Source organism: Camelus dromedarius, chromosome 27 (genome assembly GCF_036321535.1).
Source record: "Camelus dromedarius isolate mCamDro1 chromosome 27, mCamDro1.pat, whole genome shotgun sequence".
Classification (NCBI taxonomy): Eukaryota; Metazoa; Chordata; class Mammalia; order Artiodactyla; family Camelidae; genus Camelus; species Camelus dromedarius.
The window spans coordinates 21,132,668-21,275,805 of NC_087462.1; the positions used below are offsets into that span (position 1 = coordinate 21,132,668).

Sequence of the window (143,138 nt, forward strand, 5' to 3'; positions counted from 1 at the left end):
GATCAAGCACTTTGCTCATTAACTGGAAACATCCTGGGGCAACAGTCTCTGGAAGCAACTGTGGACGCTGCCCCAGGCAAAAGGACTGGACTCCAAAAATGAGCATGGGGTTCTTAAAGTCATCGTGACTCTAACTCCAAGGCCTTGATGGCTTCTCATTGGCAGCATTTGTGAATGTCTTACAGAGGTCAGTTCTGTGCTTCACGAGGTTTCTGCAAATGGCAGTGGTTTTTCCAACTACTGGGAGAGAAGCCTTGCGGTCCGGGACGACTGGTTTCTTGCTTAGGAGTGAATGCAGCAAGGCTGTTTAGGTGGCCTCACCTTCCTCAGGGAGGACGTCTCCTACCTCATCTCAGCGCACACGGTGCTTCTAGGCTCTGCTTCTAGGTGCTTCTACCTCTAGTCTATGTTGACTTTTAGTGGATTTAACAGTGATGAAAAAGAACAGTGATCCTTGGTGTCATGGCGTATTTAACATTCGGCGGAAATGAGGATATTTCTCATCAACTGGTACACGCTTCTCTAGTAACGGAAAAGAGAGAGAACTGAGGTGGACCGAAAACTGTCTGCCAAAAAGTACACCCAACGTAAGTCAGCTGGGCACTTGGGGGCAGAAGGATGACGCCTTGTCTGGGTCGCTCTATTCCGCCCTCTCCGGCACTGGGCTGAGGTCATGTTGGATGTGCAGGATTTTGGCCAGGTTGACAGAGGGGCTCTGCTGAGACCTCCCTCCTGGGGCAGACGCCTCTCATGGTCCTGAAGAGGGGGTACCAGTGTGAGAAGCCTCTTTGCAAAGCATGACTGGTAAGACTGGTCACCCTGTGCTTACCTTTCAGGGGAGTGAGGAGGACTAGGGGGGCCCTCCTCTGGGTGCTGAGGACCTGGTTACTGACTCCCAAACTGAAAAGTACAGCAACCTGTTTCAGCTGGAAAAAGAACACACCCTGGACGTCAACTGCCACTGCCTTGAACACGTGGCCGGCTTGCTTTAAAATGAGGGCACATGCTGCCCAAACGCCTTGCTGGATATGGCAGCGCAGGCCTCGTTTACAGGTACTGATGGAAAAGGTGGAAGTCTACGCAGGTTGAAGTTCGAGCAACAGTATCCAGAAGCAGACTCAACCAAGAACCAAAGACTTTTAGTTTGAAGTCATTTTTGATCATCCAAAGCTTGAGATGCAAAATGCCGATGGTCAGCAGTGCCTCCACCACCTGGAACTTGAGAGAAACACTTTCAGGTCTCCCCAGAACTTCTCAGTCAGAATACACATCTTCCCCGCTAAAATCCCTCGGTGACAGTTCTGCAAACTCAAGTCTGAGAAACACTGACAGCGTGTACGACCCTTAATTAAAGGCCAGCATCAGCCATGGTCCAGGGGAAGAGGGGACGCCTTGCCCGCGCCCAGCTCTACCTACAGGACGATGGCAGTCCCGAGGCAAGCCGACCAGTCCTTCCCTGCCACTCAGTCACGTGTTGTGCACAGGAATGGCACAGGCAGGGGAAAAGGCTTGCTCTGCACACCTGGGCTCTAAGGACTCGTTGAGGCTTCGCAGTAAGAGTATCAAATGATTTTATTACAAAACTCAAGCCACTTACTGACTATTCACCTTCTAAAAACCACAAACATGAAGACAACAAACATGTCCAAGGCTCACTAGCCCCTGCAGGACAAGCAGCAGCCCTGGACAGAGAGCCTGCAAATGTTTCTCCTTTATGCCTAAGCCTGCATTTCCTCACGCATCCTGGGGTCCCACGTTTTGACACCACTTACAGGGGAAAGGAAACTGAGGCTACAAGAGTCACGTATGAGAGGGTCACAACAATCTTAAAGCCGTTTGATGCTAATGCCTGTAAACTCTAAGTCTGCAGCTCTGGGAAACAATATCAATCAAACGAGCGTCGCCGAATACCTGTCCCCGGGAACCCTGACCGTCACTGTCGGACTGCACCTTTGGGGCTGGTCACGTTCCCGCACCGCAGCTTTTGCTTACCCCCAAGCACAAACCATAAAGTCCACACAGTCTCCAAGTTCAAGTATAAAGGTTTGTTTCAGGACAACCCCAGGTTGCGGTAGTGTTTCTCAGTGTATCTGTAGTGTCTGCTGGCTGTCGTCTCCTCGAACAGGCTGTCCACACGGCAGCACGACGTGGGGGCAGGCAAGGTCAGCATCCCTACTGCCACACCTGCTCCCCGCTCTCTCTGGAAACCGCCCCACAGTCAAAGTTGAATCTGGAAGTCAGCGACGACCTTGGCCTGTCTGCATTTGAAGCTGTACTCTTACGTAGCCGAATCCAGTTCTTCACCATCAATTCAATGGAGCCGAGGCATACTCTAAAAAGAAAAGATAATCGTATCGAAATGTTAGTTGTGTGTTCTGTTTCATTTTATGCTCCTAAAGGAGTTACAATTACCCTACAGAGAAAGACTTGAAATGAATGCTTCACACTCCATGACGGAATTGAGGTCCTTCCCCAGTACAGGCACGAGGAGCCAGTTTCTCTCCTGAACGCCCCTACCTGGGCCGGAGGCTCTTGCTCTGTTCACTCACTGATGCTTATCTACTATCAAAATAACAGACGTCTTAGAGAATCTCACAAAAGAGAACACCAAAGCAGAACGAGGGGATGAGGCGCACCCTAATGGTCACTAACGACGGCTAAGTGCAGAGCCCACCACCGCTCACCTGGTGACCACTGCTTACGTTACTTATGTCTCCCAGCCCCTGCAAACGCATTGTTTTGTGCATCTACTGCTGATTTTTAAAACTAAATTTCAAATGTAATTAAAAAAAGGAGTGCTCACAACAGAAGGATCCCATGGAAACTGAGAGTGGTAAATTGAAATCCTTCCTAAATACAAGGAAATCCAGCGGGACCACAGCAGACGCCGAGCCCCATTTAGGATGCTGCTGTAGAAATGCGTCGCTTGATTTTATATTCAAACTGTAGACCCGAGTTAACTCACGTCCAGGGGAGAGACTCATTTAAGCAATTTCAGAAAAACAACAATTTGCCTTGTACACAACCACCACCCCAGCTGGTTTCTAATGAAGCATCTCTTCATAGCTTAAATGGTTAGCTCTTCTGGCACAGAAAGTCATACCGACACAGAAAAATGCTACTAATTGGTTCTCGGTAAAAAACGACTCATAACAAAATGCAGCCCATTTGCAGTAAATACTTTTCTGAATAAATAAGACCCATGATCCTCAGTAGCGGCTTACCCCTCTTCTACCCATTTTCTACATCTATAAGCCAGAGAGCAAGGCTCCCGGATGGCAGACGGGATACCGGACCTTAGGAGGCATCCTGGGCTGGAGCTGCGGGGTCCTGGCTCTCGGGCTCCGGTGGGGGAGCTGGCACGGCTTCTTTTTTCTTGGCCGCCAGGAACTCATGAATTGCTCGTTCTATCTGCGGCCTGAAGATGTGGTTTAGTTTGGGATCCACCACCTGACAAATAATTCTGTCCACTCCAGCTTCCAGCATCCCTGACCTTGAGGAGACAAACAGATTGCCCCATTATTCAGCCTCCAAGTGTCATGTGAGAGCCCAGTAAATATCCACCTGGTCAAAGGTACAGCCCCTTGAGGGAGTTCTTTCAAAGTGTCATCCACATACCGCACAGAGTTCAAGCCATTGTATCTTTAGAGGGTAAGTCACGACCAGCAGCTATCAGTATTCCTAATTCACGGTCTCATCCACTCCCACCTCAACCTTGTACAAAAGAACCAAACAGAACTGTCCCAAAGACAAAGAGTAAGTAATGATGTGGCAGGAAAGAACCAACTGCTTGGGTGGAGCTGAACACCTCGATCACACTGTCAAAGCCAGCAAGCCTCCTGCTTGTCTCCATTCCCTTCAATGTCTATTTTCTCATGAGTCAAAGCAGGGGAAGCAGCTTCCAGCAGCAGCCTGGCTTCTACCCACTAAATCTTGCACAACACAGATCTGTCAGAGCTGGGAATGTTTGCGGCATCACCAGCAATTCAACAAGGCCTTCTGCTGTGGTTGTTACTCGTGACACATACAAGGTAACCTGGAAGCAAACAAGTAAATAGACATGAAACAGACTGGCTCTGAGTTCCTACGGGGCTAAGATACACCCCCAGTCCTTTTTGTAGTAGAGCAGAAGTGAGTCAAAATGTCTATATTCAAACACCGGGGGCGTGTAGTGAGGAAGGTGATGGTCATGGGAAACAACTCACATTTGAAGAGTTTGGAAAACAGTCCACGCAGGGTTAGACTGAGTTTTTCTTCTCGAAGGACTAACATATTCAAATACATCACAAGCAGGGTGGACAGGTTTTACTTACTTTCCTTTAGACCTGCGTTCTCAGGCCAGGCAAGCTTTTGCTTGGGTAAAAATAGGTCCTGTAGTAATGGGGCAAGTGCTGTGTCAGGGTAGAGCCAAGGAGGCAACTGTGTGAACACACACAGTCACGAGTGAGATGAGAAACAGGCCCTGAACGGGTTAGGCTGAGTCATGAATTAAGTGCTCCCTACACCTGGCCTAGATGAAAACAGTCTGCCATCGGAGTGCAGGGGCGCTTTAAGGCAGACCCCAACAGACAGTCTGCGCCCTTAGAAAAGAGAGCCATGGAACCCAGAGGTCGGGAGCAGGCGCTGGGTCAGTAGGAAAGCAAAGCCACCCCTCCTCAGTCACAAGTCAGTGGCTTTCCACCTACAGCCCCCACTTCCGAGTCAGGTTCACAGGTCTGTACTGGAGGCGAGAGCCTGGTCAGGGACAACGAAGTACCAAGGGTGGGGCTCCCTTTCCTGGAGATTTTAAAAGTGTTTGGAGGAAACAAGAAATCTTGTCACGAGTCTAAAACAAAAGATGAAATGAAAACATAGCATGTAGTTAAAAGACTTGTCGGTCAAAATTAGGTCTAGCAGTAGAGCCGGGTTCCCCGCGGGGCCCTCCACGCCGCAGGCCTGGGACACGGCTCTGGGCCTGACCGGCCATGCTGGCCAGCCAGTGCTGAGGGCGGCAGTGCTTCATCGCAGGGTAAGGAGCAAATCTTCATTTTAAAACTTCATTAGAATTTGCCTCAAATTCAAAATGTGAGCAAGAATCACAGAGAAACGTCCCAGTGTTACACCCAAAGTTGTGTTTTCAGATTAAGTACATTCCAGATCAAATCAAAGAGCGGGAGATGTTTACTTAGGTGGTAAAACTATGGGAAGAAAAAGGATGACCATCCAAGTCAGGAGTATGGGAAACTTCTGAGAGGAGGAAGATGTCCCCAAAAAGGAGAGAGGCGGGGCCGAGTGTTTTGCAGGGTGCTGGTAATGTTCTGTTTCTAAACCTGGGCAGTGACTACGCGATGCTCTGCTAACCCGTGATGCTTGCTTCTGTTTTATGCACTTTTCTGTGTCTGATTTTCTATTAAAGGTATATAAAGAGGAGTGCCACACGCACACTTCAAGAATGACATTGATGCCCGTGAGAAATTAACAGTAATACTGACAATCTTCATACTGTTAATGGCATCTTTGCAAATATTTAAAACAGCTTGCGTTTTAATTTATTTTCTTAATATGCTTAATAATCTTTTTAGAAGGTAGGGTTAAAAAAAAAAAACTTTCATCTAATCTGTTAAGCTGTCAAACAGGTTTTTTGTAAGAATTAGCAGTAACACACCTAAGGACCAGTGCCAGACATGAAATAATTGCTCAGTAAGTGGCAGCCACTGTCCCTTTTTTATTTGTTAATTGAAGTATAGTCAGTTTACAATGTTGTGTCAATTTCTGGTGTACAGCACAGTGATTCAGTCATACGTATACGTACATATATTCGTTTTCATATTCTTTTTCACTATAGGTTACTACCAGATACTGAATATGGTTCCCTGTGCTGTACAATAGAAACTTGCTTATGTTGTCCCGTCTTTCTGAAGGATCCCTGTGCCACCAGTCTGCTCCCTAGAGAAACAGAAAGGCAACAAGTAATGAATCCAGAATGACAAGGCACTTTTGGTGTCATGCGTCTTTCCTAACACTAAGAGCTTTCACAAATTTTAGTTTCCTTTTAAAAGATTCAGATTTCATCAGCCATACTGAAAGCGCCAGCTTGTTAATAAACATCCTTTTCTATTTTTAAAAACTTTTTATTTTGAAATTACGTATTCGTAGAAAGTTGCGAGGAAAAACACAGGGAGGGCCACGCGCTCTTCACCCAGCCACCTCTCACGTCAGCACTGTGCACAGCTGCGGTACAGTATCAAAGCCAGGGACACAAGAGGGAAAATTCTGTAACAGTGTGTGGCAATGGATGTTACCTGGTCTCACTGTGGTGATCATTTCAAAATACATACAAATACTGAATCATTATGTTTGAAACTAAGTAACTAATTATACCTGAAACCAATATTCTGTATGTCAGTTATACCTCCAAAAAAGGAGGGGTGGGGCAAAAACCAGAAAACCAGGAAAACAGCACGGGTACAGTCCTGACCTCATTTACATTTCAGTCACAGCTGCCTCATGTGCGTCTGCGTGGGTAGCTCTGTCCAATTTTATCACAAGCAGCTTCTGTAACCAGCACCACAGTTAAGATACTCACCTGTACCACACCCTCTTCAAACTACCTCTTTCTAGCCACACTCACTGCCCCTCCATCCCTAAGCCCCGGCAATCACGAATCTAATCTCCGTCTCTATGTTAGTTCACGAATGTTATATAAATGGAATCGTGCACCCATCTATCTTCTTGATATTGGCTTTTTTTCACTCAGCATAATTCCCTGATGTTTCTGTTTTTAAAGAGGAAGTCTTCACAAGCTTTTAGATATTCCAGAGAGTTAGTGGATCAAGAAAGCCTGAACATAAGCACTGGTATTAAGAGCAAAAAAGTGACTCTGAACAGATTAGAAAAAGCTTATCTTAGGACACGGACTCCGTGAGCCCCTTTCACTTTTGTGCCCAGTGACACTGAGAAGCCGCTTGGATGAGCAGTGAACAGCACCTCATTAACCAAGGTTCAGTTTGCTACCGTGGAGGACATACTTTACTAAGGCTTTATGCCTTCCTGAAAGCTGCCCTGACACTTTCGAGGGCCCATGTGGGTTCAGAGAATTTGTATAACTTACACAGCCTTGTGAGAATGAAGGTTCAGCTGCTTTTGCCCAAGACCCAAACAGTGATATGTTGGTATAAACTCCAGCGTCCGTTCAGACTACCCTGAAAAACTTCAAAGAGCGTGGTATGTATCTTTATAATTTGGAATATCTTTTCCTGGTAGAGATGTGCACAGGAGGCCTATGTAGGTAGCAAGAATTTCTAATGAGTTCTTTGCTTACTTGAACCTTAATTTTAACAAAGGAGGGGTCTGCTGCAGCTTGTCCGTCACATTTGCTACAAAGTACCATCCACCTTAACCAGTGACTCGCATCGGCCTTCCTGCGCGTCATACTTGTGATTGCTGCCTTTTCACTCTCAATTCTGCTTACTTACTGAACCACACTCTGCCTCAGACCATTTCGCAATTGGTTTTTGTTCATCGTAGGATTCCATTCCTGCTTGTCCAGATGGGTTGACACAAAATTATCCACTTTCTGCCTCAGGTTTTGGTAAGCTGGCTAAAATATTAAAAAGAAGGGGCAAGGTCAGAAGTTACATGCACCAAACTTTTGAAATCAGTCATTCAGAACACTGCTCTTCATAGAAATGCAGACTTTCAAGTCCTTAAATACACTTTTATCACATCCATGAAGATCACCATGCAGCACGCAGGGCAGGGATTAACGGCCAGTATGTGTGCCTACTTTATGGTGGGTGGGCACAATACCAGATGCTTTATTAGCCCGTTTACTTTTCAAATAAATAGGACGGAGGTCCTGTTAGCTCTCTCCTATTCTCATTTAAGAGATTAGACATTTAGACTTAGAAAGAGTAAAACACCTGCCCACGTGGGTAAAATGTGGCAAAGCCAAGGTTAGACAGAGGCCCTTTTAAGATCTAAGGAAATGGGTTCTAGCTCCATTGCTTACTAGCTCTCTGACTTTCAACAAGTTAGCCAACCTCTGAGTCTCAGTTATTTCTATCTGTAAAATAAATATTACTGCCCGCTTACCTCACAGGGTGTCCTCAGCAACAAACAAAGGCTCAGGAAGGCCCTCTGCACAAAATTAAGGGCCACCCAAAGCTCAGCATGACTCACAAATGCGAACTGAAGTCAGAGCCTGTGGAACACTAGGAGAGGCTGAAGGGACACAAAAGTTAAGTCCAAAAAGAACCCCAAGAGGCATTTACTGATCTCAGATGTCCTAGACCCAAGTAGGACAAGGAGAACAAGATCAGAAGGGGACTTGATGAGCACAAAGAACGCATGTTCTGAGCCTCCAAGACCTTCTGGCACTACAAGCTGCTCTTTCCCAAACCAGGTGTAACGGTGTGCACTGCTGTTTCACACTTCACTCCTCCCTCCTCCCACTGTGGGCACAGAATACTTCCCCACCCCAGCGATGCTGTGTTTAGCAGTGTGATCTGCTCTGGCCAGTGCAGTGTTAGTGACAAAACGTCTTAAATATGGTTGTGCCGTCTGGCTTGGCTCTTGCATTCTGGTGACCTTCTATGAGGGTATGTCCTTGGCAGCCCCTGTCCCTTTGGCCTGGGACCTAGGATGAGTACACGTGCAGCAGACCACCCCAACCCGCAGCCTGGACCCAAGCCCAGGCCACCTACAGCTGAGCCACCCAGCTGAACTTCAGCTGCCTTGCAGTCCCATCAGCATGAGGACAAAGGCTTGTTATAAGCCACTGAGATGTGGTTTATTAAGTAGTGTTATTGTGGCAAAAGTTTGCTAAACGAAATTGACAAAGGAATCAGTAGACCTCCACTCTGTCAGTGGACTCTTTCTAAAGGCCATGACTCAGAAGCATAAAGACTCTCCGCTAAACCTGGAGAAAGGAGGCAGGGAGATGGGTGAGGAACAAAGTCCACAGATACCCATGTACTATCAACCTAGCAACTCCTTTTTTCTGGAAGCCATCTTCCCCTCTTCACAAGGACAGGGCAGTTGGTGCCATGTTCTCCTGGCCACAGGGGTGGGTGTCTGACCTATGTCTAGACAATGCAGACATTCCCTGAGGTTTTTTAAACTGGAGCTGAGAGTCCCTTTCTAGAGGAAGAAGCTGTAAGATGCAGTCGAGAGATACTAGCAACCAAATGGATGACTCTGCTCTGCAGTGAAAGTAAGAGTTATACAGGACAGATTATAAATCAATAAAAAATGTTAAAAAAAAAAAAAAAGAGTTATACAGGACAGATGTGAACAGCCCTCGCGGAGCACCCCTGGTTCCAAATGCATCCCTACCCCTCTGGCAGTTTGTTCATTCTATCCTTCCTTACATCCCATGAGTCAACATTCTCCCCTTTGCTTAACAGGAGTTAGATTTGTCACTTGTAACCATCAGTCCTGATACACCTTTTACTATTCAAAATCTCACCTAGTTTTTCAAAGGAACGGTTCACTGAAAAAGGACAAAGGACAACTAATGTCACCACCAATCCTTAACAGACTCTAACAATACAGAGTAATCCCTTCAGTTCATGAAGTGAGAGGACCCAGTGTGCCTGCCACTAATGTTTTACTACACTTACTGTCACTCTCTCTCCCTCTCTTCATGTATCAGTTTGTTCTAATTACTTCTATCTTGGATGCACTGCAAAGCAAATTACAAACATCAACAGTATACCTTCCCGTAAACACATACGCAGTCTGGAGTGGAGCCTAACAATATGCATATCTAACAAGTTCTCAGGTGATGCTGATGATCCAAGGACCACACTTTGAGAACAAAGGACTCGATGAGATGCGCCTGAAAGACAAGTACCTTCAAGAATTAAAACCACGTGCTAACTACCAGAAGGAACATCTAAGGAGGTTGTAAGTGGTGAAGGCTCCAATTGCCTTTCCCCTAATGGATTCTCAATACCAATTTTAACGTATACTACATTGATTAAGCCACACAAAACCTAACGGGACGTAAGAAACATGAATGGAGAACCTGTGAAGAGAAGTTGAGAACACCCACTACCGAAAACGTGAAAGCTCTGTCAACACGTAGCTAGGACCCTTAAGTAAGGAAAATTAAACACCTCATTTCAAGGAGAGCACTTCTCCTTGAATTTTTAATCTTGGATAATAACAGTATCACTTACTATACACAGTAATCTGGTCTACATGTCAGTTTTCTACCCTAGAATACAGGCTTTAAGGGCTGGGTAGTGACTTGCTTGTTCCTTATCCACAAACTCTGCTAGTAAATGTTTAATGAGTACACGGACTAGGTCTTTTCCTCCTTTAGGGCTAGTTTTAAGCTCACAATCTTGCTGTGAGCTAGGCAAAAGATTTCCATGACAGGCTCAGAGAGGAGAAATCACCTCCCTAGATGCCCGTTCAGTAAGAGAGCCGCCTAAATCTACAACCATAGTCTCGCTAAAGAAGATTCTGAAAAGGGAGTAAATGAACATTCCAGCAACTACTGCATATCTGACACTTAACACACATGTTTTCACTAAATACGGATGAACCTTGGCAAGTACGTAAAGCGAAACGGCATTTACTAGCAGGTTGACCTATTGCATTAGGATCTCAAATAGGTACCAAATCCCTTTTAATCAATGATGGAGTACAAAATAAGGGCGCTGGTTCTACAACAATGTACCTTAATTAACTACATACTCAAGTCTGCAAATTACTGAGCTAGAGAAGAACAAATAACTTATTACAGGCTGATGATTGTGCATTCAAACCATTCATTCAAAGGCTTACTTAACCGGGCTTCCTCCAATGTTCTTAACACATTGAGATTTCTTACTGAGGGGCTTAAAGGAGTCCTATCTTGGGAAAGATGGGGTCTAGGCTGTAAAATTGGTATTGGATCCCCAACTTCAGAGAAGCGACTAAGCTAAGTCGCACAGAATAGTGATGGGCTGGAGCCGAGCCCACGTGGGAGTCACTCAGAAACCTTCCTGTGCTGCCCCAAGCGGTCTCCCAGCTGCCAAAATTTTTAAGGTACCTTTTGTTTTTCTCTCTGCTTTGGAAAGGCGAAGGTGTAAGCCTGGCGGCCTCACGCCCAGCCCGGCCCGGCCCGGCCCCCCTGAGGTCAGGCGGCCTCAGCTACCTTGGTGTCCACGTCTGCCAGGCAGTCCCGGCGGAAGCTGTCAAACAGGCCCCGGCTCTTGAGCTGCTCCACGATGAGAGCGATGAGTTGCGGGTCGCCGGGAGGCAGTGAGGCCGGGTTGATGGGCCCGCCGCTCCCGCCGGCCCCCGTCGCGCCTGTTGCCGCCCCCGCCGAGGCCTGGCCCGCGCCGCCACCGCCCACCGCGCCGGTGCCCCCGCCGCCACCACCGTCCGCCATGGCTGCGCCCAAGGCCCGCGAAGGAGACCGAATACGGCTTCCCCTCAGGGACAGAGGACCTGGGTCGTGTGGAGGTGGCGGAGGGGCAGGAGAAGGAGGCGGCGGGGGAGGAGGAGGAGGAAGGGGGGGTGGCGGGAGCGGCGGCGGAGGTGGCCCCGGCGGCGGCGGCGGCGGCGGCGGCAGCAGGCTCGGAGGCAGCGAGGGTGGTGGTAGAGGCGGCAGAAACCGCCCGGCCCACCCCGGGCGCTCTGCGAATGACGTCACCGGTGACCTTTGCATTGTGGGGCGGGAGGTTTTCCGGCCGTCAGCTCGGGCTTTCTTATAGGCAGAGGTCTGGCCGACAGAAACTACAACTCCCAGCAGGCTCCGGACTCTCGTCTCCAGTTTGCGGGGCAGCATGGGACTCGTAGGCTTAGGCCCTCATGATAGCGGCAGCCTGGGCTGGCGTTCCTCGCCCCGTTACTGCCCCCTCGCTCCAAAGCAGCACGTCGCAGAAGTGCCCGAATAAGAATCGATAGATTAACAGGTTTGTCACTTAGAGATTCTGAGTTAGTATTTCTGGGTCGGAGCTTAGGACGCTGTGGTTTTAACATGTACTCCTGTGCCCTTCTGGAACAATGTGCCACGGGAAACGTGGGAAGCAGTGGACTAGGCGAATTTCTTTTATTCAAAAACATGTGGAGTTTCCCCCTTTCTGATGTTAATAGAAATGCATACTTATTTTAGAAAACTGAAAAATAATGGAAAAATGTGCTGGTTCTCTGTTTTGTGTATTTCCTTCCAAATATTAAATAATAATAATAATAATAATAATAATAATAATAATAATAATAATAATAATAATAATAATAAAAACTAATACTGAGTAATTGGAATATTCCAGGCATGATGCTAAGTACTTCACACACACTACCTCACGATCTAAAAAGCAGATATTATTGCTATTTTACAGAGGCGGAAATGGAGATACAGAGAGTTTGCTACCTGATCATGTAGCTAGAGGTGGAAGACGAGGATTTGAACTCAGGTTTCCTGAATCTAAATCTTGGTGATGTTTAATCTAAGGTGTACTACATCCTGAGAGCTAGCTGGCATCTTTTGCCAGGTAAGCCATTTTTTCTGATTTTTTTTTTTTTTTTTTAGTGACAGTTCACCATTGGAACTGCTACCACTGTCCTCTCTTCCATTCAGAGTTTTGGTCATAATTGACTTAACTCCTGCCCACAACCCCAGAAGTTCTGCTATTGTTATTTCCTCACCTTACATAAGCAGTGGAGGGGATGTAAATAATAAATTCTGCAATATCCTTTGCTCCTGGGAAGAGGCATAGTAGACAGAGATCTGGGATGATTTCCACTTTTCCTGTTCAAGAGAATTTAACCCTCCAAATGAATATCCAGGTGTTAGTTTATACTCATCCTTTAACTCAAGATCAGTCTTCCTCGAAGTTTAAGTTAATAACCAACATTCTCTCTTAATACTTAACCATCCTGGAGATTACCTAATTTTCCACACTCTTATCACTCACCTTTAGCCCCACGAGAGGCCCAGTTCAGGCTGCCTGGGCCCCCCATTCGTTCTCCTCCTGGCTCCCTGATCACTTTGACCAGCCTCTTCACCATTTTGGCACAGCACACCATACTCTCTTTCCTCAGGGAAGACTTTTCTGACCCTCTGACCTAAACTGGCCTTGTCTCACTGACACAGACTCTCAGAGCCTCTTTCTTGTAGTGGTACTGTAGTTGAAAGTGAATAATTTATAGGCTAATTGGCCACCTGTTTCCCCTGCTACAGTTTAAGCTTTAGAGCTGGGGCCACAGCTTGCTGTCCATGGCTGTGTCCCCAGCCCAAAGCACAATACCTAGTGCAAAGTGGATTGTGTTTGTCTATTTCCTGTAGTCATGGAATAAGGTCAGAGAGAGAGAGAGAATGTGTCTGTGTGTGGAGGGGGTGAGGGGAGGGTGTCATCTGTAGCCACTACTTTTGAAAGAGACAAGAGGAGATGATGGATTAATCCATCATGACTAAATGCGTAAGTTATCCCCGAAATTGGCAGCAAATGGTGTTTAACTCTTTGGTAATCTTACGGGAACCTTGTGTCCTGGTTGCTAGAACTCTGAGATGTGAAAAGAGGCTGCACCCTATACCTGTGACCTTGCCTCTGGAATTGATATAAATGGGGTGTGATGGGGTGAGGGTCATGAGGAGTGAGGGTGATCAAGACCAGAGGAGGCTTATTATTCATCCAAATTTGCAATAGGAGGCTTCCAGTATTTCCCAAATACACTCCTCCCCAAAGTCAAGGAAAGTGTAATATACAATAATTGTCACCAGGGAGCGCCATTGACATATTAATAATAATCCAGAACCTTTAGCAATTGCTACACAGCATATTTTAATTTTGGCCCAGGTAGTAATCTCATTTTCAGATACCCTTTAGGAGAAAAATAATAGTTGGCTCTCAGTGAATTCGCATGAGCCCAGTGAGTTGTGTATATTAGGTGCTGGAATATTTTATGTCAAAGACTGTATGAGAGGATGGAACCTCCACAAGGCCAAACTAAATCTCAAGAAAGAAAGGGCAGAAGCTGGAAGAAGTGAGATCCAGAGTTTACCAAGGGAGATCTGAAAAAGCAGCCAAGTGTGTGGGCTCTTTGCATCAGATGGTACTGGATTGGAATCCTACCTCCATCAGTTTGGGGTGGTGTGACTTTGGGAAAGTTGCATCACCTCTCAGCCTCAGGACCTTGAAAAGGATTAACCTCCATTTTAGCAGTCCATTTAGCATAATTTCGAGTCTTCAGTAAATGTTAATAACATGTTACAGTTGCAAATTTACATTTGGGTTGGAAAGTTATTTGGTTAACCTCTGTCTCCCTCACTAAGTTTTAAATCTCATGAAGCAAGGGATTGTCTGTTTGATTCATCATTGTGTCCTCAGCACCTAGAACAGGGCCTGGTACAAACAGGCTGTCAGTAAATATGTAACAGAGGGATGGATGAATAAAATAGTGAATGAATAAATGGGAAATTTCTTCTTCTAACTATAGGATCAGGCCGTTTAAGATTTTTGATACTGCCTTCCACCAAATGGCAGAATATAGTCAATATGCTGACTCTGTATACAGAAGGTCAGGTGTAACATAGTGAGCAGTCCATAATGTATGACCAAACCGGACTAGGAGCCTGGGGCTGGGAGCAGACCCCAAGGTTAGAAGTTAATCTCTGGGTTGCATCATCTGCCATGATAACCAACATGATTTGAGACAGTGGCTGATCTGTCATTCTAGGTCCCCAGAGTGAGGGGACATGGAGTAGGGGCCCTAGGTGGCCCCTAATGGAACAGCAGGTGTGAGAAATAAACCTTGGTTGTTTTAAGGCACTGAGATTCTGGAGTTGTTTGTTACTGCAGCATAATCTAGCCCATGCTAACTAATATAACCCTCACCACATTCCTCCACCAAACCCATCATTTGTGTAATGACTGCATCTCAGGTGCAAGCAAACCCTCACTCATCGTGCCAGTGTTTTCCTGGGACTCAGTGTGGCCTGTCACCTTTCTACAGCTGAAACAGAGTATGGGCCCAAGAGGCCTGTGGACGCACCAGATAGCCCAGCTCCTGCTGCCCCTTAGCCAGTTGCAAGTTGAGGGTTTATTTCCACAGGGATCCTAGGGCTACTGAGGAGTGCCCGTCTTTCTGGGGAGACATGCAGTGGCCTATGAGCAAGGACGAGGCTGCCTGTCTGCCCGTGCTTAGCAAGCTGGGCTCAGCTCCTGGCCCTGGTTGCTCCCAGCCCCTCCAGTGCTTCGTTGGTGGGCTGTGCTCTGAGCATTTGCTGCTGCCATGTGCCGTTTGAGTGGACTACCTTCTGTGACCACACTCCGAAGTGGGGACTTCCTCCATCCCTTAGTGGTGCTAAGGGGATGTACAGGGCCCAGTGGCTCAACTTCGAATGAAACTCAGATCTCCTGCCTCCATTTCAGTGCCTTTTTCTTCTGTTCCCTCCCGGGGCGGGCTCTGGTTGGCAGGCCCCATGGAGTAGACTGTGGGCATTGTTAGTGCTCTTCCCCGGATAGTCCCAGCTCTCTGCCTTCTAGGTCCAAGGCAGGATTATACTTGCGGGCCCCATGGCGGGGCCATGTGACTGGTTCCAGCCAATGAGCCAATGAGCATAGAAGTGATGTCACTTCTGGACTAGGCTGTCCCAGACCTCTCTTTCCTTCTGACACGGTGACAGTGGGCAGTGATGGTAGATCTCCTTTCAGGTTCTGGATGACCTGGAGCAGAGCCCCCAGCTGACCCTTGATGCACATGCTGTGTGAACAGGAAATAAATCTTTGGTGTTTGAAAGGTTTTCAGATTTAGGATTTTTGGTTATCACAGCATTGCCTAGCCTAACCTGACTGACAGTGCACACCTACCATCTAATTTGTTGCCTGGCATCTCAATGCTCTTCCTCTTTTGGGGGTATCCTCCACCCTCTGAGACTTGTTGTGGGGCAGAGCCTTCCTACAGAAGGTGAAAATGCGGATACCTGCTTTGCCAGCCCCTCTTGCGGCTCAGGGCCAGGCACGTGGCCAGGTCCAGAGGAGACAGTGGTACAACTGCCTCACCATGGGCCCTGTGTTTGTAGCAGCTGCAGTGGTGACATTGCCGGGCTGGTTCCATCACAGGAGTCTGGGCTGTGATTCTGGCTGTGTGACCTCCTTTTTCTTGCCAACTCTCTAAGCCTGGCTCTCCAGCCTTCCTGTCTAATCTGTGAGCTACTCATTTTACTTTTGATAAAGTCACTCTCAGTTTAAATCACCCAGAGTTCATTTATTTTGCTTGCGACTAGGAGCCTTGGATGGATACAGCCAACCAGAGGGCAGTGTGGGGCTGCACGGGAGTCAGGAGCTGGAGGGAAGGGACTGGCGAGATGGACCTGACTTCTCTCCCCTGCATGAGCTGCTGCTCTGGGAGCAACCTTTGTCTATCTTAGTCCAGAGCAAGCCAGAGGGTGCTGGCCAGGGGCTCTGGTTCAGACTCCGTCAAACTTTTGACATGAACCTCACTTTGCCTATCTGTAAAATGGGGCAGATGATAGGACCTCACTTATCAGGTGGCTGTGAGGAATGCATTTGAAAGAAAATGTATTGGAGAGAGTTCGGGGAACCACAGGACAAAGCCCCAGTGCAAGTTTGCCACGTTATTCTTACACGTGAACTTGCCTGAATCTGTCCGGCTGGGGAGTCTTGGTTGGTGTGTCAGATTCAATGGAAGCCATCCTTCCCGCTGCCGCCATTCTATCGCTTCCCTCCTGGGAGGTCACAGGCCAGTCCTCATGGTTCAGACCCATCTGAGGTTCTACTTGAGAGGGCAAAGATCTCCGGCTTGAGGTAATGAAAAGGTTCCTGATGGGCTTGGTAAAGGCCGTGAAGCACACAGGCGGGAAAGGAAATTAGGCTTATTTTGTCCTCTCCATTTCGGAGTTCAGAGAGGAAGAGCCACCAACCCACAGCCACACAGCAACCCTGTGGCTGAACTTGGGGTTGCAGTGCAGATCTTCTCACCCTGACAGTGAGCCTGAGTCTGGAGCTGGGCCTGTGCTGTCATCCACATATGCAGAAAGGATTTGGGAGGATGACAACACCTCCGGGAATTAACCACCCCCACTTCACAGTGACCCATGATCAGCCGAGCCTTACCCCCCGAGAGAAGGCTCTCCCGAGTACCCCTTCTCCTTTTCTTTCTCAGTCTTCTAAAATACTTTAGTAAGAAAGGGTGGGAAATTGCTGAATCGATCTTTTTAAATTAGCACAGGATCTGAATCAAAGAAATTTGGAGGAAGAGAACTTTCTCATCCAGGCGGCTGCCAACCCCCCCACCCCAGCTGAAGGCTCCCTTGTTCTCTCCTGCTCTGCCCCAGATTCATGGGCCGCGCTCCGAATCGTTGGCAATTTTCTCTGCACTGTCCTGACAACCTCCGGCCATGAAATTAAAAAGCTAGTTACCGAATCTTGCTCCTAACTGCTTTGTCCTTGCCAGCGATTCGACAGAGAAATCTGGAAGAGGGAGGCTCTGCTATGCCTGCAGTGGGCTGAGATGCCACCAGAATGACAATGGACTTTGCGGTGGGAGGAGGAGAGAATGTGCAGTTTGCCAGGAATGAATGAATGAATGAAAGCCAAGAGAGGGAGAGAGAGAGAGTGTGTGTGAGCAAACTTTGGGCTTCAAATTTAAAAATTCCAGTGTCTCAGGAGAGGTTCTGGTGCCTGTACTCCAAGACCTGCTACCAAATATTGAGCAGGGCATCTTTCCCCCGCCAGCGCCCTCTGGTCCTCCGCCAGGGCGCAGAGCTCAGCGCTGGAGAGCTGGAAAGTCGGAATTTCGGGAGGAAATGGCTCCAAGCCGGGGCAAGGCCTAGGAGGCCAGCCCACCTAGCCAATGTGCTGTCAGGCCAAGGCCTCCCCCCTCCCCGCCCCCACCCCCTCGAGTGTCTCCTCTGAATTCACACACTAGTACTCAGGCCACAGAGCCACTGGACGTTACTGCTTCCCCACCCCCTGCAAAGGAATTCTAAGAAATCCTCCAAAACTGGAGGAATTTTAATTACCCTTAATCAAGAAAAAAGCCTTCTTGAAGACCACTGTGATGGTTGACTCACTGTGACATGAGTGTCCCTGAATCGTAGGAGGGTGGGGCTCAGCCTTGTGGCTCTGAGTCCCCAGCCTTTGGCCTCTGGACCCACACAGAGCAAGGGCCTGGCAGATGCTTGTTGGGTGAAGGACTGGCTTCTTTCAGGGAGTTCTTTCTCCTGCCTCGTCCCTCCCGGGTGTGGACTGGCAGACTGACGTGGAGATGTGCAGGGAAGCAGGAGAGAGAGGGGATGAACACTGGGCCAGGCTGAGCGAGGTCCATGATTTCAGAGCCAAGAGACCCTGAACGAGCTGCTTAACGTCCCCACGTGTGTCGCCTTATCTCTGACATGGGAATCACCATGGTGACCACTCAGAGGGAGGCTGTGAATTAAACAAAGGCCTGCACATCTGCTTGCTGTGTAGTCAGTCCCCAATAAAAATAAGAACCTAACCAGGCCTTCCCTGGACCCTGAGCCTCTTCCGGCCTCGGAAGACTCTTCTCAAGAGCTTCCGCCTCACTGTCCATGGGTCTTGGGATGAGCCTCATCACTGGACAGGCCTGGCATCGAAAGGACCCTGGGAAGCCTGGCTGGTCCTCGCTGTTTAACTGAGCACGTGCTTTCCCTCAGTCACTCACTCATTCAGCCATACAAATACTTAAAGAGTGACTAAAAGGTGGCCTGCTCTCAGTTCTGGAAGCTGACAAGCCAGCAGGAAACAAACAAGCAAAGTCAAGATCAAAATCACAATCACTGTGGGTCCAGATCAGTGCGCGGTCAGGGAAGGCCTCTCTTGGGGGCAGCGTCTGAGCGGAGACCTATGTAATAGGAAGGAGCTGGCCACGCTCAGGCGCGAGGGAAGAGCGACTTGGGCGGGCAGCAGCAGTTCAAGGGCTTGGGGTTGGAAACAGGACTGGCTAGGGGGCCAGTGGCTTATAGAGCAGCAGCACATGGGTAGCAGACGGGTCCTGGGAGGCCCTGGAAGAGGTCGTTTTAAAGGAAGGCTGCCCAGAAGATTGGTGCTGGGCCCAGAGTCCAGAACACGTGCTGGGGTGGGGTGCTTTCACCAGTGTCTCCCCAGAGGCCTGCTCTGGCCCCCTCTTGGCTCTGCACCTGCTGTGACTCTTTGTTAAAGAGAGAGGTTACCTTTCAGAATAGAAGTATCCCCCTGCTGTTATGTGTGGCCCACTTGCTCAGGGATGCACGTCTCCCCCACCTCAGTGTCGCACCTGGGTGGAGGGGGGAGGTGGATATACTGTCCTGTGCTACCAGGCTCTCTTGCTGATGGCCCTGTGTGGTGCACACGCTGGTGCTGGCTACCGGGGGTGCGGGCCTTCCTGCTGGGGTCAGACTCGCCCTTCCCAAGCTGGGTTCTGATTGAGGCAGTGGTCAAGTAAGCTCCATGGTGGGTCTGTCCTCCAAGCCCCCAGCCTGAGATCGCCCCCGTGACCAAGCCTCCCCACTCCCCCGTCTCAGCCTTGCAAACAGAGGACCTGTGGCCACCCTGGAGGTCAGATCTGGGATCCCAGCACAGTATTGGCATGCCCAGCCAGTTCACAAAGTGCTGTCTACCTGGGGTCAGGCAGCCGAGGGCCCTCTGGTCATACGGAGCCTGAGGTTATTCCTGTCCAAAGGAGCTAAGAAGCTAAGAGGCATTTAATCCAGCCCCATTCATTCATTCATTCATTCATTCACTCATTCAGTGTCTGTCAAGTATTGACCATGTGCCATATGTTGTATTAGTGCCAGGTTTTATACTGTACATGTGGGAGCTGTACAGTGAACAAGATAGAAGTGATTCTGCTCCTCATGGACATCAGTATTTTTAAGGCGCGAACACACACACAAGACAAATAAACCTACAAACGTGTCATTTTCATCACAGTAAGTGAGAGGAAACATAAGAGCAGGACGTACAGCATGTGTTACAGGTGCGGTTTGGTCAAACCTGATGTAATGGTCCAAGCGTGAAGGTGAGGTCCCAGTCACATAGAAACACCCAGCACGCCTGCCAGTGTCAGCTGTGAGGTTCGTTGCTAATAATGCTGCCAAAATGGATGAATATGAAAACCGTGTCATGGAGGATGTCTAAAATCTGGCCAGTGTTGAGACTGGCTGAGGAACCCTGATGCTAATGACAGTGGTTAAATCTGATCCTCACTGACTGTAAACTCAGAGATGGGAACAGGTGACACATCTGTGGAGCATCTCCCGTGTCAGGCTCTGTGCTGGGCACAGGGGGTCCCCGGGATGGTAACTGTCAGCTGGAAGTCCGGTGCTCCCGCCCGCCCGCCGCCTGCTTGGAGCACTTCACGGCGCCTGCCCACGCCGTGCCACGTGAGGCGTGGCCGGGCTGCAAGTTCCCGAGTGTCTGTTTTGTTTTGCTTCAAGATTTGACCTTGTCGTCAGATTTCTGTCGAGATTAACCTAACAGAGACCCGAGTGTAGTTCATTCTACAGCGTGTTAGGTTTCCACAGTCGATGAAGTCAGTTACACTGACATCTTGGTGAAGCAGGCACAGAAAGGGAGGTTTGCATAGGAGAAAAATCCCTTTAGATTAGGCACCATAGAATTCATGCTCGAGAAAAGAGTACCATTTCTGTCTCCACTCTGACTTTGTACCCATTTCAGTTTGAAGTTGTGTCCCATTCCAGAGCAAAACCCTCCTCCTCCCCCTTCTCCCCCTCCTCCCCCTCATCATCTCCCCCTCCCCCGCATCTCCTCCCCTCGTCCCCCGCTTCATCTCCTCTTCCTCCTCCCCCTCATCTCCCCATCCCCTCCTCCTCCCCCTTGTCTCCTCCTCCTCCTCCCCCTCCTCCCCCTCATCTTCTCCCCGTCCCCCTCATCTCCTCTCCCTCCTCCCCCTCATCTCCCCATCCCCTCCTCCTCCCCCTCGTCTCCTCCTCCCCTCCTCCCCCTCCTCCCCCTCATCTTCTCCCTGTCCCCCTCATCTCCTCTCCCTCCTCCCCTTCATCTCCCCATCCCTTCCTCCTCCTCATCTCCTCCTCCCCCTCCCCTCCTTCCCCTCCTCCCCCCTCCTCCCCCTCATCTTTCTCTCTTTCCTCCCACCTCCTCTTCCCAACCCCTTTCCCCTCTCTTCATTCTCCTCCTTTTAAAACCAATCCACATTTATTTCGCTTTGATTTGGCGTGTAGTAGCAATTAGGAGATTTAACGTTAGAAGAAAATCAGATAACTTGTAGCTGTTGACTTAATTTACGGGAGTTCCTCTGTGTTTCTCTGTAAAATGGGAACGGTTTAATACCACATGTGTTTATTTGAACATACATTTGTTTATGCCAGTCTTCTGGGTTCTGTAAGGAATAAAAAAAGGAATGAATTGGACAGTGTCCTCTCTCTTAATAACTTCCTATCTCAGCGGGAACCTCCTATCTGATGGGGACTTTCTATCTCAGGACACTGGAGACAGACCACACAGTCTGTACATAATGGAAAGCCAGACTGAGAGGCACAGACACGAAATGCTAGCAGAGGTGGGGGTCAGTGTGGGCTGGAGGAAGGCTTAGTAGACAACGTGGGGCTTAAACTGGATCCTGAAGTTTGAAAACATCCAGGACCAGAGGGCTAGGCACTCCTAATTCTGATGGAAAGGACAGGGATGGTCATAGAAGCAAGTCGTCTGTCCACAGATTCCCTGTTCCTGTGTGGCAGGGACCTGCCTTCTTGTTTTCCTGCCTGTCTCCCCTGTGGTTTCTGCCCCCAAGTCATTCTGGTATCAGACCTTTTCTCTTCCCTTTCTTCTCTCTGATAGCGACCAGCCCTGTCAGCTATGCCCGTTGTCCAGGAGAGGTGGCCCTTGGCTCTCCCAGGAGGACCAGATGTCCTAGTGCAATGGGAGCAGTGAGTGTGGCAGGAAGGACGTGGGCTCGGAGGTCACAGTGACCTGAGTCTGGATCCTGCTCTGACTGTGGGCTTGGGCAAGTCAGTCAGCAACTTGAGCCCCCAAATCCTCTCCTCTAAGCTGGGGGTGATAATCCCTACTTCACAGGGCTGTTTTCAGAGTAAAATAAGATGCATGGGTTAAAGGTCTGGTGCAAGTGGAGACTCCCCCAAAATACTAGTTCCTGCTTTTTCCTGGTTCATTTTTGTGAAGGGCAATGGATGGCAAAGAGGACCATCCAGGGAGCTAGAGCGAAAGTCTTCACACCGTGGAGTCTGATCACACCGGGCTTGGGTCCTGGGTCCTGGGTCCTGGGTCCTGGGTCCAGGAGAGGAGTCACTTGGAGCTGAACCTTCCTCACCTGTAGAACCCAGGGCCGTGCTCATGGGAAACTAGACAATGCATGTGAGGAGTCGTACCCAGTGGCTGGCGTGTCGCGAAAGTGATTATGGCGACCATGGCTGAACCAAGGCCACAGAAATGGTACTCTCTGTGGCATCGGGCAGAGCCTTTGTGGCAACCTTAGAAAGATGATGAAACGAGTTGGAAATCATGAGTCATCTGCATCAGCTCTTTGCGCAGAGTTGTTCACCATCTCTAATAACGGTGTCTGCAGGCCGGAAACGTGTTTGGAAATAGGACCCAGGAGCCTCAACGTGACTGACTTGCTTGAGTTGCCCTTTGAAGCTCACGCACACATCCTGCCCTCCTCTGAATTCACACAACGCCAAGAGCTCATCACATCTCAAGAACAGAGTAACCAAACGCGAGGCAGCTGGCATTCCGGGGCGCTTTGTTCCCTAACCTTAAAAACAAACCCGGCGCACTGACAGCGACCCGGCAGCCTGCTCCAGGCGGGGCACAGCCCGGGGACCGGAGCGCCCTTCTTGTCTGCTGGGTAGAGTGACAGCAGCAGGGCGCAGAGTTTAGCGTGCTGATTACCCTTCTGTTTTGGGGTTGCCCAGCGGGGCTGAAGGGGCTGCCTCATCCTAGATGCCTGGAGAGGGCGGTTGGATGGAACTGAAAAAGGAAGGCGTTTCAGCTGATACAGAGCCAGCCCTATTGCAGTTTTAATCAGCGCTCTCAGCCCCAGGGCCTTCCCAGCGACTCTGCTGGAGGGCCTCGTTCAGCTCCTTTCAGACTTCTCGGGTCCGTGGGGGTTGGGCTGGCATGAGAACAGAGGGACTCAACTGGAATAAGCCCTCAGGAATAGAACTGCTTGCAGGAAAACTGGAGTAATAAAGATCTGGACATATTTCCATGCTTCTAGACCAGCTTAAAATGCATCGTGCTACCAGAGCCTGCCCTTGTGATGAGAAAGTGGGCTATGAAACCGCTCTCCCTGAATGATATTTAACAATAATAATTATTTCCCTGACAACAGCAAAGCCCTTCACACTGGTTGTGTCCTTCCTTCGTGCCAGGTGGTTTTCTCAGCACTTTACGTAGATTAATGCATTTAATCCTGACCACAACTCTACGAGGGAGGGTGCCTGCGCCCCCATTTTACAGAGGGGAAATGGAGGCTTAAAGGGCAAGTGCAAGGACCAAGAGGTAATGTTCTTAGACCAGTGTGGTCCCAGCCATCAAGGAGCCTGCAGTCCAGTGATGGGGTCATGAGGTTTGAGGAATGTGGATAAATAGATCGATCATCAGCTTCAGGCAGACCATGATGCATGATGTCAACACAGATAGGAGATGCAGACGATTAGAAAGGAGAGGTTGTCTGGGCCTGAAAAGGTTGGTAGTGTTCCAACAGTAGGTCACAATGGAAGGGGGAAGGCAGTAGGGACTCCTGGTGGAGGTCACTGCTCAAGAAAGGCCCAAAGCAAGTCTGGATAAAAGGAAAGGATCCTACTGTGGCTGGACTGGGGATTCCAAGAAGGCAGGGCTAGACAAGGGAGGTAGAGCTGGGCTGGGAAGCCTTGAATGCTGAGTGGAAGGGACCAGGTCGTTTTAGGTCAGCTGTAGGTTTGGAACAGTGGAGGCATGGGACAGGGCTCTTCCTCTTGGTTTAGGGAAGGAAGTAGAACAAAAGCGGCCTCTGGAGTCAGGTGGTCTGGCTTTACCCTTAATTTTCCCCACCAATTTGCTCTGTATCCTTGAGGAAGCTACCCAACTTCTCCAAACAAGGAGAATACTTAACATGCATTTCAGAGGTTTTTGGAGAACATTAAATAGGACGATATATGTAAAGTGTAAGGTACATGGTGGGGGTTCCATGATGGTAGTCAACATTATTTATTAGTAATATGAACTCTCTTGTTTATTTTTTTTTTGTACCTATTTCAAAAAGCCTTACCTACCTGTCCTTCTGAAACTTGGAATATGAAGATTCACCTTTTTCTGTATGAACTCCTACTCAACCCTCAAGACCCATTTCAGAAGTGTCCTACCCTGCAAAACCTTTGCCAGTTTCCCCAGTGCAAATCAAATCACTCTCTTTGCCATACCTCCGTCCTGGTCCTCATCATCTCGTGTGGTAATTGTGTCTGTTTATGATCGACCTTTTCAGCCAGATTGGGAGTTTCTGGAGATGCAGAAACCCCCCTCATTTGGCAGTGCTGCAGGTGTAATCTGCAGACTCCTGGAGATCCCTCAGACTCTTTCAGGGGGTTCTTGAGGTCAAAACTTTTTTTCATAATAACTCTGAGGCATTATTTGCACATTTCATCCTGTTGAAGTTTGTACCAGTGGTGAGCAAAACTGCTGGCATCTTAGTGCAAATGAAGGCAGTGGAACCAAAGTGTATAAGGAATCATTGTCTTTCACCATCACACACTTTCATTAAAACACATGCCAGTTTCACTTAAGCACGTCCTAAATGAAGCAGTAAAATGATTAAGGTTATGAAATCTCCACCCTTCAATACCTTTTTAATGATCTGTAAAAAAAAAGAAGCTACATATGAAACATTTCTGCTGCATACCGAAGCACAGTGGTTGAAGGTTAAGGTCAGGAAAACACGTGCGTGATTGAATTGTCTGCTGGATTGGTCCCTTTTTTCTTGGCATGCCATTTTTCCTTGAAAGGACAACTGATACACCATGGTGTTCAGATTTGGATATTTGGCAGATGTTTCTCAAAGTGAGTCTGTCACCTTAAGGAAAGCAAACAGCATTTGTCTCCAGTGGTAAAACTCCAGCTGTGAAGGGAAAATTACAAGTTTGGAAAACTTGATCTGCCCCTCTGAGCTTGGTATCTTCTCATGAAACAGTCTCTGATGAGACCTGTGGTGATGCTGCTGAATTGGAATTTTTGACACTATGTAATGAAATGTGTCAGTATTTGGAAGGACTGTCTGAGTCAGTGAAGCAATCATTTTCAAATGAACAATGTTATAAAATCATGCTTGAGTAGAAGATCCATTCAAAGTGCAAGACAGACCAGTGGGTTTGAATGTGACAGAGTAGAAAAGTTCATCAGTGTAGTTTCGGATCTCCCACTGCAGCAGCCCCTAACGCTTGTCAAGTTTTGGTGTAGTACCAAAGAATATCCATCATCATCTGAAAAGGGGATTAAAATACTTCTCCCTTTTCCAGTCACATACCTGTGTGAGGCCAGGTTTTCTTTATACATTTTAACCAGAACAAGATATTGCATCAAACCGAATGCAGAGGTATTACAGAGTCCAAGCTCATACTGCTCACCTCATGACAGGCCAATACACTGAGGGACGAATTGTTGGGACAAGGAATAGTGGCTTTATTGAGAAAGCCAGCAGACCGAGAAGATGGTGGACTGGTGTCCCAAAGAACCATCTTGCCTGAGTTAGAATTCATGCTTCTTTTATACTAAAAGGGGAGGTAATAAAGTCAGGTATTTCTTGGTTCCAGTCAGCCTCTGGAGGGCGAGTTAGTTTCTTCCTTCCTGCAGTCATTCAGGGGTGGGCCTGGTCAGGATGTGTCCTGTAAGCTAAACAAAGGTATTTTAACTTAATGCTCGTTGCCTGGGTGGCAGGGGCAGGGTTCCCTGAGATGGGCCATTACGTATAACTTAAGGTTATGGGCAACATCCCTTTAGTGATTAACTTGTAGCAAAAGTAATAGAATACAAGGGTAAAAGTAAAAGAAACGGATCCAGTATGGAGTCAGATTTGTTCTTCCCTATTTCAGAAGTAGATCTGAGAATCCAGCTGTCTTCGATTAAGCTGGACATTAAAGAGATTTACAGATACGTGAAACAATGACATTCTTCTCAGGAAATATCTTCATTCTATAAAATAGTTTATTTTCATAAAATAATGTGACATGTAAATACGTCATGGTTTGTTGTGTTTTAATTAGTTTTTTTTTCAGGGGTACAGTAAAATGATTCAGTTATATATATAAATATATATATATATATATATATATATATATATATATATATATTTCAGATTATTTTCCATTATAAGCTATCACAAGATATTGAATATAGTTCCCTGTGCTATATAGTAAGTCCTTGTTGCTTATCTATTTTATGTATAGTGGTTTTATCTGTTAACCTTATACATACTCCTAATTTATCTTCTTCCTTTCCCCATTGGTAACCATGTTACTCTTATTTTTAAAGAAATGAATGAATGAATGAATATTTGTGTAATTCTTCAATTTTAGTTTCTTATATGATAAATATAAGCAAAAGTGCTTTTTTGTGGTCTTCAATCATTTTTAAGTGTGTAAAGACCGAAGATTTTGAGAGCCGCTAGCTTATGGCCTGGCACATAGTAGGTACTCACTAACTAGGCGTGGAGTCCAGGCTCTTGGGGGTGATGCCCTGTCCCTGTGTCACTCTGTTTTTCTGTGCTTTGAAGGACAGTGTCTGGACTGCCTGGTCCTCTCTCCTGTGACTCTAAGCCTAGAAGTGACCTGGGAGCTCCCTCAAACCAAGTTCTGCTGCCTGGTTTACGCTAAGTAGGATTACCCGTGAGCCCTCACATCCACGTCCCAAATCATCCCTGTGGACGACAGGTTCTAATTCCATTTGTTTTCTGCCAGGGTCGCTGGGTTTAGGCCAGACTGGGAAGGCTGCAGAGTTGCTGAGACAGGCATTTGCAATCAAATGTAAGAAATGGTAGGGGTCAGGCCTGAGGCAGATGTAGGCTGTTTTTAAAGACAGGCCACTTAGGAAGAGCAAAGGTGGACCACTCCCCGAGAGAGCCTTCCTCTGCCTGGCGCAGGAGTGCCGCCTCTAGCAGGACAGGGGATGTCGATTCCACTCTCCCTGCTCAAAGGCAGGAGGAGGTGGGGAGCCGTGACCCTTCCCCAACACCCCGCAATCCAATCTCCCCTCTCCTTCCTCTCTCCTTTTCTGGGCTGATCCCCGTGGGCCTGAAAGAGAGCATCTTCCCCGGCGGCCTGGGCTGCTGCCTGTCATTCAAGTCAAGGCCATGATACACTTGAGAAAACAGTAATGGAGCCTGGGAACAAAGCTAATTAGCTAAAGTGCTGCAACATATAAATAAAGAAACCCAACCACCTCTGAGGCTTTCAGGGCTTGTGGAGGTTGAGGTGACCCTGGGGCTGCAGCGCACCCAGGCTCCCTTTGCTTGGGTCTGACTGGGGAGGGACCATTGGGGAGACAGTCCGGTTGCAGCACTGGGTGGGGCGAGTGCTTCTGTCCAGCATCTTAGGTGGACTTTCTCAGGCCACAGACTCTGAGACAGACGGTGTTTGGAGGGACGGGAACCACACCTGGGGGGGAGCCAGTGGAGTGGAGCGAGCAGGAGAAGCTGGCCTGGGATGCAGCAGAGGCCTCAGCCCACCCCCCAGGGAGCTGGGGCGGCCCCTGGAATTGACCTGAGTTGAATCCAGGGGCTTCCGTTCTGTTCCCCCACAACGGTCAGTTCCCGGTTGCCGGTTCTCTTCAGTCTGGTGGGATCCCCGAAGGGCTCAGGGAGGGCCATCAGCATACAACTCCCCTGGAAGCCAGACGAGCCAGGGCCTGGGTCCCTCTGGGCCCCCTGGGCGGTGCATCAGGCACAGCCTGGAGCAACTGGAGGCCATTTGAGGACACAGGGAACTGAGGGATGCGAGTGAAAGCATGTGGGGAGCTGGAAGCAGCATTTCATTTGAAAAACAAAATAAGTATTGCTTCAGAGAAAAAGTAGAAGGTATGCAATGCATATTTGTTGAATGGTTGGATGAAAGAATGAATAAAGAAATGAGATTGTGTTTGGGAATCCAGTTTCTGCAAAGGATGGAATTGCTCTCGGGCAGGTAGTTAACCTTCCTGTGCTTCAGATTTCTCATCGGTAAGATGGGAATTGTAACGGTGTCGTGTCATTGATGGCTTTGTGAGGACGGAGTCACAATATGTGTAAATGCTTAGAGTAGGGTCTGGTGTGCGGTAAGAGCGATATAAATGTTAGCTGTGGTGGTGCTGTTGCCAGGCGTGTGGGTTTTGCCATGATGCCAAGTGCTCACACACCACAGCAGGTCCCGGGTACAGCCCTGGAGTTCAGGGTCTCCAGCGAGTCACAGCCCAACATCTGCAGGAAATGGTGGAGGCACACGTTTGGGGTTTGGTGCCGGTTTTGGCTGGGACAGAGTTTCTCAAAGTGTGAGGGACACCAGTAGTATCTTGGGGTTCTTTAGTGGGGGACGCACACAGAGCACTAGAGAGAATCCCTGGTTTCCAGCCTCTCTCAACCCTCATGTCAGGACGGTCTCAGGCGGGTGCTGGGGTGTCCCTAACGCCTCTCTGACACTGGCTAGTCTCTCTTTTTAATGGTGACGAGAGAGCAGGCTGCAGACTCTGCATCTCCTGGAGCTGCAGACCCTGGCTGGGTTTCAGCAGCATTATCTTGCTTTCAACATTCTTATTTTTATGGGGACCATCTATCTATAGCAAGTGAAGCCTCTTTTCCAGTTGCTATTGTGAGAGAAAGATTCTTCTTAAAATAAATTTTATAAAATGGAAATTGGCGAGTCGACTTCATGACAAATGTGAGCTATACAAGAGCACAGGTTCCACACGGATATAGCCAAATGTGAGGGGTTTCCATGCATAAATTTCGTTTGAGAAGCACCGGGTTTAAGGGAGCAGACGGGAAGTGCCAGGAGGCAGAACTGGCTGGGCTGGGACCTGCCTCCTTCCCTTTGCACACAGTTTGTGCCTCAGAGAATGCCCTTGCCCTCTCATCTCTGTGTACTCGGATCCAACCCACCTTTCCCATTGTCGCTCCAGGCTCCCTTCCTTCACAAAATTTCCCCAGATTCCTCCCCAGGTAAAGTGAGCTGTCTCCCGCTTCTGTCCCCAGAGCGCTTTGGGGACAATGAGGCTCTTTGGTTCTGTTAAAGCAGTGCATCCACGATTCCAGTCATTTGTGCCTAGTGCAGCCCAGAGCATACAGCAGGTGCTCAGTACATGCTCACTGTGAGTCTCCACCTTACGGCCAGAGGATGAGCACGTGCACTGTGCCAGGTCAGCGGAGCTGGGGATGGAAACCCAGGCAAAGCGCTGTGGGACCCCCAGCTACCGGTTGCGTGGGCCTCCTGTGGCTTAAGACTTTGCAGTGACCATACTTGGCTGAAGCTAAACTTGATGGGAGGTGCGCGTGAGAGCTGAGTGGTGAAGGACAGAGGCGGGCAGCCACCATCCCTGTCTCTGTGAGGTGCCGTGAGCGACTAGGGAGGTGGGAGTCCATCAGAGCTGATGTCTGTGGCAGCTCTTGTCCTGTCCGTCTGCTCTTATCAAAGCCACTTATCCTCCTCCTCCCTCCTCAGGACACTGCCACCTCCTTCCCTTCCCAGCACAGGTGACCAGCACTCTGCCCTGGTGGTGGGAGCTGCTCATCAGGAAGAAAGAGGAACTTTCTTCTCTTAACATCGTGATTACCTTCCCCTGTTTCCATTTGGGGAGAGACAGTTTGGCCTGATGGGGAACTCCCCAGGGCACCCTGAAGCTGTGCAGACTGGGATTTGAACCTTAGATCCTCCATCGATGGCTTTGTGACCTTGGTCAAGTGACCTCCCTCCTGGAGCCTCCGGTTTCCCATTGCAATCCCTGCCCTCCAGGTTGTGCTAACAAAATCGGCACAGGGATGGGCATTTGGCAGGAGCTCCTGCCCCATGAAGCTCTGGTCCCGTCACCTGCTGTGCTCTGAGGCTGCAGTGGGGGTAGGGGGTGGCATGGCCAGGGCAGAAAACGCCCAAGGGGAGGTTCCTCTGCCCCGACTATAATGGCCGCAAATGAGGGGCAGGACCCCATTAGCATGGAAAATCCAGAATTTGTAGTTCTCAAATTTGAGTGAGCGTAAGCACGATCTGAGGGTGCTTGCCGAAATGCAGATTCCTGGGTGCTGGCTCCCGAGAGTCTGAGGGGGCCAGAGAATGCAATTTAAATAGTGCCCCCGGGGGGTGGGGGTGCCAGGAATACCTCTGAGAGCCCTGCCCTAGATCACAGGGCTGGGCCATCTAGTCCAGAGGTCACAAACAGAGGACCAGGACTCAAAACTGAGGGAGTTCCATTCCTATTCAGGTTTCCTGTTCTTCGGGAAAATCCGAAGCATTGACAGTCCTGAGCCTGACAGGGGGCCGGAGCCGACTTGCATCTGCTTCCTTCAAATGGGGCTTCTGTTGTTATTTAAAGTCCTGGCCCAAACCCGGGTGCTGTGGGCATTGGCGGCTCTGGCGAACACGGCTCTGGCGTGGAGAGCCGGCTTTGGATGCCCGGGTTGGGGGCCGTCTCCAAAGAGCTGCCATGTCCACCGAGGTCTGAGCAGGGAGGAGGACCCAGTGGGTGAAGGGGAGAGAAAAGGTCACTCCTGGGAGGGGAATAGCGTGTGTGTGAAGACCAGAGGGCAGGAGGCCGGGCCCGTTGGTGGGGCAGGGAGAGGCCTAAGCGGGGTGGGAGGTGCGGGCAGCAGTGAGAAGTGGGACCCGGAGTGGGCAGGGTTAGGCCACACCGAGACAGGGAGGTGCTGGCCCCTGATGGACAGCCGTCTCAGGGAGCAAGTGCTGACTGCAGTGTGGCAGACGGGAGGTCACTGAGCAGGTCCGGGGCTCGGCAGTGGCCCAGGAAGGGAGGCAGTGAGGCTCTCCTGCGTAACCAGTCTGAAGGAGAGGGCACGGCTGGTGGTTGTTTCTGCCGCCACAAGGAGTGAGCCTCACCAAGGCTGCAGAAAACAAAGCCCAGAGATGGGAAGAGGAGGAGAGAGAGACAGTCCTTATGACGCTACTTGGACTTCCAGATCCAGTTTGTTTCATGAGTTCTAAGTACCCACCCAATCCAGGGTAGCCAGATAAAACACAGGTTGGCCGGTTAAATCTGACTTTCTGATAAATAATGATTCTTTTTCTTCTGTTAAGTATGTCCTGTGCAATCTTTGAGATGTACCTATACTAAAAAATTGCTTGTTATTTATCTGAAATTCACATTTAACTGGGCATCCTGTGTCTTGATTTGCTAAGCCTGGAACCCTAACCTCACACCCTTTTGGGGGTTGAAACCAGTCTGGTTGGGTTTCTGAGTCTCACAGCTTAAGGGATCTCAGTGGAGGCAGGCTGCTGAGAAATGACTCAACGTGCCTGGGGTCACAAGGCCAGCAGGTCACAGTGGCTGGATTAGAACTCATGTCTGTGACTCAGGAACCTGTGCGGCCTCTTTCGAGAGGCTGGGGCTTAGCGGAGAACATGATCTGAAGCTCATGTGACAGAACTGGGTTTGAACAGAACGTGGATCCAGGAGGAGAGTGAAGAGAGAAGGGGACCAGGGCTTGGAGCTTTGTTGACGGAGAAATGATAGTAATTATTCTTATTTAATTCACTCACTAAATATTTATCAGGCACCGATCAGGACAAGGCACTGCGCTCGTTTCTTTGGTGTCTGGAATGGGCTGATGCTGTCACTGTTTATCTTCCCCATTTTACAGAGTGAGGCTGTGGGTCTGGGAGTTGATGAAGATGAGGTTCCTCCAGGCCGCCGGCCCTGAACGCCGTGCCCCACCCTGCCGGCTCACACGGAGGCTGGCCTGCTCCACCGCTTGTGGCCTGTTCAAGCCCAGCTCCCCACCCCCTGCCTGGGCAAAGCCATGCAAATGGAAATTGCTGGTAAATGCTCAGGCTGCATCCGCCCTTGGCAGGTGCGTCCGTTGCGACGTATCTGATGTTTAATCCTGACATCCCGTGTCTTGCACCTGGGCCCAGCCCTCCTTGCACACCCCCAGTGTGGATGCCCAGCCGTGTCTCCTTTCTGTGTTGTGGGATGGAGGATGCTGGGGGGAGGGGGCAGGAGCTCAGGGCCTCAGCAATGCCGGAAGTTGGATCCAGGCCTCTGGTGCCATGGTGACGGTTACTATAGAAACACACAGGCTGCACTCAGCACGCCTACCGGGATCTGTGGGGCGTTTTTCATGGACTGGAGCCAACAGGGTGGGGGACACGGCAGTGGTCAGTGTCCCCCTTCCAGACTGAGAGCCAGGTGTTGTCTTGGGGCTGCCCCACCTATGTCTCCATCTTCGTCTCCTGCCACTTGCCCTCCCCTCCCCCCCCCCCCCCCCCCCGGAGCCATGCAGTCTCCAGTTTGGGTGGAGAGACATAGGCAAGAGGGAAGCAACCGGGTTAAAGCGCAAGAATGCACGCGGCAGCGCCATGGGGAGGGCGAGGAGGGTGATGAGGCGGACGGTGCTGAGGGTGTGGGATCGGGGGTCAGGGAAGGTGTGTCTGAGGAGTGACATCTCTCCCCCCTGCGCCCTCCGGCCCGTCTCACCTGCATAGTCCGGTCTCTGAATCACAGCACCTGTGACGCTGTAATGTCACTGCCTGTCTCCCACCCTAACCTGCTTCCTCTTTGGAGACAGGAGAGAAGTCTCATTCGTCTCTATGTCCCCAGTGTCTGGTATGTAACAGGGACTTGATAAGACACACATTCCCTGAGTGTGACCCACGGTCAGGCCATGTCACAGATGGTCGCTCAGGTCCCCTTCATATTGAGTCCCTGGCGTAAGTATAATCTGATCATTTCGTATCCCTTTAGAGATTGAGGAACCAAGCTCAGCCAAGTTAGGAAGCCAGCTTCACGTCCCACAGCTGGCGCGTAGTAGGGCTGAGCTTTCAACCCAGTCCGTCCTCTCTGTGTTCCTTTATGTAATGTGGTAACAGCCTTACTGAGATATGGTTCACATACCGTACAATTCACCCTTTTGAAGCGGACGAGTTAATGGTTTTTAGTTGATTCACAGAATTGCACAAACATAGAACAAGCAATTTTAGAACCTTTTAATCACAGCCCAAAAAATAACTAATTCCTTCAGCCACGGCCCCCAACCTTGGCCTCGTAGGAGGACTTGAACTTCAGAAGTTGGCTGCAGTTGTAAATTTAGAGCTGAGTTGTGTGTGGGGTGGCTGCCTTCTCTTGGCGTAGCAATCACGAGCTTTAGCTTATTGACATTTTCAATGTATACGCTTGGCTTCTCTGAATTAAGACTCTGATTCTCCACTGAAAATCTCAGAACAACCTACGGACAAATAAGCTGAATTCCAGGAGAGCCTTCAGAAGGCTTTCCTAGCTGGAACACGGCGGGTGCTGTCTGCGCAGTGGCTCAGAATGCCTGGAATTCACCAGACTCTGCATTTTTAAAGCCCGAGGCTTTCTGGAAGCCTGACTTTGTGGCATGTGCTGGCAGAGAAGGGGCTGCAGCCAGGGGAAACCAGGGACTCTTTGAACCCCAGGGCTCCTCTGCCCTCCTCTTCATGAAGGGCCCGTGGTGACCCGTTTAACCCATGTGTCCAGTTTCCTTAGCCCTAGGACCAGTGAGTGGAATAGGCAATCGATTTATCCTTTGCTTGGTGCCCAGAGACTCCATTGTCCCACATTTTCACATCCTTCTTCCCACCTGCCTCCAACTAACCACAGGTGCTTGAAATTCACCTCTGAAGACACGTTTATTTAAGTATTGAAAGGGAAGAGTTTAAATTTTCCCCTATTCTGGTGCACAAAAGAGGTCACTTGTCTTTTTACCATGCATACCAGGGCCCCCACCATTGCCCAATTTGGCAGAAGGTTCAGAATCTCTCTCCTGGCTCCATCTCTCCCTCCCTGGGAATCGTGCGAGAAATTCAAGTTCTTCTTTGGTGTCCAGGGGTCAGGCTGCTGTCAAAGACAGGTGAGGTGAGCTCCGGAGAACCTCACCAGATCTTGCATCCTTTTGCTCAGGGCCAGCTCTGTATTCTCTGCCCCTGCTCAGAGACAGGAACCAAATCTGGCCAGCTGAAGCAGAAAACTGTCTCTTAAAGGTTGCTTGTTGGCTAGCTTCCAGAGTCTTTTTGGAGGGCCAGAGATCCAGGCTTGGAGGTCACTCAGCTAGGACCGACTTCCAGACTACACAGCTGTTCCTCTGCTGGGCACAGACACTGCTGCCGGCACCACCAACGCTGGCAGGGCTGGACCCTGCATCCGGGGGCTGGTGTTGAAAATGGATTCAGCTCCTGGCCACCGTCTTTATCATACAGTCCCGGCTTCTCTGTGTTGCTAGTGCCCACACTGTCCCGAGGGGGCACGTCTGATAGGAGAAGCCTAGCTCACGTGCCATCTCCCTAGCTACAAGACAGGCTGGGAAGTGAATTTCAGCTTTTGTAGTGAGCAGTGGTCTCTGCCCACCAGGTAGACTCATGAAGTGGCAAATTCTCCCCCAAATGAGCCGCCCACACGAATAATCAGTTACCAATGGCTTCTATGCACATTTGCCCATCTCTCTCCTGTCCCTCCGTCCCATAGGATTTGAAGAGGGACAGCCATTAGCCCCTAAATAAGTGCTCCTTCCTCCTTCCCCCAGGACCGTGGGTGTCTGCCAGGCATTTCTGTAACTGAGATGAGCCACATGTGACTACACAGAATAGAGAGAGAAGCCTGCTCCGAGATGATGTAAAGCCACAAGGACCCAAGTGGGAGGAGATGTTCCCCAAAAGAAATCAGGGTACCGTTTCCAGAAGAGGGGAATCTGGGCAGGAAAAATGACACGTGTTCACCACAGCTGGGGAGTCCTGTGGCCAACCAATTAGGAAACAAAGTAACGTGTTAGAGCAGACTCTGTGGTCCCCTCTGCCAGACCCATCACAGGGCACAAGCAGGATTTGGGTCTTTGGGTCTCTGTAACACTCCCCCACAGGACTCTAAGCTGCTGGAGAGCGGGGCACATGTCACAGTCTTCTCTGGGTCCCTCCCTCCGCTTGAACCGTGCCTAGGGCAGGGCAGCAGTCCAGGAAGTGTTCGTTTATTAAGTGACATCACAATGAAGCTTGTCCGCAGATGTTTGTGGAATGAGGGAAGGGGTTTTTAAAAAGGAGACTAGGGTTTGTAGCTGTTCAGGCAGGGTGAGATGGAAGGGATGTGTGATCACAGAATCTATACGCATAGCATCTTGGGGCCGGAGGGACCCCAGGGGCACTGTGTAGGCCTTGATCAGTTTAGCAGTTTCTAGGATTCTGACATCCTCTCTCTGTTCTTTCGGGACTCAGGCATCCAAGGTCACCTCATTATGGTTCTGTGTGAAGAAGACAGTACCCCAAAGGGGCCATCAATTTGAAACATCTGATCAGCTTTCTGAGTCGGATCCGGTAGCTCGTAAAATCCAATAAATGTCAAAGATCTGTCAGGCCCATTAACCTCTGGAGGTCTATTAAAAGACTCTGCTTTTGCTAAGGAGATTCTGTTTCTGTCACACAGATACCAGGGTGGCTAATTCTTAAAACCTCTGAATGTAGGAAGTTAGGAAGGGGGCAGATTTAAAACGGGATCACCTAGTGTCTACCAGTTTTGTCTTAAGACTCTGCCATTTCTTGCGCTGGTACATACAGAGCATCTGTCAATGTGACCAGCCCTGTGGTAGGTATGTGGGTAGGGGGCCTCCTCCAGGAAATGTTCCAGAACTTCTTTACCTGCCTCCAAGAAAATGAACCCGATTCCTTTCTTCCAAATACCCCACACACGTCTCTGTTTTCTCCCTTCCAACGCTGAAGCATAGTTATCTGCTGGATGTGGGTCCCTTCCGTTAGGCTCTGAGTGTTGCAGAATGGGGAGTTTGTAGGAATCTCTTTGACAAGGAGTGAGGGAAACCTGAAGCCAAATTACTGTAGCAAGATAGAAAATTTGGTTGGCACGTCTGTCACACGCCCTTCCCGCACATGGCAAGATGGGCACCGGCACATCCCATGTGATGGCAGGGCTGCCTCCAGCAGCTCCAGGCGTCCTGCTGCCAGCCTCACATTCCTGTGAAAAGAACTTCTCTTTCCCAGCAGAGCCAGCCAGCCTCCCAGGCTGATGCCCGCTGGCCCAGCCTGAGTTCACTTGCCGATCCCCATGTATTCCTCTGGCATGTTGTGCTGTCATTATGCTTTACTGGTCTGTTTCCTACCTGGAACTGTGAGTTCCCTGATGGTTGGAACCAATTCCATCTTCCCAGTGCCCGGTGTAAGGCCTGGCACACAGTGAGCCCTTACTGAATGCGTGTGGAATGAAGGACTAACTAAATGATGAATGAAATTAACATTGTTGATGGGTTTCTGTGTGTCAGGCACTGTGGAAGTCCATCTGTAGGAAATTGTCTTTCCAAAGCAGCTGCAAAGCTATCCCCTACCTTCTATGTCTTTTTGTGAGGAGAACTTGCTAGGTCCACACCAATGGCAGAGTCCGTTTGCCTTGAATCCTTGGGGCTGGTCCTCACACCCGTAATGATCAATCGGATGTGATGGAGGTGACACTGGGTAACTTCTGGGCCTTAAGAGAGCTGTAGCTTCTGTCTTCGCTTCTTGGAACACCCCTCACAGCCATGCTGTGGAGAGGTGCGTGGAGGAGAACCAAGCTTCCTGGCCAACAGCTCCGGCTGAGTTCCCAGCTGGTGGTCAGAGCTGTCAGTCATTCGGGCGAGGCCATTTTGGACTGTCCAGCCATCCCTGGGCCTCAGCTGGCACACGTGAAGCAAAAGAACCACCCAATCAACCTACAAAATTGTGAGACATAATAATTAATAATTATAATACAATTTAGTCCTCACATCAGTCCTATGGAAACAGGCTCAGAGACATTAAGTAGCTTTCCTTAAATCACACAGGCCTTAAACAGAATAGCATCAGAGTTAGAGCCAGAGTGTACTCGTGGAAACTAATTTTGCCAGCTGTTAATAATGGAAATCAGTAATTGGAAAGCAAACTGTTTGGAAAATCTCAGAAATGTGTTTCAGAGCCAAGCACTGGATTTGGTTTGACTCTTTTTTTTTTTTAAACTGAAGTATAGTCGATTTATAATATCGTGTTAACGTCTGGTGTACAGTATAGTGATTCATTTATACATATATATCTATATATTCCTTTTCATATTCTTTCTCATTATAGGTCATTACAAGGTCCTGAATATAAGGTCCTGTGTAAGTAGGACCTTGCTGTTTATCTATTTTATATATGGTCATCAGTATCTGCAAATCCCGAACTCCCAATTTATCCCTCCTTACCCCCTTTCCCACTGGTAACCATAAGTTTGTCTTCTATGTCTGTGAGTCTGTCTCTGTTTTGTAAATAAGTTCATTTGTGTCCTTTTTTTTTTTTTAAAGATCTCACATATAAGTAATATCATATGGCATTTTTTTTTCTCTTTCTGGCTTACTTCGCTTAATATGACCATCTCCAGGTCCATCCGTGTTGCTGCAAATGGCATTATTTCATTCTTTTGACATGGCTGAGGAGTATTCCACTGTGAGTATATACCACAGCTTCTGTATCCAGTCATCTGTTGATGGTGGTTTGACTCTTCTTGGGAGCTTTAGGCTGGTAGCTAGATTTAGCCTGGTAGGACATATGGTCGGCGCTAGAACAGTAGCCTAGTGTGAGAGATGCTGGCTGCTGTGGTAATGACGGGATGGTGGGGACGTGGCAGACAGGGGAGGGCGTGCCTCAGCTAAAAGAGACAGCCACCACGAAGGCCATGCCTGTTGCTGCTAGGTATGTGGGTTGGCCCAAGATCATTAGATCCTCCAATGCTTCAAAAGCTCTAAGTATTCAAATTCCTCCATCTTGTCTGAGTCAGGAGGAAGGGGGTTGGAGAAGACATTCACACACCAGATCTGGCCCCCAGAAGCCCAGCTTCAGACTTTCTCTCAAAAGTGTTATCCCAGTTTAGGTCCTCGAGAGGGAAACATACCCGCTGCCTTTGTTCCAACAGGAAAAAAAGCAATTTTTTTTCCACAAGCTCCAGAAAGTGTTCCAAAACATTCTGATATTTTCCCCCAGAGTTAAGATAATTCACCAGGGACTCCAGGCCCATTTTCCACGTCTCTGCTGGCTTTTGCTTCTCTGAGCTCTTGTCATCCTGTGAAACGCTGCTGGTTCCCAGGGGAGGCCAGCCAGGGAGACTCCCTGCTGAGAGGCAGGCAGCTCCTGTTTTCTGAGGCCCGGCCCAGGGCCCCTGGAGGGACGTCACACTCCCCGCACACATGTGGCCCCGTGGAGCCATCCTGGGCAGGAAACATCCCGCTGAATGTCCTCGCTCACTGGGTCCAGGACCCGAATGGTGGAGACTTCTGCAGGGAGCCTGAGCCAGGGGTACGGTAGCCGCAGAGGCCCTCAGAGAGGCTGGGCAGCCGTGCCACCCTCATCCTTGGCCTTGCCTCATGGCCAGCCTCAAGCTCACGGCCTTTGTTTCTCGGTGTTCTTCTGCCCTTTTACAGAACGGTAAAAACCTCGCCCGCTTCTCCCTGTCTTACGATGCCTTACGCTGCTGCTGGGGTCGCTGTTTGCAGCTGCAGCCGGTGTTTCACGTCCACGGACTGATGTAGCATTGACCGCGCCCACCAGTGTTGGAGCGCTGCCTGCCTGGGGCTCAGAGAACGAAGGCAACTTGTGCAAGGTCGTCCTGTTAGTAAAGGTAGCAGCCCCAGGTGCTCTGTGGTTACCTCTGTTCTCACTCAGCAGATTTGTAAATTCTACTGCTAATAATAATTCCTGTGCTCATCACTGCAAGGTCCCCTTCCTTACCCTGATGCCCGCATGCCCAGTCTTACCCCCTGAGGCAGCCCCACTGTGTCCGGCTTCTTGTGTATGCTCCCGGACATCACGTGTAACAAAGTTACATGAAGTTGGGACTGGTTGGGATCAGCCAGGCTCCAGGGCCACTTGGCTAATGATCGCTGCTTCTTGGGGAGAGCGTGGCGTGCGCTCAGGGACGCCCCCTGCTCAGTCACTGGGAGCGGTGACGATGCAAGGCCTTTCTCTGGGTGACCCCAGCCCCCGACCTGGGCATCAGGGGCCTGACACAGGCCACTGAGTTTCACAGGGCAGCACACTCCTCTTTTACAAGGTGAGCCAGGAAACTCCCAATGGGAGTGTCCTTCCGAATTATGGGGGTACTTTTCAAAATGCAGATTCCCGGCTGTCGCCTGAGGCCAATGGAATCCAAATATCTTTGAGAAGGCCCAGGCATCTGTCATTTTAAAGCTCCCTAACATCCTTTAGTGAACTCACAAAAGCACACAAAGATTTGTGTGTAAAGAAATGTAAGTGCTGGGAAACTTGCTGCTGCCCTGTTTGCCTGAGCACATCATTAGAATGTCCTCAGACGTCCGTCAGTAAGGGGCCAGTTCCATACGACAGAATACTATGCAGCCATTAAAAAACGAGTTACATCTTCACGACCTGGTATATTGATATCTGCATTCAAAATCTACTGATAATGAGACGAGTAGGGCTCAGAGCAGTGTGTGGGCTGGGCGTCCAGGACTGCAGAGAGTACTTCTGCTTGCACGTATATGGATTGCCTTCTGGAAGGTACATAAGAAAGAGTGGTTGCTTCCTGTGGGGAGACCCTGGGGGACTCTTTACTGAATACCCTTTTGTGCGGCTGGAGAGTTCCACAGTGTGTGTGCAGAAGGGAACCAGGCTCACGCTAGCAACGGAGAAGCTCCCAGGTGAATCTGACGAGCCCCCAGGCTTGGGAACCACTGGGTTCGATGATTCTCTGCCTTCCTGGGGCTGTCTCAGCTCTGAAACTCGGGCCCTGGGATCAGTGACTAATCTATGTAAACTGTAGGGTGGCCCCGGGAGTGCAGCGTCACCGTCACTCCTCCCCTTGAGTCGGTCTGGAAAGGCTGCGGTGATGCCACATTGTCTAGATGGGGCCAAGCGCTGCTGTCCATGCGTGCGGTTTGTAACTACTAGCCCCCTGGCCAGGGGACGCCAAGCAAGGGCTGTGCTGGGTCCCTGAGCAGTGGTTGGCTTCCTCGGCTTCTTAGGGAGGAGGAAGGTGGGACGTCTTGGGACACAGTCGTGGGCCAGAGCCGGCAGTGGCACTCCCTGTGCCCTGGGACTCCCTGCCCGCTCACAGGTGAATGCATCCCAGCTTCTGTCTAGAGGGCACTTACTCCGAGCTCCCCCTCCAGGTGCATCATCCTCTTTTCTTCACACCTCACATCCCCCACTGTACAGAGAGGTCAAGTGACTTGCCTTTGAACTTAGATCTTTCTGACCCAGAGCAAGTCCTGTTCCCCAGTTTTCACGACCCAAGCAGCCTCCTACTGCAATAGGGCCTGCTGCCCTGGGGTCGCATGTTCCCAGCACTCTTTCCTGTGCTTCTCTTCCAGCCCCCAGGGACCCAGCACCCCGGGGTGTAGGTGATGAGGCTCCCTCAGCTCTGATCTCAGAGTCACTCCAGTCAAGTGTGTGGGAGAGAGGTGAGGGCACTTTGTGTCCCCGAGTTCAGGCAGACTGGGTGTGCGAACTTGGCAGGTGTGCTGGAGTTTTGTCTGTGGAGGGTCAAGAATCTCACCGCGCGTGCTTGCACTAAACTTAGAACAAGGTAATTTTATACATATGCTGTACCACCAGCAGCCCTTCTTGTATTTCACGTGGTACCTCCAGCACCTGGAAAAGCTCCTGGTACATAGAAGGCGCTCAGTAAATCTTTGTTCCCTAAATGAACAAATGAGCCATTGACTTGTTTGCTGAAGCTGCTGTTGACAAACTAGGTGACTATGAACTGGTCCTTCCCCTCTCTGAGCCTCAGTTACCTTAGCTCCGAGAAGGTGGGTCCCTTCCACCAGGTCTCAACTACCCAGCCAGCCCAGTTCTCATCTGAACCAGCCTCAGGGACCTGTGAGCAGCCCAGAGAAAGCTGTCCTTCTGTTTCCCTGAATATTGGTCCTCAAATTAAACAAATCCATTTGGAGTATTCAGCGTTGCCATGGTATTACAACTGCTCTCCTTCTCTCTCTCTCTCTCCCTCTCCCTCCCTCCCCCAGGCAGCTGAGGTATCCCTTCCTCTTGCCAGCCCCCTCCAGCCCCTTAAAGGGCCAGTTGTGCAGCCCCCGGAGAAAGATGCCTTCTGAAGTCGCAGGATGGTTGCTGCTTCCTGGCAAGGCGTTCATTTAGTTTTATCCTTTGGGGAGGCAAAGTGCAGCTAGGAGCTGTGGAGTCAGGGCTCCCCAAGGAACTGGGGCTCTCTCCGGGCTGCCAGTGGTTGGAACCGCAGGCCACCCGTCCGATTCTCATACCAATAGGACCCCAGAAACAATCCAGGTGGGAAATGAGCATGATCTCCCAGTGGGCCTGCGGACCAGAGCACCCTGCTTCTATGAAAGGCCAGAGCGCGGTGGACGTGAAGGCCATTCCTTTGGGGCAATAATTAATGTTGCTTAAAATGCGAGACTTAAATTTGGTCACGGTGCCCTCTGAGGCCACTGCCGTGGGCTTTAGAGATGGGATTCCCCCCGCCCCCCCCGCTTTATTGAGCTATAATTGACATATAACATTGTGTAAACTTAAGGTATACAATGTGATGACTTGAAACATGGACATACTGCGTATGTTGACTTAAAAAGGCTAGTTAACCCGTCCCTCATCTCACAGGGTTACCATGTTGTTGTTGTTGTTACGGTGAGAACATTTAAAATTTACTCTCACATCAGCTTTCAAGTGTACAATGCGGGATTGTTAACACGGTCGCCGTACTGTGCGTCAGATCCCCAGAACGTAGCCGTCTTATAACTGAAAGCGTGTGCCCTTTAACCAGCATCTTCCCATTTCCCTACCCCCATCCCCTGGTACCACCATCAGTCTACTCTCTGTTTCTATGAGTTCAACATTTTCAGGTTCCATGTATAAGTGAAATCATACAGTATTTGTCTTTTTCTGTCTGAATTATTAAGTGTGGACGTTCTTTGTTTTTAATTGAAGAGTAGTAGATTGACAATGTTGTGTTAGTTTCTGATGTACAACACAGTGATTCAACTATATATATTCCTTTTCATTATGATTATCACGAGATACTGAATATGGTTCCCTGTGCTATACAAAGGGTGGAAGTTCTTAAAGGCACTGCCATGGTGGGAGGGAAGGACCAGACGTTTTCATAAATAACCAGATTTTGGCAACAGTTAATAAAAATAATGAATTATTATTATATAAATAATAATTATGATCAATAGAATTTGCATACCTGTCGTGTCTTGCATGAAGCAGTAACATCCCCATTTCACTGATGAGGAAACAGGCTCAGAGGGGCCCAATATTTGACCGTGATGGTTTGGACTGTGTTTTCCAGAATCCCTCTCCCTGCATGGCTCTGGGTGTGCTCTGGCAGGAAGAGGCACGTGTGCAGGAATCAGGCAGTGGAGGTGAGCAGTGGCCACACTCACCGTGGTGGACCTCGTTGGATGTGGTGGCAGCGAGACGCAGAGGTGTCAGTGGCACCTGGGGGAGCTTTGCTCTCTTCGACTCCATGTCCAGTCTCCCCCAGACACTTGTGGCAGATGCATGGAGGCAGCAGTCCCCTGGTGTCTCCTCCGCCAGTTCCCCCTTCCCAGTCCCACTTGGCCTCCCAGATCCACTGGCCAATGAGCCATCTGACCCTCCCTCTCCCCTGTCCTGACCTTCCTTCTCAGTGGTGTAAGATCAAACTCCAGTAGTAAAGCCTTTATTCCATGACCCTGGTGGCCTCTTCCCTGCTTGAATCCTGACTGATACCTTGACAAAGTCATGGCTACTAAGAGGTGGAAGGAACCTTGATTTAAACCCAACTCTGTGCAACTGAGAAGCCTCTGTTCTCTCCGTGATGTCCTCTCGGGTTCTCATAAATAGAGTTATTGGTCAGCCAGGTGCCTAGTGCTACGGTAGACCACGAATGACAATGAGGAAGGAGACGCCAGGCTTGCTCTCTGGGAGCTTTTGTCTATTTAGAGAGAGAAAATGAACAGACCTGGTGCTTTGAGGCCGTACACACATCAGGGTCTTCCCTAGCGGAGATCAGGTCAATTATCAGAGTTTATTTCCATAAGCTTCTGGGTGGGGCATAATGCCATGCCCGGGTGGGGCTGCAGAGGCGAGCCAGCCAGGGGCATGGCGGGGTAAGGTGCAGAATTACAGAGATGTACAGCTAAAGGGCCGATGACATCTGCTGTGTGTTCCTGGCCAGCATCCAAGCCCTCTTCTTCCAGAAACTTGTTCCTTTGGGAAAGGATGCTTCCTCTAGTCTCACCCCATGTGGTCTGGGCGGGGCTGACCCTTCTCTACGGCCACGGTAAGTGGTTCAGCCCTCTGAGAGTCAGTTGAAGGATTTTGCTGGAGCTATGGGAAAGAGGAAAGAGGAAAGAGGACCTCCCTGTCCATGGGCTGGCCATGCTGGCAGGAAGTGAGCCAGGGTCCTCCAGGGGCTGCCACCTGAGAGAGACGGCCCAAAGGTGGGCGAGGGAAGCAGGCTGAGAGATGGAGAGGCAGTTCCCTGCCATCCTCACACCAGCCCTGGGTCCACACTGGCCCGGGCGTGTGTAGATTTGTAAGGCTCTTCACCCAGTTGGGTTTTTGTCATGGAGAGCAAGCTGCCTTAAACAGAAGGACTCAGGAGGGAGTAGCCACACTTGGTCACACTTCAGAAAGGCCTCCTGGAGGGGTTGGTTTGGGTCCTTGGGAGAGAGATCAGGAAGGGACAGATGAAGGCAGCAGGAAGGGAAGGTGTTGGCTGGGGGAGCAATGAACTAAGGCAGGGAAGAGCACGCTCGTTCTGTGCGGGATGTGCACTGGGGCAGTTTGGCCGGGACCAGGCTCTGTGGTGCTGAAGAGTCGGGCGGGGTGAGGAGGGCACGCAGGGACAAGCCAGAGCCGACCTTGAGTCTCCAGCCAAGGTCTGTGGAGCGCCATGGAAGGTTCTAGACCAGGGGTGCAGGGGGTGTCATGCCTGGCATTGCTGGAGATGCTTCATGTTCAGTGGGGACGAGTTTGTTGGCATCGCCTGTCTCGAACGAGCTGGGGCCTCTGTCAGAATTCGAAATGTGCTCCCCGGCAGCTGAACTGGGAAGAGGCCCCAGACGACTCGCTCCCCACCTGGGGGCCTTGGTCTCCAGAACATCACTGGGTCTGAAGTTCCTGCACAATCAGAGGACAGGGTTGGGTGACACAGAGGAACCGGGCCAACAAGAGGCTCCGCGGCATTCTGTAGTGGGAGGGGCTCATGGTCAGACCAAGGGGTCAGGAACCCTCCTCTGCTTTTCCTCTGTGTCCGCGTCACACACATGATCACCCAGTCGGAGGATTAGCCGATGACTGTCTCAGGCGCTGATGAGGAGACCGCAGGGCCGGGAGCTAATAGGAATGAGTGTAAGTCCACAGAGAGCCGGGGCACTGATGGGCTGCAGAACTCATGCCCATCTCGGGGGGCAGTGGCACCCACTCTAGGCAATTGATACCAAGAGGGAATGGAATCTTCCAGTTTTCTCAAGAGAAGCCAGAAATCTAGACTTTGACATGAAATTGCCCAATGTTTAAATGTTGGAAGCCATTTTCTTTTGAGGATAAGCCCAGCATGCCCAGGGCCCTGGTTCTGTTAGCAGCCTGCCTGTTCACCCTGCATCAGCTCTAGGTGCTGGAAGGACCGGACCTGTCCTGTCCATTGTTGTGTCCCCAGGGCCCTGTCCCGGGCCCGTATTGTGGAAGGAAGATTGTCAGTGTCTGCCGTGTGAATGAACAAGTGGACGAATGTTTCCTGTGGTATGTTTCAGGCTGGGCACCCCCCTTTGTTGGATGCAGTGACACAACTGCCAGACCTCTCTGGCTGGCCTGGTGGCCTGGCCTCAACACAAATAAGACCACCTATCTTTTTGCCTCTCAGGCAGCTGCAGAAATGCCATGAGCATCACACAGCCCCGTCTTCCCCCATCAGGAAGGAGCCCCATCTTCCCCAGCTGCCTTGCTGGGATTTCTGGAACCTGAGGAAGATGCTGGCCACCTTGCCAGCTTCCAGGGCTCAATGAACCCTGGGCATCCTTGGGCAGCAAAGCATGTGGGAGGGACTGAGGTGCCACCTAGCTGTGGGTGTCAGGTGCCTGTACCTCACCTTCCAGACACCTTCTCTGGGCCAGCTTGTGTCCTCAGCAGTCCAAATTTGCTGGTGGAGAGAGGGGCTGTGCAGAGAGCCAGGAGCCTGCTGGCCATTTTCCAAAGCCTGCCCACACCAGGGAAGGAGGAGATCACTGCAGCCCATCCCTCCCAGAGGGACTGCCAGTGCCATTCTTGCATCCCTTGGTGTGGTGCTGAGACCCTCCAGGAATGCATTCCTTTCCCCGCTCCCCTACAAGCCCCATCCTTGCCACATATCCGGTGCTTTCATGGCTACCGGTCCACTCAACAAAGATTTACTACAGGCTTGCTGGGTGCAGGACCAGGGATGGGTAGGGGCAGTGCCTACCCTCCTAGAAGCTCCAAGCATCAGACCAAGTAATCACAGATGTATGTGTGGAAGTGCCAGCTGTGCAGAGCATCAGGAGGCACAGAATAGGGGATCTGACCTGGTCTAGGGGTGTGGCTCTTTGTCAGGGAGGAGTGTTTGAGCTGGGCCCTGGAGAGCACTTTGCAGCAGGGATTCTGATGTGCAGAGGTGGAGGCCACCGTGGCTGCCCCAGGAGAGCAGGGTGGCAGGTGTGGGGGTGCCGTCAGGAGGCTGTGACTGCAGTCCACGAGGAGCCGGTGGGCGCAGGAAGGAGGAAGGCAGCAGCAAGGATGGCGTGGAGAAGTGGGCAGACTCGGGCTATATTAGGAGGACTGGGTGACAGCTTGGACGAGTGAGTGGGCAGGTGCCGGGGTGCTGCCTGTATTGGTGGCTCGTGCCCCTGGGAGGCTGACAGAGCTTCTGCTGAGATGGGGAACCCTCGGAGAGAAGCAGGCCGTGGGGTTGTGCACTGCGGGGAGCAGGGGGAACCTCTGAGCCAGCCGCAGAGCATCATTTGCTTTCCCCAAGTGTGCTCTGCTCCTCACATCACCAGGATTTCCCACATGCCGCTGCCGGAAGGCTGTTTCTTTCTGCTCTCTGGGCCAAACGCCTGTTCACGTTCCAAGGCCCAGCTCAGATGCCCCTTCCTCCGTGCTGCTCAACTGCACCCCTGGTGGGAGCTCAGTGCCTTCCTTTGCTTCTAGCCTGAGTCACAGTGGACCCAAAGGAACATTTCAGTGGTGGAGGAAGGAAGTGGGGAAGCTGGCAACAGGCTGACGGTCACCTTGGCTTTTGGGAGCAGGAGGGCAGGATGTGTGTGTGTGTGTGTGTGTATGTATGTGAGTGTGAGAGAGAGAGAGACAGAAGAGAGTATAAGCATGCGTGTGCGGGTGCCTACCCGAGGCGGGGGGCAAGTGCAGGGAGGGGAGGAGGGGGTGCTGGTCTTGCCTGTCTCCATCACTCCTGGGCGGGCTGTGTAGACTTGGTGGTCAGGGTCATGGACTCTGGATGCAGGTCCACCCGGCTTGGAGTCTGGACTCTTCCACATCGTACGCTCTGTGACCCTGGGTGAGCGATGCTGCCTCTCTGAGCCTAAGGGGACTCGTCGGTAATGGGATTATAATGGCATCCGCCCCACTGGGCTGGGGTGAGAAGTGAATGAGATGATCTCATAAAAATGTTGAGCCAGGACCTGGTGTATGGAAGGCACTCACACCTAGTGGCCATTCACCTCCCCTCACCCTAGGCACGCTGCCTGGACTCACCGCGCGGGTCTTGTCCCTGCTGCTCCCTGTGCACAGGAGCACGTGCCCAGGCGCTCCTGGTGGCACTCAGCAGAGACAGTCTTGTGTTTATTTATTTATATGCTTATGTGGTTGAGGTTATCTTTTCCATAAGCTCTGAGAGGGCTGGAGTGGGGTCTGTCTTCGCTCACCATTGTCTCCCGGGCACCTAGCATGAGCTTCACGCAGTAGGTGTGACAAGCATTTGTCAAATCAGTGAATGAATGTGGAGTGGTAGCCCCCCCCCCCTTTCCCTCCCTCTTCCCTGTTTCTATGACAAGTCACCCTCAATAGCAGAGCTGCCCTCCCACTGGACCTGGGATGGGCCTCCCATCCCTCTCTCAGAGGGATGAAGCTGGTAGCCGGAACCTAGAAGGAAAGTGGAAGGGCCAAGACAGATCTGAGGCTCCCCTGAGACTCTATGGCATGGCCAACATCTGTCACAGAGTTGGTGCTTCTTTTTTTAACTGATGGCTGCTGTCACCTTTCACACCTCTGAGCATACTTGAGAAATTACACTTTCCTTTTGTCTAAAAAAATAAAGTCCTAAGGCTTATCGTTATTTTTATTACTTTTAAGGTCTCATTGCTTGTTTTAAGCATCCTAAATTAAAGCCACTAATTTATATTCAGCCATATTGGCAGAATTTTCTAATCTGTTAATCGTGGCTGAACTTTAACCTGCTAGGAGATTGTACCAGAAGGTAACCTTTTGCCTGGAGAACCCTTAAAATTGTCAACGAATTTGTTCCTCCTCGGGAGGCCCGCCAAATAAGACAAATGCAAGAAAGCATTTCACCGCCATCTGGAAGATTGATACTCATGCTCCCGAAATAAAGCCTTGTCTTTCCTATTATCTCTGGGAGCTGAGGCTCAAGATATTTACATGGAAAACGAGGAGCGACCAGCAGTTTGATTCCCCCCCCCCTTTTTTTTCCCTTCAGGAAATTGCTCTCTTATGCAAGAGAAATACAAGTTCACCCACAGTGGAGCAGTCATATGATAAGAAATCTGTTTGCAAGAGAGGGAGGCTCATTTCCCCTTTGAGAAGCTGCATTTGTTTGAGGGAAATGCGGAGAGAGAAAGCATTTTTCTGGGGGACAGGGAAGGGATTAAGGCATCATGGCAAGCACATGGTTTAGAAATGAGCCCAATTAAAAAAACATGAACCCATCTGACCCTCGTATGAAAATCCGGAGCTGTCACCGTCCACTCCTTGATTTGAGAGACCAGCACAATTATTCTGGAGATCATTAAGATGCTGGGGGAATGAGTTTTCTGGTTTTGCCTGTGATTTCCATTTTCTCATTACTGACAGAAGCTGCATTTATGGGTTTTTCTCTTTTAAACAGGAGCTTCTCAGACTCATTTTTGAAAAATCGGCCTCCCCCAAAGGTATAATGTCATAGCTAAAATAGGTTCATCTCTGCTGGTTCCATGAGAACTGTCCCCTGTCCCACCCCCAGCACTTAAAACTCATTTTTTTTTTTTTTCGCCTTTGGAGATGAAGTCACAGCCATGGGCAGGCAATTAGATTTCAAAGCTGGAGAACTCCGTTGCACTTTGCCAGGAACTGCTGAAGCAAGCAGGACAGCCCATGGGCTTTGAATGCCTGGCCCGGAAGCAGGCCCTCCCCATGCAGCTCTCCCAGGGATGGGCTGGAGGAGTGTGTGTTTGTCTTTGTTCTGCAAAGGGAAATCAAATTTCATTCCCCGAGCCCTATCTGCATGGTAATTCCGTAGCTAGGCGATACTGGCGCATTCAAGAGGATGGGCGATTGTGGAGTCTGTGAAATGCTGAGAGCTGGCAAAGTCCAGGAGAGGGTCAGCTTCCAGTGAGCAGGGCAGCCCTCCGGCCTGATTCTCAGCCTTCATTTGTGGCTCCTCTATCACTGGAGGGCCGTTCTATCTCTAAAGACTGAAGGCACCCTTGTGTCCCCAGCCCAGCCGTCTTTCTTGTTGCTGGCTGAGTCACGGGGTTTGGGAATGAGATCTGATTTCCAAAGCTGCTGAGAACAGAATGCCGGCACTTGTTCCAGAGGCAGGGTGGTGCTGTGGCTGGAACTCAGAACTGGGAGCCGCCTGGAGGGGGACCCGGAATTGGTGGGTTGTGACCCCAGAGAGTCCTGTTGCTCTCCCGGAGCTTATCTTCTCACAAGGGAAGGACAGTGCACAATGAAATCACCAGAAAGATATTGCTAGTGACAAGTGCTGTGATTAAAGTGAAACCGAGTGGTGGGAAAGAGCAAGACGGGAGGGCTTCTCTGTGGAGGTTATGTTCAAGGGGAGTCCTGATGAGACAGAGCCAGCCATGCAGAGAGCTGAGGGAACAGCAAGTACGGAGCCTCTGAGCAGGGTGTGATATTGGCCTGTCTGGAAAGCAGAGAAGAAGCAAGTGTGGCTAGAATCTGGTGATCAAGGAGGAGAGGGCATGAGATGAAGTCAAGAGGCAGGCACAGTCACAGGAAGGAGTTCGGGAGAAGTGCTGAGTATGGGAGGGTCGTTGAGTATGTTGAGGCAGGGGGGAGACAGATGACCTGATTTGTATTTTAAGAGGATCGCTCTGCTTTCTGGGTGGAGAATGGACTGGAGGGGCACAAGGCAGGAGGCAGGGTTGCCGGTCAGAAAGCTACTGCAGTGCTCTAGGTGGGAGAAGGAAACCATTTCATCCTCCAGTGAAAGAAGGCACCTTCCACAAAACAAATAGGGTGCCCTTCTTCGAGAAAATCTGTTCAGGATTGTGCTAATTCTGCACATTGAGAACTTCACTCCAGTAGAGAGCTGGCTGGTTATGAATGCTCTCTGAAGTATGTTTTACTAACCAGGCCCCGGACATGCACCTGTGTGCAAGGGTCTGATCTGATGAACACCAGCAGCCCTGCAGGAACAAGCCAGTGAGAAAGGACTTGAGCACAGTGTCTCCAAAGCAAACCCCCAGCAGAGTATGGAAGAGGCCATGGTTTGTGTTGTATAACCGTGAGGCAAGGCAGCATTACACACTCCATGTCCGACTCACAGGCATGCGTTCCAGACTGTGTCTGAATCTGCCTTGCTGTCTACAGAAATCAGCACAAATCAGGGTACGTTTAACACCCGCCGTATACTTCTGTCCTACATATTTCACAGTCTCCCAGCGTGGTTATCAGTTACGCTGTACAGAGGAGAGCCTATCATGCCCACTTACTGCATGTGATAGTGGAGACAATCCAGATTTCTTAAATTCTTTGTAATTTCTGACTTTTCATGAGCTGAAAAAAATACCATCAGTGTTGAAAGAAATCAGAAGGATTTCTTTGGGAAGATTTCGAGTCATTTTCCCAGTTGCTGTGTGACTTTGAGCAAATTAATCAGCCTCTCTGTGCCTCAGTTTGTTCCTCTGTGAAGTGGTAATGATGTGATGTCTCCTTCTCAGGGCTGTTGTGTGCTTCAAGTCAGATCTTGAGCACACGGTCTTTTGGGACAGTGTTTGGGCCGTGATACATGCTGGGAAAGTGTTATCTGCTCCCAGGGAGGCAGCTGGTCTTCACATGAGTAGGGCTGCATTGGACATGAAATGCCACAGCTGTAAATGCACAAAGGATGTAAGTGTGCCTCTGCAGATCAGACTGCTGGCAAGTCAGGGCTATGTGTTGACAACAGTGACAAAGGCAGCAATAAGTATACATTGAGTGGAGACAGTGCTACTATTACAAGGTATATTTATCAGGGTCCTGGCAGGAAATAGAACTTCATTCAGATGATCCCACTGAAGAGACATTAATGAAGGCACCACTCACGTAGGAATGGAAAATGAAGGGAGCCAAAGAATTTGAGGTATCCAAAGATGATGGTGCTAGATGGCAGTTATTGTCACAAATTCCTCCCACCCCAGTATCCAGGCCCCTTTGCAAAAAGACTTTGCAGTTGGTTCTATTAAAAGATGAAGTCCATTTTCCCACTCCTTGAATCTGGCCTGGTCTTGGGACTTGTTTTGGCCAGTGGATCGTGCTAGACATGGTGTCATAAGAGGTCCAAAGCAAGACTTCTGGAAGCCTTGTGACTTCTGCTTTCACCTCCTTGGAAGATGACAGGAGACTTCCATGTACAGAAGCCTGGTGATGAGAGGCCACGTGGAGGAGAACCAAGGCACCCAGCCAACAGCCAGCGCCAACAGCCAGCACCAACTGCCAGCGCCAACTGCCAATCAGGTCATCCACCAAGTCAAGCTGTCAGGTGACGGCAGCTATGTAAATGATTCCCTAACAGCAGAAGAACTTCCTAGATGAGCCCAGCTCAGACTGTAGAATCATCTGCAAGTAAATGATGATTGTTTTGAACCCCTACATTCGGGGTTGGTTTGTTACACAGCAATAGATAACTGATGCAATTAGTAATAGCAGAGGCCAGTACCATCCCCAGGTCTGAAGGGTCACACAACTGCTAGAGACCTGTGCCTTAGGAAGGTGGGAATGGGGAAGAGATACCCCAACCTCTTTCCCTTCCTCATTTTCTATTTCTTTTCAGTATCTCCTACTGGGCAAACCCAACCGGAAACCGGAAGTTGAGAGAGACTGGGTGACACAGTCCAGAGAGTCAACCTTCCAGTGCTAGGAGTTGCTCTGGGGGTGGGTGGAGGGCACAAAAGGAAATAGCAGCAGGTAGGAATGTATGTGGGGCCCCACCCTTACTCCACAGGAGTCCTCAGCTCGCGTGGTCCTGGGGAGCCCTCCATCCTCAGAAAACCCGAACACACTCAGGGGCAGTCTCTGTAGACATCACTTGATTTCCTGAAGAAGAGAAAACAATTTGAGATGGCTCTGTGCGTTAGTTACTGTTTCTCCTGAGCTTTAAGGGGGTGATTTTCTCCATGGTCTGTGCTCACCACTGCTCAGACATTCCCCCATTCCCCATAAGACATGAAAAGGGAGAATGCAGTATACACCAACCCAGGGACCGCATCTCCAGCCATCCTCGCTGCCCAGACCATGTGTCCCACAGGGGAGCTCTCCAATCATCCTCCAAACTTTAACAGAACTCCTGAGCCCACGTTGCTGGTGAGCACCGCTGTCCGGGTTCTGCCCACTCCTGCTGCACGATCCTCCTGGCGGGGCTCACCAAGTGATCCAGAGTCAGTGACCTGCGGGAACAGAGCAACCTGGCGTGGCCGACAGACGCCCCCACCCCCAACTGGCAAAGTTCTGCTCTCAGGCTTGGAAGGAACCAGGGAGCTTTTTATTCAACCCCTGCCCTTGCGGCAGGAAAAATGAAACCACATTTTCAGCACTGCCCTTTCACAGGCAGCAAGGGCAGCCTCTGCAAGTTGGTGACAATTTAAACTTTCTGGAAAGGTGAAAGGGGTCATCATTTTATTGCTGTTTTACCCTGAAATGATATCCACAGAATAGTGAGCAGTCTAGCTTTAGAGAAGAGCAGGGCAGGGCTCTCAGGATGGATGGGGTTTATCCTGATAAACCTCTTTCTGGGCTGGAGGAAAAAGCCCAGAACGGGATGGAAGCAGGTTGACTGGCTGGGGAGCCAAGAGGCTTTGCAGAAAAACCTGGGTGATGAGTACAGACAAAGTAACTCTTTAGCTTCTCATAAAAGAAACCAAAGGAGGAGCCAGCTGAAGTGGGGAGGGCGGAAGGGGGCTGCCCTTAGATGATGGAGTGCCAGCCGGCTCCCATAGAGGTGGAGCCTGACTCCCCGGAGTAGAGTGGAGGGGGCTCATCTGGGGTATCTACCCCTACGATGGAAAAGCAATAGAAAGAACGTGAAAAGGAGCCACTCCCCTGGGAGACAGACCTACTAGGCCTGTTTCATCTTGGGCCTCATGATGCCGGGGTCCTGTTTCAGGTGGTGACTTCTTAACGAGGCCGCGCGTCGGGAGGCCGCACGGCTCTGCTATCTATCACACGGCCAGAAACAGGGCTCCACTGTTTCCTGTCCTTTTCTGCCGCAGGATCCGGTCCCATCCATCCTCCTAAGTGACGAGCCGTGGTCCACACCCTGCTCTTCCCATCTATGGCTGGAGGATAATGATGCCAGCTCTCATTGTGCTTCCAGACCTTGGGACCCAAGGGACAAGGCTTTCTTTCCTGCCAGAGATAGGGATAGGGTGGGCCAGGGTTTCAAACACTTACCCTTCCTCCCGCTGAACAGACATGGGGAGGGATGTGGAAAAGGGACAGAGGCAGCCCCGAAGGCCCTGCGACCAGGTCGGGAGGAGCATTCAATCAGGGACCTGACATTTGCCTACTGACCTCTTATCGGAGTTACTAAGTCACTGAGGCCTCTGTGCTGCAGGACTGGGAAGGAAGGGATGGCCCGGCCCGGCCAGTCCTGCTCCCGGCTCTGTGCCCGGCGCCCGCCCGCCATTAGCATTTCCCTGACATCTGACTGATATCTTCATTTCACTTTGGTAAACAGGCCACCTCAAGGCCAAGGTGACAGTGACCTCTGGCGCTGCAGGCGGCACAAGATTCCCCCTGGAGACCCCGGTAAAGCACTCTCACGTGGGCCAGGGCTCTTAATTCCCATCCCCGCCGCTCTGATTAGTGCTGACAAAAAATAAATAAGAAACCGTCCTGCAGAGCAGACAGCGGGCGTGCTGGGCAGAGAAAAGAGATGCTAGGAAGGGCGCCAGGGAGGGTTGGGTGAGGCATGGGGGAGGTCGGACTTAGAAGGTCGCCTTTGCTTCTCTGCCACCACGTAAAATGCAGCTACCCGGGAAGTGCGACCAAAGGGAGCCTGGCTGTGAATAGGCTGCAGCGCACAGCCTCCGAGCTGCCGCATTTCTGACTTTTAGGAAGGATCTCCAGTGTGAAGTCTGTCACAGGCTCTGATCTGGCAAAGACAATTAAATATAGATCCTTGAGGGTGAGGGGTGAGTGGCGTGGAAGCCTGAGCTGCAATGCAATTTAATTCTGAACATTGAATGGGATCCATTCACACGCTTGACAAGCTCAGCTGAGCATGTGTGTACGTTGTGCCAAGTGCAAGGCACACCCAGATGAAACGCACCTTGTCCCCCAAGAAACCCGGGTTCCAGGGGGTTGCAACCCCTCTTTCCTACAGGAGCCAGGCAGGCAACATCAATAAATGAAGCAGAGAGGGCGTGAGGCAGTGTCGGGGCTGGGTGAAAAGTCATGTGTCCTCTGTGCAAGGATTAGGGAGCTAGTCAGCCCCAGGTGACTGTCCCGACACAGAAATAACTGCCCAGTATGGCTGTGCTTTACAATTTTTAAGGAGAAAATATATATTTGGGATTTTGTGTGATTTTTTTTTGTTGTTTTTTTGTTTGTTTGCTTTTAAACACTGTGTGGGCTAAACAATGTCTGTAGGCCTGTTGGGCCCAAGGAGGATCTTATAATAATAAATGATAAGAGCTGAAATTGAAGGAGTCCCAGAAGCTTATGGGAGCCTGGGGTGAGGGTAGGGGCACTGAGCCAGCCAGCGTAGGGGTGAGAGCGTCTTCCCTACCAAGATGCACTGAGTCTTGGGTTGTAATGGGAACATAAATCCAGACAAAAAGATGGGGGGGGAGAGCCCATGCCAGACAGAGGAGCAGAAATGCCACTGGAAACATCACACATACCTGCCCAGCTGAAGGCTGTGTTCCTTGGTCTTCCTTGCAGCCACGGGGGGCGATCTGACCCACGCGTCTGTCTTGTGTCCTTAAAGGGAGAGGGGCGTGTGCAGCTCCTGCCTCACCTCTTCCACCTTGTTGAGAGGCATGGTTGTCAGGGGCCCAGATTGCTGAGCTGGTGATTCCACCTCTTTGCCTTGCTTTCTGTAAAACTGAGAGACTATTAAACTTAATTAATTTTGCATCCCTGATGCAGCAGCCAAGCTTCTATCCGAGGAGTAACTCAGCGGTCAGCTAGTGCTTGTGGCTCCTGGACCTTGTGAGCCTAGCTTTCCCTCCTCCCACCCTGGCCCACACCACATCATGCCCTCGAGTTCCCACAACAGTGACAACAGCCAGGTACCCGGATGACACCACTGATGTCACTGAAAGAGGTTGACTGAGTGCCTGGGTGGAGCACGCATATGACCATCACACAGACTTTGATCCCCAGCTGGACCCCTATGTCTTTCATCCGCTCTATGAGCATATCTTTTCCCCAGCTGCCTGTGACAGCCACAGAATGCCCCTTGCAGCCCTCTACTTAACAGGCTGTGTAAGTGACCAAGGCCCCTGCTACATCTGTGTGGCAGGGAAACTAAGGTGGGCCATCCCTGGCAGATACAGAACTCCTCTGACAGTAGACGACAGCTCAAGGACGGCCCTGCCAAACCATTGTGATAGTACGACAGTCTAGGGTGTTTCCACCCGATCTTCCTTTCCTCTCTCCTTAGGTTTTTTCCTTAGACTGCTTCCCTCATGGTGCCATGGTGGCTGCCATAGTACCCAGTCACCACACTCAGATGCAACAACTTTTGCCAGAGGGAAAAGGAGATTGAATTTCTCTGTGTTTCTCATTCTAAGAGTGAGCAGACTTTCCGCATAGTCCTGCAGCAGGACTGAGGTCAGAATTGTGTCCTGCATAGCTTCATACTTATTACTGTCACAGGAATGGGATTGCATGTTGGGCTTGGACAGTTGGGATTTAGTCTTGAGCTGGGGGTAGGGTTACCTTGCCCGAGGAGTGGAGATGCGAATACAATTGTGGTTCCATTTTTAGTTGGAAAATGTGTCGCTCTTCCCTCACTTCCCACCATTCAAGCTGTTCAGCCCCTTTCTATTTTTGCTGAACTGTCTCTTGGTCTCCCAAAAGGCACAAATCTCTTCTTGGTCGCTTGACTGCTAAATTGGTTCTATTTAGCATCTTGCTGGCAGCCAGGAGTGGTCTGATTCCTGAGTTCTTTTTACTAGTAAGTTGCCTTTGGCTGCAAATGATTAAAGTCTTTTGAAGTAATCGGAAGTAATGAAAGATCTTTCTTTTAAAAAATGATTTTCTGACCATGTGATCTCATATTGAAGATAATCTCTACCCTCCCTTCCAGCTTAATGTCTGACCCTTGGGAACACACACTAGTGTTCAGCCATGGTGGCCCAGGCCTTGCCTCTGGCTTGCTGTACAATTTGGGATAAATAAGGGCTTCTCGCTGGGCCTCAGAATCTCAATCCAAAAATTGATTGGGCTGGATCAGATCTGGAATAGGAAATCATTTCTGTTAAGTGGTTGGGGCTGTCTGGAGCAATATGTTCAGAAGGACTCAGAAGTTCAGTGGGGAAGGTACTGTGACCTCTTGGTGATGCCCGACAAGGGCATGACACAGGAGAGGGGTCGGATGCATTCTGTCGGGAAGATGCAAGATCTTGAAGAGCCTTCTAGCTCTAATATTTTGGCTTTTATTTTCCCCTTTCCCACAGTTTATGCTGAGACTTTAAAGAGGCAATTTAGCGCAGTCGGGAAAGTGGCCTCTGATAAACCTGGTGGCTGTATTTCTTCAAATACAACATTGTTTTGTTGCTAGAACTTCTCCTTGAATACAGAGCTGGAAGTAAAGTCTGGGCTTGTGTTTCTTCAAATACAACATTGTTTTGTTGCTAGAACTTCTCCTTGAATACAGAGCTGGAAGTAAAGTCTTGGTCTATAGCCTTTATAAATGAGTATGTCCTGCTTTGTGTTTTATAGATAAATACTATATAGGTATGAATATGAATATAGACATATAAATATGAAGTGTATGTATGTAAATATATGTATATGTAACAATGTATACACATACACATTGTCAGAGGTCTAGAAAGCATACCTGGTGCATCCTAATTCAGTCACTCAGTCATTCAACACACACATGTTGCACGTCTACTAAGTGCCAGGCACTATTGGGTGCCGGGGATACAGCAGTCAACAAGACGATCAGTCTCTGACCTCTTCAAGGAGCTTTTACTCTAGGAGGGGAGAGAGAGAGACAATAAGCCAGTGTGTACATAATTGTTTCTTGTACATAAATGTAGAAACTTGAAGGAGGTGAGGGAACAGCATCCCAGGCAGAGGGAATAGCAACTGCAAATGCTCTGAGGCAGTAATGGACTTGGTGCGTTCAAGAGACAGCAAAGTGGCCAGAGTGGAAGGGACATGTTGGCCAAGGGGAAGCATCAGGGGAGGGAAGATGAGAGGTTGGGGAGGCCAGGTCCTGCAGGGCTTTGTAGGAGAAGGTGTAGACTGTGCCCTAAGAAGGATGGAGGCTAATAGCGTTCTGAGTGGGAGAGGGACTTAGGTTTTAAAGGATTCTCTGGTTACTGTGTGGTTGGAGAGTGTCTGGAGGTGGGTGGGGACACCTTGCTGTTTTAGGCTGTTTTAATAGCAAAGGCAACAGGGGATGGTGCCTCTGGCCGTGGTGGGTTGGAGGGGTGGGGAGAAGTGGTCAGTTTCCCATGTATTTCAGAGATGGAGCTGATGGAATTTGGGGGTGGATTCTGTCTCAGGGATAAGGGACTCAGGAATGATTCTTACATTTCTGGCTGTGAGCAGCTGGTGAAAGGTGGTGCGATTTACTAAGAAGGGAAAGATCGGGGAGGCACAAGCATGGGGAGAGGAAATCAGGGTCCCACTGGGACAAGTTAAGATGATCACTAGCCTGGTGTAGGGGAGCCCAGAGCTGCACATAGAAATTGCAAGATGGCGTGCAGTGCAGGTAACACACAATGTGCACACCTGTACAAAGGTCAGGAACATAAAAATGTCTCAGGGCTAAAAATACATATGCAGATATATGATTGTGCAGCTTTTCAGACCAAACTCCTCTGGGCTCACATTTGCATGTATTTAAGCAAGAAAAAGATATTCTTAAGAATGAACAGCCTCAGTCCTGTACCAGTTCAATCTCTCTTGCTTGGAGCGGTTGATTTTGCTCAATACTTATCTCACAGACTCCCTTGACTTCCAAGGAAAACCAGCTGCCTGTTAGTGGAAAGACTCAAGTCAAAGAGCAGCTGCTCGTGGGGCACGTGTCTGCGACTCTGGGGTTTTTCAGGCCTCGGCAGCTGCAGCCTTGGAACTGGGTGAAGGCCGTCTCCACCCCCTGCAAATTGAAGGCTACCCAGGTGAGAAGTGCAGGATGAGAGGAGTGTAAGCCTGCACTGGGGTCTTCGATGGTCCCAGCGTGCTCTCAGAAGCTCAAGGCTGCTCTAAGCAGGATCTAAACAGAGTAACGTTGGAAGAATTAGAAGTGCTGGTGATTTTTTTTGACATGTGGACTCTTTGACGGTTGTGGATTGTTTATTTTGTTCATGGGGGATGGGATGGGGACTTGATAGTCAAAGAACAGAAAGATTAAGTCAGTTTTATAAGGACTTAACAATTCAGACTTGTCAACTCAACAACAGCAAACCAATTAACACGATTTTTTTTAAAAGGGCAAAGGATGTTCTTAAAATATCCATACTACCCAAAGCAATCTACAGATTAAATGCACTCCCTATCAAAATTCCAATGGCATTTTTCACAAACATGGAACAAACAGGCCTAAAGTTTGTAGGGAACCATAAAAGACCCTGAATAGTGAAAGCAACCTTGAGAAAAAAACAAAGCTTGAAGGTATCATGCTCTATGATTTCAAACTATGTTTAAAAGCTCTAATGATCAAACAATATGGTATTGGCATAAAACCAGACACACAGATCAATGGAACAGAAAAAAAAAGTTCATCCAAAGGAGATAAATACATGACCAACAGGCACATGAAAAGATGCTCAACATCACTGATCGTTAGAGAAATGCAAATCAAAACCACAGTGAGGTAAAACTTCATGCCCGTGAGGTTGGCTACTATAAAAATTAAATAAATAAAAATAACAAATGTTGATGAGGTTTAGAACCCTTGGGTATTACTAGTGGGAATGTAAAATGGCGCTGTCATTGTGGAAATTGCTGTGGTGGTCCTCACAAAATTAAACATAGAATTACCATCCGATTCTTCTGGTTTATGCCGAAAAGAGCTGAAAGCAGGGAATGGAACAGACACTGGTAACCCATCTTCAGAGCAGCGTTGTTCAGAACAGCCAAAAGTTCCAACTCCTGTCGCGCTTGCCCTGAATGAAATTCCGACGGATTTCATCATTTTGTTCTAGCCGTGGGCACGGGTCTTTCTTCTTTGTCACGGGTTTTTACATTGGATGGCATCTGATATCCTTCTAGCAAGGGGTGAATAGCTGATAGCTAGACACTCGTGAGGCAGATGAATCGTGAAAAGCACTTTGTGAGAGAGTCGATCTACATTTTCACAAAGGGTTAGATTTCACCGTGGATTTGGCAGCATTAGCCTGAGAGCATCCCATCTCTATGTGACTGGGCCTGGCAGTTTCTTTCAACACCAGCCATGGGGGATTCAGTCATGCCACATGTTGTAACAAAAAAATAACCCCAAAGTTGCAGTATTATTGCCAAGTCAGACCTCAAAATGGCAACAGGCATTGTTCGTCTTTGTCTGACTGATCTCAGCATAGTGCCCTCCAGCTTCATTCATGTTGTCACCAGTGGCAGGATTTCCTTCTTTCTCTTGGCTGAATAATATTCCACTGTATATAAATATATTGTGTCTTCTTTACCCATTCATTGTTGATAGACACTTAGGTTCTTTCCATATCTTAGCTGTTGTGAATAACACTGCAATAAACATGTGAGTGTAGCTATCTTTTTGATATCCTGTTTTCATTTCTTTTGGATAAATACCCACAAATCGGACTGCTGGACAAGCAAAAATCACCAAGTGGGACTACATCAGACTAAAACATCTCCTCACAGCAAAGGAAACAGTCAACAAAATGAAAAGACAACCCACGGGGTGGATGAAAATACCTGCAGATCATGTATCTGATAAAGGATTGACACCCAAAGTACGTAAAGAACTCACACAACGAAATGATGACAGCAATAAAAAAATCTGATTAAAAATAGGACTGCCACACACTGGTCTTTGAGAAGCGCTGGTGTAAGGCCTTGACACGCACCCAGACACACTGTAAATACTTGATAAAATGTGAGTTGATGACAACAGGAGGTTGGACCTATTATTTTTATGGTAAGGAATCTCAAATCTGCCTGTGATAGAAATAGTCTTGAAGGCTCTTTAAAGTCACTCTTTATCTAAATCAGAAATAGAAAGAAAATAAGAAGTGGGCAGATGAGAAAGACCCAAATTCTTATGGGTAAAAAAAAAAAAGGAAGAAGAAAAGAAAAAAATATATTGAGTATCATAAGTGTTTCTTAAGCCATCTGTGTGAAGGAAATAACAAAACCAGCCTTGAAATACCAGCAGGAGAGAACACTGGAGAGCTTCACTCAACAGAATTATTGGAATTGGCTCTTCTGGTTTAGAAAAAAAAAAAATTCGAATAGATTTGTCATTTTTTTTTTTCTCCCCTAGCGTGATTACAACTCCCAGTAAAGCCAACAATCGGTTTTCGGCTCCTTTTGATTCTACTCATCCTGTGGTTAATAATTTCCAGTTTACCCAGCAGGCTACGTCACCTCCCCTTCCCTGGGAAAGCATTTCTGTGCTCTGGCTGGCAGCAAACCTGTCTTCTCAGCAGCTGCCCAAGCCATCCTGCCCGCCCCTGCCTTCTCTCCAACAGGGACCCTCCCGGTGGGTGTCAGAACAGTGCCTTAGTGTTCTGTACGGGGGAGAGGGAAGAAGCCAGGGCTGTCTCCCCCTTCTTTTATAATCTGGCAATGAGAAGAATTTTCTCCCTGTTTCCTGGGAAATAGATGATAAAGGACATTTTGTCTGCTGCTATTTATGTATACCTAGGCTGAACAGATCCCAAAACTCTGCTCCCCACCCCGCCCCCTCCGGAGCTGGAAATTTGAAAACATGGGACTATAATGAAAGCCCAGAGCCAGCAGCCTGGCGTGAGCCGGCGCACCCCATCTCCCCTGCCTCCTCTCGCTTGCTGTTGAAAGCTACGCCGGCCGCTGCCCTTCCTGGCCCTGAGAAATGTTTCTTTTAGGGGATGGCATGAGGGGATTTGGGGGAAAGTGGGCTAGAGTGGTCAGAGGGCATGTCCCTGCAGCCTAGAGCCCCAGTCCGCCTGGTGCCTGCCCCCTCCCGGGTGCAAATCTTTGCCCAGCCGCCTTGAGATGACCAAATCTGGCCAGCGTGGGGGGTGTGCTGCGAACAGGCCCAGTGAGTTTCTGATCATCCTTTCCCCAGTTTACTTGAATGAGCTGATTGGCTGCAAAACAAACCAGCAGCAAAACCCAGAGTGTTCCCAAAGAGTGTACCTGCAACTTCCTGTTTACGAGCGCCATGTGAAAAGCCCTGGGGACCAGTTCTGCACGCGTCAGTTTTCTTTCTGCTTCCTCTGAGATCCCTGACGTGTGAGGGCAAAGGCCTTCCTCTCTGCCACCTGGAAAAATAATATGCTGGGAACAGGAGCTCGAATGAGAAGGCTGCTCAAAACAAAACAAAACAAAACAAACAAACAAAAAAACCTAAAAAAACAAAAAAGCAAAACCAACTTGCAAGTTGGGGTTTGTGGCTGTGGTTGACTCGAGCCTGAATTTTCAGGTCCTTTTGGGAGCATCCGCCATCCCAGTGCGGGGTCACAATCTCAAACTTCTGGGCTCACTTGGGGACATCGGGGACAGCCGTGGGGGGTGGGGAAGGCAGTGGCAAAGGCGTTAACCCCCCCCCCCCACCTGCTGTGTGTCCCTTGCTTCCGCCTTTCCTTTTCCTGGATGAGAACGAAGTGGTTAGGCATTCTCGAAGGGCTTTATCGTGGTGACACCAGGCAGGTGGTTGTCCCAGGAACGCCTGGATGACCCAGAAGTTCTTGCTTTCACGCAGCTGGGTGGCGGGGCGGTGGCACCACAGAGGCCATTGCTGAAACAGTGTGCAGGGACCAGCAGGCGTTGCTCTCCCCTGGGAGCTTGTTAGAACAGAGTCTCAGGCCCTCCCCGGCCCCCCTGGTCCGAATGTGCCTTTTAACAGACCCCCACTCCCCCCGGCGATCCCTGCACACAGTAAAACTGGAGAAGCACCGCCCGAGGGGACCCAGGCCCCAATCCTCCTTTGGGAGATGCCTGTGCTGACTTTGGACAACCTGTGCTTCAAAAAAATCTCATGGGCACCTTGACTCTTGCAATTGAGCTTGTTTCTCTCTTTGCTAAGAAAAGCAGGTTTAATTCAACTGAAGCGTTGACTTCTCTGGCCTCATGTCTAAGGCCTGCCACAGTGCAGAGAGCTAATAAGGTCACTGCTACGTCCCTATGAGAAGAGTTTCTCCAATGAATTATGATGTGTCCTGAGACCTGAAAATTCCAATGCCGGGGGGCAGGCAGGTGACAAAGACGCTGAAAGCGGGCCAGGTGGGCCCGTGAGGACAGACAGCACATGTCCTGGCTGAAGGGACAACTGCTGCTCAACCCTGGCCTGTCCTTGTCATGCAGGGCAGCCAGACCATGATATTTCTCAAAAGAAGCCTGAGTTTGGATTTTTTTTGAAATCGCCCACTATTAAAATATTGGCAATAAATTGAAACTTTTTTTTTTTTTTGAAATAAAGAAAACATGGGGTAAACCTAACCAATCAGGTCAGGGAACAGCTTGGGGCCATGGGTCCGTAACCACAGATGGAGGCCCTCCACTCGGAATGAGCTCTCAGACTGGTGGAGGAGATGGAGAATGTTGTCTTAATACCACAAAGGAACGATGCAACCAGAACTTTGAAAAGAGGTGCTGGGTTCAACCTAAGGGCGTCTTTACTCCAGTTGTCCATTCATTATTCAGAAGTGTTTACTGATCCCCTAGTATGAGCCAGGCTTTAAGCCGAGGCTAGGAATAAACAATGAACAAGACGGGGAAGGGTATAGCTCAGTGGTAGGGTGCATGCCTAGGGTGAATGAGGTCCTGGTTCGATCCCCAGTACCTCCACTAAAAAAAAAAATTAAACATAATTACCTCCCTTCCTCCTGACAAAACCCCCAACAAGACAGATAGAGTCCATGCCTTTAAAGAGTATGCAGGCAGGCTAAAAATGGGAATGGTGTTCCAGGCAGGGAGACTTGCATGTGCAAAGGTCCTGAGGTGCAAACAACATGTTGTAGGTGTGGAGCTACAAGCAGATCAGTGCTCAGGGAACTTGCTGTGTGATGGAAATGAGGCTGGAAAGGCAGGAGGGGGTCCGATGACAGTAGTCCATACTGTACATACAATTAAGGAGCTTAAATTTGGCTGAAATTCAGTTGCTTAAATTCATGCTAGCTGTTGGGAGGAGGATGGATTTAGGAGTTGGTAAATACCAGATGTCCAGAGATCTGTCAGGGGAGACTTGGGTAGTGGTCTAGGAATGGGGTTAAAATGAAGACCTGAACTGGGGCATTGTGCAGGGATGGAGAGGTGGGTGTGGATTTGAGAACTGTGCAGGAGTAACAATCAGCAGGATGGTGCTATCTAGCTTGATGGGGACCGTGGGGAAGAGGGAGGAGCCAGGGTTTCTGGCATGTGTGCTTGCTGGACGTGAACTGCCGTGATTGGGGGTAACAGTGGTCTATGCATGGTCTTTGGAGACCTGGCGATCAGCCCGTGGGGGTGAGGGCCCTTCAGAGAGCAGGGATTCGAGCAGCTGTCAGAGAGTGTCCTCCCTGCCCGACTTCATTAGCCTCCGGCTCCCCTGAGCGGCTCCCGGAGTCCCTCCTAGAAACACAGCCACGAAGAACCCAGCCAGGAAAGCATGCACGTCTGCTGGGGAAGGGCGCCACTTTGAGTGACTTTACAACGCTTGTGCTGCAGACACACCTGGCGGTCTTACATGTTTCCTAAGACGAGGCAGGGTTTCACAAACACCAACAAGCAAATCAGAAGAAATATAAACACATATGTAAATGTTGCGGTTTTGAATATTTGTGGCTAAATTTGCCTTTACATTATAATGTGAATTTAAATTTACTGGAAGAACTCATAGGGGGACCAGCTCTTATTTTACTGTGTACTTTATGAGTACCAGGCCCCCTGCGTTTACCCGCTGTCTCGGCGAATCTCCATACTGTCCTTGTGAGGCTGCTTTATTATTGCTGATTTTTAATAAGTAAACAGACCAAGACTGCGGTGAGTTGAGTGCCTCACACTGGGCTGCACTTAGAAGCGACAGAACCAGAATTTCAACCGATCCCACCCCTAAGCTTGTCCTTTTGATTTAAGCCCCTCGTTCTCAACCCTGGCTCCACACTGGGAGCCCTGGGGGAGCTTTAAATAATCCTACACCAGGTGTTGCCCCCGTGAGTCCAAAGCAGTTGGCCTGAGGTGTGGCCCCTGCGTAGCATTGCTCAGAGCTCCCCAGGAGACCTGAGTGTGCGGCCAGGGTAGAGAACCCCTGCTTGGAATCCGTCTCACATGTTGCTGTAGTGCCTCCGAGTTCAGGGAGCCAGGGGGCTGGTTTCAAAGCCAAAGTTCCCTTTCTGATTACGCCTTTCGTAATCCCAGGCCGGCTTAAAGGGAAGTGTACGGCCATCCTTTAAAGCAAAACAAAACAAGACTGTTGGGATGGATGGAGCGTGGACTGTGAACCAGATCAGGGCTAACTGGTTCCCTGCATGATGTCATGTCTCCCTCCCTACACCGTCCTCACTGTACAGAGGAGGAAACTGAGGCCCAGAGGGTGGACGTGTATGCACAGGTCACAGCGCTGGTGGGTGGTGGCACCAGAATTTAGACACGGGGTCCTGTTTCCTGTCTGGCCCTAGAAACCGCTCTGCTGTGCGCTCACACACACACACACACATACGTGCTCAGCAGTCTTCATTTCTGTTCCTTAAAGTTGCGGCATGGGCTTCGGAGGAGTTAGGGATGTACGTGGGGTGGGAGGCGGGGATCTGGTCTCTATACCAACCTCCAGAGGCCCAGGGCAGTGTGCGCTCAGCTGTGCCAAGGGGCCAGAGGCAGACAGGACCACCGTCCATCCCTGAGGCCTGGCATCCTCTCTCAGCAGAGGCCCCCCTGCCACCCGTCCGGGCCCCTCCAGGTTGGGATGCCCCAAGTGTTGGTGGGGGGACCTGAAGGACCGAGCACCCTGAAACTCCTGTGACTTAACTTCCTGCCTTTACTCTTAGACCCTTGCATTCAACATGAAGGCTGTTGGAACAGGATTAATAATCCTGAAAAATGTAAAAAAAATACCATGTCTTGAGTTTGTGACATTTACGTAGCAGGAACCAGCAAGCGATGAGAATCCGTGCTCTTGTTTGAGTCTCATCACATGCACAGAGAACGGTAAAGTGAGCCCCACATTACTGACGTGAGGCTCACGGCTCATGTGACTTCCTTAAGGTCATCACACAGCTAGGAAGTGGCACTGTTCAACTCTGTGCCGACTCTGCTGCAAAAAAGGGATTGCTTTTTCCTGCCCACTCAGCTAACCACCCTCCTGGCTATACTACCCTGTGCTGGAGAGATGACAGGTGTAGACTGTGTTTCAGGTAAACCAAGGACTTGCTTCCTGGTCTCATACGCTGAGTCTTAGCTTACCAGTTAAAGCTGAAAACAGTGCCTGCAGAAATCCCAGTTCAGGCTCTCTGCTTGACAGATGGAGAAATTGAGACCCAGTGAGGCAAAGCGACTTGCCCAAGGTTCTGCAGTCAGCGAGCTCTGGCCTGGGACTAAAACTCAGGTCCCTGGACTTGACGTCTGGTTCTCTTATCAACCACAGGCCTGCTGGTGTCATTCATTTATTCATTCACTCACTCATTTATTTGTTCAGTCTGCTGAGCAGCATTTTGGTGTGTTTGTTAACCTTATTTCACTTGACTCTTGAAATAACCTCATGAGGTTAGTTATAACTCTGACTACTGATGAGGCAGCTGATATTCAGAGGGGTGAAGTGTGCCATCCAAGACCCCAGCAGGCAGGTGGCAGGGTGAGAACTTGAAACCAGGTCTTGTGGGAGAGGGGAGTAGCTGGGGAGTCAGGGGGAAGTCAGGAGGGAGGCAGGTCAGGGATGCTGCATGGGCAGGTCAGGGCTGCCTTCGGCTGCTGTGGGCTCTGCCTCTGTTCTGGGCTTAGGGGTGAAGTCAGTGGGCTGGAGTTGAATGTAGGGGTGAGGCTGGGCCTGTAGACGAAGGGAGGTCATGGAAACGGGTGTCTGAGGTGGGCCCACGGGAGGGGGCACGGATGATCCTCCCTGAGAGGTCTCTGAACAAGACCCCGAGGAGGGCATCCTGGGCACTGCCATCCTCAGAGGGCGGGGTGGTTCCTGCCCACCGCTGAATCGCACCGGGGCCACCGGCTGGGCACGGCCCCTTTCAGGGGGCTTGTCCAGGTCTGCGTCACTGGGTGGGAGTAGGGAGGATGGGGGTGTGGCCCGGTGCTTCCTGCCTGGTCACCTGTACCTCCTGTGGAGTCGAGACAGCTACAGCACTGAAGTGTTTTATAGCTGGAAACAGCTTCTGAGATTATTGGGGCCAGCGTTTCCCAAAGAACAGGGCAGGTAAATGGGATCATTTAGTACCAAGTGTGCGCCACCTCCCTGGTGGAACAGGTACTGAATGACACATACCTGGTACTCAGTGACATTGAATTAACCAACGAGGCATGGATCCCCTCTTCCAGGCTCCTTCAACCCTTGTGATTATGTCGGGAGAGAGCCTCAGCTTGGTAAAGTCTCACCTTGGTGCTGGGCTGTCTTAAACACCTCGCAGAACACCTGCTAATCTCCTCCCAGCCCCTCACCCCAGACCTGAGGCCCGGAGTCTTCACGAAGTGACAGCATCTAATGAGCCATGTGTCATCTTGTTTTGTTTATGGCCTCTCTTCTATCAGTGGCCAGTGGTACTGGCTTTTCGGTTATGGTAGTGTTAGAAAGTTTTTGTTTAAATTAGCAATTATGTTTTCAAAAGGGAGTGCCTCTGTTTTAGGGACAAATATTAAGTCAGTAATCACACAGGCTTTCGTGGGTGTGGCAACTTTTGAAGCAGAAGGGAGGTGACAGAAGGCGGGAGGCACTGAGCCAGCGACCCTCCAGCGCTATTGATGGAACCTGGGAAGGGTTTTGGCCAGAGGCACGCAGCAAGGCGGGGCGAGCAGGCAACTTCCGACCACTTTTCTCTCCTGTGGCTATCTGACAGCCTCCCTTGGCTTCCTCTATTGTTTATAAGCCTGGGGACCAAGATGTAGTGGATGGAGTTCTCCCACAGTGTGTGTCCGGTTATCCCAGCCTCCTTGGACGTGGCTGTACCTTCTGATCTTGTCTCAGACTTGAGAAGCCCCCTGCCTCTGGGCAGATTTCCCCGCCGGGCTGATCTGGGCAGCAGGTGTCTGTCTGCCCCTCGGGAGACCCCTGATGCCTGGCCAGGCGGCCATGTCTCTGACTTCCGGGCCGTGCCTCTGTTGTCATTCTCCTGCGTAACCCCAGCCCACCTTCCCCAGCTTAGCTGGAGTACCATCTCCTCTCGGATAATTTCTCGGGTCCCCGAGGCTGGGTGCCCCTGCTCTGTGCTCTCAGCCACATGCTCTTTCTGTCACAGCACTCGTCATGGGACACTGTCACTGTCTAGTTACTCAGCCATTGCCCCTGTTACATTTTGCACCCCTTGAAGGAAGGGCAGTGGTATCCTTAACTTGGCATTCCCAGAGTCTAGGGCCTGGCATTTAGAAGGCCCACGTGAAGTTTGTTGAACAATATAATAATAATAACAACAACAAAACAACAATTGCTTTTAGTGAACACTCACTGGGTATCCCCATTTTATGAATGACACTGAGCTCAGAGATGGTAAGCAGGGGCACACAGCAAATGACAGAACTAAAACGGGAACCAAGGCAGCCTCTGGAGCCCATATTCTCGGTGCATGTGGCAGCCAGTGTCTCTCTGTCCCTCCCTCTCCACACACACACAGGTACATGGTGAGGCTGGAGACGCTGATGAAAGGTTCCAGCCCTTCGTGCTCCTCTCCCTCTGTTTGCTGTTTGCTAACCTGGCCTCCGTCCCTTCCGGGACCCTGGCCCTGGCTGTCTGTGGGTGCAACCGCCCTCACCCTACAGACTGCCAGGCAGGCCACCGGGACCCGGCTGCCCACCGGGAGCCCATTAGTTAAGTCAGCCGACGGTAGGATTATGCCTTTACCACAGTGATTTCAGGCCCAGCTGCCAGGCCCGTGTGCAAATTTGTGCTGATTTGATTAGCTTGTTTAGTCATTGCTGCTGATGAGAGCGGACTGCGGCCACCAAATGACATTCTGCTGCCTGCAACTCTGTAATCGCTTTTGGAAGGGATATTATGTTAATATCTCACACAAGAGCCTCCAATCATGCAGAACGTCGGGGCGGCCAGGCCCAGGCCATATGGTGTATCCGAGGTCCTCCTTTGTAATCCTGGGTAATTGAAATCCTCGGCCTCATTCAGACGCGGAAAGGGTTCTTCTGATGGGTAGCAGAGGGCCCTTTGGCAATTTACTCACCAGTCCTTATGGGAACGTTATTTGGGGAATGATGGCAGGGTGGGCGGGGATTCATGCCAGGGAAACTTGACCCTTTTTAAGAACAAAAATCCCTGGAATCTGATTGTTTAAGAAGAAAACCAACAACAACAATAGTAACTACCCGTTCCTGAGCTCTTCCTGTGTTCCCGGCACTGAGATAATTACATCCAGCACCTTGTGGCAAACTGCCAGACAGACGTCACTCCCATTTCAAAGATGAGGAAACTGAGGCTCAGAGAGAGCCACCAGCTTGCCTAAAGCCACAGGCTAGAAGTGCAGGCACCAGGACCTCTCCCAGCTCTGTCTGATCCCCATGCCCTAGCCTTGGACAGCTACGGTCAGACCAGGAGCTAGAGGGGATTCTGAGAACATCAGAGGCCCCCCCAGACAGCTACCACTTAGCGCAGGGCCTTGAAAACGTGAGCAAGCTTCAGAAACCCCTGGAGATCTTGTTAAAACTCACAGATTGCTAGACCCGATTTCGAGTTATGATGCAATAGGTCTGGGGTAGAACCCAAGAATTTGCATTTCTAGCAAGTTCCCAGGTGTGGCTGATGCTCCAGGTCCAAGGACCCCACTTTGAGAACCACTGGTCTAGGGAATACGTGCTGTAAGCCTGTACTACCCGAGTGTAAGAGGCACATATTTTCATCCCCATTTTTCTGAAGAGGAAACTGAGGCTTGGACAGCTGAATTTACTTTCCTAAAGGCTCCTAGCTAGGATGTGGGACTGGAAAAGAGGCGACTTGTCCATTTCAGGAAGGTCACAGAGCCAGGACTCAGCCCATGTCTTTGATTTGCCATCCAAAGATGTGGCCTCGGGGAGGCGGATGTTGCATTTTGATTTTGCCTCCACCAGAAAGAACACAGAGAACTGTGTCAGTGCTGCTTCTAAGGAGCCGTCTCTGTTGTGGCCCTAGGAGGTCGCCCACATTCTCCTGCAGGCCTTGGCTTGGGCCATGGTGGGCTCCCGAGGAGTGGCCATGTGCGCAGGCCGGCCTGGCCTTTCTGAGGGCTGGCTTGGATCCCCCCTTGAAGCTGACTCGTGCTTGCACAGAGGAACCCCAAGCAGGGATAGGCAGCCTAAAGGGCCAGAACCTGGGGCAAATGAGGAGCCGGGAGGCTCAGGGCAGAGGGGATCTGTTTCCTTCCATTCCACCATCTAGAGTGTTGCATTCTCTGAAGGGAACCTGGTGACAATCAATTACAGGCCCTTCTTTCCTTCTCTCATGATCAAAGTCTGCCCAGGCTGGCCAGCCAGATAAATCCCCGATCAACCTCCCCTCCCTGCCCTTCACATTTCTACCAGGTGAAGGAAAAGGAAACCATCGATCATGGAGCATCACCCCAGGCTGGGCACAGACCCCATGCCCTGCCATAAAGAAGATGCAATGTTCCCATCATTCCCATTTTACAGATGCACAAACTGAGGCTCAGAAAGGCTTCTGCCAAATGTCACCCATTTGGGACAGAGCAAGGATTTAGAAGTGAGGCTGGCTAACCTCAAACCCAGGCCTCTGTGCACTCCCCCGACTGCATCCTCCCTCTCCCCTTCCTTAAAATGCTGCTGAGCAGTTGTCGGTCTCCTGGAAGAGAAATAGTTTTCACTGACTCCCAAGCGTATTTGTCAGTGGAAATCTTTTCCTTGCTTCTTTCTTTTTTCTAGTGCAGAGTGCCTTATGAGAATCAGATGCTAGGGAATTGAGTTCTTTTGACTTGTGCCCTTGACTTCCAAGCACCAGCCTTCCAGCTCGGGCAGCTGGGTGCCTGGGATGCGCTTGCTAGGCTGGGACCTGTGGAGGGAGCAGGAAGGGGTCCCATTTGCTGTGTTTAATACTGTGTCCCCAAGGCTGGCACAGGGTCTGCTGTATGGCTGGGCCTTGATATATATGTTTGTTTGTTGATGGTGCATGCTTATATGTTACAGCTCAAAGTTCCCAGCAGGACCACCTTCTGAGAACGGAGGCCTCAGATCCCATCCCATTTGGCCCCTGAGTGGCTGGGAGACCTTGGGAAAGTTACCTTCCCTCTCTGGGCCATAGGAGTCCTCCTCTGAGGCCTCCCCCAGCCCATCCCTCCCATGGTTTCTGCCAATTCGGCAGGTGTGAAAGGCTTGGTGACAGGGGACCGTGCTGGGGAGCTGAAGTGCTATCATGGCTACTTTGGTAAGAATAAGAATTTGGACTAAAAGGGAGAGAAGTTTCAGCCCTTAGAAGGGAGATGTCTAGGTCTGCCCTGTCTGAAGACGGAGCCATTCTGCACATGTGGCTATTTAATTAGCCTAATTTATTTAAATTACAATGATGCATGCAGTTTCTCTGGTGTGGCAGCCACATTTCAAGTGCTTGACAGCCACATGTGGCCTGTGGCTACCACATTGGACAGGGCAGGCAGGGGACATGTCCCCCGTGGCGGAGTCCAGCAGGACAGCACTGAGGAGGTCGTGCTGCCCTGTGATGGTCGCAGATGTTTCTTGTTTTCATGTCCTCACATGGCAAATGACGCTTAGCCCTTTGGAAGTCCTCTTGCTCCTGCTTTTAGGAGGAAGAGGGAAACATGCATTTGGAATCACCTACCGAATGCTTTAATTAGCTCCTTTAAAGAAAAAACGAAAAAACAGATAACCTGAAATTCCTGAAGGGTTAACTGAAATTGATTAAGCCCTGCCTCCCTTCTTAGCTCTATAAAACTTTTTAACACCTAGAACAGCCTGCACCTCAGCTCAGCCCGGGCTTGGTTGACAGTGTCCCACATGAGTGACATCCAGATCAATTACCCGGCTTCCTGGGCTGACGCCTCCGGCTTCTGAACAGCATCAAGATCCCAGGTCCCTTTCTCCCCTGGAACGTACCCCATGGGGTTCCCACTGCTGCCGTCCCATGTGTGCCATGCAGGCACAGGGTGACTTGCTGACCTGCTGACTCTGGGCTGTGACTTCTAGTCTCCCAAGGACTGTTACTGGTGTCCTCTGGAGCTCCCTGCACTTGCAATAATGACTGCTGAATTCATGGGACTTGTTGGGGTTCAAATTCTACCCCTGCAACTCTTCAGTTGTGTGACACAGGCACGCGACTTAAACTGATTGAGCCCCAGTTTCCTCTTCTGGAAAGTGGGAGCCATGTCATCTTGCTCGCAGGTTGGTGGTGGGGTCGCCTGTGACAGCACAGCGTTTCTCACCCTTCCCTAGTCTGTGTCCTCTTGTGCTCAATGCAAAAATCTCTGCCTTCTTCCTCAAAGTCTCCATGGCCCGATGATAAATAGTTCATGCACATCCACCAACCAAGAATACTTGGTCCAGCTTTCCCACAATTTGTATTAGACTTTCCCCCCAAATATAAAATTATAACATTATGCTGGCTCTATTGTTTTGAGGTATGCACATTCCCTTCTTCTTGCCTCTTTCCATCTTGGTCCTGGTACATCTCCTAGGAGAATGCACCCCCTTCCCCCTACTCCCACAGCAAACAGAACAGGTGGGCAGTGCCTGGCCGTGAGCTGCACAAGGCAGGCACTCACTGAAAACAGTGGTTCCCTCCCATCCCTGCAGGCAGATACGCAACCATGGCCAAATGACCATCAACCAGATTATGGTTTCAAGCAGCATCTCTGCTGATGCCCAAATGTAGATAAAGCCCCCTATTATAGTCTTTCATAGTCGTCTTCACTTATTTAAAAATAGATTTTATTTTTCTGAGCAGTTTCAGGTTTATGGAAAAAATTGCCCAGGAAGTACCGGGAGTTCCCACGTGCTCGCCTCCCCCCCCCCCCCGCCCCCAGCTTTCCCTGTTACTAACATCTTGCATTAGTGGACAGTGCCCTTATAATTGCTGAACCAATGCTGGTACATTATTATTAACTAAAGTCCATAGATTCCATTAGGGTTCCCTCTGTGTTGTACACTCTGGGTTTTGACAAACTCATCATGCCTGTATCCACCAAGACGGTGTCAGACAGAATAGTTTCCCCGCCCTAAAAATGCCAGAGCTCCACCCATTCATCCCTCCCTCTTCCCTCTGGACCCAGTTTTCTTCACTCTTTCTTCAGTGCCCTGATGGCGGTGTGTAACGATATAATTCTGGGCTTACTGGATCCAAGTCTGCCTCCGCCGCCGGGCTGTAAGAAGCTTCAAGAAAGCAACCCCTACAATGGACTTTTTCAACACCGTGCTTCATGACATATATTGGTTGCTTGAAACCACTTTGTTGAATGAATGCATGAACGGATGGCTGGGTGAGAAGTGAAGGAACACAGGAGGCTGGCGGGAGGTAGGGTCAGGGCCAGAGGAGGAAGCCCCACCCACATCAGCTCCGCCCCTCTCCATCACGTCCCTGTCAGGAAACTGAAATGGCCAAGACAGTTGTTCCCCAGCCTAACAGCCGGGCCACGTGTGGGTTACCCTGGGGGTCAGGGCAGCCCATCCTCACCCTGTCGGGATGACAAGGCGATGTCACGGGAGCTGGGCCCTCAAGCCGCTTGACAGTGTACAATTAGTCACTGTCTTCATCCTCGTGACTTTTGAAGTCACCTCCAGATTTTCTTGCCCAGTAAATGATTAAGCAGTTAAATAAAGACGGCTCATTAAGGAAACATGCTTCTCTGCGTATCTGCCCCAGTCGCTCCAAAATTTAATCTGTCCATGAGCCAATTTCCATGACAAACACACATTGTCTTTTTTTATCTCCAGAACCTTAACCTTGAAGTCACTCACTGCCCGGGGCTTTTCCTATGCCCCTCTTCCCCTCCCGTCTCCTCTGTGGCCCAAGGAGGGGGTCCTTCCCCCACATCCATCCCCAGGCTTGGGGCTGGCAGGTCCCAGGGGCAGGCGCTTGGAGAGAGGGCAGGGTACCTGCAGGACCCATTTTGCTAGCAGCCAGGGCCGGGCCCATGAAAGCGCCCTTCCTTCTCCAGCACAAGGGAGCTCCTGGGTGTAAGTGGATTGAATTTCCTCGGCCGACAGGTCTGCTTTGTTCTGCTGTCCAGATTTGCGTCTGCCGGACTCCCCGAATTGCTTCTCGAATGCTTTCTGACCTGGTTTCACTGAGGACACCTCAGATCTTTGCCGGGGTCCACAGGGGTGGCCAGAGCGCAGGGCTGGCTGCGGGTTGGGTGCCCTCAGATGGGCAGTGAGGGGCCAGGCCAGCCCACACAGGATTTTCTCATGTCAACTCATGCATCCCCTGCCCGGCTTTCTGCTTCCATTCCCTGTGCCCTGAGGCGACTCTCCTGAGGATGAGGCCGTATACTTGCCTCCCCAGCATGGCTGGGGTGAGTGGCACCCCAGATTGCAGCGCTTGTAAGCAGCAGGCCAGGAGGGGACCCCCACCCCACTCCTGAGGTTCTGCGGCTCCCCTGAGCCCTGGATAATGTCCACGCTTCTGCTGGTCCCAGGGCCCTGCATGGGTGAGGTGTATGAAAGAAGGCTTTTGTTGGTTAAAAATACCAGGATGAAAGCTCTTTTCCCTGAATGCCGAATAGAAAGCTATTAAAAGGGGAATTTTCAGTCTAGTTGAATCCTGTGTAAAGACCCAGGCCTTGCTCAAGAAGGAAGAGCTGGCCGTGCGGTGATGAATGTCCAGAGGGATGGCCGGGACCCCCAAGGCTTCTTCCATCGCTGGGCATGGACAGGGCACTGGTAGTCCGTGACACTAGCATTGTGGCCCAGTTGCCCCACCCGCACTCGGGCCCCTTCCTGTGGTTGTGGGCTGGACGCCGTGATCCTCTCTGCACCAACGCCAGCACCCAGCCTCCCCGGGTTACTAGTGTCGCTCCAGGAAAGGACGGAGGCCCAGGTGGAGCTAATGAGCATCCTTCCCTGTTTGGTTTATCTATTTGTTTAGGTTTCGTTTTTTAGCAGGAGTGGGTGGATGTGTTAGAAGCAAAGGGAAAGCTGTAGGCAGCCGCGTTCCTGCCCCCTCACAGAGGCAGCGCATTCAGAGATGTCAAGGCGGGGATGGAGAGGTTTCTGCGCGTGTTTGCCTCCCTGCCCCCAGTGGGCCCTGGTGTCTGCTTCCTACCTGTCTTTTCTGGATTTATTTTTGTCATCCACTAAGTCTCCCTTTTTGCTTATGTTCATTCATTTGAATTCTGTTTCTTTTTTTCTTTCTCTTCCTTTTTTTTTTTTTTTTTTGCGAGTAAAAGAATGCTGATGGACTCACAAATGGGCAAGGTTGGGTCTCTCCATCTTTTGGGAGATAGGCTAGCAGAGTGGTAGGGAGAGTCGGGGCCAGGCTGCCAGGCTTTGAAGCCTTATCTTATCACTTATTAGCACGTGTTCCTCTGGGCAAGAGCCTCCACTTTCTGTGCTTTGGTTTCTGATCTGTAAAATGGGAATAAAGCCTTACGTGCCTCGTGCTGTTCTCCAGACTGAGTTAATATACACATAAGGGGATCTGAACAGTGCCTGGCATGCAGTCAGCTCGACAGCTGCTATTATTACCGCCTCCCTGGGGCCCAGTGGCTTGTGAACAGAGCCTCCCCAGGCCCAAGTGCTGAAGGAAATGGAGCAAACTCAGAGTGCGAGAGCGATGCTCTCTCGTGACCTAATTAGTAGCCAGCTGGAGGGCTGCTGGTCTTGCTGGCAGATGAGGGGCATCTGGGGTGCCTGCTGAGTCCTGGGAGATGACTGGGGGGCTGGCCTGGGCCCGGGCTCCCAGGGTGCTGGCACCAAAGCCCGTGTAGGGGCTGCCGGGCCCTCCAGCCTAGCCATTCCACCCCGAGGTTTCCCTGAGAGGCTCATGCACATGTGCCCCCGAGTGGTGCACACGAATGGTGGTCCCAGTACTGTTTGAGACAGCGAACTCCTGGATGCCGCCCAAGGACTGCCGACAGGAGAATGGGTAGATGAACTATGTTATATATCACAATGGAAGACACCAGATACTTGTGAGAGCGAATAAACCACAGCTGCATACTAGGAAAAAATATTTGCAAAAGATATGACTGATTAGGGTTAATATTCATTATATATAAACAGCTCATACCACTCAGCATCAAAAAAAAAAAAAAAAAACCCGAAAACAATCTGATTAAGAAATGGGCAGAACAACTCCATAGACATTTTTTCCAAAGAGGAAATGCAGATAGCCGACAGGCACATGAAAAGATGCTCGGCATCGCCAATCACCAGGGAGATGCAAATCAAAGCCGCAATGAGGTATCACCTCACATCAGTCACACTGGCTATCATCGAAAGGAACACAAATAACAAATGTTGGCAGGGATGTGGAGAAAAGGGAACCCTTGCATATTGCTGATGGGAATGTAAATTGGTGCAGCCACTGTGGACAACAGGATGGAGGCTTCTCAAAGTATTACAAATGGAACTACTACAGGACCCAGCAATTCCACTCCTGGATATACATCCGAAGGAAAAAAAATAATTCGAAAAGATACATGCATCCCAATGTTCGTAGCAGCACAATTTACAGTAGCCTTGGTATGGAAGCAGCGTAAGTGTCCATCGACAGATGAATGAATAAACGGGCTGTGGTATATATATACATAGAATACTACTCAGCCATAAAAAAGAATGAAATAATGCCATTTATAGCAACATGGATGGACTTGGAGGGTATTACGCTAAGTGAAAAAAGACAGAGAAAGACAAATACTGTATGATATTACTTATATGTGGAATCTAAAAAATACAACAAACTAGTGAATATAACAAAAAAGAAGCAGACTCACAGATACAGAGAATAAACTAGTGGTTACCAGGGGCGGGGGTGGGGGGCAATATAGGGATGAGAGAGTGGGAGGCACAAACTACTAGGTATAAAATAAGCCACAAGGATATATTATACAATATGGAGAATATAGCCACTGTTTAAAAAAAATTTTTTTTTTAATGGAGACACTGGGGATTGAACCCAGGACCTTGTGCATGTTAAGCATGCATTCTACCACAGAGATACCCTCCCTGTGCCAATGTTTTATAATAACTATAAATGTAGTATAACCTCTAAAAATTGTGAGTCACTAAATTGTACCCCTGTAACGTATAATATTAGTGCACATCGACTATACTTCAGTTAAAAATAAAAACTACACCCACGTGCATCAACATGGATCAGTGGGAGACACAGGATACTGAACTTAAAATGCAAGCGGCAGAGGATCTAAGATGCGTTTTTAATCAAGCTTGAAAACAAGAAAATCCGCACTATGTTGTTTAGAGACACATTTGCATTTGATAAACACAGAAGGCAAAACAAGGAGAAGAGACCAAAGTGAAATGCAGGGCATGAGCAGCTTGACTTTGCTGTTAGATATGTTTCTCCCCACCTTCTGTTTTCTTTCTTCCTTCCTTTCTCCTTCCTCCCTCCCTGATTCGTTCATTTCTTCCTTCCTTCCTTCTCTTTCTTTTTCTTTCTTTTCCTTCTTTCTTCCTTCCTCCCTTCCTCTCTCTCTCTTTCTTTCTTTCTTCCTTCCTCCCTTCCTCTCTCTCTCTTTCTTTCTTCCTTCCTTTCTTCCTTCCTTCCTTCCTTTCTTCCTTCCTTCCTTCCTTTCTTTCTTCCTTCCTTCCTTTCTTTATTCCTTCCTTCCTTCCCTTCCTTTCCTTTCTTCCTTCCTTTCCTTCCCTTCCTTCCTTCCCTTCCTTTCCTTTCTTCCTTCCTTTCCTTTCCTTCCTTCCTTCCTTCCTCCCTCACCCCCCCCCCTTTCTTTCTCTCTCTCTCTCTCTTTTTCTTCTTTCTGTATTTTAATATGCAGGGATAAATTTGCCCCCCCCAAAATAAATTACAAAACAATTTTCAGAGCACTGGGCTTGGAGTAGCCCCCCTCCCAGTCCCGCTGTGCTGTAGTTGCCCGGATGCCCCTGCAGCTCCCTCCCCGCCCCCTCCCTCCCCCCCTCTACTTCAGCCTCTACTCAACCCCGGAGGGATCTTCGAAATCACTTGTCATTGGGCCACTTTCCTGCTTAAAACTGAAAGCCTGAGGCCATCTGAGCCCATTCTCCTCTTTAGCCACGTTGATCCCTGACCTTTGTAGCCAGAAGCAGAATTCCTTGAACAGAAGGCCTGCTTCCTGCCTCTGGGTCTTTGCTCAAGCTGTACTCGGGAGAACAAGTCAGGTCTGGGCAGCTTCTTCAAGGTCTCAGGGTGCAGCAGCCAAAAGAGATCATGTTTAGGCTCCATTCTTTGCTGTGAATTCTACCTGGAATGACTTTACTGACCCTGACTAATCCTGCAGGGCTCATTTCAAGAAACACCACCTCCAGGAAGCCTTCCTGATGCCCACCCTTTGTTCTCACAGCCCTTTGTTAATCAAAGTACCCTGAACTTTCCATGGTGCTTTTAAATTTGCTGTCTATGCGTCTCCTCCACTAGACTGTATCACCCTGAAGGCAAGGACTGGGGCTTAGTTTTGGTTATAACTGCACTGATTCTGGCACTGTGGCCTTAAACGTCAGCTCCATGCGGAGGGGACTGTCAGTTTTGTTTATCTATGAATTCCAAGTGCTTAGAACAGAGCCTGGGCCATTCAGACACGTCAGAAACATTTACCGTATGAACGGATGGATGCTACGCTGTACTGAGTAGAATTCTACGAAGTAGCTGTGTGAGCTTGGGTCGGACACTTAACCTCTCTGGGCCTCTCCTTCTCTCTAAATGGGGATATGAATAGTACTGTTCTTGAAGGGTGACTGAGGATTGCTGAAAAGACGCGTGTGAAAGTACCTAGCAAATAGCAGGCACGTAACCCAAGCTGCGTGCATACGAATCTAAGTCTGACTCCAAAGGCCTGAGACAGATTCCCAGTGGGCCTTGAGGTTGTCCGTCTGAGCTCAGAGCCTCGCTCCCCTCCCTGTGTGGTCCCCGTAGGTCTGTGCTCCTGCTCCTTGGCCAGGGTCCAGTGACCTCTGGGGCTCACCTCTGACCACGGGGTCAGCGGATCTATTGTGCAGGGTCTGTTGATGGCTGGGTGGCTCCATTGAGTCCCCCAGGGCCCAGCTGGTCTTTGCAGCCATGGTCATGTTCCCCATTCCCTGCATGGCTCTTTCTTTAAATAGAGATAAACTCTTCAGCAGCCACAGGCAGCTCCGAACTCAGCCAGCTCTCTGACCACTCTCTCAGGTTCCTCTGGGTCTGGAAATTCTAGAAAGGAGGCAGCAGAGAGGTGGCATCATGCGAACCTGGACTCCAGGGCTGCCTCCTTACACTTCTGTCTCTGTGACACTAGGCAAGTAACTTCATGTCTCTGAGCCTCAGTCCCCACATCTGTGAAATGGGGAAACAAAACCTATCCAGTGGGGCTGTTGTGAGCAGTAGAGACGATGTGTATGATTTTCCTGGTAAAGCAGTACTCCCTAAGGAGTTACATAAATATCAAACATATAATATTAAAAAAAGTTATTCAAGTGTAGTTGATTTACAATGTTAGTTTCAGGTGTACAGCAAAGTGATTCAGCTATACATATGCATACATATATATTTTTTTCTTTTCAGATTCTTTTCTATTATGTTATTACAAGAAACCAAATATAGTTCCCTGTGCTCTACAGTAGGTCCTTGTTGTTTATCTGTTTTATATATAGTAATGTGTGTCTGTTAGTCCCCAACCTCTGATTTATCCCTCCCTGCCCTTTCCCCTTTGGTAACCATACTTTGTTTTCTACGTCCGTTGAGTCTGGTTTTGGTATGAGTATCAAATATATACTATTTTGTAGAAGTATAAGGTGTGATTGTTACATAACTCTGAAGATGACGATGATGCTGACTGCATTTCAGTGGACTACCTTTTGCAGACTGAGCATCAGGGAGAAGGGAGAAGCTCTGTGCACGTGTGCTTGTGCATATGTGCGTGTGTCTGTGTATTTATATATAGACGTCCACGGTGTATAAATATACACTTTGCATTATGTAAGAGAAAGTGACATCACAGGAAAAATGCATATATATTATTGGGCACATTCGTCTAAATGAATGAACAAAGAAGCATTGAGAACGCCAGCTTGGTGGCGCAATGCTGCCTGCACACAGGCCCCTGTCTTGTGTTACTCGTACACAAAGAGAGGGCTCCTGGACCTGGCCTCCCAGCTCCGCAGCACCTGCTCTTCTGTACTACGCTCTCCTGTGTTCTCACTGCTGCTGCCACCCAGAGCTTTTCCTGCCCCCCGCACCAGGACCAGGCACCCTGTTACAGAACTTCACAGCATGCTGATTTCTCCTTCGAAAGTACTTGTCACAGTTGATATTTTACATTTATTTGGAAGTATCTGTTTGCATGTCTCCTTTACCACACTACACTGTTAGCAGCAATGAGGGCAGAGAGCTCATCTGATTTTGCTTTCCATGTTTCCCCAGTACCCACTGGAGTGTGCGGTACAGGATTGATGCTTGATCGGCTGGGTGGATGTATGTATGTATGGATGGCTGGATGGACAGATGGATAGTTGGATGAATAGATGGATAGACAAGTGGTCAGATAGATGGTTGTTTGGATGGATGGATGGATGGTCAGATGGATAGATGGATGGAAGGATGGATGGATGGATGGTCAGATGAATAGGTGGATAGATGAATGGATAGATAGACAGATAAGTATCACAGATCTGCCCTTGAGGAACTTACTGTCCATTTGGAGTCATAAGATCTAGACCCATAAAACGGTCAGTTGTTAACTCAGGGCACCTTGTGGTCTAGTGTGTTTAACCAAAGGACTTACTCCTGTGAGAGGAATGAGGAAGAAGAAGGGCCTTGTGGCTCGCAAGTGTGGAGGGCCCATGGTCATCTCCTCGAAGGAGAGAGATTTTGTTTGTATGAAGCAGGAGACACATTTTCAAGGGACCCAAGGACAGCTTCTTCCAACGGCAAACACCTTACTACGCCTTGGCTGAAATTCAGTACTGCATTTTTCAACTCCTCAGTCTTTATTAGCCGTTTCTCCTGCCAGGCCCCATGCCAGGTTCTGAGGACACAAACCAGAGGGTCCTTGTCTGAGAGCCTCAGAATCTGGGAGACATCTATAAACACAGTCTAACCATGCAGGCCACAGCACAGAGGCATGAGCACAGAGTAGGAGCAAGACAATCTAACCACTTTGGTGGGGCAAAGAGTCAGGAAGGAGGAGTATTTAAGCGGATTCCTAAAGGCTGGACGGGAGATTGTCCTGGTAGAGGAAGAAGCACTGGCAAAACAGAGGACCAGGTGAGAGCTTGCGGCTTTCTGGCCCGAGTGCCCACTGCTCACGGGGAAGGCGAGAGATGAGGCTGGGAAGTTTGGCGGCCCCACCCGGGTGGCTAAGGCCTTAGGCTTTGTTCTGGAGGTGATGGGGAGCTCTGGATGGCATTTAAGCAGTGTAGAGACCTGGTCATGCTTGAAGCAGGGTGAAAAAGGGGCAGGAGGGGAAGAGGTGGAGGTAGGGAGGCTGGCTGGGAGGCTACAGCTCATTTGAAAGTGTTGCAGGCCTGAACAGAGGCTCTGAACAGTCAGGACATTTCATTCATTCATCTCCGAAAGTGGAGACGAGGCAGGTAAAGATTTCTTACCCCACTGTCCAGAGCAACCCATGGGGGCGGGGAGGTGATGATTGTTTTTCCTGCTCCAAGAAATTCAAGAAGTCTGACCTCACCCCTGCCCCACCTCCCAGGTAAATAGTGCACTTGGTGATGCTGTCTGTTCCCCCGATGCAGAAAGGAAGAGCAAGCCCCTCTGAGTTGCAGGGGGCAGAGCACAGAGCTGGGCTTCTGCACGGAGTAGAGGAGGAGCAGCACGTCATGGGCAGGCAAGGGGGCTAGGAGGTGGGGAAGGAAAAAAATGTGGAAAAGTGAAGACCGTAACCCTTGGTAAAATCCAAACTAAGAGGAAAAGTGGGGAGTCTAGAGAAAGGGTCCCATGAGACTGCAGGCAGGATTTTCCATTTCCAAATAGACGTTAGGAGGAAGATTTCATTTGCCACGAGTTTGGGAGAAATGACTCAGGATTACACAACAGAAGGTAATATGGTACACATGGGTTAGAATGTGTATATAGCTCTATCTCCTAAAAATATTTTTTTAAGGAGATGCTCTGGGCCCAGAATCATAAATGCATGACTACATGACAGGGCAGGTCAGACAAATGAGGGAAGTGGGCCACATGTTCAAAATGCAGTAGGTCAAGCATGATGGTCGACTGTAGGCAACACTGGCCTGTAGTATCCAGGAGACAATAGAGAAGGGTGGAGACCGTGGCGAAGTAGAGAGCGCAGAGCCAGCCAAAGGGAGCAGCACCAGGTCCAGACAGTTATTGCCATGAACGAATACAGGTCCAGGGTGATCACATCTTCTGATTTTTTTCCCCCAAAATTCAGTAATTTGGATTTTTATCTGAAACCTCCTGATTTGTAAATTGTAGCAACGTGTTCAGATATTTTTCAGATCATCGTGCTGCCTACCCTGTGCAAACAGGCAAACCCACCCAGCCCATGGCACCTGTGTGCCTCTGCTCTAGACTAGCCTCACAGTCAACTGGAAGCACATGTTGTGTAATTTCTGCTGCCTCCGCCAGTGTCCCCAGCTCTCCCAGAGGAGGTCTGGAGGGAGAACAGGACTGGGGGTCAAGGGGTGGCATTTACTCCCCAGTTCTACATCCAATGGAATCTCCCCGGGCCTCAGTTTACCCCACCTCTATAATGGCACGAAGGTCTCCAAGGGCTCTTTCAGCCATAATTCTCTCGTTCATTCTCCCCTTCCTTAAATTACTACCATCTTCCAATAAGTAAAAGGCCCTACTATGTGCCAGGCCCTGTGCTCCCACACCCAAGATAACACAGCTATGGCTGCAGCAAGAGCTGGCTGCATCCTAAAACTGTGTGACTCCAAAGGCCATTGGCTAAAGCACTCTGTTCTACCATCTCCAGGAAAAGCAAATTATTAAATGAATCAGAGGCACAGGGGAAGAAGAAATATGTTCAGTTGCTTTTCATGCTACTCCCCAACTTCTAGGAGACCCTGAAAGCAGTTTTTGGTAGCTCCTAGGCCAGATTTTTGAGGACTCTCTCCAACCTTGCAAAAGGCAGAGAACCAGAGGACTTCACCCAAGGCAAGAGGAGCAAATAACACCGAATACATGGCAGTGGGGGTCGCAGCTTGGCAGCCGAGCCTGGGCTCCCCCAAGGCTTCAGACAGGCCTGGGCCCACGGGGGTGTCGGTTTGCATGAAAGGCAGAGGGAGCCCCTGGAAAAGGACTGAGCAGCAGAGAAAGGGAGTCGGGGTGCATGGGCAGGGCGGGAGCACAGCCTCTGCTGGGGGCAGGGGCAACTCTTACTGCAGCTCATGCTTGTCCCTTTGCTCCAGCGTGGGGACCAGGACAGAAACCAGAAGGCCTATTTAATCAAAGGGCTTCCCCTTCCTCCAATTGCTTTTTCTTCAATTATTTCAAAGATCACTACTTTCTACTCAGTTGTTGAAGTCAGAAACCTGGATGACCCTTGACCTCTCCTTTCTCCTCAAGCCCCCAATTCAATCCATCGTCAAGTTGGGTGACCCTCCCTGAAAAGTCTCAAGAACGTGCTAGCTCCCCTCTGTCTGCACTCGACGCTGTGGCAGGGATTGTCTCCACAATCACTCTGGCTCCTTCCCAGTCTATTCTTGACACAGCGGCTGGAGGAATTTTTATAAAATGCAGATCTGGCCTTGTCACTGTTCTGCCCTTAAAACCCATCGGTGGCTCCCCAAGGCACCATTAATAAAACCCACGTTTCTCTCTGCGACCTACAAATCCCTGCAGCCTCGGGCCCTCACACACTGTACACCAGCTACCCTGGCCTATTTTCAGTTCTTCCAATGCTTTGAGTCCTTTCTGGCTTTGGAGTCACACTGACCTGGATTTGAATCCCAGGTCACCCTGGGTAGGTGGCCGTACCTCTTTGAGCCTCACTCTGCTTCCCTCTGAAATGGGCATAATTATGTAGCTTATTTCAAGGCTGAAACAACACAGCCTCCGTGGAGCGCTCTTTTGCTGGAAACCTACAGCCTCACAGAAAAGGGAGGAGAGGGGTTAATTTAGTATCTTGATAATCTGATCGGCATCTTCTACTTTAACAACAAAATAAGTCGGAGATATTAATAAATTTTGGCTTCTTTTGGTGGGGGGAGGTAATTAGGTTTATTTATTTACTTTTTTTTTTTTTTAATGGAGGCACTGAGGATTGAACCCAGTGCTCAGCATGCACTCTACCCCTGAGCTATATCCTCCCCTCTAATTTTGGCTTCTTTTTAAGTGAGTTATACAATGAAGTATCAACTCACTTAAAAAAAAATTACAATGTCTATGCCACCTTATTTTGAATGTCGTGTTAATCCTTCCCTTGTTTTTCTTTATAATTTGATGACCTACTTATGGATTCCTATGCAATATAAAAGCAGTTTTGGCTGCTTGGGGACTTTGTGTAAATGAAATCGGACTGGACGCGTTCTGTGACTTGCTGATTTCACTCGCATTAGGGTCCCCCAAGCCCGGGTGTGCAGCGGGTCATCCGTCCTCACTGCTGGGCTGTGTTCTGTGGGAGGAGTATCGCCTTGTTTCCTCACGCGTTCTACTCTCTGTGGACGTTTGGGCTGTTCTGATTTCTGCAGTCGTGAATAGTGTTGCCATGAGTGTGCGCTCCAGGCACGCGAGTGCGGGAGTGTCTGGAGGGTACACAGCCGGGACTCCAGCTGTGGCTTCCCAGGTATGTGTGTGTTCAGCTGAACTGGGTAAAGCCGGACTGTTTCCAAAGGAATCATTCTGCGAGGCTTCTCCCTCCAGCGACGGATGAGAGTGCCCGCTGCTCTGCATCCAGGGGTATCTCCTTGTGGCTTTAGTTTGTAAGAACGACTGGGGCGTTGTGTACCTTCAGTTCTTGCCTGAGCCCACCAGGACCACCAGGGCCTGGGCTGATGGAAGTCTTGACGAAGTCCAGAAACAATGCAGCCTGCTTTTCTAGAAGAAACTTGAGACTCTTTAGCCAGCCCGGCCAGAGGGAAATAAGACCATTGTGTTCCTTTTCCCAAAACCTTCCAAAGGTGTCCTTCTCATCTGCATTCAAGTTCAGCGTCCTTCCTGTGCGTGCAAAGCACCATCTCCTGTGCTGACCTCCTGTGTGTGAACATGACAAATGTGTCGCCAGGGGTTTACCCTTCAGAATCCTCTGCAGGAACACTCTTGATCGGGTCTCTCCCTGGCTTCTTGCTCCCTCAGTCCCCTCAGGTCTGTGCCCAGGGACCTTGTCTGACTATCCCACCTAGAGGACAGGCCACCACCCATCACTCTCTGTCCCTGCCCTGCTCTATTTTTCACGCAAACATGACCTCACAACGCTTTATACACAGGTGTTCCTCTGTTGTCTGCTTCTCCCCCAGGGCGTGAGCTCCAAGAGGCAGGGGTGCATCTTGTTTCCTGCCATTGGGCTGTGCCTACAGCAATGCTCTCTTAGGAAGTATCTGTTGAGTGAATCAATGAGTGAATGAATGAATGAATGAATTGCCCGCCATACACTAAAGCCGCAGATTCGGAGATTAGTTCAGTCCTGAGTTCTTTTCCTTGAACAACATCCCTTATTAAATTTTTTGGCAGAAATGAACAAAGTAGGGTTCTCTCATTACTACGAGTGAGAACGCCCAGTGATCACATGCATCTATATATACACATCTATGCAAAAAGTAACCTCTCTGCATTCATTTCATTCCTCCTTTCTTCCCCAGCAACTGATGTTAGTGGTCTTCATGCTCAAACACATACACAAATAGGGCTTTTTAGATGCTTTTTACCAAAAAGTGGGATCCCATTATTGGCATTGTTCTATATCTTGTTTTTCTCATTTAACTGTATCCTAGATATCAATTCAGATTATTGGCTAAATAGCTCATTTCTTTTTAAAACTGCATTAATATTCCATTGGGTGGTTGACCAGTGATTTACTCAACTGGCCCTCAGTTGATGGACATACAAATGCTGTTTCCAGATCTTTGCCACTACAAACAGTGCTGCGATAAAGATACGATACTCACAAATCTTATAAACTGGTGGTATATTGGATAGATTCTCGTAAAGAATTATTTAGTCAAAATCTATGAATATTTTGTATTTTAATCACTATAACAAGGTTCCTTTCCAAGAAGCCATTTGTCCTGCCCCTTTGTTTTTCCAGGTGGCTTTCCTCGCTCTTGGCTTCCCTGGTCCTGGCTCCCCACTCCCACCCCACCCAAGGTCACCCAGAAGTTGGGTGCATCCTGAACTTCGTCCCTGGAAGCCTGGTTTCCAGGTATGTGGTTGCTCCTGGCCAGCCTGCTTATTTGGGGGAACCAATTCCAACCCCACTCCCCACTCCCCTGCAGGTGCCTTGACCATGTTCCCCTCAGCTTCTCAGCTAGGCCAGGTCTGGCCAGGTGAGGTGGCTTTGGGAGCAAATGCAGAGAAACGGGAGGGGAGGAGGAGAGAGAGGAGGAAAGTGACTGTTGGAATAAGGGCGTGTTCTCGTTCTGCGCTGGGTCCCCTGTCTGTTCTGTCTTGGAGCTAACGTCATCCTAATGATGATGATGACAACCACAGCAACAGAAATAACAGGGACAGTCGACATTTATAGCGGTGACCCTCAACAGGGGGGGATTTGCCCCCAGGGGACATGTGGCAGTGTCTGGAGACATGTTTTGTTGTCACAACTTGGAAGGGGGTGCTGTTGGCACCTAGTGGGTGGAGGCCAGGGGTGCTGCTGCACACCCTGTACTACTGGGCATCCCCCAACCACACATGCACAGCAAGAATTATCTGGCCCAGAATGTCAGCAACACCAAGGCTGAGAAACCCTGGTGCATGGTCTGCTTACCATGTGCTGGGAACCGTGCTGGGTGCTCTGTCTGGCCTTTCTACCGTCTGATTTAGTCCTCATGCCATTCTTTGAGCTAGGATTGTCATCACACCCATTTCTATAGATGAGGAGACTGAGGCTCAGAGAGGTGAAGTGATCTGCTCAAGGCCCACAGCTTTGGAGAGGCAGGGGAAGCATCTGAACTCTGGTCTGCTTGACTCCACTACCCCAGATGGTCTCTGGTCCCCCTTTTCTCTCCTGTCCTTGTGACTGAGTGTCAGTGGGTCATCTGGCTTCATGCTGTAGCCCCAGATGGAATGTCTAATACAAATCAGGTACCAAAGTCTTGTGTGGCGTGAGGGTCTGGTGTGATCTTGGTCCCTCCTATGTACCTCTGTGGCAGGGGAGGCTGACAGAGGGCCAGGGATACCTTCCTCCTGGTACCTAGACCCCTAGCTCAGGCCCCGCTCTGGGGCATCCTCTGTGAGCTGGGGAGCTGGCAGAGAGGGGACACGTGGGCAACAGATCCTGTTACGTCTGATGTGACGTTCCCAAGCCAAAGGTGGGGTGTTCTGTACTACAGCTGGGAGTATATATTCACATCCTTTTCGTGTGTGTGTGTGTGTGTGTGAGTTCACCTACATGTGTACTGGTTGTATGCGTCATGGCAGATCTATGGCTGTACATGTGTGAGAGTGTGTTGTGTGTCTTTGTGCAGAGGTGTCTTTCTTTGTGTATGTGACACCTGTCTTTCTCTATCTGCATGTGTTTGAATATCCAGGCAGACTTGTCTGTGGGCTTGCTTATCTCTGTGCTAGCGCTGTGTCCTCGTGTGCATGTGTATATAGATAGGCGACTGTGGGCATGGTTGTTGTATCTATGTGTGTGTGAAATGAGTCTGTGTACGTGTATGTGCACACATGAAGGTGTGTTGATGTTTTTTTATGTATGCAGATGTTTGTGGGGGTGTGTGTATCCATAGCAACATTTCTGTGTTTGAGGAGACAGTCTGTCTGCATGTAAATGGGTGCCTGTGACGATGTAGGCTGTGTCTCTGTGTGCGTGTAAATGGCGGTGACAGTGATTGCTCTGTGTGTGTGTGTGTGTTGAGAGAGAGGGAAAGAGAGGCAGAGAGAGTGTGTGTAGATGGTGGTGAGTGTGCACAGTGATTGCTGTGTATGTGTGTGTGTTTTGTGAGAAAGAGAGAGACTTCAGGCTACCACCAACACAAATGAAGCTGCAAACTCTGCTCTTCATTTGTTCCTTGAAGCCTCCAAGGGTCTCAGCACCTTACGTCTCCTCAGGCCAGAAGAGGTAACCATGTGGAGGGGAGCGGGTCCCCTTCCCTGCACCCCACTGGCTGCCATGGTACGAGATGTCAGGGACAGTGACTGCCAGCAAGTCACTGAGGCTAAACACTTCCTGAGACCCGAGGCCATGTTTGCTTAAAGCCCCAGGGCCACGGCACATGGGCAACCTCTGGTTTGAGTGCTTTCCCTTCTGGGGGCCGAGGAGAGCAGGTGCTGGCGGACCAGGTGACGTGGGGTTGCATTTCCCCTCCGCGGGATGGGCGGGCCTCGTCAAGGTGGGCTTCACGTCAAGAAAAGTTGAACTTTGGCAATGCATTCACTGCCTTGTTCATTTAAAGCGATGTGTCCTGAACTCTATAATGTTTTTACCAAATCTGTACATCTGTAACTGTTCTTTATTTAGCATTTTAAAAATTGATCTGCTTTTAAAAATATTTAAAAGCTTTACTCAAAGCAATTGTATCTTAAGTAATCAAAGATTAGATATGCTACTTATAAATGGATATATTTTTAAAATGAATTTAATACATATTAAAGTAAAGGGCCCTGATCCCTGTACTCCTTCAGATCCTCTTGCTTGCCCTGCATTGGGATGAGAGTGCTCTGGAAGTCCCCTCTTGCCTTTAGCTTTAAACATAACAGCATCAGAAGATCTGATTTCCATACGACTTGCTCAGAAAGACACCTTTTACAAAACAAAACAAAATAAAAACCAACAAACAAAGAAGGCAGGTCTGGTGTATACCTGCAGCGGGAGAGAGGTTTCCGCGGCCCCAGATGGACGAGGCTCTGTCTCCCCGGGCGGGGCAGCACGTCTGGGAGCCTGGGATTGCAATGCCTAAGGAGCTCTGCCTCCCCTCCGGGGCCAGGTCTGCCAGTGCTGTCATTGCCTTGGTGACCCTGAGCGAGGTGGCAGGCACAGAACTCCTCCCTTTGCAGGTGGAGAGAACAGAAGAGGGGGAGGGGAGGAGAGAGAAGGGAGGGAGAGAGGAGGGGGGCACAGATGCCCAGACAGATGGGCTAGGCCACCAGCTCCCCCAGCCTAATGAATTTCCTTCCCCGGCCCTCAGGCAGGTCAGTAAATGAAACCAGTGACAGCATCCAGGATGCTTCCAGGACGCGGCTAATAAATCAGGCCTAGGATGAGTCCTGCTTCCCTGGAGACGGAGGGAGGCAGGCCATGCAGAGGGAAAGCTGGGGGGGTCCCCAGAGCCCTGCAGCAGCCAGCCTTTGGGTGACACTGAAAGGAGGACCTTCTGACGAGAGTCGGTGGCCTCGGAGGCACTAGCTGTGCAGGGTTGTGTCCCCAGAGCCGACTGGTGGCGGGGAGTAGGGGAGAGGGGGTGAGTTCTCCCAGTGGCCTGGCTCCCTGACCTTTGGGGCTCAGCACAGGAACCCCCCACTCCTCCGCTGCCATTTCATTTATTCCTTCAAATCCAGTCCAGGAAGGCGTCAGTCCTCTTCAGGGAAATCTTCCTGGACCCTGAGGGCCCATGCCCATGTGCCCCTAGGGGTCCCTGAACTTCCACCTTCAGTCCCACCACACACACGCAGGGTTCACTGCTCCTCTTCTGGAAAGCAGGCTGGCCAGGGCAGCGATGGTCTCTACCCTCGCGGCCGGCGCAGCTCCTAGCCTGTCGTAGGTACTGAACATTCACTCACTAGTAGTTGAGTGAAAGAAAGAAGGGAGAAGCTGGAGGTACCAGGGTTTGTGACTTCTCTGGGGGAGCGAATCCCCCCCCCCCGCCCCTGGACAGGAGGTGGGAAGGTGTCTGTGCCACTCTGGCAACCCAGAACCCTGGGGACACCCAGGTGCTCCCTGTTGGCCCCACCACTAACTGGGGATGGGATTTAGCCTATCCTGAGCCCCCAGGTTCCCATCTAGGTTGTGCGAATCCAGTCATGGGATTTGGAAATGCTTTGACAGGCGACGAGTTTCTCACACCTGCCAAGAGTTACCTATGAAATCACACACTCTCCGTCCAGTGGCATGGGGGCAGGGGGACAGGGGAGATGACAGAATACTTCCTTTAACTTCATCTTGCAGATGGGCAACCCCAGTCCAGGCAAGGGCAGTGAACTTGCCCTCGATCAGGTTAAGTGAGCACAGCATGATGATGAAACAATATATTAAGAAAACCACCTTTTTATTGACTCCTGGGACTGAAGCCCATTTCCGTTCCTGCCACGTGTTCCTCCTCTGCCCCAGCCCGCCATCCGCTTGCTAACTTCCTCCTGCTCTCTTTGCACACACTGGGGTACAAGGGCTTCCCAGGGAAAGTCTGCTTTGTCCCAAAGAAGAGGATTGTGGGGATGTGTTGTGAGTGAGTGAGTGATTGTGTGTGTGTTGGACGTCATGGGCGTTTGCGGATGCTCCTGTGCCCATGTGCGGATGCGGCCGAGTGTTTGTGGGTGCGCATGCGTGGAAACGAGAGGGTGGGATTCAAGGGCGCAAAGCACTCCGAGAAGTGTGAATCTGCATCTGTTAATGGGAGCGTGCTGTGAGAGGGTGAGTGGGCGTGCGTCTGCGTGTGTGCCTGTGCATGTGCGCCTAGCGCAGCTGTGTGCCCCGTGCGTGTGCACCCCCGGCCCCCTGGAGGGGAGGGGGCAGATGTGGGTGGGAGGTCTCTCTGGGTGAATTTCGGATGACAGCAGAAGGGCTCCGGGCTCAGCCAGGAATTCTGGGGTTCGCCATTGCAGGCCCAGCTGGGCAAGGCTCAGGCCAGAGAAAGGATGAGGAGTAAAACCTTTGGAGGGCATTGTGGGGTCAAAGGGAGCCTGGCCCCCGTGAGGGCAGCGTTTCCATGGAGAAATCCCCGGGAGAAGCAGGCTGTAGTGCGGAACAGTGCAGCCACAGAAGACCACCCCCCACCCCTCCACCCCACTCTTCTGCCACCAGCCTCACGAGTTCTCAGGGACACAAAGCAGCAGGTTGTCTCAGCTGTCAAGTATCTGAGAATTTGCGACCTCTTGATTCTTGAATGGATCATTTTGCACATCGTGTCACCAGAGAGGGACTAGCCTCTTCCCTCAGTTCCCATTCAAAAAGTCCTAGACAGTGTCTCTGATTGGTCTGGGTGGGGCCAGTCAAAACTGCCTGAGGTAGGAAGGTATCACGATTGGCTCAGTTTGGACCAGTCAACAGAGGTTGGGGAGCAGGGTCATAGAAAACATGGCCTCTTCAGAGAGAGGTCCCGTGGTTGGAGCAAGGGCAGAGTCCTTCCCAGGAAATGAGAGTGGTGCCTGGTGGGTAGAATCATGGTTATTGATTACACCTGATCTGCTGTCCAAATGCTTGAATTTTCTTCAGAGGTTTATCTGATTGGGCCCCAAAGGTGTTTCAGTGTCCAGAGGCTCCTATGGAAACTATTAAACTCAAACTGAAGTTGAAATTAGCTTCCAAGGACTTGAAATACTTTGGGAATAGGATAAGACCCCATGCCTATGGGATAGCTTTGCAGTTTGGCTTCAGGACCTGTCAATGCATGTATAAAACATTCTTTTTAATGGCTGAGAAGTATTCCATTGTATAAATAGAGCACATTGTCTTTATCCAGTCATCTGTTGGTGGACATTTAGGTTGCTTCTGTGTCTTGGCTATTGTAAATAGTGCTGCTATGAACCTTGGGGTGCATGTATCTTTTTGAATTAGAATTTTGAATGAGAGTCATCACACTCCTCGGCCCTGGTTTGTGTTCTCTTCCATCTGAGGAACAGGTCTGTGCTCCCCTTCAACATTCCAGGATGCACTGAGGGCAGGAGAGGGTGTGGAGTTTCGAGTCAGAGACAAAGGGAAGTCTTGCCTTTGCCATTCAGCTCTGTAACCTGGAGTCCTTCCTTGCCCTCTCCGTCCCTTAACTTCTTCATCTGTCAGTCATGAGGAATAATGACCCCTGCCTCCCAGGCGGGTGGTGAGGGTCTGTGAATATAATGCAGAGAAAGGGCCTGGAACATCTCCGATGCCTAATAAGTGGTAGCTGTTGTCTTTCATTTCTAGGCCTCAGCACCTCATCTGAAGATGAGTGACATTGATTCGGCACTCCCTATGTACCAGGCTTTACCTGTAAATAATCAACTATGTGTGGTTGATATTTTTGTGATCTGCCTTATATTTGAGGTCACTGAGCGGAGAGAGGTGAAGTAACTTGCCCAAAGCCCCCAGAGTTAGTAAGTGATGGGTTCAACATTCACAGCCCAGCATCTGGTTCTGGGTCCATCTGGCAATCTGGCCGCAGCGGAACCCTGCCTCTTGTCTGTCAGATCACTTTGCTTGTTGTTCCGGAGTGACTGCTCAACCCTGGAGCCTCGATGCTATGAGAAGATGCACTGAGGACCCAGAGGCAGGGTGGAGTCCTGCTGTCTCCAGGTGCGCTGTTTGAATTCTCTATAGAGCATCTGTTGCTCCCCTCAGGTTAGATTGTCAGTGAGGGCCCTGCCTGCCCTCAGGGAGCTCAGAGTCTGGTGCCGAACATCATGGGGTGGCCGAGCAGAGCTGAACAGATTCTCAGTCCAGCAGCCTGGATCTGCAACTCACCTCCAACACTTCAGAGCTGTGTGCCTTTTATACGTCTCTGAGCCTCAGTTTCTTCATCTGTGAAACAGAGGTAACAATCCCAGTGCCACCCCCAGGGCTGTTTGAGGAGTGAGTGTAAAGCAATTAGAAAAGCTCTTGGCTCACAGGGAGAGCCCAGCAATGGCTGCTCTTAGAGGAGGAAAAGACCAGCGTGCTCCTCCCACACTCAGGGCAGGCAGGGGCGTGTGCTCCAACACCAGGCAGCTGCCAACAGGCAGTCCAAGCAGTTTGTTAAACATCTATTATGTGCCTCATGTTTAGCAATTATAGCCCCATCTGATCTTTACTGTAATTCCGTGGGGTGGCAGATCCTACCCACAATTTACAGATAAGGAAGCTTGGCTCAGAGAAGTCACACCCAAGGGCACACGGCGGGAGTGAGGGAGCTGCACCCGCCACCCCTGAGCAGAGGGGGCAGGCTTCTCAGGAATGAGCCCATGCTACTGGTGGGACATGCATGGAGTTGCCGGCCAAGCCTCTTTCCTCCCTCTGGCTGGCTCCTGTCTCTTCGTTTCCCAAGGTGGTCCCCCCGGGGCCCATCGCAGGCTCTTCTCCTGGGGGAGCTCACCTACTCTCAGCTTCCCGTAGGACCTCTTGTCTTTAAGGTTCCTGTTCCTCAGGTGTCTGGCCTGTTTGCCTGTAGTTGCCCAACAACTAAATATAATCAAGCAGGGTCATAGTAAGAATTCATCATTGTGCTCCAGGCGGCCACCAACCCAGGGAGGCTCCCATTCGCATCCCCAAGGCCCAGAACTAGTTGTTCAGCTCACTGACCTGGCTTCCTTCGCCTGCCCTCCCCACCACCTGTGGCTAATTGTGCCTGGCCCCGCCGAGCTATGCTCTGAGAGTCAGCCCTACTTTCTCTGTTCCCCACCAGCCCAGCCTGGCCTACCCCATCCCTGGCCCACCCCCATCCTCAACTTGTGTCTTATTTAAAGCCATCTCCCCTTCTCAAAACTCCAGTGTCTCCAATATCTGATAAGAAGAAAGATCTTCATCAAATGCCATTAGAGTTTTCTACTTTTCTTCCTGGCACGTCACCCGCTTCTTTGGGGGAACTACTACCCCGGCTCCTACCTCGTGATCTGGAAGCCCTGCCTCCCCACTGCCCGGGAGTGGCCATGTGACCCAGCTGGGCCAATCAGAGGGCTGCCTTGGGAGTCTGGGAATGAACATCAATGGTAAGGGACAGAGAGTCCCGCTCTGTGGTCAAGCTGACACACACGAGCGTGGGGCCCATTGGCTGCCCTGGTCCAGCCTCTTAGAGTAGAGCAAGGCTGACGGGGCTAGAGAAGTAGCAATGAAAGAAGCAGAGAGACTGTTCTGGTGATATTCCAGTAGCTGATTCCGTTTGTCCCTGAGACCCAGCCGCACCCCTGCCTTCCCCACCTTTTGGTCACGTAAGCCAACACCATGCCTCCCTGTCTTCTCATCTCTGCCTTACTCTGTCGCAGTGGTTCCCAAATGGGGACGAGTCTGGCCCCTCCAGGGGGCATCTTGGAGTATCTGGAGATACTTTTGGTTGTCACAGTTCAAGGGATGCTAATGGTATCAAGTGGGTAGAGACCGAGGACGCTGTACACATCTTACAATGCACAAGATAGGCCCCCACACAGAGAACAATCCTCACCAAAATGTCACCGCGGAGGGACCCCACTGGAGCAGACCTCCTCACCAAGACCGTCCCTGCTACTCAGAGCACTTCTCACAGGCACGTTCCTGGATTGGAGTCCCAACTCTGAAGTGTATGACAAAGCCCATCACATAACCAAGCCTCCGCTTCTAGTATCAGAATGGCAGTGTCCAATGTGATGGCCTACTGTGCGCTTGAGATGCGCTAGTCCAAACAGAGAGGCACTGTCAGGATGAAAGACACACCGGCTTTCTAAGACTTAATAAGAAAGAAGAATATAAAACGTCTCATTAGCAATTTGTCTGTTGACTCCATGTTGAAAAGATAATATTTTGCACGTACTTCTTGGAGTCAATAGAATATATGATTAAAATGAATTTCACCTGTTTCTTCCTACGTTGATGAATGTGGCTGACTATAAAATGGTAAGGAGAGACCAGGACCTTCATGAGGTGAGTGGGATGAGAGATATGGAGTCATCTTTTTTTGAGGGGGGAGGTAATTAAGTATGTATGTATGTATGTATTTATTAACGGAGATACTGGGGATTGAACCCAGGACCTCATGCAGGCTAACCATGCACTCTGCCCCTGAGCTCTGCCCTCCCTTGCCAAGTCATCTTCCTGATGCCAGATACCTAGTCCTGATGAATCTTCTGAGAATCTGGATCTCAAAAATCTACGGATGACCTCTCTTTCGTGAAGTCCTCTCCAATCTGGGTTCCAGGTACTTCCATCCCACTGATCACCTGGTCCCATTTTCTTCTCTCATCGCCTTCTTCTCACTCCAGCATCTAACCCGGAGCTTGGCAGACAACAGTGAGTGCCTGTGATCTTACTGGAAAAAGCAGTCCCTGTTCTTGGGATCTCAGGAAGTCTTAGAAACGTTTCTTTCTCTCGGCCTGAATGGGGGTTGATCTCATGTCTTTTCGCTGCGTTTTTGGTTAACCGAAAAGGTTGGAAACATGACCGCCCCTCCTTTTCAGCTCCCTGCAGCTCCCTGGTGTGATTTTCTGTTCGTGGCTCTCACTTCCCAAACATGTTTTCACTGGCTCTGCCTTTGTTATAGAAAATTCAGGGGTGAATTGGAAAGTTGATGCTGCCTGGTTGCCATGGCGATGCCAGCTGCTTCCGCCTTCGCACAAGGCGAAAGTGGCCACAGGGCTGACAAGATGCGATCTAAGCCTCTGAGATCAAAACACACAAGGCCCTTCCAGTCTCTTTTAACAGCAACATCTTCCAAACCTTCAACCCCACCACCTGCTTTTTGGGGCGGTGGGGGGCTGTCCTACATACAGCCAATCTGTTGGTACAGTGAACGAAACACAGTCCTTGAGTGGAAGTGGAAACGTGCATCACCCTCGCCAGCCACCCTGAGGTGTGCAGACCTACTGTGTGACATCTATAAGTATAGACATGAGTGAGTTCGGCTCTCACACAGGCCTTCATGATGCCGACAGAGGGCCCTGCCCTGTTGGCGTGTTTCCTTAGCTCCTGTCATGGAAATTTCCCTTTGTGGAAAGAGAGCTGTTTTGCAGTTAACATGAGAGCATCTTTTCTGATTCCTGGATGATGAAAGAAAATTCTTGTGTGTCTGAATGGATGGTGTTCTCCCAAAAAGAGGAAAAGGCAAGTAGCCCAGGCATCTTTAGGGCGTTTGCACCTTGGGGTGAGCTCTGAGTAAGTGCCCAGCGAAGAGCTGATAATGGTGGAGGGAACACTTTGGGTCATGTTTGGTCTTTACCACAAGCCTGTGGATTAGAGGCTCTCATTATCCCCATTTTTCAGATGAGGGAACTGAGGCTTAGCAAGGGCAAACAAAGCACCCAAGATGGCACTGCTGGCAGGCAGCCGAGCAAGGATTTGAATCAAGACCTCTTCTCCCAGAGCCCGAGGTCTTACACGACTTCACAGCACTATTGTGTACAAATGTGAGGGGTAACGGTTATCACCCCCAGTTTACACCTGAGGATGCTGTGGCTCCCAGAGATGACATCAAATACCCATGGTCACTCAGCTAAGAAGTTGCAAAGCCAGAATGTGAAACTCAGTCTCTTGTGCTCCAACCTTTGCTCACGCTGCCAGGTCACTGGAATAGGCAGGGGAGCATCTTGGACACAGGGAGGTGCTTCCGGGCTGTGCGTGGGCATTTTACAGGAAGGAAGCTCTCTAGCTCTCTCCTGAGCCCCAGAACTCACCCAGAAAGTGCTGTGACGAGTCCTGCCAGGCTGGGAGACCCAGACTCCAGCCAGAGCTTGGTGCTCCTGCGGCGATCTGAGCCCAGGAGAGCAGCTGCACCCGCAGCCCCCCTGGCAGGCCCTGTGCTGAATCAGGAGCAGGTGATGCTGCTGAGAGGGGCTGTGGGGGCCGCTTTTGTGCGCCACGGGGGCCGCATTTGCTCTGGGAGGTTAGTCATAGCTGCTCGGCCTACGCAGATGTAACCAAGCCGCTGACGACTGAGATCTCTGCTGAACAGGCCCCAAGGCCCCAGGGGAAAGCATGAGTCTCTTCCTAAAGAACCACCTGGACCTTCCAAGGAGGATGGTACATGCCGGAGAAGCTTTCTGAGGACGGTCAGAGGGGAGCTCAGCCCGGTTCAGGGGTTATGGGGAGGTTTGCTTTCCTAGGGGTTTATGCCTCCAAAGAGAAGCAAGGGAAGAAATCAAAGAAAGAAAAGCGTAAGGAAGGATAAATTGGGGGTTTGGGATTTGCAGATACAAACTACTATATATAAATAGATAAACAAGGTCCTACTGTAGGGCACAGGGAACTATATTCAATACCTTGTAATGGCCTATAATGAAAAAGAAGATGAAAAGGAATATATATGTGTATAAATGAGTCACTATGCTGCACACTAGAAGTTAACACGACATTGCAAACCTACTATACCTCAATAAAAAAAGAGAAATACGACTCCCCAGTTTATAACCAAACCACTCAGCCTTCTGATGTCACCAGGTGTTTTACTGTACAAATAGGTGCCCCAGGCTCCTGTCCCACATGCACTGGGGGGCTCCCCAGCGGGCTGACAGCCAACCTCATGTTCACTTTTTGCTTCTCTGCTGTTCTCCCCGGGTTCCTCACAGTTTCTCAGGTCCAGCATGGACTCGCCTCTTCCTTCATTTCCTCCTGGGAAGGAAACCAGCTTTTGGATTCACCCAGACTGGAGTTTGGATCCTCCGTCCACCACTCTTAGGTGTCTGAGCAATTTGTTTTGCTTCTGGAAGCCTTCATTTTCTCCTCTGTAAAATGGAGTCAGTTACACCTGTTTCTCTAGGTGGCTGGGGGATCACCTGAGAACGTGGAGGTATACGTCCAGCTTAGCATCTGGCCCAGGGCCAGCGTTCAGCACGGTTCCCTTTCCCACCCACCTTCCCTTCATCCCCTGTAGGGCCGACACGTGTGTGGTCTGCAGCCAGCTGGACGCTGAGCTGGTGGCCCCCGGGAAGGCCTCCTGCAGGCCTGGACACTGGTCCGCCTCTATGCCGGGGCCACTCCTTGTTGTCCAGACCGCCTGCCTCTCATTACAGCCGGTCTGTAATTAGACAGCTGCCTGGTTTCGGAGAGCTTGCCGCCCAGCACCGCCAGCTCCCGCCTCTGTCGGGGCTGTGTTCTTGTTGATGAGGCCTCAGCCCTGTGCACAGGGACATCTTTGGAAATGAGGCCATGTCGGTTCTCCGCATGGCCTTCCTTAATGTGAGGTTAACTGAGACAAGGCCTGTGTGACTTGGGTGGATGGAGAGAAGGATGCCAAGGAGGGTCCTGTCACACGAGGGCCCAAGACTTCAGTCCTGACATTGAGCGCAAAGGAAAGGGTCCTGGAAAATAACTGAAATGTGCTCCACCAGGCTGCAGCCACCTCCCTGCAGATTCGGGAACACGCTGGGGTTCCATGGGGTTCCTCTGTATGACTGTCACCATCCTAACATCTCAGCCTGAGACCGAGGAGCCCAGGGTCCCAGGGCCAGGCAGACTTGGTCTGAGTCCTGGCTCTGCCTCTCGCCAGCTTGCGTGACCTTTGGCAAGTGATTTCACTGTTCTGAGTCTCAAATTCTCCAACCAGAAGGTACTTCTGCAGCTTGTTGTGAAAATTAAATTGGTGCAAACACATGGACGAATATCACTCTGAACAGTGAGTGACAGCTACTAGTGTTTTCTTTAGCCTGGTCCCGTCCTGTTCCTCCCTAAATAGGCCTTTCACATTGCTGTGCTTTGCACATGCGAGCCCCTCTACCCAGATCACTGATCTCCTACATGACTTGCTTAGCAAACTTCTATTGATCCTCCAAGGCCCAGCTTAAGTGTAACCTCCTCCGTGAAGCCTTCCCTGACTTCCCAAGCAGTTAGTTATTTTGTCCTTGGTACCCCAACGGTCATTTGCTTATGCTTTTTATACCATCCTGCCACATTGTATGGGAGCTATCTGTAACTGTCTGTCCCATCTTTTCTGCGCTCCGCCACGCCCTGACTCCTTGGCTTGGCTGTGAGCTCTTGGAAGACAGTCTCTACTTGCTCTTCCTCTACTTGCTCACGGAAGGGGTGCTTGTAATTCTGTAATCAATTGAATAAATGCGTGCACGGAACAAAGGAGTGGATGGATGATTACACAAAAGGGAACATTAGGCAGAAATAAAAGAAAAACAGAGAAACTTGCTGTTTCACTACATTTTGCTTTACTCAGACCCAAGCTGGGCTTAGAGTTCAGGAACAGAAGGAAACATGTACCCTTCCAATCTCGTCTGTCCATTCAGTGAACGTGGGTGTGCGTATTCTGTGCCTGGTCCTGCCCCAGAAGCTGGGGTTTCAGCCAAGAATCAGACCCTCAGAGAGGCTCCGAGGTTTCAGTATAGGGTCTAGCTGGTGAAACGGACTTGAGGAAATCCACAGCCTGTTGGCCTGGTACCAAGCATGGGATTGCTGGATCTTATGGTAGCTCGATTCATAGTTTTTTGAACTCCAAAACTCTCCATACTGTTTTCTATAGTGGTTGCACCAAGTTACATTCCCACCAACAGCGTACAAGGGTTCCCTTTTCTCCACATCCTTGTCAATATTTGTTATTTGTGGACTTTGAGGTCTGGAGCTCAGTAAAAAGTGGCGATCATTTCATGACATATGTAAGTCAAATCATTATGTTGTGCACCTTTAACTTATTCAGTGCTGTGTGTCAATTGTATCTCAATAAAATTGGAAGGAAAAAAAAAGAAATGTCTACTAAACCAGCAATGATGACTATGGTAATGAAAATCAAAATAATGCTGATTGTATTAGTCAGCTTAGGCTGCTGTAACAAATATCATATACTGGCTGGTGTAAACAATACAAATATATTTTCTCACAGTTCTGGAGGCTGGAAATTTCAAGATCAAGGTCCAGCAGGGTTCAGCTTCTGGTGAGAGCTCTCTTGCTGGCTCGCATCGCAGGTGGCTGCCTTCTCACCATGTCCTCTTACCACTTTTCCTTGGTGTGTACACGTGGAGAGCTATGATCTCTTCCTCTTCTTATGAGGCCACCAGTCCTATTGGATTTGAGTCCCAGCCCATGATCTCATTTAAACTTAATTACCTCCCCAAAGCCCTATCTCCCAGTCCAGTCAAACTGGGGGTTAGGGCTTCCACATATGAATTTAGAGGGGACACAATTCATTCCATAGCATTAATGCAGCCATAAGATAGAGAGAACATTAGTACCTACTTCCTAGAGTTCTTGTGAAGGTTAACTCATGGCTGGCTCAATGCCTGGCACACAGCAGGACGTCGGGGAATGTAGGATGTTATTGGGTTGATTGTGCCTTGATAGTATTTGCAGGTTTAACCTCAGGTAAACTTTGTCCACCCAACATTCTCCATTTCTTCACTTCTCCATCTTTCCAAATGCTGTCCCCTCCTCCCTTCTCCTCTCCAGGGTATCTCCTACTCTCCCTGAAGGATGCAGATCAGACCCCTTGGCTAAATTTCAGGGCCCTTCCTTCAGGTTCTGCAGCCCCATGGAGAAAGCTCGTCCTCCCATCGTAGCCCTCAGCACCCTGCGTTATAATGGTACCTGGTTCCTCACTGAGGCTGTCAGTCCCATGAGGGCAGCGGCTGGGCGTTGGTTTCTATAACCCAGCCCAGAGCCCGTTGCAGAAAGGGCTCAATAAGTCAGGTGAACAAATAAATCAGTTAACGATTCATTATAAGCCACCAACATAAGACAAGCCTCAAAAAAACCCCCCATTTTTGCAGAACAGATGTGGCCTTTATAACCTAACCATACCAGAAAGGATGTCGCCTCTCTCTTAGGAAAGGAACCTGGGCTGGTGATTCGGCCACAGTCGCTGGACTCATGGGAGCCCTAAATCCCTCCTGCTACAAATATCAAACTTTTCAAGGAACTTTGCCACAGGCCCCGAGATATTACAGCCAAGTGTATTATTTTCAGTGTGGGTGCCTGTCTGCCCATCTCTGGCCTGAATCCAGGCCAAGCCCCAGGCACACCCCACGGTTGCATCCAGCCATCTTTCAGTCCCACCTCCAGGCATGTAAGGTAAACAAGAGGTCAGCCCAGAGGACAAAGTAGCATTTAAGCCTGAAGAATGAATCAGAGTTATTTAGAATGTCAGTCAAGGCCAATTACTGTAATAACCCCAAATCTTAGTGACTTAAGCTAATACAAGTCTGTTTCCTGCTCCTGTCACGGTCTGCTAAGGGTTGGTGGGACTCTGCTCCACACAGTCATTCAGGGTCTCAGGTTCCTTCCGTCTGGACCTTCCTCTAGGCCTTTGGAGTCTCCTCTCTTCAGAGAGTGGATGGGGAAATGGAGCAGGACTGAGCATGGGAGGTTTTAATAGGCCGAGCCTGGATATATCAACATACTTCACTCATGGGTCTGAACTCCATCTCTTGGTCACAGCTAGCTGCAATGGCTGCTGGGAAATGTAGTCCAGCTGCTGGGAAATGTAGTCCAGCTATATGCTCAGGAAGAGGAGTAACATAGGTATTGTCGTTGGGAGGGGTACAGGGAGGGGGATGTAGGGTACTTCAGATAGGGGAACTGTTGTGTGCAAAGGTCTGGAGGAAGGCTAGCAAAGTGTACTGGGGAACCAGCACTTAGGACCCCAACCCCTAAAGAGGGGCCATGGATAGGAGCTTATGCTCAAAGGACTTCAGCTTGAGTCAAATGGCTGAAGCTGTTTCCAACTCAGACTGTCAGGTAAGTCTGTGAGCATGTGATTTCATAGGATTTAAAAAATAACGTTTTAATTTTTAATTTATTGATCCATAACCCACTTGTATGGATCAAGATTTTAAAAGTGTGAAAGAGTAAATCATGGAATCTTCCTTCCACCCTCTCTCTTAGGGACCCACTTCGCCTCCCTGGAGGTGGCCAGTGCCCTCAGTTCCCTGTACGTTCCTCCAGCAATGTTTTGTGCACCTGTAAGTACTATATGTATTTATATTTTCCCTTTGCCTGTTTTTGCACTCACTGTAGTGTGCGATATCAAGTACCTTACTTTTGTTTGAGAAATTTTTTCATGATGGCATGTAAAGAGCATAGGGTTCCATTGTATGAAATCTTAAGCCACCAAGATGGTTCCTTATTGATGGTCATTCAGGTTGTTCCCAGTTTACAAATAATCTTGCAGAAGTTAAGTTTGTACACGTAACTTCACAAATGATTGAGTCCGTTGCAGGAAAAACTCCTATGAATGGAACTTCTAAGTCGAAAGATCACTCTGTTCAAACATAACCAGACATGAACCACCAGGCCACTCCACCTGCCCTGTCTGGGCTCTTCCCTGTCCCACCCAGTGACACAGACCTGGATGACACCCCTGAGAGGGGTTGGGCCCTGCCATGTGGCCCCTGTCATGGTTCAGTGGGCAGGAATCACCCCTCACTTGAAAGATGACATATACTTTCGTAAAGTCTTGGTCAGAGGCTCTCAGCGAAGAGCATCCCTTGATTCTGTCCGTGGCCCAACCTAAAGGACACCTGTTTCCATGGCCTCCCTTCACTCACCAGCCCAGCCCCATCCCTACCCTCAACTCCAGCCCAGTGACTTCACCCTACCTCTAGAACAGAGGCAGAGCCCACAGCAGGCCAAGGAAGTTGCGGTAGCCAGAATAATGTTGCCTCTGAAGATGTCCATGTCCCAGTCCCCTAAACTTATGAATACATTGCCTTATGTGGCAAAAGGGACTTTACAGATGTGGCGAAGTTAAGGATCTTGAGCTGGGGAGGTGATCCTGAATGATCTGGGGTGGACCCAGTCATTACAAGGGCCCTTAAAATATGGAAGAAGGAGGTAGAAAGTGAGCGTCAGAGAGAGGTTAGAAGACGCTATGCTTCTGGCTTTGGAGATGGAGGAAGAGGCCACAAGCGAAGAGACGCAGGTGACCTTGACGAACTGGAAAAGAAAGGGATTGGATTCTCCCTTAAAGCTTCCGGAAGGAACACAGCTCAGCCACTGCCTTGATTGCAGCCCAGTGAGACCCACTTGGGCTTCTGACCTCCGGAAGTGTAAGGTATTACATCTGCATTGTTCTGGTCACTAGGTTTGCGGCCGTTTTTACAGCAGCCCTAGGAAACTAACACAGCAGCCCTCGCCTACCCCTGCAGCAGCCTGGTACCATCTCTCTCCTGACTCTCCAGTCTCTTCCCTTCTCTCAGAACACCTGGCCTCAAATCCCAGGTCTGCTTACCCACAGGGTGTCCTCCGGCACCCACACCATCTCTTTGAGCCTTGGTTCTCTCATCTGCCAAACACTGCTCAAAATCAAACTGGCCTCGCAGGCCTGCTGTGAGGGTTCAATGAAATTATGCTTGTGAAGTCTCCTAGCAACCGTGCCTGGCACAAAATGGCTGCTTGATGGTATTTTTAGTTGTTGAGCATAATTCTGTAACTTTCATTTGTGATTCTAGAACGCCCTCCTGCTCCGGCCCCGACTAGGACCCTGGCTCTCCCCGAGGGGTCAGTCCCTTCCTGTAGTGCTTGGACCAGCAGGGACCCTCAGGGAACAGACTCTCTCCTTCCCACAAGTCCCACGGGAAAACAGGGCCCTGAACACTGCTCTTCCAGCAAGGAGGAAACTCAACCTGGGTTCAAGGCCTTTCTCTGCCCACTTCCCAGCTGTGTGATGTTGAGGGAGGCACTCCACCACTCTGGGCTTCAGTTTCCTCCTCGGGGTGAGGGCTAAGTGTGCTGCTGGCTGGGCACATAGCATCAGCCACTGGTCTCCCAGACTAAGGAGGGGCTTCCTTCTCAGCCAGGACCCAATCCAGGTTTGGTGGACCCTGAGGTCTGTACAATCTGTGGCCCCTATCTGAGAAAGAGCGTCCATCCTGGAATTAATAAGCAAGCACAGCAGATCGCAGGACATAAGATTAACGTATAAAAGCCAATTGCTTTAACATAGCATTGTAAATTGACTATACTTCTATGAAAAAAAAAGCATAGATTAAAAAAAGTCATTTGCTTTCCTATTATATAGGAAAATGAGCAAGTAAAATTTAAGTTAAAAACATAATACCATTTACATGAGCACCCCGCCAGAATGAAACACTTAGGTATAAGTCTAACAGAATATGTTCAAGATCATATGAGAAAAACGACAAAACTGATACACAAAGTTAAGAAAACTACATAAATGAATATCGTCAAAATGTCAGTTCTTCCCAAATGGATCTATAGGTTTAATGCAGTCCCGATTAAAATCCTAGCACGTTATTTTGTGGATCTCAACAAAATGATTCTGAAGTTTATATGAAGAGACAAAAGACCCAGAATAACCAACACAGTATTGAAGGGGAAAAAAAGGTTGGAAGATTGACACTACCCAACTTCCAGGCTTGCTATAAAGCTGCAAAGTAATCAAGACAGTGTGGTATCGGCAAGGGAACAGACAGATAGATCAGTGGAACAAAATGGAGAGCCCAGAAGCAGCCCCACATAAATACAATGAAGCCATTTTTGAAAAAGGAACAAAGGCAGACAATGGAGCAGAGGTACTTTTCTCAACAGACGGTGCTGGAAACTGCTCATCCACATACAAAAATATGAATCTAGACATAGACCTTACACCCTTCCCCAAAATTAACCCAAAATGGGTCAGAGACCAAAATGTAAACCACAAAGCTATAAAACTCCTAGAAGTTAATAGAGGAGAAAAGCAAGATGCTTTTGGGCATGGTGAAACCTCTTTAGGCAGAACACCAAAGACGTGACCGTCAGAGACACAGCTGACAACCTGGACTTCGCTAAAATGAAAAACTCTGCTCTGCAAAAGGCAGCATCCAGGGAGTTAGGGAACAAGCCACAGACTGGGAGAAGTTATTTGCAAAACACACATCTGATGAAGGACTGTTATCCAAAAGACACACAGAAGTCTTAGAACTCAACAGTAAGAAAGCACACAAACTGATTAAAAAAAAAAAAAATGGGCCAAAGACCTTAACAGACACCTGAGCAAAGAAGATACACAGATGACAAATAAGCATATGAAAAGATGCTCTACATCCCAAGTTATTAGGAAAATGCACCTTGAAACAGCAGTGACATGCCCCTATACACCAATTAGAATGGCTAAAAACTCAAACAGACAACACCAAGTGCTGGGGAGACAGTTTGGCAATTTCCTGCAAAACCAGACGTACTCTTTTACCATGCACTCCAGCAGTTCTGCTCCTTGGTGTTTATCCACAGGAGTTGAAAACACACAGAAATTTGCACACAGATGTTTATAGCAGCTTTATTCATAATTATCAAAACTTGGGAGCAACCTAGATGTCCTTCAGTAGGTGAATGGATAAATAAATTGCATTACATCCAGACAATGGAATATTGTTCATTCCTAAAAAGAAATGAGCTGGCAAGCCATGAAAAGACAGGGAAGAGCCTTAAATGCATATTCCTAAGTGAAAGAAGCCAATCTGAAAAGAAAACATACTGTGTGGCTCCAAATATATGACATTCTGGAAAAGGCAGAACTATGAAGACAACAAAATGTGGTTGCCAGGGTTTGGGGGAAGGGGGTGATGCCAGGGTTAGGTGGAACACAGAGAATTTTTAGGGGAACAAAAATACTGTGTAGGATATTATAATGACAGATACAGGTCGTTAGACATTTGTCCAGACCCGTACAATGTACAACACCAGGAGTGAACTGTAATCTAAACGATGGACTTCAGGGGATTATGATGTGTCGGTGTAAGTTTATCCTTGATAACAAATGTACCCCTCTGGGGAGTGGTGTTAATAACGGGGGAGGGAGGCCACTCACATGTAGAGACAGGGGTTATACGGGAAAAACTTCCGTCTCACTGTTGTTGTAAACCTAAGCTGCTCTAGAAAAACAAAGTCTTTAAAAAAAAGAAAGAAGGAAAAGAAAGTAAACTTTCACAGACCTGAAGGAGGGTCTCAGATGGAGCCAGTGGCAAAGAGGGTCTCTGAAACTTACACTCCGGTAGTTTCTGTCTCCTGCTCTCAACCCCTTCTCCATGTGCCTGCTCCAGACAGCTTCCAGAAAAGTCCCTTCAACCAGCCGAGGAACTGTCAGGGGCAGGGACCCCCTCTGCCTCCCCCAGTCTCCAAGCATCCTTGGTAAGTGAGTAAGAGGTCTTATGAAAAACAAATGCAGACTTTCTCGGATGAGACTGGTTCCCTGGGACAGAGGGAACAGCTAATCTCCTTGCCCTGACGGTAGAGTTGTCGATTTTGGCAAACAAAAACATTAGATACCTGATTAAATTTGAATTTTAGAGAAACAACAAATAATTGTATAGTCTTAGTGAGGGACACTTTGCATGGGGCAGTCAGCAGGGTGTCCTGTGTGTCATCTGGCAGCCCTGTCTCACAGGGACCCAGCAAAGTCAGCTTCAGTGCCATGGGATGCTATGTTGATTTTTAGCAATGGGGCTCCTGTGTCTTGTGTCTCAGACAAGGATGTGGCTATTCAAACTCAGGGTGTGTCTTTCAGAAGTGTCCCTGGTCTGGAAGGTGGGTGGAGACACCTGATCTTCAGCAGAAGAGTAACCAGTAACAGAAGGGATACGGGGCAGCTGCCCCCGCAAGCAGGACAGTGACTCAGAGTCAGCCTCAGTCAGACCACCGGGGCCTGAATGACTGACCCTGAACTGTGGGACTCTCACCTCTGTTTCTCCACCTGTAAAATCATGGTTGCTATGTTCTTGGGTGCTATGAGCATGAGGTAGGAAAACATATGTATGAAATATTTATATAAGAATCAGTGGTGAGTGTCCTTATGTTAGGTTTTTATTGTCAGCTAGTTAGGAGGAAAGAAAAAAATTTTTTTTTCCCAAACTATTGGACCTGCTTTGCTGAAATGGGTAGGTGGGGGCTCTCACGCACGTGCGTAGTCACCAGCCGGGCCCCCTCTGCGCGGAGCCCTCTGTTCTGTGCTGAACAAGCCTCTGTCCTCTGTTCCTGCAGTGGGTTCTGGCAGGCTGCCCACTGGGCTCTTTTTCCAGGGATCCACCCTGGAGCCCCCCATCGCTTTGCCTCTGACAGCTGCACAAGCTGCTGTTGTTCATCTCTGACTCTGCTGGTTCTGCCCTCAGACACAGCCGGAGCATCGCTGGGGCTGCTTCTGCTTGTCCCTGAAGAGTGACCACGGCGCACTGAGCTGTGGGTTGCCCTCGACCTGGTACATTTTGTCTTACATGAGCCTTGCAGCCGCCCCCTGAGAGCCAGCGTCAGCACACCCACTTCCACAGATGCGGAAACCGAAACTTGTGCAAAGAACACCCTTTGAGCACCTATTCCGTGCTGGCGCTTCATATGCCTGATCTCGTAGTTGACAGTGGGCAGATTTTGTTGCTGCTCTTCCTATTAATGTAACACATTCAAACATCAGATAAGCAGGGTATTAAAAATAAGTCTTCGTCCCCAGGTTCCAGAGCCCTCATCTCTCCAGCAGGGTTTCTCCTTTGGAGCCAGATAATTCTTCGTTGTAGGGCTGTTCTGTGCATCTTTGACCTTCACCCACTAGGTTTGAGCAGAAGAACCATCCTGGGGCTCTGTAAGTGGCACACCTCCCCCCCCCAGACAAACTGTGACAACCAAAAACATCTCCAGACTTTGTCAGATGCCTCTGGGGGGCAAAATCACCCCTGCTGAGAACTGTCGCTCTAGAATAATCACTGTTAATAGCTTCCTGAACATCTTTTTAGAATATCTCTGAGCATGTGTGTACCTTTATTTTTCAAACAAAGATGGATTAGTATATACAACTCTTAGAACCACTTGCTTTTTTTTACTTAACACTGTGTCGTGGACATCTTTCTGCACACGCACATGCAAACCTGCATTTCGCCTTTGAACAACTTCGGGCTGTTTCTTTGTGGGAACGGCACCAGGAGCAAGAACACAGAAACCGGAAGTCTGACAGTCAGACCGGGGTCCAGGCCCCACTCTTCCTCCCGCTTAGCGGCTGGGTGACCTCGAGTGGGTTAATTCATCTCCATGAGACTCAGTTTCTCTAACTCTCAAACCGGAGGAGATGATGGGTCCTGCCTCCCGTGGCTGTGAGGGGACCAATGAGCGAATGTTCGGGGAACCCTGGGCACAGTGCCTACTTCTCGGATGAGTCTGCAGCTCTCATATGCCACACAGTATTTGTCTTTACAGTGAGCCTGGGGTGGCGGTGTTATGCTCGCTTCACGTCAAGGAAACTGACCGAAAGACTCCTTCTGCTGATCAGCCCGTCCGCCCACCGCCTTGAAGACTGGTGCAGTTGGCTGATGTCACGGGTGTCGAAGTTGTAGGGTGTGGCTTTGTAAATAAGTCCCCAAAATCTTGATCAGGCCGTCTGTCCCTCTCCGGCCCCTCGGTCAGCAGTACTGGCCCTGGAACAGGCTTTCTGTGTTATTTCCAGCTTTGTTTCTTACTTCCCTCCTAATTTACCTCTCTGGATTCCAGTCTCCGCATCTGGAAAATGAGGTTCAGTGATTTTTTCCCAAGGCTTGTCCCAGCAGCAGAACCATCCTGAGATTCTGCTTTAAAGGCCACTGGGGAATTACCCCACGGTGACACTCACGCTTAATGAAAGCTTTTATTGACTGTGTATCTCCTGTGTCCGGGACTTTTCATACATCATCTCATTTTGCACCTGACAGAGAGCCTTGGAGGTGGGCAGTACTGTCCCTATTTTTCAGATAAGAAGACTGAGGTCCAGAGACGCACAGTGATGTGGTCGACGTCTCAGGGCCAGTGCGTGGCAGAGCTGGGACTCCAACTCAGGCTGGGGTCGAAGCCCGTGCCTCCTGCGCCCCTCCCCCTGCCCCCATCCTGTATCTCGTGGCTTACAGGTTTAGGTGTTTGGTTTGGTTTGGTTTTTAGGCGAACATTGTTTTGTCTGGACTACAATTCAGCTCAGGTTTATGGAAAAAATAACATTCATAATAACCTTCATGTTGACCTTCATGTTTTAGCAGCAAGCTTGGTACCCTCTCCTTCTTTGAGGAGAAAGCCCCTGTGCCACGAGCATTTGTGTTAACTTTCACAAAAAGAAGCTGGAGGCAGGTATGTTTCTCCAGCTCTCCTTTGAAACGGAGAGAGTGAGGAACAGCGATGTTCCTGAGGCTCAGGGCTGAACTCTAAGGGCATGTTGAAATCCGGGAGAGGTTGCCTGTGCTGATTTCCTTCGGATATTAAGAAGTCTGTCAGAAGGCTGCTAATTGCCAAAGCTTCCTAGAGCTCAGAGGAGCTTCCCAGAATGCACTGCGAGAGAAAAGGACAAAGGCAAATGAGACGAGGCTGCGTGGACCCGATTCCCTTTGTTCTGCATGTGGCTTCAGATGTGGGCCTGCAGCAGCCTGACGTGATGGGAGAAGATACATGTGCAAACATTCTGTATGCTGGATAGTGCAGTGAGGAGGAGGTGGGGAGGGAGAGGATGATGGGGGGACTCAGAAGGCCTGGATTCAGGCTCAGCTCTGCCACCAGCTACCTGGGTGACCTGGGGGAAGTTGCTTATCTGGTGGGCCCCACGGTCTCAGTCCCTAAGAAACGGTTGGACACTAGGCTATCTCAGTGCCTCATTTGGGTCTAACAGAGATGACCTTGGCCCATACAGTGCAGGCCTCTGTCTACTAGGAGCACACTCTGAACAGCAGCAATGGGAAGAAATGATAAAAGGAGCTCAGATCCATTAAACACTCAAGGGGGGCCGAGCCCTGTGCAAAACATTTTTGCATGGCTTGTATCCCCAGTCTCCTAATGAATGCAAGAGCTGGACATTTTAACGTCCTCACACTTACAGGTGAGGAACCTGAGGCTCAGAGAGGCTAAGTGATTTGCTCAAGTCCTGGAACTAGGAAGTGGCAGATCTAGGATTCAAACCAGACACTCCTTCTTAAGAGCAGCTCTAGGTAGCAGCAACAGGCCTGGATGCAGGGGTGGACACTGCCAGGCCCCATCGCCAGCCTCTCACCCCAGGATCCAGAGCGCCTAAGGCTGACCTCTCCCAGTTGAGTGTCCCTGTAACGGGATCTGCTTAGAGAGGCCCCAGCAGCCAGAAACCAGAGCTGCTCCCAGACCTGCCCCTGAGAGGGGCTGGAGGACAGCTTGGAGCTTGGAGGTCAGTTCACACACCACCCCAGCTCCTCCCTAGCAGGCTGAGTGGCTTTTGGCCCTTGTTAATGGCGTCATCTCAGATCAGTGCCAGGGGAGCCACTGGCCTTGTGGGGCACTCGAGGAGGGGGTGGTGGCCCTTGGTCTCTTTGGTTGACACACCACCTGCTTTGAGTTGGCATGGCAGAAACCTCAGGTGGAAGGGCTGCCCAGGTGCAGGAGTCAGTTTCATTTCCGCGTGTATATTACTTGCAAGCCTGAACCACAGCCTGCCTGAAAATTCCAGACCACACTCCCAGAAGCCGACCTGATCAAATATTCATGGACTCTGATGGTTGTCATCCTCATGAATCCCATCATCTGTGTTTATTGCTTTGGTGCTCTTTTACGAGAGTGATTTTCCCTCCTCTGCTGTGAGCCACATTTTCACCATCCTCCAAAAATATCCGGCTGAGAGCCACATAGACAGCTGTGGTTTATCAGACCTGTGCTCAGGCTTCAACTGGGGAGAAGAAAGAGAGCTGAAAATTAATTCATGTATCAGGCGTTGATTGTGGTGATGGAACCACTTAAATATTTGTTTGTACAGGTACACGGCATGGAAGGAAAAAACTCTTCCAATCAGATACCGGGTTCTGAGTCCCACAGCTCCCTTTTCAATGTGATAATAATAGCTAATATTTAGACAGGATTTATCGCTTGCCGACAGAGTACTCACTTAACAAATCTGCGAGCTGGATGTTATTATCATCACCTCCATTTTTCAGATGAGGAAAGTGAGGCACAGAGAAGTTAGTAACTTGCCCAAGTTTTCAAAAATGGCAGAAAGCAATTTGCTAAGTGCAATTTCTGCTTAAAATGAGGGGTGGTAATCCCCAGTTTATCAGAGTCTTAGGAAGATTAGATTCTGTAAGAGAGGAGTACAGAGCACATGGAATGTTCTCCCTCTTCCTTCCCTCCCTCCCTCATTCTTTCTTTCTTTCCAGTATTGATCAAAGTCGTCATGATGTCAGGTCTAGTGCTAGGTCCAGGAGGGACAGCCTGAACAGGCAAACCACGCCCTCCCCTGAGAGTCTGCAGTTTTGCAGGGAGGCGGGCAGTAAGCAATGACCCTCACCTTGTCTCATTCTCCCCTGGTGTCAAGGACGGCAGCAGCTCCCCTCCTATGGCTTCTGCCTCCTCCCTGGTTCTGGAGAGGGGAGCGATTCTTCTTGGCAGGCAGAGTCAGAGAATCTTTGCCATCTGTTACTCCTTCCTTAGCATTTTATGCGAGCAAAACTCTGACCCAGGCAGAAGCCAGAGAAGTGGACGACGTGTTTGCCCAAGGTCGCATAGGGAGTCAGCAGCTAAGCCAGGATTTGATCAAGTGTGTCTGACCCAAGCCCCACGATAAGGTGGTGCATTCCAAACTCAGGCCACAGTGATGGGTTCAAAGTCCCTCCTCACTTTGAGCCCAAATCCACAGCCAGCCATTTTCATCCAACCGCCTCCAGCAATGGATCCAGAGTTGAGTGCCATGTTCCATAGACAGAAGTCATCGCTTTTAACACCATTCTGGCAAATGTTTGGCGTCATGACTGTGACCTCACTCAAGATCCCTGATCCCTTCTATCTTCTTGTTAGAAAGGATGTTGAGTTGCCTTCCCTTTCCTGGGATTCTTCCTGGATCTGCTACCCTTTATCAAACTCCCCTGTTATGCAGGATGCCTGACATTGAATGGGCCGCTACAGAGGAAGGCTAGAGCGCAGGTGTGACAGGCTTGTCACCTTCTATAGTGAGCGCTTACTCTCAGCTTCCCTGCTGGGCGCACCCAGTGCAGCAGCAGCTTGGAGTCAGCTGGAACCCCTAGGCGACAGGCACACCTGCTGCCACTCAGGCAGAGCTGTGCAGGCACCCGTGTACACTGAGCACCTTGTGGACTTCAGGCTTGGCTCACATAACCGAGCTCAGAATCCTCACACAACTCAGTTCGGAATCCTCACCCCATCTCTCCAAGGCAGGCTTATTAGCCCCATTCTGCTGGTGAAGCAGCTGAGGCTCAGAGAGGGGCCATAGTTAGAAGCACAGAACTAGGTGAAATTCCCCAATCTGGCGCCCCTGGTGTCAAGTTTCGAGTCCCATTGGGCAGGACCTACAACTACCCTGTGAACATTGTGTGATGGGATTCAGTCTCTCATACTTGGCGTTCACAATATTTTGGGGTTCTGAGTATTTCCGGACCCTGAGTTGGGCTGTGACCTCTACCTTTGTCATTTCCAGAATGTGATCATCATGACGTTCATAACTGTCATGAACAGGACACTGTTGAGTTCAGAGTCCCGAAGTCCCCACTGGAGACCTGGCTCCCTCTAGCCTCTGCCACTGGCCAGCACTTTTGAGTCTTGACCCAAAGACAGTAAGGAATCTAACAAACCTAGTCTCACTGCCCCCTCAAAAATTCTCCAGCTCACGCAGATGAATACTGTGTGAGACGACTGTGGTGGATGTGGGTTGTTTTTAACCTACATCTGTTCCTCTTTTGGGATGAACATTTTTTTTTCCTTCGGAGAAGAGGGTAGATTAAAATATTGCTTCTAATTCTTCATTCCCATATAACAGAATTATACATTGTCCCCTTAATTCACGGGTTTTCAGTGCTTCTCAGCAGAGTGGCTGGAAATTTACCTTCCCATGGCACTCACTGTTTTTGGGCTCAATCAAGAGACTTGCACTGATCGATGGGATGTGGATGGACACCAGGGAAGCAGAGGGTCTAAATGTGCCCGTGTGGTTTTAGTCTTCTGTGTGCCTGTCATCTGAGATGAGAAAATCCTGTCTCCTGGTCCACACGGGATGAGGAATCCATGGTGCAGACCCAGTTCAACCTGGAGCCTGGAGCCAAGTCCAGGCAACTCCAGCAGGGGCACAATTTGTCCTCAGATTCATGAGCAAGAAAAAAAATGCTTGTTAGTGCGAGCCACCAGGTTTGGTGGTGGTTAACCAGAATGAGCACAGTAATCCCCAGTTCCTACAGGACTGCATCCCCACTCATTCCATCCTCAGCTGCTGGGATGAGGCTGGGTACCACCCAGCGGGGAGACCATGACCCGGGTGCGGTCATTAGGTGTCGCTGTGCTGGTGACTCTCCATTTGCCGTCTCTTTCCCATCCACTCTCTGCCCAACTCCTGTCTGCTCCAAGCCCAGAGCCCCTTCCTCACCTGCAGTCCCCCTTGGGCTGGTAACATTGTTTTCTTTCCTTGCCCCTCGGGCCAACAGGGAGTGAGAAGGTCCCTCTGTACTACCCCCAGCTGCCTCAACACCCCTGTCGGCTCCCGAACTCACCCCACGTCTCCGAGAACAGATGAAACCGGACTTTCTATTCAGAATCTCCCCCACGTGGATTCTCTGCTTCCAACTGGGATTCCACCTGGCCCAGGATCACACTCCTGATTCCAACTCCTAGATGCATGTGGGCAGGCTGCTTAACTTCATTTTTCCCCCATTTGACAAAAGGGGATGATACTGTTGCCCTTTCAAGATTGTTGTGGGAGAGGACTCAAATCACGGATGGACAGCGCCTGGCCTTGAGCTTGACTCACAGGGGTTGCGAGACCGGTCAGTTCCCCCAGCCCAACTCGCCATGGCCGGCATCTAATGCAGTGCCTGGCGCTCACTGAAGCATTAACAAATATTTGTTGTTTGAAAAGCCCTATGGTAGATTTTCTTCCTTTGACCTTTTGATTATCTTCCCCCTTGAAATAGCAGAGTAAGGCCCCTAGTGCCATGGTGACAGTCTCTATAGAAATCCATAGCTTGTTCTCAGCACACCCACGGATGCCAGTGGGAGGCTGGCATAGATTTGGACCAATGGAGAGAAGGCAGGTTTAGCCTTGTCCTGGTTACAAAGAACATTTTTTTTCCCTCTTTCAAATGGCCCTTCCTGTCCCCAATTCAGCATCACCTACGTCTCTCCTAATGTGGGTTAATTTTCCAGCAGCTCCTAGAAAGAGTGTATTTCCAGTCTCTCCTGGGAAAGACAGAAGAGCTTCAAACAGAATAAAGCAGGTTTCAGTGGAGAGTTTCGGAGCCTGCCGAGGAGTCAGGCTGCTCTGATCGAATTCCTGCCTGGGGTGGGAGTGTGTTTGCTTGGAGCAGGTAACCCTTTTGGGTGCTGTACTCAGAGGTTAGAAACAGACTTCTGCTGCCACCAGAAATCCTAGCTGTTTTAGCCTTGTCTGTGTCAAGCTCGCCCTGGTCAAGGTTGGAAATGTATTCATTTAGGAATGGAAGTCTTTTATGAAACCAAGGAGGGCCTCTGTCCCTTTAAGAGGGTCCTTGAGGAGGGACAGCCGGAGAATCACAGAGATGAGGGCCAGATGGCCAGTAAAGCGGATGGCAGTGAGTTAGGGAGAGGACCAGCTGGGCTGTCTGCTTTAGTCACCTTGAGATGGAGAAGACTTCAGCCAGTGGCTGCAGTTGGAAGATCTGGGTGAGGGCTGGGCACCCTGATCCAGGGACCTCAAAATGGTCTGGCTGGTCCCACTTTCTGCCTGAACTGGGACTAGACCTGGGAGACGGGAGAAAGCAACCAGAAAAGCATGCGGGTCGGACAGGTCTGGGTTGAAATCCTAGCTGTGTTCCCTGGACAGTGAGATAATCTGTCTGAGCTTCTGTTTCTTCATCTGTAAAATGGGATGATAACCCATCTCACAAATACACTGTGAGGTAAGTACAAATAACGGGTAGAGTACAGGGCATGGGGTAGAGTAGATGCTCAGGAAATTGTAGTACCCCCCTCTCCTTCGGAGAGCATATTCGTAACTTTTTAACCAAGAGGAGCATAAGGGAAAATCTTTCTCTGAGACCCTGGAGTCTTGGTGATTTAAAAGTGAAATCCCCCAATCCTGCTGAAATACCTTACTTAGAATGCAGGTGTGTGACTTAGGACTGGCTTATCAACTTCTGTAACAGAAAACTTGGATAATAGTGGCTTAAACAAGAAAAAGATTTTAACTTTCCTCTCATCTGAAACTGTAAACAGTCAAGGGCTGGAGTGGCGGCTCCTTAGCCATTTCCTCCAAGGAGCCCAAGTCTCCTTCCATCTTTTTGTTCTGCTGTCCTTAGATTGTGGCTTCCCCATCAAGGTCATTGCGTGGTCATAAATGCTGCCACAGCTCTGGCCATCATGCCCACATTCCAGGCACCCAGAAGGAGAAAGAGAAGTGCAAGAGGGTGTGCCTCTCAGATGAGTCAGCATTAAAAACAAACAAACAAAAAAAAAGAAACTACTAGAAAAACTCCACTCAGTGATTTCCACTTATAGCATATTGGCCGCCCTCTACAGCAAGGGAAGCTGGGAAATACACTGGGTGGGTGGACCCCTGCAATGATACAGGGGTTCTATTAGCAAAGAGAAATAGGGGAGTGTTTTCCCTGCCATAGCCAATGCCAGAGCTTCTTTGTTTCACTGGAAAGGTCTGCCTGGGCCAACGATGGGAACAGGAGAGCATCTTGCAAAAGCCTGGTGCTCAGTCGGTGGTCAGCAAAGGCTGGTTCCTGTCCCTTTCAGCCTCCCATTGGAATGTTAGTGAATCTAACATTAGCTTACATCCCACTTCAAATGATACACAGATTTTTATGAATCAGAAAGGCTCAGAGTCAGAAGCTCAGGTGAATTACACACTGGTTCCATGTAGAGAATTTACCACAACCCTAAGACGAACCACTGAAATTGAAAATATGTTGCATTATCTCACACCTGCCTACCTTATCAGCTACATTGGTTACCTGTCCCTGGGGTAACCAATTACCCCAAAACTTAGCCACGTAGAAAACAACACTGGTTTACGATGTCACAATTTCCGTGGGTTCAGGAACCTGGGTGTGGCTAAGCTGGGTCCTCTGGCTCCTGGCTTCTCACAAGACTGCAACCAAGTTAGCGACTGAGGCGGCAGTCACCTCAAGGCTCAACTCAGGGTGGAGCCGAGCTCACTCATGCGGTTTGTTGGCAGGATTTAGTTCCTCGCTGGCTGTTGGCCGGCCGGAGGTTTCCTCAGTTTCTTGTCACATGGGCATCCTTGTAGGGTAGCTCCCAATATGGCAGCTTGCTTCATTTGAACAAGCAAGTGAGAAAGCCAGAGACGGAGTGGGAGCAAGAGGGAAGACTTTTATAACCTCATCTTGGAAGCGTTTTTCCACTGCTATCTTACTCTGTCAGAAACAAGTCACTAGGTCCAGCCCAAACTGAAGGAGAGGGAGGGGGAACATCTTAGAAGTGCCAGTCAATGTCCTGCTTCACCTCACCTTCACTCTCAGGATTCCTAACATAAGAGTCTATTTCCTTCCATCAACAAGCCCAGCTCCTCCTACCACAGGGCCTTTGCATGTGCAGCTCAGTCTGTGTGGTATCTCTTCCCGCCCTCCCTGCCTGATTCTATTCATTTTCAGATTTCTTCTCCAGCCTCATTTTTGCAGAGAAGCCTTTCCTGGCCACCTTTCTTCTGAGTCACAGGAAGAAGAGGGGCCTGAAACATGTCTCTGCCCTGGGTAGCCCCAGGGAGTAACCTTCAAGAATAAGCCTGGACCCTGACTGTTCAGTTCCCCCTCTTGAATGGTTTGCTGCATTGGGTTTGCTGTGGTAGCCATAATCCTCAAACAGGCAGACTTTGGATCTAGCTCCCTGATTCCGGGCACCTCACCTTGGGTTGCCCCAGATGTCAATATAGGGGAAAGAGACATGTCCCTGTTTCCAGTAAGGGCCCAACTCTGAATACATGTGTTTTTCTGGCCAAGATGCTTTTCTTATCTATATTCATTTATTCATTCATTTATGAAGGGTATAACTTTCAGTCCACAAACTCAGGTGTGGAATACATATATATTTCTTTATCATCCCTAAGTTCAGTTTCTATCTTGAGCCTCCATTCAGCCGGGGTGGATCACAACGGAATCACAGTCAGTCTATCCCCTCCATTTCCCAGAGGCTGCGTCTATCCTTGGGGTGCAAAGGTGACGGACGGAAGGCCACTTGTTGCTGATGTCACCTTCAGTGGCATTTATCATTCTGAGCCAACACAGGTCACCCTGGAGCTGTCCCTTGTTCTTATCTGCAGCCCCTCTCAGGTCACGTGACTGTGTGACCTCTGTGACATTCTGGGGTTCATGATACTACTTCTTATGCCTCACAGGATTGTGGGAAACTCTGTGAGATGTCTGAGTTCCCAATCACCTAGAGACGCCATGCGGACACTTCTGCTCTTTGGGGCCCTCCTTCCTCCCTGGGGGTCCCCCTTCCCTTCTGCTCAGAGATCCGACAGGTTGTCTCTCTGGGGACTTTGCCTTTGTCTCCGCACCTGGCCCTGGGAGAGAGCACACAGGCCTCCTTGGCTGGGACAGTCACTTTCTCACTCCTCCCCCTCCCGGTCCTTTTCTGTACAGCTCGGGGGACTGTCGGGGAGTGGGGAGCACCTGGCTCTGCTCCTGCCTTCCTCCAAATGTTTTTAACTAAGAGTTCTTTCCAATCTCCTGAGAATCTCCTCTTAGAAACCCCAGAGCCAAGAAAGACGCCTGACACCGGGTGATAAGTGACGCCGGAGGGCGTGGAGGGCCCGAGGAGGCGCCCCATCTGGGCTGACCAGACGGGAGGGGGTGGGCCTGGGAGGCAAGAGCTGAGCTGAAGAATGAGAAGAGTTAGATAAACAAGGAAAGGGCCGTCCAGCCACGAGAAGGGCCTGTTTAAAGGTGGGGAGGAGTGGAGCCGGCCTCCGAGTGGCTGCTGTGGTTGGAAGGGAATGCAGGTTTTGTGCCTCGGGGAGTAGCTTTAGATAAGGTTGGAGGAGTGAGCAGGGATCTGGTAACAAAAGGTCTTGAATGTCAGATCTAGATATTTGGATTTTATCTTCAGGAAATGTAGATCCATGGGAGGATTTTTAAGCATGCTGCCATGGTGGTGGCTTTGTGCTTTAGAATGTTCTCTCTGAGCCAGGGTGGAGGATGGGCTGGAGTCAGGGTAACAGTGAGGAGCCTGGTGCAGCCACGGGGGCAAGGAAAGACGGGGCTCAGTGGGCAGATGAGAGATGGCGAGCAGGGGACCAATTCCTCGGAGACTAGCAGGCAGGGCCACCTGGACTTGGTGTCTGAGGGATGTGGGGACACGGAGAGCCAAGAGTTCAGGACGACTTGGATGTGCCATTTACTGAGTTGGCAAGACGGCAGCCCCAAGAAACAAAGGTTGGAGAGGAGCTGAGAGTTTAGTCTGAAGTCCGGTTTGGAGTTAGGGTTCTGTGGTTGGGGAGACTCAGTTCTCCAGTTCTGAACCTCAGTGGAAGGTTCTGGAGCAGAAAAGCCCACATCAGAAGTGTGTCAATGAGACAGCCTCCGTGCTTTCTATTAGTGCTATGGGCTGTGGTCAACGAGGGTGTTTCACCAGCAGATGACCACCATAAAATACAGACTGAAGAAGAGAGCCACCCCCCCAGGGACCCAGGAGCTTGCTTCCTGCTCCACTGTCCTCTGGACTTTTGGTCTTTGTGCTGGTCCCTCTTGCTAGCGGACGCGTGCAGCATCCTCAACTTCAACATCTTGGTGGAAATGGCCAGTTTTCCAGGAAACGTTGCATTTTCCTGGTTCCACCAGGGTATTGGTATTGGCACTTGAGGTGACATTTATCTGTAATCCCAGTGTGGACAAAGTGTGGTGTGTCTAGCAGCATTTTAGTCGGACTGTGAAACATCTGGAAGGTGATGGGGAGACAAGGGAATCGTGTGGTCCTTGGCGCTGAACAGACCTGCATCCTGACAGATGCTGAGTAGGTCACTTCTCCTCTCTGAATGTCCCTTTCAGTGTCTCTAAAATGGAGACAGTCAGGGACTGTGAGTATTTGGAGAGATGACTTTTGTACAGTGCCTGGCACAGCTCCTGGCACGCAGTGGCCCCCTCCTTTGCTGTGTTAGCACCCCTCCCTTCCCACCCACTTACTCTGTACGAGGAGAAGTTGCTGTTTTAATGAATAACACCAAGAGAAGACCAAATTCAGTCCCATGAAATGAACTGACAATGGTAGAAATTCATGCAGATACTGAGGGGTGGGGGAGAGAAATTTGTGGTGGCAAGAGTAGGGAAAATGTAGGTTGCTATAATGTGATTCCATATAAATTTTAGGATTATTTGTTCTGGTTCCATGAAAAATGTCCCGGTACTTTGATAGGCATTGCATTAAATCTATAGATTGCTTTGGGTAGTATGGGCATTTTAACAATATTAATTCTTCTAGTCTAGGAATATGGAATATCTTTCCATTTCTTTAAATCATTTTTAATTTCCTTAATCGACATTTTATAGGTCTCTGAGTATAAGTCTTTCACCTCCTTGGTCAAGTTTATTCCTAAGTATTTTTATGTGTATGATTTTAAAGGGGATTTTTTGAAAACTTTCCTTTTCTGATATTTCACTGTTAGTGTAAAGAACTGCAACTGGTTTCTGTATGTAAATCTTGTATCTTGCTACCTTGCCGAATTCCTTTATCAGCTCTGGTAGTTTTTGTGTGGAGTCTTTACGTTTTCTATATATAGTATCATGTCATCTGCATGTAGTGATAATTTTACCTCCTCTCTTCCAATCTGGATCCCTTTTATTTCTTTTTCTTGTCTGATTGCTCTGGCTAAGACTTCTAATACCATGTTGAACAGAAGTGGTGAGAGTGAACGTCCTTATCTTGTTCCAGATTTTAGTGGGAAGGTTTTCAGCTTTTCACCATTGAGCACTATGCTGGCTGTGGGTTTGTCACAAATAACTTTTATTATGTTGAGATATGTTCCCTCTATACCCACTTTGGTAAGAGTTTTTATCATGAATGGAGGTTGAATTTTATCAAATGCTTTTTCTACATCTATTGAGATGTATTTTAAATTTATGTATGAAATATATGAGATATATTTTCAATCTGTTCTCCCACATGGGCTGTCCCAATGGACAGAGCCACAATTGGGAAGCAAGAGATTGACTTAAAATAAATAAAAAAAAATCTTAAAAACCACCTGTGTCATGTTAAGGTTCAAGCGATCAGAAATAGAACCTCCTTCAGCCCTCAGAGTCCTCTGTTCTGCTCATTAGCCTTACAAAGCTGTGAGTAAATGCGGAGCCTGCTTGCAGAGGCAGAGTGGCTGCCTGGTGTGGCCGAAGAGTCAGCGCTGCCTGCCCTGGCCCCCTGCCTGCGAGGTGGCCGCTATCTTTGGACATTCTTGTTTTCCTTTGTGGAGAAGGATAATTATGGCCTCCATGCCTTGTGGCTGTTTCCATGTTGCATGGCCCAGACAGAGGCAGATACCCTTCACAAAACCCTCTTTTTTTTCCCCAGGGAAATTGGTTTGGGGGAGGACAGGGAGGAGGGAGAATATTTGAGATGAGCAGAAGTGTGGGTGGTGCCAGGGTAGGAACCTTCCAGGGTATACTAAATGCTTAACTCTGCACCATCAATTACTGCCTGCCACATGCAGTTGTTTTGCAGAGGAGCTTAATTGACCTACAGGTTGTTTGAGTTTTAAACCCAGCGACTGTACCAGTGCAAGAGAGAGGAAAACAGATTTGACAGATTCAGAATGGGGCTGTGTGGTTTACATAAACACAGAAGAAAAACGTCTGGGACAGAATGGCCCTCAAATGGAAGATTAGCAGGAGTTGGAAAGATAGGTGGATAATAGATCAGTCGATGGATAGATGGATGTGTGTTGGCTGAGAAGGAGTAAGGAGAAATGCAGATGTCAGGAGCTTGAGATTATGCCATTTTAAACATGCCACCATGGCCATATGGAAGGGGCTCCAGACAGATGCTGGATACTGAGAAGTCAACCTGGGATTGAAGATGATATGATGATTCACTTGAAGGAGTGACTCCGCATTCTGACTAAGGCAGAGCTGGCTGTAGATGTCATCTGTTGAGTTTTGTCACCAGGGGGAAATATTTACTCATGGAGTCCAGCATTAGGTTCTGCGCGTGCACTCAGCAATCAGATTGCTGATTTTGAAGTGCCACCCCCAGGAAGTTGGGTAACCTTGGGTGAATTATTTAACTTCTTTGGATCTCAGTTTTCTCATCTACAAATGAATGCCTGTTTCATGGAGAGCATGGAACAGAGTAAAGGACGTGCCTGGCACACAGTTAGAATCTGGTCTATGGTTGCGATTATACTTTCTTGTATTACTTTATTCAACATGCTTTAACCGTAACTGAGCACGTCCTTTGTACCAGGCCGTGTTAGGAACTAAGGATACAGGCTTGTCTGATTCATTTCACAAATGTTTGCTGAGCACCTACAACGCTACTATGTGCCAGGCAGACACCACTAAGCCCTGGAAACTGACCTGGGTGGAAACAAACAAGACCTCTGCCCCCGAGGTTCCTCCAGCCTGGGGAGGGAGACAGGCATTCACATAATGAACATACTTGGCACAGATAGGTCCTTGCTGAATTCCAGAACTCCAACAGGCTCATCATAGGCATTATCAACCCTCCTGCAGATGAGAAAAGTGAAGCTCAGAAAGGTGAAGAGACTTGCCCAGGTCCCCACACCTAGAGACGGGCAGAGTCTCACCTGTGACACAGACCAGCCTGGCTCCAAAGTCCGCGATCTTTGTCAACAGCACACAGCTGCCAGGGTGTGTTTCAAGCTCCTGCAGGATGACATCAGGCAGGGCAGGGCTGAGAATACGCACAGACACCAGAGGTACTCAGTTTTCAGAGTCTCCAATTTGGGAAGGATGTAATTTGCGGGGTACAGAGCAGGACTTTGAGCAGAGTTGGCATCTACCAGCAGCGAGGGGTGCTGGGTGTGTCTTGGTGTGTGTCTGTGTGTCTGTGAGCGTCTGTGTGTCTATGACTACTTCTGTGCATGTGTGAGCGTGTACACGCACCTCTGTGTGTGTGTGTGTTTGCACAAGGAGGGGAGGCAGGCAAGTGTGTCTGTGTGTTTATGTTTCTCTATGTGTCTATATATCTCTGTGTGTGCCTCTGTGTCTGTGTGTGTGTGTGAGTGACTGCACATGTATCTGAGTTGGTGTGTGGGTATATTTGTGTCTGTGCACACACATTTGGGTGCATCTCTCAGTGCGCATGTCTGTCATTGGAGACGTGTGTGTATCTTTGTGTGTGTGGGCGTGTGTGCCTTTTGGTATATGTCTTCCTGTCTGTGTGTGTATCGGTGTCTGTGAGTGACTATGTGTGTGTGCCTCAGTGGATGTGTGTGCTGTGACCTGCCCCCTCCCCGCCGCTTTTGTGGCGCTAACCTAACGTGTCCTTCGGAATCAGGGCACCGGCAACGTCAGTGCCTGTAGCCTTATCGCCCAGCCTGCTGCTCTGTCAGAGGAAATTAGATTTGCTTGGCACAGCCTGCTCCTTATGATGTCATTTTGGCTGCTATCTGCGCATTCTGCTCTCCTAGGTGTTTGTCTTTTGATTGCTTGATGAATACCTGCCAATGGAAAGATTAAGAGAACACGAGTTTGTTTTTTTTTTTTTTTTTTAAATAAGAAGCATCCAGGGGGAGAGCTTTAGCTGTCCATCTTCCTTGCGGTGGACTTAGAAGCCGGGGTAAAGGAGACAGAGCTTTGGCTTTGGAATAATAAGACCTCAGTTCCAGTCTCCAGTTGGCCCCTTCCAAAGCTGTGTGACCTTGGGGAGGATATTTTACCTCTCTGAGCCAAGGTTCCTCATCTACTACATTCAGAAGTTTCTTTGGAGGGGCAAATATAACAATAGATGAAAATGTTCTCAGAAATCCACAAAGTCCTTAAATCACAGGATATCGAGGCAAAGAAGTGGAGCGGGAAGACTGGGCACAGAGGTCGGGCAGATGTGGGTTTGGATCCTGGTTCTATTCTTTTCTGAACATATGACCTTCAGCAAGTCATTATGCCTCTGTGAGCCTCAGATTGCTTCTCAGTTAAGTAGGATACTATATGAGAAGCACTTAGCTCACTGCTAGCCACTGTGAGCCCCGCCCCCCGTGAGAGCTGGTAATATTTTTAATAACACAACAGGGGTGATGGATATATTAATATCTGCCCACTGTCGAACTTTCAGTGAGTGTAAGCAAGATAAAGCCTCTGGAAGTGAGGGTGAAGCAGGCCATGGGATAGAAGTGATTTACGATTATTTGTTTTTATGACTTCAAGATGCAGCGTCAGCAGCGCATTCTTGGCATCACCATATGCTTGGCAGGCAACGTGCGTTTCATCTAGAACTCGAGGCTGTTCTAGCTGCAGACAGGAGCTGAGAACGAGGCGGCCTCCAGCCCAGAGTGGTCCAGGCAGGCTGCTGGGGGCCGACCTCCCCTGTCTCCAGCCGCCTGTCTTGTACATGCCCTCCTTACTCCAGCCGGACCTCAGTGTCCCTTGCCTTGTAGGTGCTGTTCTCTCCCCTGGAACAGCCCTCACCACCACTCTACCCCTGAGACCATCCGGGCTGGGCTCCAGGTGCCTCTGCGCTGGCTAAAGCAGGTGTCCTTGCCGTGTCCCCAGCACACCCCTGGACTCACCTCACTGTGCATGGCGTCCAGGGCATTTGAACAATCTGCTCTGTGTCTGACTCCCTCCCAGCCAGTGCCTTCCAGGAGGGCAGGGACGGGGGACCACAGAGCCCTCTGTGGATGTTTGCAGAGTGAGCGCGTGGAGATGGGCTGCCTCCTCTCATTTTCTGCCCGCGCCCTCAGATACAGTGCCTTCAGATATCACCTTATTCATCTGGGCCTGCTTCTGGCAACCTTGTGCTCAGTAACAGAGATCCTGGAGAGATATGGCTGCTGATTAGGGTTGGTTTGGAAACAGATGGGTTTATCGCCACTGCTTGTCTCTAATAATAGTGCCACACAGGCCAGAGGACAAAAGACTCCCAACTGTTTGACCAGTTTTGTCCTGTGTTCGGGGCTAACGTGGGTTTGCCGTAACTACCGTGGGCAGCCATGTGGGCCTGGAGAGGTATTGGGGATCCAAGTTCTGGGATTGGACTGCCTGGTTCCAAGCCTCAGAGATATTAAATCTCTTTGTACCTCAGTTTCCTCATCTGTAGAATGGGGATACATAGTAGTACATACCTGCCTCACTGGGGTTTTGTCAGCATTAATGGAGCTCATTCAAGTAAAGCCCTTGACTCAGTGTCTGGTGGACAGTGAGTAGTCAGTGGAGGTGATTTAGTGTTTCTGTTGTGTTGTATCTGTAACCAGTGGAAGTATCAGACCAGGGCCTCCCCTGTGACTGTCATAGGGACTGAGCTTCTGCAGTGACGTCTACCTCTGTCCTGCCAGAGTTGGGCTCCCAGGACTAGACATCGGAATGACTCTGCCATTTCGGATGAGTGGTTATGATCAGGTGGGCATCATTCGAGGAGAGACTTACGGTCTGTCTGTACCTGATGAAGTGTGAGCCTTTCTCTCACTCAGCAGCCACCTGGCACACTTAGTTGGTCATCTTACTTGGGCCACCTCATGTCTCAGAGCGGCGGTGATCAGCAAATGAGAGCCCTCAGGCCGAATCTGGCCCACAGCCTGTTTTTGTAAATAAAGTTTTATTGAGACACAGCCACGCCTGTTCACTTACAAATTGTCTATGGCTGTTTTCGCACTGTAATGGCAGAATTCAGTAGTTGCGGGAGTGATCACGGGGCTTGCGAAGTCTAGCATATTTTCTATCTGATCCTTTACAGAAAAAATTTGCCGATCCCTGGTGTTAGATTGAAGCGGGATTAAATCTGGTGGAGCTAAACTAGGATACTGAGCATCACCCAGTCTCTCCGTCCTCCCTGAATTCTGACATCGAGTTGATCACCAAGGCCAGATTCCTTTGTCCCACTGTATTTCATCCATTTGATCCCCCATCTCTTTGTCATATGCCATTGCCTTAGCTCAGTCCTGTCCCCACCCATCTTGGCTCTCACGCACAAGGGCCACCACCAGCCTCTAAGGTGTCTGGGTGAATTAGATAAGGTTATCTTCTTTGAGGAGATGCAGCACCACGACACACATCAGTGCGCGGCAGGAGTGCTTCTGTGCAGGAAAAAGGCCCCGTCCAAGCTTACTGATAATGGCCAGTCCGTTATAGCTCTTGTACTTCTTGGTTATACCTACTGATTATACTGTCTCCTTGCCCCCCTGTCCAGGCAGCCCCCCACACTAGAGCTAGAGTGATCTTTCTAACCCACTATGTCTCTTTCCTGCTCAACCGCTCCCTGGCTCCCTCCTGCCCTTAGAACAGAGCCTATGAACATGACTTTCAAGGCCTGTCGTGATCCAGTCTTGGCCAGCCTCCCCGCCCCGTATCTCACCACCGGCTCAGCCTACACCACACTTGAGCACGGTCATATAGTTGAGGCACCCTAGACCGAGACTTCTACACTTGCTAATACTTTGGGGATCGGCACAGTCTTGTCCTCTGTGAAATACTCTGCTCTTCCTCTTACCTGTCTGGAAAATTCTTAAGTCATCTTTCAGGTCCACTGCAAGCATCTCCTCCCTGTTTCTCTCTCCCAGATTCTCCCAGGCACACGTGGGCACTCCATCTATAGTCCAGCCCATGGATGGGTCAGCATAGCAGGGCAGGGGTCTTAACCAGCACTTTCGGAAAGAAGAACTAGACTAGAAAACACAAAAGTGCATCGCTGTGTGTCAAGTGTGGCTATAACATAGGATGAACAGCGCAGCCCGGGTTCAAGTCTAGCTCTGAGGCTTACTAGCAATGACCTTGGGCCAGTGATTCCATCTTTCGGTCCCTCAGTTCCCTCATCTGGAAAACAATGATAAAGGTAGCATTTCCATTACGGCTTGCCATGAAGATTACAGTAATGTATTAATAAATGAATATGTATGTATTATGTATAAATATATTTATATGTATGTATGAATGTACAGGCACACCTTGGAGACATGATAGGTTTGGTTCCAGATCAATACAATAAAGCAAATATTGCAGTACAGCAAGTCACACAAATGTTTTTGGTGTCTCAGTGCCTATAAGTTATAAGTTATATAAGTTACAAGTTATATATATTATATATTATATGTTATGTAAGTTAAAAGTTATATACTTACAAGTTATACTATACTGTAGTCTATGAAGGGTGCGATAGCATTGTGTCTAAGAGAACAAGGTACGTGCCTTAATTTTAAAAACGATGCTTTTGGAAGAATGGCACCAATAGATCTGCTCGATGCAGGGTTGTCACAAACTTTCAATTTGTAAAAACCACAGTATCTGCAAAGCACAAAAAAGCGAAGCATAGTGAAAGGACTGTATATATACATATATATATATATTTGATGTATATATTATCCACTTAGGAAGGTGCCTGGCCACGTGGCGAGTGCTATAAGCATGTTAGCTAGTGTGCGAGAGCACGTGTGCACGTGCGTGTGACCGTGGTTTAGGATGAGCGCTATCCGAAAGCCTGTTCTCTGGCTGGAATCCATTCTGATCCTCTTTAAGGCAGTTGTTTGACTATATTATGATTTTTGTTTGGTATTATTTTGCTTTTCTCTCTCCTTTCCTATACAGGGAGATCCTGGAAGGCAGTAAGTGTGTCTCATCCATCTCTGCACTCCCAGCACCCAACATCATGCTGAGTAAATTGATGGTTTTTGAATAAATGAGAAAATGAGGCCCAGATCCTGAAGCTGAACCATCCTAGGGTCTCCTTCCTGCCATTCCAGGGACCAGAGTCCTCCGGCCCCGCCCCCACCCCGTCCCCACCTTCTTCTGGGAGAAACAGTCCCAGCTTGCCTGGTGTTTGGGGGACTTTTCAGGCTGTCCCGTCCCCAGGACGAGAACATGTGACCACGCCTCGCTGTCAGCAAGAGGGAGGAAGGCGTGAGGGACCCTCGAGCAAGAAATGGAGCTTCCAGACTGATGCAGAGGAAAATGGAACTCCAGCTGACCTAAGAGATTTCTATAATGAGAGAAAACCAATTTATATGCAAATAGTCCACAGCTAGTTGGGAGCAGGCTCTGTGCTGCCGAGAAAGGCTGGGAAAACAAACAGCATTCCCATCACGAGACAGGCTCACCGCTGGACAGGAGGGTTGCTTCATCCACTCAGGATAAAAGTCCAAACTAGTGACAGAAGTCACATGCATTGCTGGCGGCATTTCCTGGTGCTTCATGGTGCCGACTGAGAAATGGGTGCCCCTCAGGGGGCCAGCCATCCGCCACTACCATTTACCGAGCCCCTGGCAGGTGTCAATTGCCAGGCAAGGCACAGAGGACAAAAGATGCCCCGGAGATGGTCACTGCCTCTGCCCACAGAGGGGCTCACAGCCTGGGGACCATTAGATTCTAAAGTCAACCCCGGGGCCATAATAAGAACTAACATTTTATGGAGCATTTACTATGTGCTAAGCCCAGGGCTAACGACTTTATATGACAGTAGCTCATCAAATTCTCACAGTGAACCGTGAGGTAGGGCCTATTATTCCCATTTTACAGATAAGCAAACTGAGGTTCTAAGACCCAGCCAGAATGGCTCCAGGGCTCTGGCTCATACTCCCCTTGATGTGCTAGGAAGAGACACGGGGAGTATTTCCCAAAGAGTTCTTTGCAGAGCAGATGGGCCCAAAGGCAGGAGGCTCTGGAACAGAGGCTTGGCCTGGGGCAGCAAAAATAACCCTGTTCAATAAAACAAGAGGTGTGGGTTGCTCTGCCACAAACTGGCTATGTGACCCTGGGGGTCGCTTTCCCTCTCTGGGCCTCATTTGCTTATATAAAATGAAGGGGGGTAGCCTAAATTATTTTAGGCTGTAAAATTGTATTATTGTAGGACTCCAGCCACCCTCCAGAATAGCCATTGTCCAGATGATAAGACACGCCCTGCCCCCTCCTTTGTGCCCCACCCCCCGCCCTCTGCCCCGGCTGGCCTGTATCTGTTGCTGTGGAGCACTTTAATTTCCTCCTTTGGTTTCATAATTCAAGGACAGCTCCGTCTGCGGCAGTAATCCACTGTCTCTGATAGCCTCCTCCTCCAAACGAGATGGATAAAGGCTTCATCCAGTTTATTTTGTGGATGGGGCGGGAGCTGGCATAACCAGGTGGGGACAGCTTTTGGCCTTGCAAACTGCATTAATCCCCTAATCTTCTGGGAGGGCCCCAGAGCCCAGTCTGTCATCGTCACCGCCTAGCCCAGCCAAGTCGTCCCGATGATGATGATGAGAGATGACATTTACCGAGGCTCTTCTGAGGCAGGAACTTTCTTCAGCGTTTTGAGGGTTAATGTATTTCATCCCCACCACGTCTCTGCGGAGAAGGGGCTCAAAATCCTAGCTCCACTTAACAGAATGAAGAAACTGAGGCCCGGAAGGCTTCAGAAATTTGCCAAAGCCTGAATTTGAACTGTCTGGGGAAATAAACAAATCCACCCAAAGACGGCCAGCCCAGGAGGAGCTGGGCTTCGCGGCCGAGCCTCCCGACCTCCCGTATTTGAGGAGTTGAGGCCACTCTCCTTTGTTAAACATTCATTCAACACATTTTTATTGAGCTGCCCACGGTGTGCCAGGTGCTGCCTGGCCACCAGCTGGGGACAAGGCCCACGGGGACCCACTCTCAGAGGGCTGACCTTCTCATACAGGAGATGGGCCCGTGACCAGCAACTGAATACCCAGACACAAGCACTCTAGGTGGCAATCAGATGCCACAAAGAAAATACAATAGAGGGTGCGAGAGAAAGAAATGGGGGGGTGGTCAGAGACAGTCTCCTGGCATGGAGGACCTTTGAGCAGAGATGTGGGCATTCCGTCACGCCACTGGACTTCTCAGCCTTGCCACTAGGGACATTTGGGGCCTGATAATTCTTTGTTGTGGGGGTCTGTCCAGTGCATTGGTCTCCGGAGGACCAAATCGCCCTGGATTAAGAACTGCTGAGCAGGGAGGGTAGTGCTCAGTGGTCGAGTGTCTGCTTAGCATGCACAAGGTCCTGGGTTCAATCCCCAGGACCCCTCATTAAAATAAACATATAAATAAACCTAATTACCTCCCCCTACGAAAAAAAACCCTAAATAAATAAAATAAGTTAAAAAAAATAAAAAAGAACTGCTGAGCCATGCGGTCAGCAAAGCAGGCAAATGGCTGGAAGGGACAGCAAGGCGGGCTGAGGGTGTGAGGAACAGGAAGAAGACAGGTTTGGCTAGAGGGCTGGATCATCATGGCAATGTGCTCCTTAGAACTCTCTCGAAAGTCCTCAGCAACACTTTTAGAGTTTCTTCTCTGTGCCAGGAATTGCACCAGCTGTGCCCAAGGACACAGCACACGCTCCAAGGTGATCGCAGACAGGGTAGTGGATAAGACGCGTGTGTCCAGGGAGGCAGCTGTCAGCATGGGCTGTCCATGATAATAGAATATTCTGGCCAGCAGAGAGCTCTTTGGAAGGCAGTGACCACTGTGCAGGAAGCCCGTGGAAAGGCAGCATCTCGGCTGCTTCTTAAAGAGGAGTGAGCCGGTGGCTGAGGTCCTCACCTTCCCAGCATCCTGGCCCTTTCGTTTCCAGTAGCAACCACCCCACCCCTGGACCCCGGCGCAAACTGTTTCGGTGAATTTCTAATCACAGTGCCCCCCTAGTCTAGCCAAGGGGCTGGCATGAGACCTAGGCTTGGCTATCAGATTCTTTCTTCCTGGAATTAGAACTTGGGGCACAGAAACCCAAGGGCAGAGAATGGCTAGAGTCAATTTTTCTAATGGAAATGGAACAAGGCATGTTCTTTGGTTCTGGCATATTTTTTATCCTCTCAACTCCCTGAGAAGTAATCACTTCTCTCTCTTCCAAGGCCTAGTTTTTCAGCTTTTCCTTGTAATGCCCTTTCGATAGATGGATATCTATTTAATTTACCGGAGTGGGTTTCTGATGCTTGAAACCTCCGTTAAAATAGAAACAGTTGCAATGTGAACAGGGAAAAGAGAGTGGAGATTTCAGATCCATTGCACTGGGTACTTGGTATTAAATAAGCTGTGTGCGTCTCTGTCTCCCATCTGCAACCAGGAGGCTCTGCAGGGCCGAGACCATGCCGTTTCCTCTTTGTACCCACAGCGCTCAGCCCAGGGCTGGCTGCTGCTTTGCACTCACCGTGGTTTGTAATTACTTTTTTCTTTGTGGGATAATTTGTTTAATGTCATCCTCTCCCGCTGTGCTGGAGGTCCCACGAAGAGAGAGGATGTAAAGCCTAACCCAGCAGGGTGACCAACTGTCCCGATTGGCCTTTGTCCCAGAGGTTTCCTGGTGTGTGATCTTCCAGCACCCAAACCAGGAAAATCCCCAGCAAATCCAGACGGTGGTCACCCTAACAGGACCTGGTATATACAAAGTCTTTGAGCACCATTTGTCCCTGACACTTAAGAAATACATGTCAAAATGTTCTGTAGAGGCAGCCCAGCGTAAGACATACTCTTTCATTCAATTACATTTCTTCACACCTACCATGTGCCAGGGAAGCAGCTGGCCAGGAGCAGAGGGATTCACGGAAGGACGTCCCAGCAGCCAGGGCTGGAAATTGCAGATTGGAACTAGGCTGGCGTGGGGCTTGCATGGCAGGCTAAGGAATCTAGATATAGCACAGGTGTGGCAGATCCTGGCCGATTTAGAAGCAGGGAGGAGACAAGAAAAAAGGAATAATTTAGGAGAGAAGCCTCGGCTGCTCCTCCCAGGCTCTCTGATACAGGAAACATTTGCAGAGGCTGCTGAAGGTGGGGAGGAAACCTGAAGTCAGCAAGTCATCTTGTCCTTTCTTCCTAGGGTCTCGCCTGGGCACAGAGGGGCTACTTCATTTTTCAGTCCAAGCCCAACCCTCTGCTCAGCTCAACATGCAGAAAATTCAGCCCTGGGAAACGTGAGTCCGTTTGTGGCTGTGCAGCGAATCCCACATCTTTGCTCCTCGTGGAGATCCAGGGACCCAGTCCATCCCATGAGACCATCCTCTGGGTGGATTTCACTCCTGCTCCGTCAGCAGCTGAGAAAACATTGCTGGACAGCCAAGCCCACTTTGGGGGCCTGGAGATCATCAGAGAAGAACATTTCTCTAATTCAGCTCCCTCATCTGAGAGAGACCTAAGAATCTTCCAGAAATGAGCTAATCAGTGAGAAGCAGAGGGTGGGCTGTTCTCCCCTTAGCTTTTATTAATAAAGAACTGAATCACACCGAAGGGGGGGGTCCTGGTGGGCAGGAGAAAATTCCAGAAGGTGAACAGACACAGACATAAAAACATTGAAGCGTGGCTAGAGATTTTTTTTCCTCTTTAAATTTTCTTTCAGTCTTTCTTAGTACACCAAGAAGATGGTCTTACTTTGGGACTAATAGTTCTTTACCTCTCCAAATCTCCCTTTTAAATGGAAATCAGACAGGCTTCAAGAGCCCAGAGTCCTCAATGGGCCACCCTATGCTTCTAGAATTCACTAATACTGCTTTATTTTCATGGTATTTCTTTTTATGAGTAGCTTCTGTTTGTGACAAGTGACATTGGCTTACCACGTATGGCAATGAGTATGTTTCCCTTTTGAATAAATGTATTTTGAGTTTTCAGGGGGAGACAAGTTAACGGAAAATAGTGAAGGAAGGACTCGACCCAGTGGTATACAACTGTTGCACAATTATTGGTGGTCCTCAAACAATTGAAGCTTGAAAACGGGGATGAAGGTACCGTGACCCCAGGCTGCTCACCCAAAAAGGCGCCGTTTGTGTCATTAAGCAAATGTCAAGACTGAAATTTAGAAAGTGGCTCCTTAAATGCGTTAGAGACAGAGACCCTGGGAAATGCCTGGGAATTCTTCACGTGACCTTGAACAGACAGGAACCTCCTGAGATGTGAGAGAGGAGATCTATCGTTTAGCCTGGCAAAAGACCCTCCTGGCGGGTAAGGGGATCTTCTTTTTGAACAAAAAGTGAATTTATATGTTTCCTATGAAAAACCACGGAAGCAGTAATAATGGCGGGAATGGTGGTAGGCGGGCAGAAGCAGCAGCTCCCACTTACGGACACCCTGTGCCAAGTCCTTCTGTGCTTCTGAGATCCTCTCCCATAATCCTTTCAACACTCCCAGACCGCTGATGCTAAGATCATCTGACATTTAAGGAGCATATACTACGTGCCGAGACCTCTTCCAAGTACTCTATCCATTCATTTAGTCCTAACAGCAACCCTGGGAGACACGTGTTTTTACTCCCACTTTACAGATGAGAAAACTGAGGTGTGAAGAGGCTAAGAGCTCCACAGGGTCATCAGCTAGAAAAAGGTAGAAGCAGATTCAAACCCAGGCAGTCTGGCCCCCAGCTATCACAGTGCACAGAGGTGCGTGAGTGAGTGCGGACATCTCATCTCCATTGTCCAGAGGAGGACTCGGGGCTTGGAGGGTAATTAACCTCAGATCACCCGGCTGCCGGACTGTAAAGTCAGCTAAACCGCCTCCTGAGTGCGAACGGCATTTTCCAGGGAGCGAGCTATTTCATGAATTACCCAGTGCTCACTGAGCACCTACCACGTGGGCCACACCCGTCTTCCTGCGCACGCGTGCTCTGGCACTAGCCATTTGCAGCTGGGGACTGGGGGCTGGGGGTCCCTCCCTGCCCTCCCTTCCTCCCCCAAGCAGGGAGGAGCCATCCCGCGGACTCCTGTCTGGGGCCTCTGGGTATCCAGGTCCATCCAAGGCGGACCCGCCCGGAGGCCCAGCTGCCTGGCAAACCCAGCCAACCTGGGCAAAGGCTACAGAAACTTGATTCTGGTCCCAGTTCTGACATTTTCTGCCAGAATCTCTGCCCCTTCCAGCCTCAATTTCCTCACCTCCCAAATGACGCTAATTAAAACGATCGGACTTTAACTCACAGAGTTATTGCGAAAATCCAATGCCATGGCGTGGACAAAGATGCTTCTGACCGGGGCTCCGTGTAAATGGCAGCAGACATTAACTCGAATTGCTCTGTTTTTTTTTTATTTTTTTTTTCAAATAGAAATTAGCGTTTGCTTCTCATGGCAAAAGTTTGGGAGTTCCAGAAAAACACACAGGAACAAATTAAAAAAAATTGTTCGTGACCCCACCGCCCCTTGAAGACCTCTATTAACCGCTGATGTAGTTCCTTCCGGTTACGTAAATGTAATATAAACGTAAGTATAATCATTGCCTGACTTAAAACCCAGCAGCGTCCCCACTGCACTTAGAATAAAATTCAAACTGCTTCTAAACACTTGACCTTGGCTTTCAGACTCTACATTATCCAGCCTGTGCCCGCCCCTCGTCCACCCCTTCTCTCCCTACTCACATGCTATTTCTTTTCCTTTATTTTTTTTCTAATACCCCAACGGCATCGCCCCTCTTGGCCTTTGTCCCTCTGCCTGAAATGCTTTTTCCCAGATTCTCATGACTAGATGTTTTCCAACAAGCAGTAGGCAGTGGAAGTGTCAGTGCGGCAGATAACCCCTCCCTCGTCACTCACTCTGCACTGGCCCATCTTACATTTGCTTCATGGACCAGTCTCAGGAATGATCTTGTTTATTCCCGGGGCTACATGTTTGTTGTCTGACTTGCCCCCAGTAACACACCAAACTTGTTCCCCTCCATACCCACCACGCCCAAAATAGTGCCTGGCACACAGCACGTGAACTATTTAATAAGTGAATGAATCAGATTAATGTAGATTCAAGCTGGGGTCATACTATATTATCACTTAATATGATGTGACCCCCCCAGTGACTTTTAATGACAGTGTAATATTCCATTGAATGGATATGTCATAATTTTTAACCAGGCCCCTGTAATTGACTAGTTAGGACGTTTCTGATTCTTGTGTTTGTAAGTGATACTGCAGCAGCTATCTTTGTGCCCGCCTGGTTTTGCACACCTCCACGACCATTTCCCTAGGAGTAAATCCTAGTGGTAAAATCGTGGGATCAAATCCACTCAATCTGTATTGCCCAATTGGCTTGAAGAAAAGTTGTGCTATCTCTGAGTTGGCTTTAAGGAGCCTTAGTGTTTGTCCTTCTTCGTGGAATCTTCTGAAGGCAAAGGGAATGTTTATCTCCCGATCTAAGGTTGAGGCCACTGGGCAAGACAGGTCCTGCCCGCCAATTCTGCGGAAACCTCCTTCCCTTCCAACAACAGGTGCGTCTTGCAGTGCTGCTGGCCAGGTGCGCATGGGATGGGTAGGAACCCTCTAAGCAGTGATGCACTAAGGTTGCAAATCACTTCAGCTCCGCTGAGGAGTTTATCATTCTGGAAACTAATGACAGTCTGTGCCCCAGCTAGACTCTGTCCCGATGACATACTCCTCCTTGGGCTTCCAAAACATGCCTTGGGCATGGCCAGCTGGCCTCTCACTGAACCCCATCCCTACCTGGCCAGGTCTGGGTGCCTTTGCTGCCTGTGGTCTCTGCCCCTCCCCCCTCTCCTTCCCCAGGCTCTGGAGCTACTCCCCACCCCCACCTTCTAGGAATCCCCTCCGGGAGCCCCTCCCAGTCCAGAACTGCTGTCACTTTGACTCCCAGCCTCTCCTCTGGCATTTCATCACCTCACCACTCTGTGCCCTTTATATAACCTTTGAGCTTGAATAAAGTTGTTGAAATCTCCAATTGAGGGTTTTTCCCTCCCTCTGGGATCTGGTCCATTGTAGGATATAGTCAGGACCTTTGGGAGAGTCAGACCTGGGATTGAGCCTCGACTCTGCTACCTACTAGCTCTGTGCCTTTGGACAACGTATTGAATCCTTCTGAGCCTCAGTTTTCCCATCAGTAAAATGGGATTATAATAGTACCGACCTGAAAGAGTTGCTCTGAGAATCCAGCATGTGTCAAATGCTCCACATCGTGCCTGGCATAGACAGCTGCTCAAGCAACAACAGAAAAGTCGGAGTAGTTATCCTCATTTTGTTTGTCTCTACCTCCACAGAGGCTGGACCAGTAACTTGCACAATATTAAAGGAAACATTTGTGGACGGAATGAAGAGATATCATGTAAGCATTCCCTGTGTGTGTATTTAGCCTCACTAAGCAGTACCCAGGGGAACAGGACCAGTCATCTCGGGATCTAGGGGCGAAACAAGGGAAAAGGAATCTCTGTCATTAGCTGAGACCTCGCTGAGACCTCGGTCCAGTGCTCTCTTGAGAGCAAAGGTGTGTTATCTGATTTAATCCCCACACCAACCTACCAGGAAGATATTTTTATGTCTCTCTGATAACAAAACCTACCATTTTTTGACCATCTACTGTGTGCTAGACCAAGGCAAGACACTTTTTAAAAATGGGATTTTAGTGGGGAGGGTATATCTCAGTGGTAAAGCACGTGCTTAGCAGGCACGAGGTCCTGGGTTCAATCCCCAGCACCTCCATTAAAAAAGGAAGAAGAGATATCAGCACTTAGCATCCGTATAGCATGTCCTGACCCACCCAAAAAAAAAGTGGAAGTGAGATTTTATTTAAACCCTCACTCTATCTTAATGAGAGGATAAATATTATTGAAGATCAAACAGGGTCAGAAAGTTATTCAGTAAACTGCCCAAGGGCTGACGGGCAATAAAAGAGGATGAGCCAGGATTTGGGAGAAAAAAACAAAAATCGAACACTTCCCCCCTGCCCGCCCCCCAAAAGAAGCTAGACACTTCTGTTCTATCACCTGACATACTGACATTCTCAGGGAACAGAGCTCTGCATTCAGTCGGCGCTTAATAGGGAGGGGATTGCAGTCACGTGAGGGATCCTGGACCTGCTAACAGATGCTTCAGAGGGAGCAGTTTCTATTTCCAGTGCCCACCACGATCTCGAGGGAGGTGACTCCGCACCCCCTCCTCTGCCGTCACGATGTTCTTGTTTTCCTCCGGGCCCTGTGACTCAGCACGCAGCTCCAGATGGCTTCCTGCATTTCCAGCCTCGCTGGCTGGGGTGCCAGGGCCCTGGTACAGTAAACTAAAACCAAAAACACGTTGCATCTAAGAGTGGAAACCCTCTCTCCGCTATCCTCTAACACGAAGACCGCAGGGCCCACGACTCGTGGTGGTTGGTCCCTCCAAGGCCTTCCCTTACACTGTCCATCCCTTCCAGCCCCAAGCTCCCCACGCTCCACCCCAGTGCATCCTTGATGCCTTGAAGATGACACCCTGGGGGGAATCCAAGGACCAGTAAAGGAGAGGGACTGCCTGGTTCTATCACTGCCTTGGTCAGTTGGCCTTGAACAGTTTACTTTCTGATCCTCAGTGATCAGAAGGGGACACGGATATTGCCTGCCTCTGAGGACCGTAGGGTTAGGGTTTCCAGACAAGAGACGGGACATCCAGTGCTATGGACCGAATGCTCGTGTCCCACCCAAATTCATGTGCTGAATCCTAAGGCCCCATGTAAGGGTATTAGGGGGTGGGGCCTTTGGGAGGTGCTCAGGTCATGAGGTCAGAGGTTTCATGAATGCAGTGGGTCCTGATAAAAGAGACCCCAGGCAGCCCCACCATCCTTTCTGGCATGTGAGGACGCAGGAGCAGCCAGCCGCCTGTGAACCAGAGAAAGGGTTCTCACCAGACACTGAACCTGCCAGTGCCTTGATCTCAGACTTCTAGGCTGCAGAGCTACGAGAAATAAATGTTTTGTTTTTCAGCCGCCTGTTCTATGGTATTTTGCCACAGCAGCCCTCATGCGCTAAGACACCCAGTTAGGTTTGCATTTCAAACAAGGATTTTTTTTTTCTTTAGTATAAGTATGTTTCAAATATCACATTCAAATTTAACTGGGTGACCTGTAATTTTGTTTGCTAAATTTATCAAGTCTATGTGGAGTTACTAAACGTGAAAATAAATGTGGAAGTGCTCTGTCGTGTATCAGGAGCTGTACACTGACTAACGCCTTTACCATGAGACATGAGCCAACAAACTGCCCCTGGGCCACCAGCTTGCTCTGGGACGTAGCACAGGTGGCCCTACCATCGGGGGATGGAGCATTTGTACCGCCTCAGCCTGTGGCTTGGGAAATCTGGGTCTTTGTCACCTGACTGATCTTTGGACATTTCACCCCCGGGGTTCAAGACTCCCATCTTGAATTCTCCCAAATCCTGGAATGAGAAACATGGAGACAACAGGTACCCACTGCTGACTGACTGGGACACGTCTGGGTCAGATCTCCTTTTGACTCCATGGTTGAAGAAGAAAAAGCCAGAATGACTTATAAGTGAGATATTCTGTGAAGGATGGATTTAGCTCCAAGAGCACCGCTTAACATAGAAAAACAAAAGGAAGCAGCACACATACTATGCAGAGGCCGCTTGTTTACTTAGGACTTTGGATTATCTCTACCAGAATTCCGATGAGAGGGGTTTTTGTCGGCTTTGTCCCCCTGTGCTTAGAGCAGTGCCTGGCCCAGGCAGGGTGGAATATTTGATTACCTAAAACCAGTTGAGCTAGCTACATTAAAGACAAATAAAGGTCATAATCTACAGGAAAGAAACTTTTCTGAGGCTAGTCAACCTCCCTGCCTTGCTAAGGGGATGATGTTCATGGTCCCAAGTTTCTTAGAACAACTTCTATCACCTCTCAACAGGATCTCCCCCAGTCAGTGACCAACTCAAGTGTCCGGCGACCAGGGTCCAAGGGCTAAGCTCTTACTCTGCATTCCCCCAAATACTGGAAAATCTGCTGCCTTGCTTTTGTTTTTTACGGATTTATCATTGGCAACCAAGACACTGATGAATGCCCAGGACCCAGTGGGTGTTTGGATTCCATGTCTGGTTGGCTCCACCAACAGCGGAAGGGTGGGCAGACCTCAGAGACCTCTTAGCATCTGGGGAGCCCGAAGAGCCATCGTAGGATTTGCTGCTTACCAGCGACTCTCCAAAGGCGGGGCCAGACGTTGTTGGCGACGTGCGTGTGGCTCCCCATCCTCGCAGCTGCGTTGGGGGTCCTCTCAGTCCGTGCGGCCCTTCGTGCAGCTCTGCGCTGCCCAGCCTTCAGCACTCTCCCCCACGCTTCTCAGAGCTGCGCCCTCATCTCTAGTCCCGTCACCCGCCCTAATCCAGGCTTCCCCATCTCTCCCAGGACTATTGCTTCCAGACTTTCCTCCCCAAATCCATCTTCCCCACTGCCCCAGAATGATCCTTTTATAAGTCAAGTGTCGGTTGCCATCAGCTTGTCCCATGCCTCCCATTCTATAAAATTCAGGAAGCCTGATTCTCTCCCTAAAATGTCTTTTGGTGGGAAGGAGTGGGGGGGAGACAGGGCTCATCCTCTCATGGCCGTGTCTTGCTTTGAATACCTGCTTCCGCTGAATTAGCACAGTAAAGAAATCGGATCCCTTGCGTACACACACCAGCACCATCCAATCATATACCCCATCAACCCAGACGTGGCTGTGGGCCCTTTCCCTATTCTCGACCCCCTAAAACTCATACCAGTCATTTTTGTGAGCATCAGACTTTCCTGAATTTTTCCGGATGGAGAAACTTACATGTCAGCAAAGCATCAGCGTAAGTGTTTTTAATTATGCACTTTTAAAGAAATATGAAATGCATGAATTCATTCTCTTCATTAAAAAGAAAAAAAAGTTGAAGCATCAGAGAGAAGGCTAATGAGGCAGAATGGGAAGATGGGGAACCTGGTTTCTTGACTTCATAGCTGAGTTGCCATCCAGCCCTGGGCTGCTTACCTCTTAGACTTCCTGTTGCGAGACAAAAATAAACTCCCACAGCGAGGCTCCTGGGAGCCAGGTTTTCTGCTCCTTGCAGCTGAACACAAGCCCATCTGATGCATCCCTCATCCAGCCCTGAGCCTCCCCCTTCTCTCAGTGTCTACCCTTTCACTTATGTTTATTTTTCTACCTAGTACTTCATCGCTAGCGGAAAAGAAGACTGTTCCCTAATTGCTTACCAGTTTGCTGTTTTCCCATGAGGATGGTGGCTCCCATGAGGAAGGGGTCGGTCTTGCTCCCGCCATATCGCTAGGACCTAACACGATACTTGGCATCTAGTCGGTGCTCGATACCCATTTGTCGAATAAATGAGTGAATAAGAATTCAGTCACATCCTTCCTTGTTTAGAGGGTAAAATCCAAACTGCTCAGATGGTCCATCAAGGTCGTTTCTGCCCTGGACTCTGCCTGTCCCACCTGCCTGGTCTCAAACAATACTTTTTGCTGCCACCTCTGTCTGCGTCCTTTGCTGAGCCCTTGCCCAGGCTGCTGTCTCGTGTGCACACACACATCCTCTCCGCCAGGCACTCTCCTAGGTACAGGAGAAAACTCAGTAGCCAGCCAGCCAGAGTCTCCACCCCCATGGATTTCAGCAGAAAGGACAGACATTGGCCAAGTAGCTACAACGTGGTTGGTCTGAATAAAAGAGGAGATACAGAAATTATGAAAGCTCCTTGGTCTCTAGGCAGCAAACTCCTATTCATCCTGTAAGGCCCAGTTCCAGTGTCACCTCCTCTAGGAGGTACTTCTGGTGCCCTCATTGACCCTAGACAACCCAAGCCACAGAACTCAGCCCACTCAATTGTCTTTGCTGTCTCTTTGTGTGTCTCTCCAACCAGCCTAGGAATCCTATGATCTCTGTATCCCCAAGGTCCAGTGCAGGGCTTGGCATGAAAGTTTTTATTAAGTTCAGCAACTGACCTGCCCCTTCCTTGGTCTTCCTCCCTCCTCCCCAGCCCCCTCTCCCTTGCTCAAGTTTCAGGCTGCCTCGGTCTTTCCCTCCCACAATCAGCCTCTCCTAGCATTTCTTCCTCGTGTTCTGAATTAACCCTTCCTCTCCCAAGTGAAGCTGCAGCTTGGGGAAGTAACAACTTCCTCTTGAGCTGTCTAAGCAAAGCTTAGGTTAAAGGCTAAGAAAAGTCACCCTAACGAATAGTGACTGATTTTATGCTTTTATTTCCCACTTTCCCTCTCTCCTCTAAGGCCCTCTTCCCCTCCTCCCCTTCCTTGTCTTGCATCATCACCCAGCTATACTCTCTTCCCAGAACACACCAGATTTCTCCCACCTCTGCATCTCTGCACATGCTGTTCCCCTTTGCCAGAAATGCTGTTCCTCCGCCACTCCTTCTTGACGGAAGCTGCCACACCCTTTGAAGCCAAGCTCACATGTTATCTCTTCCGTATGGCTTCTCCAAAGCCCCCTCCCCCATCCCCAAGCAAGATGAATTGTTTGCATGGTGCTCTCTGCTTTCTTGGCTCTGACCTCATCCCACACATTTTGGTGATTAGCCCACGGTCTGCTTACTCTCAGACAGCAGACCCCTGGCCATCTGGATCAGTGAGGAGTCTGAGTCTGTACCCAGTCCCTCATTGTCCTGCCAGTGCTCAGCCTAGGGCTTGACATGCTGCAAAATCAAATAAATGATCGTTGCTTTGGGTGGCTGAGGGCTTGGGTGAGGGGTGAGAAGGAGCGGCTATCCCTTCTGGTGACAGCACCTTGATTTGTCCCAGCGGAACCAGCCCCCCACTTTCCACCCATCTGGTCTGAGCGACACTGATCCCAGGGCCGAGCCTGCGACCCAAGGCAACCTGATCAGCACAGCTGACCTTAGTGACGGCCGGTGCTGGGCAGGCCAGCCAAGCCTGGCCAGTGAAAGGGTGGCAGCAAAGTTCAAGATGAGTATGGAAACTGGGGGAGAGGAAAATGAAGGCAGGAGAAAAACGATGCACCAAAAGCAGAGTCAGTGCCCCTCAAAAGTGTCCATGAAGCCCAGGATATTTGACAGGGTCTGGCTACACTCATGGCTCCACGATTCCGAAGGACAGGATTATCCCTGCCCTAAAAATCTGCTATTGTCGTGGGAGAGACAAGGTCCACCTGGAGTTCAACGAAGCAGGATGAGGTTTTGTTCAAAGAGCGTGCACTTTGGAGTCAGACCATCTGAGACTCAGTCTTAGCCCTGCTGCTTGCGAACTGCATGTAAGTCCCTTGTCTCTCTGACCCTCGGTCTCCTCATCAGGGAGATGAGAATATCAATTTGCAGGGTCCCTGTAATAAACAGGAAGCTCTGGGGTTGGGTACAGCGCAGGGATGGGAGTACAACTTAGCATGAGGGAGGTCCTGGGTTCAATGCCCAGTACCTCCATTAAAAAAAAAAACCAGACAATTGATCATATAAAGAAAAAGAAAAATAAATTTAAAAACTAAATAGGAAGTGCATGTAAGTGGCAGTTATTCAACTCCTACTGTTATTTGGTTGTAATTGTCAGTTGGTGATCTGGAACAACAATCCAGGGTGGAGATGCCAAGGCCAATGACGAAGCTTAAACCAGGACACAGAGAGTGAGAATACAGATACGGAAGATAAACTGAATATTATCCGGGTGGTGTTCGTCAGAGATCTTTTGTTTGTAAATTACAAAAACCCAACTTTAAAAAATGCATGAGAAAAGAGGAAAGCATTGGTCCACAGAGCTGAGAAGTAAGAGGTGCATTTTGAATTTCGGAAAAATGGCTAGAAGGCTGGGCATCCTTCTGGGCCCTCTCTGGGTTCTGCTTGTCTCTGGGGCGACCTTATTCTCAGGAAACGACTTTGCATGAGGAGGCTTGCGTTGCTCCAGGCAGCTAGCAATCCCTGTAGCAAAAGAGAGCATCTCTTTCCCACTGTTTCTGCTGAATACCTTGGAACTGAGTCTCATCTGCATCCACCATGTTCCCATCCTGGAGCCAAGGATGGGCAAGAGAGAATGTTCTGATTGGCTAAGCCCGGGTCATGCAACCAGCCGTAGTGTTGGGGGAAGTCAGTCCAACTGCACCTAGGCTGAGAGTGGGGAGGAGGGTCTCCCCGGAACATGGGAGTGCCGTCACCCTAAGGAAGGGGGGTGTGCTGGGAGAAAATGAAAAACAACAGCTGTGCCCTACAAAAGGGGGTTCACAGAGCCCAAGGGGGGACTGGATGTGGAAGGCTAGCGAAGCAGCAGGGTCAGTGCTAACCAGGTGGTTTTAGGCCTGCAGTCCCCGACTTTAGTCCTCGACTGGCCTCAGGAACATGACTCAGCAGCCAGCGGCAAGGCTGCCACGCATGGGGTTTTGCAATCGACCTTTCCCCTCCTCCGCAGCCCTGCATTAGTGTGTCCCTGGGGTTGGACCCAGCTCCTGCCTGGAAATGCCCCAAGCCTGGACCTCTGCCAGGCCCTGGGAGAGGGAGGGTCTCTGGCCTCCTTACCCCTGCTCTCCCGTTTCACCCTTCCTCCTCACCCTGGGGCAGAATCTGGCAATTGTTGAGAAACCGGTCCCCTGCCACCGTGCACTTCGGTTGGGCAGCACGTGGGTGGCCGGTGCAGTGTGGCTCCCCTGCCCCCAGCCGAGCAGGGGAGTGATGGGGGCTGCTTTACAGCTGTCCCAGCCCCCAGAGGTGAGCACGGTCAAGTGGCTCTCGGCCTCCAGAGTGATAAAATGGGGGTGATTACAGCTGTTCCGGCCAGTCCTCCTCGCTCAGTAAATAGCAAATAAGGTCGCGCGGAGAGCACACCCTTTGAAAGCGGGGCTCCCGCCCTCAGCTGACCTCTCCTGAGCACCTACTGCGTTCCGGGCCAAGCTGCTCAGGGGGAGAGAGAGGAGAATGAGATCCAGTCCCTGGACCCCAGTTGCTCAGGAGTTACTCTAGGAGACCGGCAGGTAGCAATCAGCCTGCAGGTAGAGTCCTTTTATAGAAGGAAGGAAGGCTGAGTCCTGAGAAGGCACAGAGGAGACAGCCTGGGGGCCTCTGGGAGGGGCACAGCCAGGGGGATGGATGGGGACTCAGCTGGCTCTGGAAGGAGAAATTGCTAGCTGGTTGGAGGAAGGAGGGAGAGGGCATCCCCAGGGGAAGTAGCATGTGCAAAAGCAAAAGGTGGCTTAGGAAGCTGTTACTGGATCCCAGGGCACAGGGGAAGGAGATGGGAAGAGAGAAAACTGGAGCAGTGGATGGGACCAGGGTTTAGACGTTCTAAATGGGGGAGGGACCATAGAGGTGTCTGGTTTGGGTATTTCATCAGAAAGTCACGGCATGGTGGATGTTTGGACCATAGCAGTAGGCAGGAAGAGAGGCACATGACCCCTGCCCACCCCAGCTGGCCGGGTCAAGCAGCCAAGCAGACGCCCAGCCAGGACAGCCTGCTCATGCTGAAGGGGTCTTCTGGAAGGGCCAGACACCTCTCTTTCTGTCTCCTCCTTTTGTCCTTTCAAAACTATCTTGCTGTTTGTTTGGGAAAGGTGAGAGCCCTTTGGCCATCTGTTCCTGGCTGTGTGACCTTGGCCAAAGCCTTGTGGTCCTGAGCTCCCTCAGCTGAAAAGGTGACATGTGGGTGGCCCTAGATGAGGTATGCAAAGCGCCTGTGTGAGGGGGAGGGTGCCACTCTCCCTCACTTCTCCCAGCGCCTTCCTCGGAGGAGCCTGGGGGTCGCCTCTCCCTGTGCTGGATGCTGCCCTGAGCCACGAGGGATACACCGGACAGCAGATTCATCCCAGATTGGGTCACAAACCACAGTCTTCACATTTCAAAAGTTATAACCCAAGCAAATAAACTGCTAATGAAAATGGGTTTTATTGTCTAATGTGACAGGGCTTCCTAATGACCTGGGATGAGGTCAAACTCCTCAGTCTTACACCAGCACGTGGCAGCTGCCTTCCCATCCTCCGTGTCTTCTTGCGCTGTGAGGGGCCTCCGGGCAGCAGCCCACACATCGCTCCTCCCCTCCCCTCCCCCCCAGCAAATAGCACCCACTGGTCACTTGCCCCACCCTAGGGAAGGTGTGATGGGGCAGAGGCCTGCCGAGGCCTGAGAAGCGGGCCGGGACGTTTAACCAGGAATCCCAGACTCCTGGGAACCTGGAGGGTCACCTGGAGGGGAGGTGCATGGGCTCCAACTGGGCACATCTTCTTGTCCCCCAAGACTCCTCACTTATGGGAGAGGAAGAGGGCCAGAGGGGGGGTCTTCTGAACTGCCGGGCCCAGGGCTGAAGTCCCTCTTGCCCTGGTCAGAGGGTGCTGGACAGGGAATTGGGAAAAAAAAACATCAGGTTCTTGGTTTTCTTTCTTCCAAGTGAGATCTCAAGTCAGTCCCAGAATTCTGTGGACCTCAGTCTCCCAGCTGCAAAAAATGACAGGGTCTATTTCGCCTCTGACCTTCCTTCTGGCTCTGGCCCAGGGTCCTAAC

General features: G+C 49.8%; 2 long non-coding RNA genes across 3 annotated transcripts; one reads left to right on the forward strand and one right to left on the reverse strand.

The window, feature by feature from the left end:
* Positions 1-1,554: 1,554 nt before the first annotated feature.
* On the reverse strand, positions 1,555-11,514 carry BOD1 (biorientation of chromosomes in cell division 1). Its single transcript, XR_004131988.2, has 4 exons — positions 11,129-11,514; positions 7,455-7,579; positions 3,297-3,493; positions 1,555-2,332 (listed from the first exon to the last, which is right to left on the reverse strand). It is a non-coding gene; the product is annotated as a biorientation of chromosomes in cell division 1 (long non-coding RNA).
* Positions 11,515-11,798: 284 nt separating this feature from the next.
* LOC105089362 (uncharacterized) lies at positions 11,799-85,511 on the forward strand. Of its 2 annotated transcripts, none has more exons than XR_010378026.1 (3): positions 11,799-11,891; positions 12,318-12,470; positions 85,339-85,511. It is a non-coding gene; the product is annotated as an uncharacterized LOC105089362 (long non-coding RNA). The 2 variants fall into 2 exon arrangements; XR_010378027.1 differs by lacking the exon at positions 85,339-85,511 and adding an exon at positions 42,393-42,747.
* The last annotated feature ends 57,627 nt before the right edge of the window (positions 85,512-143,138 follow it).